Below are 125,406 nucleotides of genomic sequence, written 5' to 3' on the forward strand. Positions count from 1 at the left end.
TTGTTCATGCCAGACATGTTAGGCCCATGTCTGTCTACTCCATTATAGCTATGGTAATATCTACAGTATATGTGGGGATTAAACCAGCCCTTAATTTATTTTGCTCTGCTCCTGTCACTTTCGTTTGCATAGACAGTATGCTGATACAGTCACTGTACTCATTAAATCAGTGTTACTGGATAAGTTAAACTCTTTATTTTGATATGTGAAATGAGCTGCTGTGATGAACTCGTTTGAATTACACCCCGCTGAGTCAGAGGAGGAACAAAAAGAAACATCATGCCTCAGTGCATGTTGACACTCCAGTAACTGATTGTTATTATAGGTACAGTGGAGTAAGTACTATGGGGTTCTTGCTTATTAAAGGTTTGCTATATTATGTCACTGGTAGACATAATGGTGTACATGGCCCTTTACTGTATACTTATGAGTATAACACCCAAAGTAAAGCCTATGAAATATAAAATGAAATACTAGACAGATTATTACAGGAGCAGGGATTTAATCAAATGGAAATCCAATCTAGATTCAGAACTTAGTTTTGTTGTATTGGACATGTGTCACAGTGAAATGAGCGATAATTTCTGATTCACCAAAAACACATTTCAACTGAGAAACACAACTAACCCATAATTGGCTGCTTGTAGCTTTTTAAAGTCCAGCTGGGAGCAAAACATAAACTGCGTGATTAGAATGGTAATTTAGTAAGTTTTTTGTTTTTATATTTTAGTAAGATATTTAGCGGTTTTGTTTTTTTAAATCCTGTGGCACCAGAGCAGCCGTCAGTCACGCTCATTGTATTTGTGGATGTTTTTCCTCTTCTTCCCATGCGTGAAATATCAGCAAACTTTGCACATAAGTCCAGTCCTATGCTAAACTTCCTTAACTGGCTTTGTGGGCTCAAAGAGTACAAGGTGTCTCTACAGCACCTGTCTAAAGTTTAAAACTTTGAAAATTCACACACATTCTAACACATTAGTCATGCATACATACTACCAATGTGCAACTTTTACCAAAATGAAGGCCCAGTTGAGCAGAAATGTTCATGTGCTTCAAGCTTGCAGGAATTATGAGGTCCATCACTCTGTTTTACTCAAAAACTGTCCAATTAATTAAACCCCAGTCCTTCCCAAAGTTTTTGCTCAATTGACACCAAAACTGCTCCACTGCATCTTCAGACTGTCCTCCACTAACGATCCAGCCAGATTTTTTGAAATGTCAAAATTTTTACTGTAAACAGTACTGTAAACAACTACTGCAAATTCTCACTTAAAGCTATAGTGCGTAGTTTCTCTTGCCCCTATGAGGAATTCTAAAGGCCCTGACACACCAACCCGATAATCAGCCGTCGGACAGTCTCGCGAGGTCGGTTACCTCGAGTCTGTTCGGTGTGTTCCATGCCGTCGTCCGTCGGAGGAGCTGTCAGCCTTCATTTTGGCCAACCTGACTTGCTGGGTCAGAGGTCGGACAGTCGGACTCACTCCACCAATCAGATTGGTGGAGTGCTAACCCGGAAATAACGAGCGGGATGAGGGACGAACGAAATCCCAGCAACTGCATGGCCTATTTCTCGCTTAAAATGTTTTCAGAAACACGTTTCAGTGAACTATTTTCGTGAAATACGAGATTGTATTTCGAACAAGCCGCCATTACCATCGGCTGGAGAAGCCAGATCCACAGCGTTGTCCTTTCCATTTTTAATTTTTTTGTATTACGTCTCGCACGCGTGCAGAATGTACGCTCCAGAGTGTGCGTTCCAAGGCACTTTTTGGACCTCGGGGAGCCGACTGATCAGTCCGACTGAGGGTTGGTGTGTCAGGGGCTTTAGTAGACAACAACACTGTCGGCGCGTCCACATCGTACAAGCCTTCCTTGATTGCACACACGCCCCCACCCCTCCTCCACGCAGTTACTAGTAGCTAAGGAGGACACAGAGGATTAAAGAAACATGATGGACTCTTCAGAAAATGTATTAATTATCTTCACTTGAGCTTCTGTGATGGAAAGTCACCGGACGCCACAATCTTCTGAACGTAGCCATACTGAGAAATCCAGAGAGAGTTGTGTGGAGCTGATGGTCTTAATTAGCTTTGTATCAACTCATTTGGCAATGGCTTGAACGTAACGGTTTGTTCATTAATATCAAAAAGTTATGCACTAACTCTCCAATGTTCATTAAATTAATGACAAAATTTTGATCTCATGGTAAAAGTAGTGTGGTAAAATTTGGCAATATTTTGAATTCTCTCCTCATGTAAGCCCTTGCAGTCAAGCTGTGCAGCAGCTATAATTTGGCCTTGCTGTGTGCACCAGGAAACATCTCTGTACTCATCATACACAGCTTTGCAATGCTGTCCAGATCCATAGAAGTGTTTGATGTGCGTGAACGTGAGATGATTAAAGACAGAGTGCTGAATAAATTATAAAAAAGCACGGAGTCAGAAAGAGGGCAGTGAAGGTCGTTCAGCAAATTACTGTTTCCTGTGATCTCTGCTGTGCTGAAACTATTTAGTTTCCTTTTTCTCACTGGGGTTTTGCTCTGAAGGACTGCTTCTTTTTTCTTCTTCTTTGCAGCCTGTTCCAGCACTACTGCTACACTGAGGGAGGGATGCGTCACACCTCGTACACCTGTATCTGTGGAACGTAAGGCATTGTTTTTACCTGAAAATCTGAAATGAATATCCAAGGAGTCTTATTGGCCAAACCAAGCCATGTCTGCAAAGAGAGTGCAACATCAACTTCCTCTTTGTTGCAGGGTTACTGTCAGCTAGCAGCACCATTATAGTTAAATAATTTTGAGACACTGCCGCTAATCATGCTGTGGCCTTTTGTGTTAAAGGCCATGTGGAATGAGTACTTCCTGTAGATTAGTGGTAAATGGATACAAGCTATTTCCTGTTCAAATTAAGAGCTTGAAAAATGAGGACCTGATCGTCACAGTGATTCTTTAAAGAGACACTGTGTCTGAGTTTTCTATTTAAGAGATTGGACTTTCTTTGATGTTGTATTGCAATGCAGTATTTAATTCAAATTTGCTTTCATGGTAGCTTTATATAAGTCACATATAATGGAATTACCACCTTGTACTGAGTATTTATTCATAGTTAGACTATTTATGTGTTTTCAATTCACATATTGTGTTATTGTTTAACAGGGGCAATAATTCCTCCATTCTCCACTACGGACATGCTGGTGCACCGAACGACAAGACAATTACGGGTGGAGACATGTGGTGAGTAGCTTTCAGCAGTTTTTAACTTCCGGCTGGTTTTAGATGCAAGCACCTCCTGGAACTGACCGGTAACTCCCTCACAAATTCTTCATATTCTCCTGTTTGTTGAAGTGCCACTAAGCATAGGCATTGTTACCAGTGTTGTGCCTGAACGCGTTCAGTGAACGATAGTTCGTGAACTCGTTCATATTTTGGGCGAACGTGAACTGAACGTACTGTATTACTGGCTGATGAACGTTACTGTGAACTTGTTCATTCTGGTGTCTGTGAACGGCGCGCTCTCTAAGTTTAAATTCGTTCGATAGGGTGCCAGATTTCTGTAGAGCCTTCCAGGCAAAAACACACCGTAAACAGGCCTTAATATGTAGCGGAAAAAACACCCAATCTGGCAACACCAGCCACCGATGTCGCACCGCCGCATGCGTCATCAAAACAAAAAGCAGCGTGGAGGCGACAAAGCAGCAAAGTATGATCATTTAAACGAGTTTTATGACAAGGTCAGTGAGGATGGGAAAAATCTTACATTTCTGTGCAAACTTTGCCCGCCGGCTTTCAAAAAGAAAATCCGCACTTCAGTCACATCCACAGCAAACCTGAAACGGCACATTGAACTGATTGGATATGAAGATGAAATCTGACGCATAGTTTCAGTGTTAAAACTGATAAAATAATTGCTGTCTGTGGTTCTTTATGGGCTGTGCCAATAATTTTGAAAAATAATTGCTCGCAGCAACATATGGAAAAAAAGAACTATGAACTAGTTATTTTTTGGAACTGTGAACTTAGTTCAAAATTTTGAAGTATTAACTATGAACTGAACTAATTCATTTTAAAATTTGTGAACTGAACTTTGAACTAGTTCATGTAGAAAGTGAACTTTCCCAACACTGATTGTTACTATTTTTTTTCTGTTGTGTTCTTTAGTGTTTTTGCTATCTGTGTACATGTTTGTTGCACTGTGAACAACTCGAACTCACTTAGGACACAAACCCAAAGCACTTTGGAAAAACATTTGACTGACTGTTTTGTCCCCTGCAGTCTTTTCGACATGGGTGGAGAGTACTACTGCTACTCCTCAGACATCACCTGCTCCTTCCCAGCCAACGGCAAGTTTACTCCAGACCAAAGGGTCATCTATGAGGCCGTCCTCAAATCCTCTCGCACAGTCATGGCTGCCATTAAACCAGGTTATCATCTTTTATTCAGTTTAAATATTGAGTACACTTAAAAAAATATCAACATCCATACTTAAATTTAAAGTTTGGGTTAAAGAAACTTCTGCTCTTCATTAACAAAACTGCTTGTGTTGAAGGTGTGAAGTGGACCGACATGCACCGCATGGCTGACCGGGTTCACCTGGAGGAGCTTGTGAAGATCGGCATCCTAAATGGCAGCGTGGAGGACATGTTGAAGGTCCACATGGGCTCCGTCTTCATGCCCCACGGCCTGGGACACCTGCTGGGCATCGATGTGCACGATGTGGGAGGATACCCTGAGGTGAGAACACAATACCTAAAGGTTAACTTCTGCAATGTAATCCTATAGGGCAAATGTGCATTGCCAATTTTGTCCAATAAAAGTGCTGTTTTTTTAACCCTGCCGGAACGTCCAGCAGCACCTGAACTATAAATGAAATGTCGTCGATATAGACTAATTTCAACCAAACCTAGAGTGGTGATTGTTGTAAAAGTGGAAAATCGACTTTGAATATAGTGTATTTTATGATGCTAAAATTACTGTTTATTTACATGGAGTCTGATGGGTTTAGCGATAGCAATTTAAGGAATGTTTAAACAAAAGGATCTAACACAGACGTCTGTAGGAATCCTTTCCATGATGTTGTCAGATACTTGGAATAACAATCTGAGCACGTCTGTGGTAAAACAAGCACTTTTGTGGATGTAAATTAAAGGTGCGCAATTTCCCAATAACTTATATTGTAGCTTGTTGCGATCTTGCTTAATACTGGACCAATGTCAAAAGATTGTTGTTTCCATCAGTGACTTAGACACATAGGAAAATAGGTAAAAAAAAAAAAAAGTTTTAAATTCTGATATTACCCACATCACAACCAACCGTTGGTAAGTGTTGTAACAGTCAAAGTCTCCAAACAGAAGAAGAAAACACATTCCTGTAACTCCGATGTTGATGTGTCATGAATAATGGAGAAACCCTCGATACAGAAGTGAGAGCACAACAAAAAGAGGTCAATCTGCAGGAACAAGTTCAGGATGAGGGCAGGAGAGAGAGGAAGGTAAAATGTTGTCTGAACTCTGAACAGATGGTTTCAGGATGTGGTGGAGGATTGTGTACAGTTATGCACTTCTGACAACTAAATACAGAAGGACAGTTAACCCACAGAAGCTCCAGTGGAAGTGCTGAGATGGTGTCAGTGTGTGTAGTACACTGTGAAGCAGGGCTCACTGAATATGGCAGTGGACTTAAAAACTCAGACGCTAAAACACTCAAATGAAATTACTTTTATGGTAATCTGCCAGAGAAACAGTTTAAAGAACTGATTCACAATAAAATAGTTTAACACTTGAAAAATGTTTTCCTGTAGCAGTGTCCATTTAGTCAAAGCTGCAGATATCCTACTGTGTGTGTGTGTGTGTGTGTGTGTGTGTGTGTGTGTGTGTGTGTGTGTGTGTGTGTGTCATATATATATATATATATATATATATATATATATATATATATATATATATATATATATATATATATATATATATATATATATATATATATATATATTCTGGAGAAAAATATCAGAAACACTTTAAAACTTTTTCCACCCATATTTTCACTATTGTCATATTTTCCCTAGTTGGTATCCTCTTGTAGATAATAAATTGTTGACTGGAATGCTGACAATGTTGTCAGTGCTGCAGCCCATCTTATTAAGCTAGGATATCAAAACTGTTAACCCATGTTATAAGAATGGGTTCACATCCTTTTCAATAGTCAGTTTCTTCACACCTGTCAACTGCCCTGTACCATCACAAGGAGGCCTCTCTGAAGTTACAATGAAGCAGTTCAGTAGTTCAATTAAGCTGTTTAAGGAGGAATTGTAGTTTTTTCAATGTAGTTAATTGGACTGATGTAAATAACTTCAATATTTTAGTTAAGAATTAAAAAACAATGATGAAGTTACATATTACTGTAATATAAATTATTATTCTTGTTAATTTTTTTACCGTCTCTAGCCACTGGTTACAGTTAATAAACCTGGAAGTGGAAACCAACCACACCTGAATACAGCATCTTATATTAATGAACACTGTCAAAATGGAACAAGAGACAATATGGGAACACAAAAGCTAATCCTTTGGAAAAATTGTATAGTTCCAGTGAGAAGCTTTTAGTTTAATAGTATAATCTGAATGTAAAAGAGCTGAAACTGAAAACAGAATGCATTATGAAACATTTGTTGCTGTCTGAGAAGGTAATCTGCCAGAGAAACAGTTTAAAGAACTGATTCACAATAAAATAGTTTAACACTTGAAAAATGTTTTCCTGTAGCAGTGTCCATTTAGTCAAAGCTGCAGATATCCTACAGTGTGTGTGTGTGTGTATATATATATATATATATATATATATATATATATATATATAAAATATATTTTACAGTCGTTATAACTGTGTAGCTGTGGCTTTTACTGTTGTCCAGGGGGTGGACCGTGTTGATGAGCCTGGACTGAAGAGTCTTCGGATGGGCCGCCTGGTGCAGGAGAGGATGGTCCTCACCGTGGAGCCCGGCATATACTTCATCAACCACCTGCTGGACCAGGCCCTGGCCAACCCTGCCCAGAGCTGCTTCATCAACAACCAAGTCCTGGCTCGCTTTCGCGGCTTTGGAGGGGTCAGTCTGCTCGCACAGTTTTCCTAACAGAATTGTTAGATCTTTAGGTCATAACGTTAATGTTCACTTTTAAATAAGTAGTTTAGATAAAATGGCAAAACTGTGGATTCATCTACAACCTGTGTCTTTGTCTAACCGCTCTTGCCCTGTTGGACTTACTGTGTTTGATCTTAGCCACTATGTTGGCAAATTATCATAAATGAGGGCTGTGATACGTTCACACTTAACTAAATGGTATTCAAGGCCACAAACTATGTAAATTCAGATTTTTCAGTGACTGATCCAGCACAGATTCGAAATATAAATTCTCATGTGCGTTTGCATTTTTGCATTGACCGAGTTTGCCTCTTTGAACGTCTCCTCCTTTTAATTCTACCATGCTTGACTGCTGTGTCATTACTGTGTGTAGGTTCGCATTGAAGATGACATTGCCGTGACAGCTGACGGTATAGAGCTGCTGACCTGCGTCCCTCGCACTGTGGAGGAGATCGAAGCGTTCATGGCCGACTCTGCAAAACCCTTCAGCCCCGTCGCCAGCAGTGACAAATTCTGATCGGTTTCCCACGATGAAGAGCTCAACGCTGCGATGTCATTGATTACTGCAGATAAACAACAATGAAAATGCTTCGGTGTAACTGAAGTTATTACTCTCACTCTCATTTCTCATTTATACAACAGATACACAATCAAGATTTTTATTAAGCAGTTGAATTAACACATGATAACCAAAAAACATGAAAATTTCATACAGAACATTTTATAAAGCTTACATAATGTTTTTAAAAAGAATTGTGATAAATGTAAGCAGTCACTTAAAGTGGCAACGTTAATACATTAAAAGTGTTCATTTCTGTGCCTCTGGGAAAAAGACATTTAATTTTTAAATAATTCTTATTCTTATATGTTCCTTTTTGTAAACATTGATTCAAAAATAAATGCTGAGAAATTAATTTAAATAAACATTTTAATTTCCAACTGTGTGCAGAAGAGTTCTGTTTGTTTATTTAGTTGGTATTTTGTACAAGTATTCTTTCAGTACAGGAAGACACTTCTTTCGTACAAATTAGTACATTGAACCACAAACTTCATCTTGTCTCATCTTAAATCAACATGTATATTATTGGAAAAAGTGGAACATCTCAAATATTTTTGTTGTCAGTCTGCCATTGTTCTCTAGATGGAAGACTTCAATCCGAGACATCATTTTTTTTCCTGTGTGTGTGATGTAAAACAATGATAACAATGAAGGTATCATTTCAAGAATCCATCAAGAAAAGTATTCTGCAAAGTAAACAAATGGTAACAAAGTGAGTGTGTTGTATTTCAGACAGTCTTTGAACACTTGTAATTTCAAAATGTATTCTCAAAGTGGTCGATTCTGGTATTTTTTTTTCTTTATATTCTTGAATGTTCAGTCAGGCTATCATTGGCACATTCAGAACAGTTATTCCACTCAGATTGAATCAATTGCACAATCAAGTCATCCTGTACAATGATACACTGAGTACTCGTGGATCAGAGGTACGTTTATAGTGCTTGGGAGCTAAATATATAACAGAATACAAGAACATTTGAGAGGTGGGTCCCTTTACCAGGAAAAATATGTACGTACAAGGGCCAAAGGTTAGGAAGTAGGTAACAAATTGGGTTATGATGGAGCTTTGAAATAAACTAAACCACGTATTTTTTTTTAACTGCTGAGTACCAATTTAATAATTACATGGTACAATATTGTCAAAAGCTGAACTGGCAAGCATGGTGGTTTATATAACTATGTCTGCATTGTTAAAATGAACAGTGGTCAGATGTCTGAAGTTGTTACAAAACATGTATTCATTCAACCTTGCTTTATACTTGAGAAATCATTGAGGGGCATCCCTCATTTACAATAACAGCGGGAAAAATTACAAAGACAATAAAACAAGCCAGAAAAGAAGACCATCATAAGAAAAATAGAAAGACGCAAACTTTCTGAATTGGAGAAATGATTTGATAAATAAATTAGGATAATAAGGATTGCAATAGAAAGATGGATGTTAAAATAAAACATACTACAGTAAAAATGTTAAGGCAGGGCAGATGGGCTTAAGGTAAAATACACACTTGCAATTATTGGCCACCAGGGGCCACTGTCATCCTTCAATGAAACATGATGATTGAGTGCATTCTAAAGACATGGTTGCCGTTTGCATCTATTTTACGCGGTTCAGCAGCCATGTCGAATCTGAATACACAGATATGGGGGCGGCCTATACCCTCCGACCTGCTGCCCTTTGCTGCGTGTCATCCCACATCTCTCTCCCCCTTTCATGTCTATCCACTTTCAAAAATAAAGGGAAAAGCCCCCAAAAAATAATCATAAAAAAAAAAAAAAGAATACATAGATATGACATGTTGATTTAAGATGAGACAAGATGGTTCCTGTGGTTCACAGAAAGTTTGTGGTCCAATGTACTAATTTGTATAAAAGATGTATCTTCCTATATTGAAAGAATACTTGTACACAATACCAACTAAATAAACAAAACTCTTCTGCACACAGTTGCAAATTCAAATGTTTGTCGACATTCATTTCACAGCATTTATTTGTGAATCACATTTTACAAAAAGGAACATATAAGAATAATAAAAAAAAAAAAACTGCTAAGATTTGTAACGTGAGGGTTCGATATGTGGTGGTTGGGTCACTCTCACTCTTAATGAGAAGAAACGGATGGAGACGGATAACTTTCTTAAGCAGCCCTTTGATGTTCTCCACACTTCATCAGCTCCACAACAGCTCCACAACAACATTTCCTGGTTTCTCACTCATATGTAACCAGGGTTCAAAATAAGCACCATCCACCAGCCAAATGGTGGTCAAATATGGAAGTGGCTGGTAGATTTGCTTCACTCATCAGCCCAAAAAAACAAAATAACATCTATTGAGCGGCTGGTAAAATTTCAACAATAACTTGTCATTTGGCTGGTGGACAATGAAGTTAATTTTGAACCCTGAATGTAGCTGAACTAACCTAGCAGGACTTAGACTGAGGTAAATTGATCATAGCGTTGAGCTAGTATTTTTTTTATTTTGGATGAAAAATACTGACACGTGTCAAACTCAAAGCCCGCGGGCCAAATCCGGCCCCTTGCAAGTTTTGATCCGGCAATGCATATCAACTGAGGTTCACAATAAATGTTGGGCCGCCTAGATGTGCACCAAAAACTGTTGGGAAACTGTTAACAAACTGTTATTACGCGACACTCAAAGAAGAATTTGGCAGATTTACCGGCTTTGAGACTCAGAAATTCCCCCTGAACCAGAGAGTTTTTATATTCAGGCTGTGAAACAGGTTGTTGTAAAATATGTAATCATTGTTTTGCTTGATTTGCTAAACTGTGATGGCTAAGGAAGGAAGGAACTTTTTTGCTGACTATTTAGGGCGCTATGTCGACCAAACTGCAAGTGAGAAAGCTGTATGAGACATGCAATAATACAGTCAAAAATATTTGACTTTTGATTAAATAAAAGCATGTCAATAAACTATACATGTCGGCCCTAAATGTGATTGTCATTTTCCAGTGTGGCCGTTCGTGAAGTTGAGTTTGACACCCCTGCTGCAGGATATCTGCAGCTTAGACTTAACGGAGGTTTCTCCTTGAGCACAGACATTGCTACAGGAAATATTTTTCAAGTGTTAAACAATTGTTTTGTGAATCAGTTTCTCAGATTCTGCAGATTACCATAAAACTAATTTAATTTGACTGTTTTAGCACTCTGAGTCTTTAAGTCCACTGCACAAAACCTTCTAACCAGAAGGGAGGAAAAACAATTCTTTTTCACACTGTGATTAGAGATGAACGTCAGTTCATTGAGCCATCTCCTGTAGGTCTGACTGTCTGTTACTGAAACTAGCCAACAGTATAATTTGTCACGTGTCCGCAGACTGACTGTATTCATATTTACTGAGCTAACTTCACAGTGTACTACACACACTGACACATTCTCAGCACTTCCACTGGAGCTTATGTGGGTTAACTGTCCTTCTGTATTTAGTTGTCAGAAGTGCATAAATATACACAATCCTCCACCACATCCTGAAACCATCTGTTCAGAGTTCAGACAACATTTTACCTTCCTCTCTCCTGCCCTCATCCTGCCCTTTTTTCTGCAGATTGGCCTCTTTTTGTTGTGCTCTCACTGCTATATCGAGGGTTTCTTCATTATTCATGATGACACATCAACATCGGAGTTACAGGAATGTGTTTTCTTCTCCTGTTTGGAGACTTTGACTGTTACAACACTTACCAACGGTTGGTTGTGATGTGGGTAATATCAGAATTTAAGTCTTGTGTTCTCACCTCAGGGTATCCTCCCACATCGTGCACATTGACGGCCAGCAGGTGTCCCAGGCCGTGGGACATGAAGACGGAACCTTCAACATGTCCTCCACGCTGCCATTCAGGATGCCGATCTTCACAAGCTCCTCCAGGTGAACCCGGTCAGCCATGCGGTGCATGTCGGCCCACTTCACACCTTCAACACAAGCAGTTTTGTTTTGATTATCCTTTATTTATACTTGAGAGATCATTGAGGGGCGGCCCTCATTCACAATCACATCGAGTCAAATCTCAAAGAAAAAAACAAAAACACAGAAAAGAAGCGCGCCATTATAAGAAAAATAGAAAGACACAAACTTTCTGAATTGGAAAAATGATTTCAGAAAAAAATTTGGATACCAAGGATGCAAAAGAAAGTACAATTATGTAAAGCAATTACAAGTAGAAGTTTGCAGGTTTAAAAGCAGATTTCTGTTCAAAAGGCACAAGTGAGTTGATTTTAAGGAAGTGCTGTAATTTGTTCCAGGAGTCAGGTGCACTAAAGTTAAAAGCAGTCTTTCCAAGTCCAGAGTGAGCTCGTGGAACCAGTCAGCGGAGCGAGTCTGGTAATGTAGCTCTGAGTACGGGAGAAGTTCTGTATGGTAAGATGGTAGTTTTCCAACAATAACCTTATATACAGTATGAAGAGATACCAGTGAGTACCACATCTCTCTTGGAGAGAAGACCACCCAAACACTCTAATAAAATACAATGATGTGACCATAGACATGACCGGTTATGAATCTCAAGGCAGAGTGATAGACTGACTCCAGAGTTTTAAGAGTTGAAGATGATGCATGTCTATAAATTACATTATTGTAGTCCAAGGCCGACATGAAAACTGCTTCAACAACCCTTTTCCTACAAAACATAAGAAAGATGCTTTTATTTCTGTAGAAATAGCCAACTTTTTGCCTTAGTCTCACACAAGATTATCAGTGTGAAACTTTAAAGAGAGCTTTTCGTCAGTCCACATGCCGAGATATTTATATCCTGTGACTCTCTCAATCGTTTGTCCGTTCATAGTCAAAATACACACACACACACACACACACATATATTGAATCTAGATTGGATTTCCATTTGGTTATAACCATGCTCCAGTAATAACCTGTCTAGTATTTCATTCTATATTTCATAGGCTTTACTTAGGGTGTTATACTCATAAGTATACAGTAAAGGGCCATGTACACCTGACAGTGCCAGGTCTACCAGTGACATAATATAGCAAACCTTTAATAAGCAAGAACCCCATAGTACAATGAACAAAGAGGATCTGTTGACAAAGTGCACCACTTACCTCTCAATTTCATATTCTTTCTGTCCAGGTTTCACATGCTTCATGATCTACAGAGAAAAAGTGAGATTGTATGTGATTCAGATATAACCGTTGCTGACTCTTTTTAAATGAATCAATGTTTACCCTATGCACAAAGCAATTGTAGTTTTCTGTGTGTTGCTGATTGGTGGCTCAAAACGCTTGACCCCTCTGTACATGGCACACCCAAAGTTACTACCTGATATGCCATATAACACTTTTTAACGTAGCTTAATTGATTATTTGCTGTTCACTCAGTTTATATGCAAAATAGCAATCCTAGGTAGGTGAAAGCCTGCAGGATTTACGCAAAGTAGTCATAAAGAGTTCAACAGTCAGTGAGAGTGTGCCCTTAAGCACTACTGATTTGGGAGAATATTTTCTATTTTTACTGCACACCTACAGGGGAAGTTTAAAGCTGAAAATCTGCCATCTTTGGGGACAGATGGGTAAAGAAAATACCTCTAAAAACGTCAACTGATCACACTCGTAACAATGAGGAAACAACAGGAGGAAAACGATATTGAACTTCAGAGGACAGATAAGATTGAGAGGTTAACTGCTCCTCAACCCCTGAAGAGGTTAGTCATGGTGTTTAAGTGAAATCCTGTGCAGAAGTAAAATATTGCTTTAATGTTACAGCTTATTGGTCAAAGGCTATCTCTGTTAACGGCTGGCCTCTGAGCTACTGGATGAAGTTAAAATCGATAGCGTTTAAACAGTTTATAGCCTTAGAGGATCCTGACATCTTGAATCCTTTGGGCGAGTTTTAAACTCAATAAGCTGCTTGATACTTCCATACTTTGGTCGTTTAACTTTATGCTCTTAACATTTCTTTTCCTTCGGTTCTTTCTGTTCCTTTGTGTGAAAACTTAAAACTTACCAATTTGAGCACCCTTGCAGATGCACTGTCTATCAGAGAAGTATCTTACCATTTTATGGGCTTCACTGGAAATCTTGTTGGTGTAGCGCAGGACTTCCAGCTCCATATCAGTCTTAATCAGACGGCTGCAGACACAAGAAGTGAGAGAGCAGCTTTCTCATTCTGATCGATACGCTGCCAGTTTATCAAATGTACAGCCAACAAATATATACAGAATTCAACTCTCACATTGAGCTAAAGGAAGAAATCCATCTTTTTTATATACACTGCTAATACAGTAACTGATGTAGAGAACAAATGTCGAGCAGATGGTCCTCCATCTTTCCCAGGAACATTGTATATTAATGAGACCTGTTGTTTCTTGAAATTCCAGTGGGAAACTGCCATAATCTACTGTTGCACAGCTGCTGAAAATGTCTCAAACCACAATAAAACGTATTACAGTCTTTGATTTAAATCTAAGCTGAAATACTATATTAGAACTGAAGCCTTGTTGCCTGGTGATCTCACCATTTCTCATTCATTTGTGTTTGGAAAGCAGTAGCTGCACTTTGGGTGGCTTGATACAGGAGAGGATTCTACAATACTATTACCAGATAAATAACACAGGGGAGTGGTAACCAGTGGTAACACTAATGAAAGTTTAAAAAATAGCCCATTATAAAAGAGAGCCATGTGAGCTCCTCAGAGAAGAGGAAGCAGAGAGGTTCAATCAAGTCTTTCTCCCCAGGAGGTGTGTCTGAAAAGCATTCCTCCTTATTTCAGAAAATGTCAATTCATCTGAAAGGTGCAAACTCTAATGCCAAGGACAACCAGGCAAGCACGAAGTCCATTACATCTGTGCGGACTGGCTTCTCACTCTGCAAGAGGAAAAACAAGCCAAAGACAAGCTCCTGTTTCTGATTGCAGACACACAATTGCCTTAAGTAAAGAGTTAAACGTGTCAAAATCTGTCTGAAGAAATGTTTAGGTAATTAAGGGAGCGATGACAGTACCGCCTCAATACTCATCTTGAGTGGGCTTTCTGAATAATATTATAAAATGTATTTTAATTAATTACTTACCATTCCACAATGACTGGGTGTAAAAGAGTGTTGTTCACTTGGAAGCTGATAAAAAAGGAACAAGAAACTAACATTATGAACATAAATGAAGCTTTGGCCAAAGTTTATTAAAGAGAATCTCTTCCCTTAAGTTCTGCCTTTATTCCTCCATGAGTAAATGTCTGCTATTTTTTCTCCGTCGCTTCCTCTTTCCCACGCTGTCAAAATCCCTGCATTAACAATTCTAACATCACCATACTTGACCAATGATCTTTTTGACCGTGTTTCTCAAGCCTATCACTTCCCAAATGCTTTTCTTTAAATGTCATTGTTTCAGACCTACTAACCACCTCCTCCCCATCACCAGCATCACCTCCAGGAAGTTTCCATCAAACATCCTACTCCTATACCTAACCCTAATGGAGGTGCTTCATCGATGGAGGCTTATTAGCTAAATCTGAATAAATATTTGTATACACTTGCAAATCAAATGCAATTTAATGCAAATTATTATAATAGCTATGAAATAAGTATACAAGACTCATTTTTCAAAGCAATCAGGGTCAGAGTGTAGAATAAAAAAGGGTGTAATGTATGGAGTTAAAAATGAACACAATAACATTGATAACAAGCAAAAGCATGATGGTTTGCTAAATTCAATTATATTTAGAATTTGGTTAATTTGCAAAAAATGTGTATGCATGACAGTCTGTATCCTTGGTTATAAAACCAAAACAAACAACAAAACCCTCCCCAATCAAAGTATCATTATGCCAATGCAAAGTGGTGCCAATTAAACATACCGACTAATTCCTTCAAAGGAGGCTTCACGGCAGATGCTCCCACTATCTGTATTCTGACCTCGCTGCGTGGAGAAAAACACAAAAACAAATGAAATCACCACCAAGTGCATTCAAATGTCCCAACAGGACATTCAACTGGTTTATATCCAGGCCGATGATCTATTCTAATGACAGATGGACAATTGTTTGTCAGCTGTAGACTTGGTTGAAGGAGATGGCAGTATTAGTTAAACAAATGCAGAGGCAGTTATTATATGAGTTAATGTTTTCTAATAATACACTGCAGTGTTGAGAGCTGCTATAGCTTCATGGAAAACTTGGCTGTTAATTGCGGTGATAATTAGCATCCTAACCTGTGACTCGGAAATCTAACACCTGCAGGCAGGAGCAGAGGTGTTAAAATTCCTGAAATATCATCAGCAGGATGAGTCATCAAATGTTATTGTGTAAATATAGAAATGCATATTAAATTGAATGGGATCATCTCAAACGCCAGTGAAAGCTGTTGTATTATAGTCTGATTATATTATTTTGATATGTCAACATGCAGACCTCCAAAATAGCTCTGGAGCTGTCAAGCCTCCAATATATTCTGCTGTGAATCTTCTGTCAACACCAATATACATGATTGTTTTCCCAAACTCCCAAAATAGGCAATTATAGACAGTCTGAACAGGAATGTATTGTTTAAACTAGACTAAAATGAAGATAATGGTGCTGTGGGTCACACATTTAAATTAAAATTCAATAACAAAAGTCCCCAAAAAATTTTGGTCGTTGATCTTTGTGCACAAATTAATTATCAGTATGATGCTCCACATGCTCTGTGAGTCCAACTACTGTCTGCATTTTCCTCAGTCAATAGCCAATGATGTCTTGGACTGCATGCTCTGTACTAAAAATATAGGCAATGACACTTTCTACTAGAAAGTCCTAGTACAAAATGAATATTGGTCCTACTACCTGGCGCCACCGATAGCTTTGCCAGGAGGTTCAAATAAGAGACGACTTTCACCTTTAAAAACAGTCTATGGAGGCAATAATGTCCTTTGCAGTAACTTTATGAAAGGTGACTGAACATCAAGGTTCAGTTACTTCACAGAAAACTGTTAAAAACACACACACACACACACACACACACACACACGCACGCACAGGCACTCTGTAAACACCAGCACCAACACAGACAGACTTACATCACTTCATCACTACGTCTTTAGGAAAGATCCTGTCAGTCAACCAACACAAAGACTTACACTCATTAGACATTTTAAGAAGATAATCTCTAAAAACACAAAAAATGGGTTATGTTAGAGTTCTGGCAGACACTAGCAGAACTGAAGTAGGACAACAGATTAAAAAGGGAGAGAGCAAAGCTAATGAACTCAGTAGTCTTAAAGGAACACGCCAACTTATTGGGAATTTAGCTTATTCACCGTAACCCCCAGAGTAAGACAAGTCGATACATACCCTTCTCATCTCCGTGCGTGCTGTAACACTGTCTGACGGCTCCAGCGGCATCAGCCCATAACAGAACATGCAGGTGAATGGTTCCAGCAATCCTACTGCTCCGAATAAGTGACAAAATAACGCCAACATGTTCCTATTTACATGATGTGATTTGTAGAGTCACAGCGTGTACAAAAAAACAACGTAACATGAGACAGCCATCTTCTAACCGTAAACAAACCAGGAACTATATTCTCAGGCGGAATAATGTAACATGTGAACAGGAACATGTTGCCGTTATTTTGTCACTTTTGTCACAGTTCGGAGCAGTAGGCTAGTTGGAACCAGTTACCTGCAGGATCTGTGCTAGGCTAAGCTAATGCTGGAGCCGTCAGACAGCGTTACAGCACGCACGGAGATGAGAAGGGTATGTATCGACTTGTCTTACTCTGGGGGTTACGGTGAATAAGCTAAATTCCCAATAAGTCGGCGTGTTCCTTTAAGGGTTGATCATGTAACTGCTAAATGTGTAAAGGATCTCTTTTATACACGTCAGATGACAAAAGATGCTTTGAGGTTCATAGATCAGACATGGTAAAGAATCTGCGGGTTATTTCCAGATCATTATGTCCAGTGGTTTCTCTGGGTGTCTGTCGATCAGCGGTAGAGCGGGTCAGCCGTCAACCACAAGATTGGCGGTTCGATCCCTGCCTCCTCCAGCCACATGTCGACGTGTCTCTGAGCAAAACATTGAACCCTAAGTTTCTTCCCCGGATGCAGCTATGTGGCTGTCCATTGCTTGTAATGCTTAGGATAGGTAAAATGTAGTCTATATCCTGGACGTTCCACGATATAGACTACATTTTACCTATCCTAAGTTAAAAATTCTGCCAGATTTCACTCATTTAGGCTGGATATCCGTTGCCTTGGGCTTTCTTTGTGTTGGCATATTAAACTCAGGTGGATTTATGAGGACAATGGTTAACCTTTTCTCAGATCTCAGCAGGGTAAATCTGTCCAATCAGAGTTTTCTGTTGCATGACTAAAACAACGTTTAAACGTACACATGTTCCACCAAAACAAGTTATTTCCCGAGGCTATTTTGCAGAGGCGCCGCTGCTCCGTACAGCAATTACCGCCACCCAAGACGATTGTGATTGGTTTAAGGAAATGCCAATAAACCAGAGCACGTTTTCCTCCCATCCCGGAATACTGTGTGGACTCACCAGCGTAAAATGCAGAGATTGAATTTCACTACACTGTACGTGACTTTTTTTTTTATCTTACACACAACCACTAGGGAGTCTGCAACACTGTATGCAACATTTCTTATAATCCACACCCTGTCCTCACACTCGTCTGAAGACGTGGGGATAGAGCCTTTGCTGCTATGGCACCCTGACTCTGGAATGCTCTGCCAACCGGCATTAGGTTTGCTGAGAATGTGGACTGTTTTAAGGGACAGGTGAAGAATCACTTGTTCAGGCTAGCTTTTGGGTAGCTTACGTCTTTTATTTATTGATAATTGTATCTGTTGTATTTGACTATTTTTACTATGTTTTTATCGTCTATGCACATTGTAAAGCACTTTGTGTCTTGTCTGTGAAAAGCGCTGTATAAATAAATTTTACTTACTTACTTACTCATGAAATTAGCCTAGCACAGCAATCAGCGTGTTGTCACGTTTTCAAAGAAAGCAGCAAAATGTGTTAAATAGTCTTCATCTGCGAGTTTAAGTCATTTTAAAGTTGTAGTTTTGACCATTTGCATGAGGATTAATAATTTTCTAAATGAGCAATTAATAAAAAAAAACTAATAGATGCAATTTATTCTTCAGTTCTTACACATGTGTAACGTGTGGACTGGAATTACTGCAGCTGGCTTTGGTATCAGTATAGTCTAATATGTCTGAGGTGTTTTGGGTGAGGACAAAAGTCTACATCTTAAATGCTTCTTGGTGCCATTTACAATAAAAAAATATATATACAAACATTCATATAAAAACATGTTTATACTGGGTGTAAAAGATGTAACTGTAGCACATGACTTTGTCAACCCTTTCTTCAAGTTACAGCTCATAGCTATGGACCCACTGGTGATGATTGTTGGCCATGTACACCGCTCTTTGAAGATTAGTGTGACTCACTCTCCCATCCAAGTAGCATAGCTTTCAGGCAGTTTGGAACAAAAAGGATGGATTTCCCAGAGTCCACATCAATGGCGCCGTAACAGTCAGGCTCAGTTACTCCAAAAGCCCAGTGGAAGAAAGACTCCTGCAGAATTGAAAGAATCAGCCAAAACATTAGAGAGGGAGATTAAAGGTTACTTCCAGTCAGATAATTACATTACAAAAAATAAGATGTCCTTGCTAAGACCAGTTCCCAGAGGTGAATACAACAACAACAAAACAAACGTTCAATTTGCTCTTTGATTTTTGTCAAAATCCAATTATAGTCACAAGCTTAGATGGGAGTGTTGGAAAAAATTAGATCATGAACTTAAGTTATTTCTCTGCAGAGTGGCTGGCCTACATATTTTTGACAGAGTATGAAGATACATGACACAGGACATGCCGGAGGGACTTAAACTCACTGCTGGCTTGGGGATCATAGATGGATGGATAAATAAATGCAATACCTTGCCCCCTCCTCAGCCTCAGTTTAGCACAGAGTCAACTAGAGACTACTTACCTGTCTGAAAAGGACGTCTGTGTCTGTGCAGTACCTCTGCTTCTGCTCTCCTCCCTGCAGCACAACCACTGACTGCGGCACCATTCCGTCTTTGGCTTTCAGCGCATTGCACAGCCGTCGACGGTTCTCTGCAAACAGAGCAGCAGACACCCTCAGGGTGTCTTTACCCAGCCAGTAGACAGGTCTGAAAAGGACAGGGAGACAGAAGATAGGATGGCGTTCTGGTTACAGAGACTGACTCAACAACAGCACTCTGGCTCAAGATTAGAATGGTCATAAATTGCACAAGCCTAACTATAACCTTATATAACGGAAATAACTTTTTTTCCCCACCCTGTGCCCACCATCACTCAACTCTTTTTCTGATGTCGTAATGCTGATATGCATTTATTTTCAATAATTTGCCTCTCCTTCTCTGAACATTTTTAATCAAAGCTTTGATAGGAAAATCTTTGAGCAAATTCAGAAAAATCGTTTATTTACTGAGCAAAGAGAGGGGACCTGTTATGTTTTCAGTTCTCTCTGGAGGTAATAATCAGGATTTGGTCAATACATTTCAGCCTGAAGAGATGGATGAACCGCAGTGCAGCCTGTCTTCAGAAAGAGTTAAGCTATAGATATAGACAGATAGACATCCTTGTAACCAATAGGTCTTTGGTCATTAATCTTGATCTCTGGCCATGGCTTTGCTGCTAAGATAACCAACATTACATATCTGATTCAGCCTGGACTGTACCAAAGGTTAAACCCTAACCTCATTGTATTCTCAAGGATTTCTGTATCATTCACTGCTGGCTGAGTATACAGGTGTAACTGTGCATCTGTGAGGAGAGATCAGCCTCAGTAAAGTGGTAAATTATGTTTTTATTGAAGAAGGTAGACACAAGCATGTACTTCACTACAAGTCAAATACCCAGCAGGGTAATCTAGGCCTATGTATATGCTCAAAGTTTGTTAGGGTTAGAAACTCGAGTGAAGATAATTACCTCTTCTGAAGAGTCAATCATGCTTTTTTTTAATCCTCCGTGGCTACGTAGCAACTGCGTTAAAATTCCTCATGGGGGCGACAGAAACTATGGTAAGTGTTTAATTAGTTAAGTTTTAAAATGCTTTAAATTTGGTCTGTTGTGAAACCTTGTTCTTTTTATAGACTGTTAACGATGAAAAATATCTCCTCAAATATCAATAGTGTTGAATTGAAAGTTCACTAACGTTACATCCTTACGAAACTGAACTTCAAAACATCTGGTGTTGTGGGGGGGGGGGAACAACACACAGCACAGCAATACGATCCCTTTTTTTCCTTTTGAGTCTGACCATCTCAGCGCCACCTTTCCCTTTTCCTTTTTTGGCTTTCCATCATTAGACTCACACACTGTCTGAAAATACTGGTGTACATTCTTCATTCCCTAAATGTCACTTCCTTGTTGTAAGTAAAGTAGCCTCCTGTAGTTGCCAATGGTATAAAACCGGTGGTATTTTTGCGTCCTTACAATAGGCTATACAATACAATACAAGTAGACACACAAACAAGTGCAGAGAATAATACAGAAGCCGCATGCAATACGTTTTTGCAATATAATGTAGGCCTACAGTTTATGTTTTTTTGCTACATTATCCATTTTTTAATCTTCAGAGTTAGATGTTAATAAGATAAAAAAAAACATTTTAAATGTTATAATTTAGCCTACCGTTATGTAGACATCATCCAGCCCTCAGCATTGTCTTCTTTTTCATTTCTAAATCTGCAGTTATACATTATAATTTGTTTTTCTAAATCAAAAGATGAATAGCACAATCAACTCTGTTTGACTTTTTAACTTGCAATTTCACTATACTATTTCACTGCATTGTATGATTACCAAGTTTTTATTGAGTACACTTCCAGTCCAGAAGTGCCAAGAGTTTATCCCCCATCTACCCCCATTTAGGTTAAAATAAACATTAAAAAGCACGGAGTCAGGAAGAGGCCAGTGAGAGTTCCTCATCTAATTAGTGTTTTGTGTGATCACATGCTGTGCTTTTCCTTTGCAGCCTGTTCCAGCACTAGTGCCACACTAAGGGAGGAATGCATCACGCCTCGTACCCTTGTATCTGTGGAAAGTAAGGCTTTCAGCTGTCAGATGGCAACATGGATAAAGAATTTTGAGATGTTGTTGCAAATCATGCTTTGGCCTTTTTGAATACAGGCCATGTCTAATGAATAGATCTACTGCCTGACAGGGGCGATTCTAAGATCAGACCTTTAGGGGGGCTCAGGCCCTAATGAGAATGTGACATGGATATAGTGCGTTGCAAAAGTGTTAACCACCCGCTGCTAAATCAACAATTTCATTATCTGATAATCTCTGAGCTAGCTACTGAAAAACAACGTCAGCTAACATTTTTTGACACTATAAACACTACGATGGAACTAAACCTGACACTTTATACTAAGTCACAGTAATAACGACCAATTTGACACAATGTTCTAACATTCAGCAATTTTAGTTGCTTACGTTTCAATTTGGGTTCTAATCTGCACGATGAAATTACCAACTTCTTCTCTGGGGATGTTCACAACCGCACTCCTGATCTCCCTCTGACAGATTAGATAGAGCCTCAGGAAAAGGCGGGAGTCTGGCACAACCATCTCCAATTGGCCAAAATGTTTCTTTAATGGTAATTGTTTGTCCTCTGTCACTAACAGACAAGTTCACAAACTCTCACTTAAGCTCTAAAATTGATTATTATTATAATTTTTAGGGGGGCTGAGATGAAATCTAGGGTGGCTTGAGCCCCCCTAAAAAGGGTCTAAAATCGCCCATGCTGCCTGGAGATTAGTGGTCAGTGGAGATTATTTGCACAAAGAAGGTTCAGTTCATCACAGGAGAGAATAAGAGAATTAACAAATTATTATTATTAACCCTCTTGAAGGCTGACAGCAAATGGGAGGGGATGAATTATTAGCTCCTATCAGCTCTCTCCAAGGCTAAGAAGCAACAGGCAGGAAGAGAGCCAGTTTAAGAATTTTAAAGTCAGCCTACTATCAATTTAAGAATATATCAAGGGATAAAGGACCTATGTCTCAGCAGGATTTGGAAAAACGTGTCCATGATTTTATCTTCGGTAGACTAGACTACTGTAATGTTGTCTTTACAGGTCTCCCTAAAAAATCAATCAGACAGCTGCAGCTGATTCCGAACACTGCTGCTTGACTCCTCACTAAGACCAAGAAAGTGGATCACTCCAGTTCTGATTTTCTACTTTGACACATTTGTGCTTAAGACAGAAACTGTGAGAAATACAAGCAATAAAACAACAAATCAGTGATTTACCATTACACGCGTTATCTGTGTTTCTAGTCAAAAGGCAAAATAAAGGAAAATTGATGAAACATTGAAAAGCCTGGAATCCTTTTGATGGAGTAAAAAGCTATGATGATAAACTAATTTGAATCAAAACAATTGTTATACATTTGGTTTCACTTCATAGTCTAATCGCTGAACAAATGGGAAATATGGAAGGACAAGGTCCACCTGGTCCCCGTCTTCATGCCCCACAGCCTGGGACACCTGCTGGGCATCAGTGAGGGAGGGTAGCCTGTGGAGAGAGCAGAAGATTTCCCACATCACAACCAGCCATGGTTAGTAAAGTATCTAGACCAGGGGTCTTCAACATTTTTCAAGCCAAGGATCCCTTAACTGAGAGAGACAGAGCAGGGACCTCCTACTACATATATTGTATAAGATTAATTTGCATATTAAACTGGGCCTACAATAACATGTAAAGTCTGTTTACATACACAGTACATAGAATACTAAGATATTAAAATAATAATAGTTGTTTTTGTAAATCATGTTTTAATGTTAAAACATACATGTGGTGTCTGTGGGTGTCTACCTTAGTGACTACCTTACCTATAGGCCAGTATGCCTATCATCACTGTTTTTTTTTCTACAAATAGGCTGATTTATATTTGCTAATAATATGTTGGATTCCTGTTAAGACATTATAATTTTTGACAAAACATTATGTAAATTATTATACATTGTACCATAATTTGGCGGCCCCCCTGCAGTAACTCTGAGGACCCCCTAGGGGCCACAGACCCCCTGTTGAAGATCTCTGATCTAGACAGAAGAAGAGAACACATTCTTGTTCCTCGGATTTTGATGACAGTTGGTCCTGAAGATGAAGCAGTGCATTATGAGCGGTGGAACTTCTATAAATCTGCAGGTTGTAATACCATCTTTGTCCTCTAGATGGATGACTTAAATCAAGAAATATCGATATCTCATCCTCTATGTGATTTAAAACTGAATCAAGGAATCACACGAGAAAAGTATGCTGTAAAGTGTACAAATAATTAGTAATTTTGTTTATTTCAGAAAATCTCAAGAACACTCCTTACTAAAAATCAACTGTTGAACATTAGAAATGTAAAATAAGGCAAAGACAGATGTTTTGCTAGTTGCAGTCATATGTGAGATACTGAAGAATGTTAGTATTTTAGTTCCACTCTTCTTGATTGTTTTGTGGAAAATCAAGAATCACGCTGGCAAATACAGGAAGTTTTTTTTTGTTGAAGTCATCCTGAACTTAAACAGTGATACATATACAGTACTTATGAATCGGATGTAAGTTTATAGTGTGTGGAGGGAAATGTTAAACATATAACACAAAAACAGTTGAACACTTGAGAGGTACTGTGTGCACGTTGTGTATAAAACTGAAAAAAAAGGGGGTGATTTGGCAGGAAAAGCTGGTTCCTAAACAAATATTTACTATTAATGTAAACCTTATATATGCCATACCAGATCAAAATACTTCAATGATTTATCTTTACAATCAAACACTAACAATAGTTCATGGATATGTCAATGTATTTATGATTGGCGATTTATCAGGAATTGTACAAATGTTTAATGATCATCTTCCACAGAAAAACAAAATATATTTGCAGTTTGTTTCACCTCTTCAAAAATACGTTAGGGTTTTCAACCATCTGCTTCTACCATCCAGCAGGCTGTGGAATGCCTATATTCAGTTCAGAGGCTGTGATTGGAGGAGAGCCAGCAAAGGTTTTATCCCCACAGCCAGAAAGGGGCCACCGGTGGCCGATAAACCAGTAACCTCCCTGGGGAGCCACTCAAATAAATAAAGAGGGCCTTTTTCTCTTCAGTTGCTGGGAAGACTGTCTGAGAACCCTTAAAAAAAGACCGTTGTCATTCACTCTGTCATACATACATACATACATACATATATACATACATATTACATAGGCTGCATTTACACCTCATAGCTGTGCAGGCAGGGAAAAAGAAGTGGTTTGCCACTGCTTAGGAAATCAGAAAAACCTAATCTGTGCCACAAAGAATTTAACGTTTTCTTGTGAATCCATGCTGCATAAAGGATTCACCATCAGCACAATGGAGGGTTTGATGCACAGTATTTGTTTCAAAGGTTTATGTTAATTCGTCACTGTCTTCAGTTTGTGGAGGTTACATATCTTTGGTCAACAAAGTGGGTGGTAAATAGATTGATTATAGGTGAGACTGCATCAACTTCATATGACATCGTGGCATAAATCTGAGCATTGAAGTGTACAGAACCATATTAGAACATATACCTTATATATATATATATATATATATATATATATATATATATATATATATATATACCACCTTAAAAAGTTTACAGGTGCTCTCCTCTTCATATCATGTAATACACAACAGCCATTATAGGTAAAAGACAGCTGCAAACTGCTCGCCTTCAAACAAAAACAGATGGATTCTTTATATCAAACGTGGCGGTTAAAATCCATAAAGTGTTTTGTAGCTTCCTCGGTGTGTTACTGATCTCTGTCACCCCTCCAGGGCTCTGTTTATCCAGTGAGTGGATTCCTGTCCTCCACTTTTCTCAGGTATTCCTTTCTCCCAACAGCTGTCTCTAAATGAACCAACAGAGATGTCCCTTCTTCAGTTTCCATCCTTGGCAGTCAAAACAAGTGTTCATTTAAGCCAAGGTCCAGCATGGTCCACTCCCCTGGCTGGCCCAGGAGCAAAGTGCCTGCAGCGGCTATTGAGTCTTGCCCAACACGGAGCTGAGGGACCCTGGTAGAGAGTGCTAGCTGCGGCCCAGATGAATCAACTGTCTGTGAGCTACTCGTGAGCACGAAGCACAGCACGTCGTCTTGTAGTAATCGTACACGCAAAGGCGAGCCTGGACCACCACATTGCAGTTAAAGTATTTGTCTCTGCAGTTTTCATCTGAAACAAAAAAGAACAGTTGAGCTTGTATTGCTGAGTTCCAGCAAATAATATATGACTCGTATTGAATCAAGAGAGCGGACTAAGAACACATGACAATAGATCCTAGAGATACCAACACTGATAGCTTCCCAGTGCTGCTCGGACTTCTACTGTTGACTAAAGTTTGGGGTTCAGCACCTTGCTCAAGATGCAATTTCCACTTCAAGCATTCTGAGCTGGCACAGAACATTACTCATCTACTCTTCATGCAAGGAGTTCCCCAGCTGGCCATTACAGTCAACAACAGAACAATAATGCCACTTGTGTTTCTAAGGATGCTAAAATCATTAGGAAAAGTGAGTAATATTCCAGATAGCAGATAATGACTGACCTATGCTAGGTATGCAGGGCTCTGGGTTGCAGTCCTCCTTGGCTGCCGGTCTCAGCTGCTGGTCGCAGCCTTCGCTGGACAGCATGTCGTCAGAGAGGCAGCGCACCTCCCGCACACGGAAACCTCCCTCACATGTTTTTGAACACTGGAAGGACAGGGGTCAGGGACAGCAGTCAGTGCCAGGATAATAAAACTTCCCCCTAAAGCTGATCTACTGCCACGTTTTGCTGCTACTTTTCAAACATTGTTAATGTTGCGAACTGAACCTTTTAAGGCCTGGAAATCTATTTTCTCCATTAGTTTTTTATTATGTGATGGGATCCTACTTAAACACAGTTTTTTCTGCCAAAGTTATCTGGTTTGTTTCACAAAAGATGTATTTCTTTTGTTCTTTGTGCACTTCTCAGTGGTTTGAAGGAGGCGGGGCAGAGTTGGATAAAAGGTGATGGTACAATCGGAGTTTAGACATCAAAATCCGATGACAGTTAGTGAGTCGTTTGGTCACTGTCGATCAAATCAACCCACACCATCCTGATTAATACCGTTTGATTGTTGCTAAGTTAATGATGAATATGTAATGTTATGAATAATGTTTGAATCCAAGTTTTCAGGGGGTCGTTAACACATGGTAAATATTAGTACAAAGCAATTTGCCGTGTATCCTGAGATAGTAGCACTATTCACCAGAGTGTGATGAATATGAACATAATTCACAATTTGAGATTTTAAATGCAATACAAAAATGACTTCCTGAAAATAAGCATACTATTCTTTGCTATACCCTGTTCTGACAAATCAAAGGCCTACTGTATAAATGAGCTTAACTGTGATTGACACACTTTCTGTGTCTGTAAGCTCAATGTATACTACAATGTATCTAAATAGGATTTTGAGATACCCAGGTTATTATCACTGATTGGCCATGAATCAGTTAGTGAGAGCAGTAGGGAGTCGATGCATCAACCTTAGGGCATCTAAGCAAAAGGGGAGAGGGTTTCATATCTTACTCACAGCACTCCAGTCAGTGTGGTACCACTTTGCTCCACAGGCCTTGAGGTTGCAGCTCTGCTGGCTGAGGGGCCGATCCAGTGAGGAGCACTCATACGGTGGCATGATGTTGAATCCCTCATCTGACTTTATCAGACACACCAATGACCTATGCTGGCTACCTGCGCCACACTCTGCAGAGCACTGGGTCACATACAACCATAGCATTGAGATAATATGGATTCAATTACACAGTTCAAAAGTTGAGACAGGAAAAGAAATTATGTTAATGTAAAATCACTGTAAAATCCCATACATTTAGCTACTCAAGACAACTTCCCCTTTAGCCCAGTGGGACCTTCTGTCATTCTCATACCTGGCTCCAGGGGCCTGTGAACCACTCGATGCGATTCTCACAGAGGCCGTTGTTGCAGACCTGAGAATCTGCGGGCCGCTCGCTGCCACACCCCTCCAGAGGAATGCTGCTGATGTGGTTGGTCAGGCAGACGATTCCCCGCGTCCGTACGCCCATCCCACATTCAGCTGAGCACTGTGGAGTAAACGCTCGTTTTACAATTCACGTTGTTCACCGACTGGCAAAAATAAAAATAAAAATGTTATAATCTTATTTTTTTTAAATCACTGTGGGCTTTTATTTTGTGAAGTCTAAAATACTTGGCGATAACCTGATTTAAATAGAACTAAAACAAATCTGGAGTTGACTTTGATTGAGAGTAGCCTATATATACTGTGAGGGCAAAATATATTACTAAGATTCAATTTGGCCTGCTTTTGAACAATTCATACCTCCCCTAACTTAGCGGTTCATTTCCCTCAAGTCTGAATTGGATTATATTAAATCATTGTATTTCATTTCATCCCATTGTATTGCCATAATAGGGTGCAGTTAAGAGGCTCATCAGATCTGCAGCACTGTGAAACAAAAATACTAATTTCCTTTCCTCACACTTTTCCTTCATGATCATACTACAGAAAGGGCAACACATTATTCACTATGGCTCTGACTCTTAAGCACCCTGACCCTCTATCCAGGTAATATCAATATACAGTTGCTTTCTTTGCAGCTAGAATCTATATTAAAAGACCAATATATTATCTGAATATCAAAACAGCTGCTAGATCCATGAAGACAAATCTATACAATGACTACCACTGTTATTAGGAATGAATGAAAGTTACTACATGTCCCTGTAGTAGACTACAACACCTACCCTATTGCCCCACTCGGTGTAGAACCAGCTCTTGGCACAGGATCCCATGTCACAGTTCTCTACATCAGTGGGCCGCAAATTCATGTTGCACTCTTCATCAGGAACAAAGTCGCCTACGTTGCTGACACAGTGGACCTCCCGTGATCTCTGACCCAGCCCACATGGCACCGAACACTATGGAGACACAGGCCACATGGTTAACACTGTACTGTAGAGGTAAGCACTGCTGGAGAGACTTTTGGGTTGCTGGATAAAGCTCCTTAAAGCCGAGGTGAGCTGCAGATTCAGGTGATAATCCTCTGTTCATCACTACGAGCGACAGCTTTGACATTGTTTTCCCGTGGTCATTTGATACACTGTTATCATAAAAGTATAAATCACAGCCGTTTTAATCTGCGCAAACACCAAAAGGGTAACAAAGACAAGTTGCGGTTTTAAGGGGGTTATGTGTGAGAATACTTCTTGACCAAGCACAGTGGTTTCCTGGAGTCTTGTCGTCACGGTGAGGCTTTCCAGGAAACCAGCTGAGACTCCAGAAGTCACAGCGCCGGGCCAAGAAATAGTTCGGGATATAACCCCCCCCAAAAAAACCACAACTTGTCATTTTGAAACTTACACTGTAAGCTAACCGTCTCCTGGCTCCAGCTTCTTAATGTCTGATACAGTATGAGAGTAAGCATGTTTCCCAAAATGTTGAACTTTCCTTGAAATACAAGTTGATACAAGTGTCAAAGAATAGAACTAAAGAAAAAAGTCATAATGATGTCAGGGATAAAAATCTCAAACATGCACAGAACTTTCTGTTGAACCTCATTGATTTTTTTTTAAAGCTGTATGTCATTAAAGATGATGTACGCTAACTGTAGAGACATGTCAGACAGGTGCAATTCATGTTTCAAGCTTTAAGTTATTTTTTACAAATTTACAATTACAGAGAAGCAGTTGTTATAAAATATTAGATCTCAGGCTCCCTCCAACAAAGCTCATTCAATATAAAAGGAAAATCACGCAAGTAAAAAAATGAGAATCTTAGATATAAAATAGTGCGGAAGTTAAAATATAGGGATAACATATATATCAAATAAAATAATATATATTTGTGGTAGACAGTAATTGCACAATAAATAAAATGTAATGTAAACAGGGATGTAAATGTGTATGCATAATGAGAAGTACAATGTAATAAAGATATATATATATATATATATATATATATATATATATATATATATATACTGAGATGTAAACGAATAAAACATTAAGTAAAAGTGTTTAATGCAATGCAGTCACATTGTGACTCACAGCTGCCACTCACAGTGGTCCACTCGGAGCGTATCTGCCACTCACTGCAGATCTTCAGCTGGCAAGTAGTGGCGATTTCGGGCCGCTCCAAGTGTCGGCAGCGACTCGTGTGGACGTTGAGGGTGCGGTTGGCGTAAATCTGACGACACAGGACCTGACGGTGTTGCATGCCCAGGCCGCAGGTCTTACTGCATTCTGACCACTCTCCAATATCCCAGCTGCTCGGGGGGAAATCATAAGAGCTTGGTGTTAGGAGGGTATCCTAGGCAGTGTATATTACGTACATTTATGTATGTATATTATATACATGTTGTTTATACAGTATAAAGAAAAAAACAGATGTTTACATAGACTGCATACCGCATAGATACTGCATAATCTAGCAGGTACACTAACACAGCATCTTCTTGGCTCAAACTCAGTCCTCAGTCTTTATTATTATTATTAATATTATTATTATTATTATTATTATTATTATTATTATTATTATTATTATTATTATTATTATTATCTGTTTTAAACCATTTAAAAATAAACGTATAGTCATCATTTTATAACAGTAGTGTGTATGCTATTTAGTAAACTTTCTCTTTGAGTGGAGAGTCTTTTCAACTTAGTAGTATTTAGCAGTGCACACAAGTGTGAGAACAGAAAAGTGTGGTCTCTCACAAGGCTGGGCAGGGCTGCAGGTTGCAGGCCTCTTCCTGCGGAGTCGGTCTACTGCTGCTGTCACAAAGAGCATCTGATACCTGGCCATGGTTCAGCCGGGAGACACAGTGAAAGATGGAGTATCTGAATCCTAAAATTCACACAAAGCAGATATTTAATTTAAGCACTGACTTCTATATCTGAAATAGAATAAAATATTCAGTAAAAAAAAACTAATTGAATGTGTTCTATGAAATGGAGTCATCCTCACTAAAAAGCTAAAATATAAAAAGTTTGACTGACCTTTACCACAAGAGGCACTACACTCTGTAGCACCAGCCAGTTTCCAGTTGTACTCTCTCTCCTGTCTGGGTGGCTGTACGGCAGGAACCTGGTTGTCTGGGAGACGAGGAGGGTCCCACCCACCACCTGCTGGATTGAAGTTTTCTTGGTGAGTGTTGCTGTGATGGTCGTATCCACCCTGTCCATTCACAGTGTTCCCTGCTTTCAGGCATAGACACATGAGTTATGACTGTGGTGAATGGATGGGGAAAGTGACATTTTTTTATTAGCAATATGAGCATGAATAAATGCTTGGTTGGTTTTGGTTGGTGTTTAAATAGATTGATTGTGTACAGCTACAACCAATGCTAATTTTCATTATCGATTATTCACCAGTTATTTTCTCAGTTGTCTTGCCTATGAAATGTATTGATGGCAATAAACAGTAAGGGGTGTACAGAGTGGGTGTCATTTACCATCTGGTCTGTGGTTTGGTTGCTGAGGGACGACCGGTTTTTCAGAGGGGACAAGGTACTCGTAGTGGACACCAGGGTTTGGCTGCTGGAAGATCATCTGAGGCAAAGTAGATGAGACTCAGTAACAATCGTACTGTAAAATAATACTCTCCACCTTCAAATATTTGAAGAGTTGTCCTTCTAAAATGATATCTGCTCTGAAAAGTGATCATACAATGACCAACCTTAGTTTCTGGTAGGTCAGAGTTGATTTGTTACTTACATAAACATCCAGGATCTCATTGGTGGGTCCTTCAGCGAGAAAGGACTCCCCAGCTGTGCTTCTGATTTCGTTGGGTCGGCGGTAGGTGAACATAGTCCCCCCTCCCTCATACTTCCCTGGTCGGTCAATAGCCCAGTTTCCATTAATGATGGATCGCCCCGATCGGCTTCGGAGAGCTGGAAGAGACAGAGAGAATAACCACACAATCACCACTGACAGCCCTGAGCTTAAACAAAAAGGAAAATATACTGCCATAACCACTTCCACATAATTATTGTTTGATGAGAGAATGAGAAAAAAAATAAAAATAAATAAATATCTGACACCGACTTTCTCCACCCAAAAAAGTAATTATAGCTTACGGAATAAATGCTCCCACGTGCACTTTTAAAGAAAAATTCTTTAGAAACGTGACAATATGTTTGTGCTGGCAAATCTTTCATGCAAATCCTGTAACAAAATCTCCCAAAATGTTTTCCACTGATTTCATGGATTGGTACATGGAATGGTACAAGAGGCCATTAGAAAAGCATTAGAGGTGTAACATTAGACAGGCTTGTAAAAGAGTGTTTAGACAACTAAAAGCACATTAGAGATGCACAGTGTAGAACAGAGGCCTATAAAGGGAAAATCAGGGACATGGAGAGGATACAGTGGCTCCTGCTAGATTCCTTCCCTTGTCTCATATTCTTGTTTGCATTTAAAAAAATGCTGGAATTTTGTACCATCTTCATCAAGTCTAAAAAAGCTGACTTCTAAGATGACTCCGGTTTATTTTACCCACAAGGACGTTTCACTGTGTCTAACATTCTGAAAGTGAAAGGAGCCATTGCCCATGCACGATTTTTTTCTTAAGTGCTGTCCAGAATGTACAGTATGCGTGTGTGTAAATGTTGCGGAAGGTGTGTATGTGAAATTTGTGTATGTGGCTGTACATAACTCTGTGTACTTGTGTGTATATAAATGGTCAGCTCAAATTTAAGAAGGCAAACGTACTTGGCATCCAAGTATTTGGCATTTTAAAGGTAGCCACTGAATCCATTTTCAGTATTTCTCGTCCTATTTCTTACAGATTGTGTGTGTGTGTGGGGGGGGGGGATTCTCCAAACCTCCTTCTGAGTTGGGCCATGGCTCTCATTAAACAATGTCTGACATTCCAACAGTCACTTCTGAAAATAACCCACTTGTGTGTCTTAGTGTTACACCTCTATAAAAGACGCCAATTATCTGCATACTGTGTTTCACTCAGAGGTTTCAATGAAAGGCTGCACCACATTGGTGGGTGGTAATATAGGCTGCATGCCAGAGAAATCCTGAAAAAGTGACACCGCCCCTTGGTTGATCTGCCTTTTAATCACATAAATCATCAAAAATTGTCAAATGTCAACTCATCACATGCATTTATTTATTTATTTTTATTTAATTATTTTTTTTTCCCAATTGTATCATACTTTTAATTTGAACTGGAATAAATGCAGAGCTCTGCAACTGATGAAACTGTAAACCCAGATGGAAACCATGGACTGTAGAAATAGCAGCAGTGACGTCACCCCTTGGTTTGTGGACTGCTGTTTTGAAGTGTTGTGTTTGGCAATTTGGCTGTCACCATCTTGGTTTTTTGAAACCGGACGTGACGATTTTTGAACGATAGGGTAAGCTGCGACAGAACACAAGTACTTCAGCAAAGACTAAGAGGCCTCATATTTAAAAATAGAGCAGAAAAAAGAAGTGGGATATCAGTCAATACCAATGCCTCAGTGATTCCATTTTCAAGCATTACTAACTGCTCAGACGATTTAGCAACAAAGGCTAAAACCCCTGTTTTTAGGCAAACTAATAGATGCAAACAGTATTATGGTTTTAACACACTAACATGCTGCTAAGAAACTGAAAAATCTCTGTTGGATTTTTCCCCCAATGTAGTTCACTCAGCCAACTCACATGGAATGGATTATTGTGTGAATGCAAAATATGTACAGCATTGATATTTGGCGTCTAGGCTCTGACCTCATCCCTCCCCAGAAGAAAACACCAAGCTCAGCACAGCAGGGAGTCGGGAGAGACAATGATTGCTTTCCCCTGTGGGAAGGTATTCTCAAAATCCTCAAAGCCTACATGGGGTTGCTGAACAGCAGCAGTAAGTAATGACATAGCTTTCAAGTGAGTGATGTGGCAGAGTGAGCAGAACACTGACATCTTAAGTGCACCAATATAATGAAAAAGGTGTGTGGGATATATGTTGCTGTATCAATGTGATGAGTGTTTCTTTCCCCACCTAGATAGTTTCTGCTCTTCACCATTTCTGTGACGTTGATCTTGGTGGCTCCCTCTGGGATCTCTACTATCTTGTGGTAGCCAATCTTGGTTAAACTGTGTTTAAACACCCCAGAGACCAGCCTGCAGGTTGTGTTGTCGCCTCCACACACTCCACACTTGTCCATCGCCTTCCCTGATCCGAGGTACTCATCGCAGCCTAGATCCTGTGAGACAGAGGAGGAACAATTTTAATGAAGAAGTGTGGACTGACGAGCATTACAAAGTGAAACAGCTCACAGCTGAGGTATTATTACGATTTTGCATAAAAAGTGTTCAATAATATAGTTGTTTAAGAATAACGAGCTAATTAGGTATTAACGATTGTATTTACAAAGCTGAGCCAAGTTGTTCCTACAAAATGAACTCCATAAACTCATACCATTAATTACAATAATAATATATCTAATTGGAAGAGATCTTGTCACTTTCCAGAAGGCATCATTTTGGCGTGACTTTAAACTGATCCCAGAATTTCCTTCCTGAATCTCTAGGGTGGGAGTTTTCTGTGTCACATTGGTGGTAATAAATTACAGGAAACCTGGGTACAGTAAAAGCAGAACAGTTAACATCAGCAGTCCATAAATTCCCTCAAACCAGCAGTAAAAGCAACTCGCTGTGCAAACAGGTGGTGGAGCAACCAAAACCGGTCCGAGTGAGCTACCGTACACAAAAACACACTGGGCTGTGGTTATTGCAGTGCCAGGGTAAGTCCAAAACAGACCACAGTCACCAATAAGGAAACCAAGAGAGTGGGCATCGTTGGGGGGGGTGGGACATAATCATACAAAGGCTTTCTGGGATTGGACAGCAGCCAAACTCCCAGCCTTCTAGTCAGTTTGCAGACCTTGCATGGCTTCCATGTGTATTCCCTGTTTGAAGCTGGCATATTCCTCTTGCTCTGTCTTGTAATGCCATGCAAGCATATTTCCCTCAGATGATTTGGACCCAACATTCATAGCTCAAAAACATGTTAAAATATGGCAACTTCCTTAACAACACAGACCATTCGATCAATACTTTTTAGGCACCGACCGAATTGCCTCTTAAGTATCGAGTATTGAAAAATGCTTCGTCATTCAATACCCACTTCCAATACCTTAGGAGTAAATCTCATTAGCGTCAGTAAGCCAATGAGCATGCAGCATGCTTCTACCATGTTCTAATAATGCTTGTGATTGGCTGTTTAGCATTACACGTTACGCACGGGGCTCACGTAGTAGGAGCTGAAAAATAAATAAAAAGATTTGTTCCGTAAGATGTAATGTTGTAATTTATTTTTGTTTTATAAAATTGGTATCGAAAAAAGTATTGTTTAGGAACTGGTATCGAACATTTTTGAATGATACCCTGCCCTAGTCATGAGGTACCAAAACTAACTTTAAAGATGAATGACAAACTAATTTACAGGAAGTGTATAATAAGTCATAAACATTGTGGTCATCTTCATGGGTTTAGCTGTACTTGAGCAGCCGTAAGCTGGCAGAGGGAAAGGACAGAGAGCAAGGAGAGGACAAGGAGGTGGAGAAAGGTAAAGTAAAGGGATGAAAAGCGGGATAGATGGAGGTATAGCAGGAGAAATGGAGGAAGAAATGGTGGCCAGGGGTGGACTGTGGCAGTTGGGTTGAACTCAAGAGGAGTTCTGGCACTTCCCTACCCGCAGCAGCTCACTGTGTTCTGGGCCAAAACACCACCTGGGCCAAAACAAACATGAATTGCCTCCTTCCACACAGGAAATAAGTGATGAGAGAAAAAAACAGCAAACTAAGAGAGATGGAAAAAAAGAAAATAAAACTGCCAAACGCTTCTGTGGTTAGTGTGGAATGTTGCAGTACAGCATGGGGCTGAATAAAGCCGGGATAAAAATCCCTAAACATAACACGATAACATTCAGAGAAAAACTGCTGCGTTTCATGATCGAACTTTACAGATAGGTGAATATAAAGCAACTCAGAAGACTACCAGGCCAGCAATAAAGGAATTCATAATGCATGGTGAAACGTATTTTGGGACATTTTGACAAGCTACAATGAATCTACCGTGGAAAACAAATAAAAATGCAGTCAAGGAGGACTGTTAGTGACATGACTACCAATGAATATCTTCTCTGCGTCTCCATTTTCACCATAAATCCCTTCAAACTAAAACAACAAAATTATAGCTAGGCAGCCTTTGCCTGAAAAAGGGAAAAATGTCCCTCTCATAAAACAGACGCTGACACAGTGAGAGGTTATCTGTGGCCATTTGGATGGGAAAATGGCTGTATCAAAACAAGAATGAGCAGTGAAATGTACCGTATGACTGTGGATGTAAAAAAACACAGGGTTTTTGTTCTTCTTATATGGGAAGAGCCAAGAGGTTTTACTTCTACACTGCAGGAAGCATTAGAGAGTAAAGGGACTCCTTGATATCTAGTGATTTGGACAGTTGCACCATTAAAACACCAAGTGTCAAGACAAACTCTGCACACAACACTAACATCCTAATCTGTCCCTAAATAATCCCTCAGGCTGTCTCTGACTAATGTGACCTTAACCGTGAACCCATCAACATGAGGTGTCGCTGGTGTCAGGACAAATGAATGCAGGCACGGCTTGGCGAAAGCCTCGCCAACTCTTTCTAGAAGCACCCAAACAGAAATCTCATGGTGGTTGATGAATGAGGAGGCAGCTTTGGAGTTTCTTCACTCGGAGACCACCGTTAATGCTTTCTTCCACCTTCTCTCTGTGGGTGGCTTTTGCCATCTGGTGAGGGAAATCGCCATGTTTTCAGTGGAATCATAACGTTTTTTTAAACGCCGCTAAAGCCCACCTTCATCTGGAAATGGTTACATGTGTCAGGACGGTAGAGTCAACTCCCAGTCAACTCGCGCACATTAAAAAACAACATCATCTTAAAGTAAATCCTGATGGTATTGTCCCACGCGATGCAGCTGGGATAAACTCATCATATTGCAGCATTTTTGTAACAAACTGAACTCACACAAAGCCAAAGGCACATGTCACTGAAGATTTCTTCTTCTCCCAGAAAACACATGACATTTAGAATGAGACCCAGAGATCCTGAGAGGTGAGTTTTGGTCACTATCTTGTTGCACTATTGTTTTTCCCCACGGGCCTACTGAACTATAGGCCCATGATGGCAGCACTTCCACTCACTTTGCAGCTTTAAGTATTCAGTTTAGTTTATTTTGAACATGTAAAAAAAAATATATATATATCTACCTACCTACAAGCACATATACACATGCATACACACATACACATCAACATTTTTTTAATCTATCTACTTATTTTCCTTTTATCTACATCAAACCGAATAATAACCCATATACCCAAATAATGTTTGAATATTGAAAATAAACTCTGGTAGAGGCTGTAAACCTTGAGGTCACAGTGGTCAGTATATAGTTACTAGCCTGCCGAGTAAACTGTGAGTTATAGGATAAATGTTAACACATACATTGAGTGTGCTGGGTCCTAAAATGAATAAGAAAGTGATTTTAACTCATTTCTGGGGTCATGTGAGTTTTGGGACCTTACAAATAGAAGGAAGGGGCTTTTGCTCATATTTCGCTAAATCTCTTAAACTCAAGGCACTCTTTCACTTTTTGTATTTCAAGGATTATGGCCCCTATGTGTCAGGAAATGTTATTTTTAGGACAGGTTAGGCTACTCACAATTCTTTTTTCATAAAAGAAGTCTTTTAAAGCAGTTTTAAATAATTTGCGGCCACTTTGAAACAAGCTATAAGCACAACATTTCCGCACATTTGCGGACAACTGCCTATTCACACATTCAAAAGACACTGAGCAAGATTCATATGGAGTCTGACTAATTTAAATGCAATGCTTGCTCTCCTTTTAGCTCTGTTTTTGTCTCCACCAACTCCTGAGGGAAATATCTATCTCTTTTGCTCCACTACGTTGTTATGTTGTTAGTTGCTAACTTTGCCAGTTTAAAACATTAAGGTTTCGGCCTGTTCAACCCAAACTATGAGCCGAATGACTCGAAAACGCACTGTAGAGAAGTGCAGAGTTGGGGATAATTCTCTGTTTACTCTGTTCATCCCAATGAACAACAACTTTCACGTTACAAGTAGTCATTTGACCAGTTGTTAACAGACATATTGATTAGTGCAGCTTTTTGTTTTGCACAATCCCTTGTGGTTTACATTTTAAGATACCTTTTATATATTTGGCTTTTGTTCATATTTTTTCTAGTTGCCTTTGTTTGGGTTCTGTTTACTTAACTTTGTTCTATGTATTCAATTTTTTTATGCACACTGCTGATGAGCTGCTAAACAGATTGTCAATGTACTCTGAGCACAATAACAATAAAGATCGATCTATCTATCTATCTATCTATCTATCTATCTATCTATCTATCTATCTATCTATCTTTAGTCTGGATCAATGGAAGTACACTTCCAGGATAATTGCCTGACAGAAGCAGAGCGCTGGATGTCCCTCTGCTTCCGCTCTCTTGCCATTCTCAAAATCCCTTTGTTTCAAGCATTTTTTCCTCCTATACTAGAATGTATGTGTGGAGTAGGCAGACCATACTTCACAGTGCTGTGACATTAGGTCTGGCAATGTGAGACTAGTGGAGCTTTAAAGGGGGCAAACTGACAAGCACAATAAATGTGCATGGTAATAATTACAGACAGTATGCAACAAAAGCATTAATGCGTATAAAGAAAATCACACACTGGACTGAATAAAAGTTCTGACACCTCTAACAATTTCTTGCAACTAGATCTGAGGCCAAGCACCTAATACAGAGCTTTATATTGTAGCCCATAAATGAGTGATGATTTGCACTGGCCCCCTTGATCTGTCTGTTAGAACATAATTGTACAAATGATTCCCAGTTTGCTGTTTCACTTCCATGTGTGCAGAGGCATCTCTTTCCTGAAATAAAGATTTAGAGGGAGCAAATAAACCACTACCAGAGAATTGGGGCAAATATCAGACATTTGTATCATTCCTTAACAGTAAACATGCACAAAGTCAAGATATACAGTTGCACAGGCACTAAATCACTTCCCGGCAGCTCTGGCATAATGTTACAGTTGCCTTGCAATAATAGTGCTTTTATCCATGCAGGAGGCCTGATTTGTGGCTTCAAACTAGGAATGCAAATCTGAATACAATGTGAATGCTAAGAATTATATCATATCACGCAGGCTTTTAACTCCTGAGGTAAATTAAGTTTGAGATGTGGAGGAAAAAAGGCTCTACTTGGTGCTGGAATGTCGAGCAGAAGAGTGTGTTTGTGTACCTAAGATGAACTGTTGTTTTGCAGCAGTTCAAATCTTTTGTGAGGTTTTGTCAGACATGGTTATTTACTGGGTGAAGTGGGATATCATCAGGCATCACAGCTCTTTGTCACACTGGCCTGAAGCATCAGTCAAGATATTTTACGCAGATTATTCTGTGACCAAGATGATACTTTAATTAGGATGAGTTATTTATACAGCTTTATTAACATTATTATGTCTGCTCAAATAACATTAGTGCTCCTGGGTAACTAATAAGTGGTCGGGTGTCTTCCAGAAACATGGCTGCTAAAGAGACTGTATCTGAGACCTTAGTTACGGGATGAGATATAAAATGTATTTTAAAATCACAAAGCATGTAATAGAGTTTGGAAAGTGAAGGCACATCTTTCTGCATCTAACAGATGAACGTTGTCAGCCAGTGTTTAGGGTGCTCAGACAGAAAATTGTGCGATTGACAGACACATCAAGCCCAAGGCTAACAGATTGACACTGGGTCACAGAGCTGCACTACATCCACTGCACCAGCAGTATCCACATTTTGGCCCAAACTATACCCAGGTGAACAGAAGCTGTAGACATAAAATATTACACAAGGCTCAGCATCAACTAGATGGGCGAGATGGAGAAAATGAAATATTTTGCTAGAAGCTAGAACAGTTTGGTAAGTTCAGAATATTACATCCCTTTACTGCAATGCAGCCTTTGAAACCAGGAAAAGACAACGCTTGTGGCATTATCCAACATTTAAGACAACATCTAGCCCCATATATCGATATATTATCGATATACTGCCCAGCCCTAGGTTCAACTAGGGCTGGTCGATTATGTAAAAAAATCATAATCACGATTATTTAACACGATTACTTATTGTGTTTTGGAAAGATTTTGCAATTATTGAACCTTAAAAACAATGAATGAGTTAAACAAATCAACAGTGAAAACACCTTGAACTGTGAAATTTCCCCTTAATACCTTTTCCATTTGAACTTTTTTTTTATTCAGAACACAAGAAAAAATAAGAGTTTAGTTGCAAAACGTAATCTGCAAAATAATTGTTTTTCTCGTTTATTCTGTTTTTGTGATTATTAGGAGCCAAAATCGTAATTGTGATTAAAATTTTGATTAATTGCACAGCCCTAGGTCTGTTGTATTTATACAGTAAATAAGTCCAACAAACATTTCAGACATTAGCTTCTTACATCTTCTAAATATAATTGCTAACAGTCCCAAGACAATAATTCATAGTAAATAAAGTGGCTTATAACCAAATCATATTGTAAATCAGCAGTAGTGAGGCAGTTTGTCGACATACAATTTCATGTTTATAGGGGCTTTAAGAGGCACAGCACAACTCAAATACAAACTTTATGTGACTTGCTGCCTCTTTCCCATGTCCAGGGCAGCATGCCAGGTAAAGAGGTTCCCACAGTATGTTAGTCCACAACTGTACGGTACCAGGGCTACACTAGACATGATAGGAGATTAACATAAACAAGTAAAGAGTCTGTGTCAAGCACTGAAGCATCACCTGGATATTTCCACCTATATATATTTGGAGAAAAACTCACATGGCTACATTCTGCTGGTCATAATTCTGCAATGAAATGGAGGATGTTATGAATAAAAGTATGTTTTCTTAGTCTGGAGATGGTGCAGCGGTTAAGCCCCCCCCCCCGCCCAAGTCTGAATCCACATGCATCCATGCTGGCTGAGGTTCAGATCCCACCAGAACCTTCTAACCTGTGTCTTAGTGGTTTCCCTCTCAGCTTTCCTACTGAGAGCAGTGTGAGATGTGTACTTCCTGCCTGGCAAAGCTAGTGAGATATTAGCACAGCTCCTCAGGGTAAACCTCTAGGAATAAAGGCATGCTACAGTATGATCTGTAATCCTACTGTAAAAATTCATCCTGGTATGGAGGTAGTGCAGTATTTTAAAGCATTTTTATGAGCGTGGGGTTATAAAGGGGCTGTTTGGTGACCACAGGGATTTCTTCAGCTCTTCACACGTAGAAATGTTATAATTTTATTTGGCAAATTGCCAATGAAGTTATCATGACTTGGTCAGCTGTGACACCCCAGTTCATCTGGAAATGCAATATAGCCCTAACTTAGCTTCCAGGTTGAGAATACAGAGGCAACATCATCCCAACGACAAAGAATTTATAGTGGAAGTGACCTCAGGACACGATGCGGAGTCTGGAAATGACATTACTGAGATTTCACAGACATCTCATAAAAATCAAGTAAGACCGTGATTAAATAAATTTTTATTTCTCTTTCATATGAAGTGCACACTGTGATTGTCACGGCTACCAACATCTGCCTCCCACATGCTGGGATGCTGTGGATCTTTAACTGGTTTTAATGAGCGAGTGAAGGAGACACTGCTTTTACTTCAGTCAGCACTTCAAACACATCTGCATATGTGGAAGCCACACTGTTATCAAGTTCACATGTGACATTCTCACTAATAAACGGACTGTTACATCCTGTGTGAAATATACACAGTTAAGTACAAAATATTAGATAAAGTTCCTCTTTTCCAGGATTCAGGGCACATCCATTGTTGGTATGGATTTCTTCTTCTTTGGGTTATGTGAAAGGATTAGACCGTTCACTTAACCCTTCCCACAAACAGTGATTGTCCAATCATAGCTTAGAAACTGTAACTACTGTCAGGTCTTTCTGCATTTCTGCGCATGTTGACGCGGTAAACACAGGGCTGTAGTAAGAGAGATACTAAGCACTTAAAGAGATTAGAGGGTGGTGTTTTTTTGTCTTTCCAAAAACCAAAAAATACAAGAGCAAGGAACGTGTTAAACAGTGAGTTTATCGACTTTACTGTAAACTGCAATTGCAAGCTTACTACCTACAGTAGTAACAAAACGTTACTTCCAAGTTCCAAAAGCAAGGAGCACCTCATTAACATTTGTTTATGGGGCTACAGGTTATGTTTAAAAAATGCCCTGTCACGACTACTTACACAAACTCTTTAGTATTTCCCATCTGTGTGGAAGCAGCTCCTGGCTGCTATCAGAGTTTAGGGTAATGTTAGCAGCTTTTTCCTGCTCTTTATTGGATTTAACCACAGCCAACGTTACCTAAGTATCCAAGTTAACAGAGTATAGCAGAGTAACAGTATTCAGATTTTATATATTTCCTTATTATACTTATAAAATACCAGGACTACCTACCTCTACACTGCTACAAGAACAACGCGGTTTCTTTATCAACTTGTGAGGATGCAGATTCTTCCCCGGGACATGCAGCCTCTGGTGAGAGCCTTTTTATAAGAGATAGGCATTGTGTGCTTTATTGAGATAAAGAGGGAAGACGAGAGAGAGAGGAAGACCTGCAGCAAAGGGCTCTGGGCAGAGGTGGGAGTCTTTTACCACAATATCATGTATGTGTCCATCAAGTGCATATTTAAGACCCCTTTTACAAGACTTTCTGGAAAGTTAACTGGAAACAAGATGAATCAAGCTTCAACTCTAGCCCAGTGATGCATGTACTTCATGGAAGATGTGACTTCATCAATAGCTCAAAACTTGCAGATTTATTCAATGTGTTCCTTTCCCTCAGATTTCACTTCTGGCTCTGGTAAAATGGGAACACTAACTAGAAGACTAACCATGGTTTGTAACCACAAACAGAAACACAGGTTCTGGTGTTTTGGATAGTAATTACTCAGCGTTCCACTCTCCACAACATAGCTTTTCATGAAACCAATATCAACATGTGTCAAACCAAAATGGGAACCCAGACAAGCTGGGATTATTTAACATAGGAAAAGATGAGAGGAGGACAAGACAAAACAAGTGGCGGCGCTGGTTCCAACAAATTTACAATTTACAGCTGTTTGTGCCTTTTTATATTGCTGATTAAGCAAGTTACCTGCATTTATGTTAGTGTTGTTCGAATTATTTTTGCAGGACTAAAAGTCTCAAAATTCACATCAGGTCATCATATCTTATATCTGCAAGATATCCCACAAGCTGTAAGCAAGGCATCGCCAAGTGGTGAATGGAAATGTAGGCATGAGTGGCAGGACATTTGATCCCAACAGTAAAAAGAAGGCCTCATCCACACCACAATCTGCCCTCACAGCAGGGCAGCGCTTCTTCGTTAAAGACTCCCATGCTTGTAAAACACTCAGAAATAGCATTGAGCATGCTGAATCTACAGTCATAAAAGCGCATTGGGTTTCTCCTGACATCACTCCTCTGATTTGTTTTGGGAACAGAATGAGCAAAGGGCCTCTGCTGGGTGTCAACACTGCAAGGTAATGGCTTTGATTCCAACTGGAAACTACCACAAAACAACATAGATTGATGACATGATCAACTCAACTAAAGACCTACCTATTCAGCTGGAATTTAGTTCATGTGGTTTGTTTTTAGCTTTTGTTTTCTACTGCCACTTTTCTACTATTAGCTCTGTGCCTTTTTATTGTTTTTATTCTCTTATGAACCCCTCTCATGTATGTTGTCATTTTCAGGTATGAGGTTTTTTTCTTTAATAATTGTATTTTGTTTTAATACCACACTGTAAAGCACTTTGGGCTGCATTTCATTGTATGAAAGGTGCTATACAAATAAAGTTATTATTATTATGATAAAAGGAGGACTTTCAACGTTTCATTGAGTTAACGTCAAAGTGTCAAATGTGTCGAATGATGTCACTGTTATTTTGACATGAGCTGTGCTAACTGTGGTTCTGACAAAACGTGCCTGTAATACAACCTCGATGTTCTGTTAGGGGTTACCTTAGGCCCATTTTTAAACAGGTAAAAAAAATTAAGTATAATAAGCTTACATTTTATTAATGTTATGAGAATTTGCATCAATAAACTGGTGACATATCTGCTATAGTAAATGACAAATCACTTCTGTTTGGGGTCTCAGAGAGCCGAGATGTAAAACATGGTTAAATAAATATATGCCATTATCTTTCATGCAGCATTACCCATCCCAAATCTCAAATAATTCTAATTTAATTTCTGCTCTTGATAATCTACACTTTTTTTCTAACGTCTAAGTAGGTGCTAACACAAACTATCACACGAGTAACTCGACCTGCATTTTATACATTAACAGATTCCAACATTTATATGTAATAGATAGCTATGCAGTTAAGGGTCATATAAAGCTGGCACAGAACATCATCATCAAGACCTCGGCACTTCACAAGTTTGCATTAAAGACCTCAGGCACCTCACACACCAGTCTCATTAATCATCAGCAAGCACAGGTGAGCTAAAATTAGCTGAGCCACAGGCAGCGACAGGCTAATTCATGCCTGCAGTCTATCCCTAATAGAGTTCCAAGTACATCTTTATTGTCCCAAAACAGGCTTGTCTCACCGAGTCTTCCACTCAGAGGGAAATCTAATACTGTGAAGTAGCCGGTGAATGTGCGGTGGAAAAATAAACCACTTGGAGAGCAAGCAGAGCCACAGTGAAAACACTCAATAGATGGACCATAGGATCATAGGGCCACAATGACAGTCCAAGTTATGTAGTAACACTGTCCAGAGCTGCTTACAAACACTAAAAACTGGTTGTAAAATGAGTACCCGGCTTACTTATATCTACATCCATGAAATGTAGATGTCTTAATCAGATCTAATTTAATCTCCAAGTCCAATATTAGCACAGAATTTCTCTTGGTGACATCAACGACTTCCAAAACCTCTCTATAAAGAGTACAAAAGAGACTTACACTGAGCAGTGCATCGTGTAATGCAACTCTTAAAGCCAGAGTGTTAGCATCAATGGGAATTCCCACTCTCTCCCAAGTTCCACCAGGACCCAACAGAGGTGAAGCGGGTCCTACCTGTGACCGCGGCTTCCCCTGCACGCGCATGTGGAGGCAGACGAGCAGCAGTAGAGCCAGTCCTGACAGCATTCTCTCATGTGGCCACAGAAATGTTCGACCAGTCACTCAGGCTTCTATAAGAACCCAGTGGCTGCTCCCGTCAGCCTCTTCCTTGCCTCTGTAGCTCTGAGAATGCCAAAAAAAAAAAAAAAAAAAAAAAACTCACCACAGAGCTGATCTCCACGAGCTTCCCTTGTAAACTGAGCTGGGGGAGGTGCAGGGAGGTAGGGGGGGACTGGGGCTTTTTTAGAGAAGGGAGAGGTAGAAAATGAATAGGAAGGAGAGAGAGGCGGGAGGGAAAGGAGGCAGAGTGTGGCAGCTACTGCTGACAGTAAATTGGAAGACGGAGAGGAAGCTTTGGGAAATATTTTTGATGTGACAAGAAAAAGTAAGAGAGGAAGGAAATTCTTGCAGGGCTAAAATTAATGTGTAAGCAAAACCACTGTGGTTAACATTGTGTGGAAATAATTGGCAGGTGGGCATGCCAACAAATACGAATTACAGAATTATACACTTAAGTTGGACATCAACTTCGTTCAAACCAGAAAAAGGGGGGAAATAATAAGGTTCCAAGGTCTAATGAACACCCTGAAGTGGAAATAACCCCACATGAAAAACATATTTTGTTGTTTCTGCTCACTCTCAAGATACAGAAACAATAACTCAAAAACAATAAGATCCCTTTGCCCTCTATGACACCCCCCCCCCCACCAGTTTCAATGCTTGAAGCACAACTTCTGCAGCCAAAAAAAAACCTGACTCATCATATGGTTTTCCTATTGCACTACCATTGTTTCCACGACATTAAACCCTAATTGACAAAGACATACTGAGGTAAGGAGTACATTCTTCATCCGAAGAATGTTGTTTTTCTTATAAAATTATATAGGCAGACCTAGCGCATCAGGGACACTGTGGCTGGATCTGTTTCTATACAAAGAGCCTTCTGGAGTAAGCATAAGAAAATTGAAAACTTTCCTGTTTTGAAGTGGCACACAGAGACCACAACAGGCTGCTGCAAAGTCTATTGTATGCACTGAAAGGCTGTGTCTCAGCTGGCCGAGCACCAGGGCACACATGGTGGGAATACGAGGAGAGGGAGGCAGGCAGACGGACAGATGGACTGACAAGATATTACAATATAAAAAATACAAAGAAGAAAACAAACGATTAAATACTTTACTGGTGACATATTGAATCTTTTTCGGAAGATATTTATACACTGTATACCTTACTTCATTACATTTACTGTCATTCATGTTATAAAAGAACACTTGCTCTTGGTCATTCACCCTTGTGAATATAATGCACATTTACGTTTCTTAAAATGACTGTTTCTCTACCAGAACACATTCAAATGTACACACTGACATCAAATCACTTCAGGTTTGGAAGGTATTTGTAAGGTAGGGTAAAGATAATTTGCTTATCTTTACCCTATCCTGCACATCATATCAGAGCAAGCCAAGAGACACATGATGAGACAATTTATGGAAAAATTAACAGTGGAATACATTTGATAGCAAATCACTATATGACTATACTTGTATATACTATACAATATACTATATTATAGATTAGCACTATACTTAATAATAAATCACACTCTGCCACCTTTCCTAATATTCTGTAAAGCTGTTTCACTGAGCAAGTAGAGGCACTGAGTGCATGGAAGTGTAGCAAGAAACAAAAATCTCCACACCTGCAACTAAGACACACACACACAAATCTGTCCGACTTCATCCTGCCAGTAGCATGCAACTTTCTCCAAACAAAACAGTAGTAGACTGAAATTGTGAATGGCTCACTCAATCAGCTTTGTTTTCATAGTTAACCCCTCATCCTCCAACCCAGAGTGTACAGTATGCACAGTAAGCTGTTGGAAGGGAACGGCAGCCCGTCCGTCGTGATGAACCAACATACATCGTCTCCTGCTCCCCTGATCTGCCTCTGATCTGGACAGATCTCATTATGGAGGCATATCGCCCAGAGGTCGGGCGGGGCCAGACTGACTCTCCAGTACACCCTGGGGTCTTTGTTTCCTTCAACAACTGGGTCAGCCCTGAATCAACCTTGGCTCCAGGCGCCTGATTCCTCCAGTCTCCAACCCACACACGTCAGAGTCACGCTCTACAGCAGGTGGGCTGAAAATGACTGTACACTGTCAGGGTCCAGCAGACACACGCTCATACAATAGCTGTATTCAGCTCCTGTTCTCATTTTTTGTCACGTTTCCAGCGTTTTATAGCATTTGCAGTTTGGAGGACGTTTAAATCCAAAGCTCATTAGCGGAACCATGACTGCAAACATTTTTAGCAGGTGTGGCCTCAGTGGGAAACACTCTACCTGGCAGCTACCATGCCTCTGTCATTAATCTAGCTTACATCATGCATCATACATGCAGAGCCCTCAGAGTTGTTTGCAGCAGTGCAAACATACTTTCTCATTTCGGCAACCATATTCACAATTTCTAACAAATCTCTATTGCTTTTCAATCATTTTCCAACATCTCCATTCATTTCATTCACCTCTTCTAACTGGTTAACTAAAACAAAAACAAAAGTTAAGAAAATGCAAAAAGTATGAAGAGAAAACACATGATTTTTGTGCATCTGGGAAATATATTAGTCAGCAAAGGCATGTAGGTCCCATGATTGTTTCCTTTGAGCGATGTATTTCACTAAAAAAGGCAGGAGCATAGTGGAGGGAGGTGGGTTAATGAATAAAGCAGGTTGACAGGAGATTTGGGCTGGGAGGGGCAAGGTGTGGCTGAGGGAAGCCACTGCTCCGAGGATGGATGACAAAGTCTCCAGAAGAAAAATGAAATAGTTAATGTAACTTTCCAGCACAGAACTAAAAATAACAGCTGAAATGAACCACTTGTCAATGTTGCACTTGGTTACCGGTAGTATTATGAATTAAAGAGCAGTGCCACATAAGTGAGTGAAGTACATTAAATCAGTCTCATTCTGTAGCTTTATAGCAAGTAATTGGACTTTCAGTGATTTGTTGATCATGTTGCTCACAGTGTGGATATACAGGTAGACTTGTGACACCCTTCAAGCACACACAACTGCCACACTCTGATTATAGAAAAGCATCACAGAATAGCAGTTCAGTGGTGACTCACAGTCATACTGTACCTATCAAATCATAATCAAATCGTTGACATTAATGGGACACTTTCAGAGTCAAGAATTATGGGATGTGGGATGCCACTGGGTAGTATTATAGGGCCTCTATTATTTTCATATATTAAGATGATATTTTTTATTATTTTCATAATATTACTTAAAAGTAGCTGCCTCATGCAATCTTTTTAAAATGCTGATAATAAGGTAGCATTTAAAGTAAAAACAGTGGTTGAGAATAACCTCAGAGAGGATCTTAGAAAGATAAGAGATTATCCGTACACTTGGGAAAAACTAAAGCAATTATTTTTGGATCTGAAATAAAATTTGACCAGGTTTTATGGTTAAAGTTGGAGAGTTCCATACAACTGCTAAAGACAGTGTAAATTATCTTGGCTGCATTTAGACAGGTTTTATCAAGTGGAAATATGGCTTTAAAAGCTCTCATCAAGAAAGATAATGACTTTTAATGTATGTAATGACTGCATGCACAAAAAATAAAATAAAATCAATGAATCAATTAAATATATGGTGTTTGTCTTTCCTCTTGAAATATATTTGCAACATAATGGGATATGGGAATGGGAATGGGATAAAGGCTTAAAAATTTGGTAACAACTTTGTTTTGTTTTTTTGGTGAAAATCACAGACACAGACCGTTGCCTGTATACGCTCCAAGGCCTGTTTCTTACTCAATAATCTTGACCTCAACAAGAAGCTTTGGTCTAACACAAAACTGTGACTGACAAGACAATGAACACATAGACCAAATAAGTCAACTCATTTGTTTTCTGTGTTTAATGTCTTTAAACACCTGCTGTAGGCCTTTTGTTAATAAAGCTATTAGACGCCATCAGATAAGAGTCTGATTTACAATGGGGTTTGACCCTGAGCAGCAGGGAACCTACAGCATAGACACACTCTCTGTTATACACTCTTAGTAACAGATTTACACACATACAAGCACACACACACAGACACATACAAATAAAAACATGCTGACATAGAAATATACAATTAGGCATTTATAATTCATTACTTTTATTATGCACACAAAGTGTCTAACATAATATTCTCACACACAGGTACCGGAAGTGCAACATCCACCTGACACACTCACGCCTACGTTTCTTATCTTATTATCAAATGACCCTAAATCCCAAGTGCCCAGTGAGCTCTGACCACACACTGAGTGCTTCAGACATTCCAAACAAACCAATGATGCATACAATGTGCTAAACTGTCTCCTCAATTGACAGCCACCCAGATAGCAACCAATCACTGTCAACAGCTGTTTGTCTGAGGAAGAGCTGTGTGACCACTGAGTGCTAAAAATAGCACTGGCTGCTCTTTGCCCTTAAAACACACTCCACTGCGGAGCTCAACCTGTTGTGGGTCAGCCACGTAGCTCACTATACATCAACTGTCCTCAAATCACCATCATCCATCCATCTTATCAGCTATCATCTGTCCTGCTTAGTCTCCACACAGAACCACACATTATCATGATATCATGAGTCAGCACACTGTGAGGGAGATGCCTAATGATCATAGCAGGGCTAAAGAGTCCCACACAATGAAAATGGAAAGGAATCACAAAATAGCAGTTTAGTGGATATAGTAGAACAAATATTGAGTATATAAAAAATCTTTCACACCACAGTCAACTTTTCTAATGTTTCCAGTTTTTGCCCCATTTGGGCATAATCTTCCTTCATCTGCGCACAATCCAGTGAAGGTATTTTTGATGGTCATTAAGACTAAGAAATAAGAAAAAAGCATATGGATCTGATCTGTGCAAACGCTTTCTTTTTTCAGCTGACACCAATATTTGAAGGCCCTGGCCCAGCTGTTGTTTTGCTGAACTGCCAGAATATGACCAGGAAATGGAAGTTCAACACCAAGCTGAACACTGGCTGTCTGCTACTTTTCCTCAAGTCCCCTAATAGTCCCATGTGGTACCATGAAAATATAACCCAGCCAATGTACCAACAAGCCTGAGAGTAATGACTGCCCTTCATACAAACATTCATTTAAACTAGTTAAAAAAAAATGTATATTAGCAAACAGGACTAAGAGGGAATTAAGGCAGGACTGAGGAGAACATTACTTGGAGGAAAGTACCAGACCACGTAAAAAAAGCAGGATATAAACAGAGGAACCAGCAGTGTGTTGGAAACACATCAAATGGAGATCCCATCAAATGCAGACACTCTGCTTTTTCACAGCTTGAAGGAGGCCCCACTCACAAGGTTAAACACTCCCCTGTCTCCTGAAGAAAAACTTTATGAGCTGTAGTGGTGCAGAACAAGTGTCTGACCACCGAACCCAGAGCGCTCAAGCCTACCGGAGTTCACAGGTCCCACAGAGCCAGTTAGGGCCGACGTGGGCCAGTAAGACCCAGTAAGGGGAATGGCCCATTAAGAACCAGGAGGTTTAGGCCAAACTAAGACATCAATCTGTCATCTCCCTCACACCTTAACTTCTCAAACACCATTTGTCTTAACTGTCTTTCAACTGGAATACTCATATGCAAGCCCTCTTGACAGGGACAAGTGCTCTAACAAGTGTCATTAAGCAGGATACTGTATCTCTACTAGCTCCAGTGCTGCCGCTCTATCGCTGAACCTGACCTTTGACTCCCTGTGGAGGGGAGCTAGAAGGAACAGTAGGCCTATCTTCATTCAAGGGATACATTAGGCAGTTCTATATTTTTGTTCATTTATGTTTTGTTTTTGGTATTTCCATTACCACTTTCCATTACAGACAAATCCATCTTAAAATTTCACTTTGCACACATGCTGAACTCAGCAAGTGAGTGAGATCTCATAATGTTGCTAGATAAAAGGTCGGTAAACCTCCAAAGTAATTTCAATTAATCCTGAGAGGAGCATGAATGTCTACAACAGATTTCATGGCAATCCATCCAATAAGTCCATACATTTCACTCAAAACCACAAATTTCAATCTCATGGTGGCAATACAGCAGAATTCAAGTCAGGGGATCATCCATGTCATTAGGATACATCATCTGGGTACCATGAATATCTGTACAAAATACAGATATTTAATTCTCAAAGTGGTGGACTGACCCTACACTGCCATCCCAGCTCGCATGGCTAAAACAAGTCATTAGAAATGAATGCAATATGAGTTAAAATTACTAAGTAAAAAAAAGTACTGATTGTAAAGACAGCATCTTTCCTCAGCAAATACCCATCATAACTGTTATTGCACATGTCCAATACCTGACGACAGGCCCTGCTGACATGATAACCATCTGCAGTGGGTAATGGTGGGGAACACCCTGTGAGCGTGCAGCTGGGGCTTGTCGTGACAGAGATGGGATTGAGGTATCTACACCAGTCTTCACCAGACAGGTTGTATATCAAAGCAGTCATCTCCCTTTTAACAAGTCTGTCTGTCCACCACAGCGGGGAATGCATAAAACAGATGCAGCTGTCAGAGGAGAGAAGTGAGGAGTGGCCTAGGATGTTGTTTGATGAGTTTGGGCCTGAGACTCGCTCTAGGTGCTGGGAAACATGCCAGTCAGAGGATGACTGATGCTGAGACCTCGACACTGCACTGAGTCAGACGTAGCCTCATTTTATCTGTCATCTTTATTAAGAACACTACGTCAAAATCCATGCCGAAATCTGGTAGTTAAATGTTGCACTGCTTATTAGTGAGCATTAATACTAATAGAACCTGAATTAAAACATGCTACTTTTATCATCAACATGTATCAACCAGATTTCAACTTCAGCTTTTACAACTGTTTTCCCGTTCTTTCATCATCGTCTACCACCTAACTGTAAAGAGCAACAGGAAGTAGTGCAAACCTACTGGGTCTAGAGAAGTGCAAGCTATATCGATTTCTACCCTCAGCTAGGCCCACCACCGCCACCAGAGAAGTGTGGTGTCAGTGATCGGCCTTTAAAAATACACACACCCTTCTCAAATGCCCTTCCTTGGTATAAAGAGAGAGAAGTCGCAGATGAATGGAATTCCCACCATAAAGGGATCTTTCTTTCACTGTTCATCTGAAATGAGTAACCACATTCAGGGAGGTTTCAGTGCCTAAGAGCTGGCTGGTTCAACATGTTCATATACACACACGTGATTTATAGGAAATGTTCAGCGTTTCCACTTTTTAAAGACAAATGATGATCCAAAAGAATTTGATCAAAGGATATCAAATATACTCGACATAACTCTCGAAAATCATAGTTAATCATAATCCTATAATTTAACTAAAATGAAGTAGTACTTAAATCCTACTGATTTGTGTGATCCCCTAATTTTTCATCTAGCACCATCAGATGTTTTGGATTTTAGTATAACATCTTGACTATGAAGTATTGGATAGATTGCCATATAATGTACTTTGGTACCAATATTCATGTTCCCCTCATGATGAACTGTAATATCTGTGGTGATCATTAGGATCAGGTGAAATAGAACTAATGACATTCCCATTTGCCTCAGAAGCACTTTGTGTTTAGTGCTTTAATCGAAAGGTTTGCATGCTAACACGCTAAACTAAGATGGTGAACATGGTAAACATGCTTAACATCAGCATGTTAGCACTGTCATTGTCAGTATGTTTGCATTTAGCTCAAAGCACTACTACACCTAAATACAGCCTCACAGAGCTGCTAGCAGGGCAATAGACTCTTGATTTTGTTAGTATCTCAAAGATCATTAAACTACTGTACAGAGACCACAGACAGTGAGCAAGGAACTAACTTCATCCAGCACAAAGAGGCTGAAGTTTTGAAGATACTCTAATAAATCTGCCCAACACTCAAGTCATAGGTGTTGAGACAATCCCTCTTGAAAACAATATTGACAAAAAATGGTTTGTTTTCCAAATCATGAAGGAAAGCAAAATGTAGCAGGCTACTGAAATCTGTGTGGGCACTCTGGACAGTGCACCAACATGGAAACAACCTTGAAATCTGCCACTTTCTAAACTTTCCAGACCTTTTTGATGGACAAGCACACTGAAACCTTTGTTATGGGTCAAACTGCTAGCAACCACGTCACCAAGCCCTCGCTCCATCCCATCTCAGACAGTGCAGGGCAAGCATTGGGGTGCCAATACAGCATACAGGCTAGGCAACAGTCCAGGTGTGAGATAAGGAAGAAATCACATCAGTCCTCCATCAGACAAAAGCTGTAGCCCTGCTACAGTCCAAAACTATAAGGTACAAACCTTAAAAGACCTTGATTTGCCTCATTAGTTGGATAGACGCGAGTCTCTCTATCAGGCCAATATGAGGGTGTCACTGTGTCAGATTTAGAAATCTGAGATGTACATTTGAAGTGGCACCAGGAGCCAAAGGTCAAATGGACAGAGCTGGGTTGTTATTCATGCAGTATGAAAGGTGTCAGGAAGAAGTATCAGGGACCACACAAACTGTGGGCTGTAAAGTAGAAGATAATGTTTCCACTGTAACCAACAGCAGTGCGTCACCCCAACAAGCATATAACCTATGTGGTTTGGTTTATATGGAAAGTTAAAATAACAAGATAATTGAGCCAAGAGTACAGTCCAAATGCTTTCAATTAATTTTTCATAATCATGATTAAGAATCAAAAAATCAGATCATTGCCCCAACCTGCAGCCGAGAACCAATATTAAAGCCAAAACTAAAATAACCTCAAGACACTACTGCAATGTAAAAAAATAAATAAAAAACTCACAAAGGAAACAGTGAGCTGCTATACTGTGTGAGTATAATGTAGCTTCAACCTCAGCTCATGACATTGTTCCTTTTCTCTCTAATTCATTCACCTTTCATTTTCCAAAAGTCACTAATTAAAACACAGTCACCCATATGTGATGTGTTAGTGTGCACACAAAGGTCTAGAAACACCGTCACATCATGTTTACATAATAAAATAATAAATTATTATTATTGCATTGCATGAAATTATTCAATATCGTATTAGGTATACTACATCCTGTCTATATTAAGGGTGATAATAATGATAATAATAAGTCATTTATTTGCCCCCTTTTTTCATTCTGTTGTTATTTACTTTATTAACACACACGCACGCACACACACACACACACACACACACACACACACACACACACACACACAGGACCATCCATCCATCTTCGTCCGCTTATCCGGGGTGGATAAGATGGGAGGAAAAGGTGCTCTGGTTTAATGGCATTTCTTTAAACCAATCAGAATTGTCATGGGCGGTGCTAAACTCCTGTCTCAATTTACCCTGCAGAGATCTGAGGAGCAGTCAACAATAGTCCTCATAAATCCACCGAATTTAAAATTCCAACCAGGGGCGTCGGACTGGGGGGGGACTGAGTACCCAGGGCGGGCCCAAAAAGATGCTAGAATGAACAGCTGTGGATGCGGGGAGGGGCCCATAGAAAATGCCTTTCTACAGGGCCCAGAATTCTGTGCTATGCCCCTGATTCCAACACCAAGAAAGCGGAAGGAAATGGAAAATACATGCATACATGGAGCAATCCCGGAAGTAGAACGCAAAGGATATAGACTAGTTGTTTCTTGACAATGTCATCAATGTGTTTTGAGTTTCCAGAAATATGTACTTCAGTATCTCTGTGCTGTGCAAGGACAAGGTCTGACCCGTTGTATCCCCTCCGTTTGAATAATTAGAAAGACATTATAGTATGGTTTGGCTCTGATCTAAATCAGAGGTAATACAGTAGAGTCCTTGGTATTTCGGAGTATATCACTCTGGAAAATAGCCAACATAAATAGGTTGCGGCAAAAGAACATATAGAGTTTTTGAAGGAAATGTGACAAAGAGACCAGTCAGTGAAAAGTGGACTTTGAAAAGCCGTAAAGGGACACATTGCTATGACAACCAATTAAACAGAAATTAAACTCTGTCAGGTCAGAAAAGAATCACTACAACACAGAGAAACAACTAAAAACAGTCTTATGTCATGATTGTGTGAAAAATATTGTAAAATACAATCTTGTATGTAACGTGTCCCACTTGTAAAATCCACTCATGCAGCTCGACCCTCACCAGAGAATTTATCAAATGTGCTCACGATGCATTAGACACAACTTTCAAAATACTGATGATATAATATTCCTCCTGTATTTCCAATACTAGAAACCATCAAACAAATAACACATACAGTATACCAGACTGTGCTTGGTTGTACTCCATCCTCATGGAGGAGGTCTCCTGTTAAAATGGCTGGAACAGCTGAGAAAGCTGGGAGAGCGTTGAGAAAAAGTTCTGAAAAATCTCCCCGAAAAACTGCTGATGAATTTGAATCCTTAAATAATCGGCCCTTAATCTGAGGCAGGGAAAAAAAAGAATTAACACTTGCAGAACATTTTTTCGTGTAATTCCTGCATTCAGACTCATGAATCACAATTTAGTTTCCGTTATTAAAAATAAATCAATCCGTCCCACGTGAAGGATCTTCATGTCATGTGTGTTAACAGTGGAAATGTGATCAAGGCCAAAACGAGAGATCAGAGGGCTTTCTATCTTGATTAAATCTTAATGTTGAGATTGTTGCTGGATTACAGCGCATGGGAAATACACGGGGTTAACAGAGCGAGGTCAGCACAACCAAATTGGAAATGAGCTCCTTCTCCAACATATTTCTTCTAGTTAAACCCTGATCAAAAGAACGTCAAAGTGAATCCAGCACACTCAATATAGCAAGCCATAAGCAGGCCCACACAAGCAATTTATGTCTCTCCAACTCTGTACTCACAGGTATGTTTTCATGGTGTGTATAAAATATGGGGTCAGAAGTAGAAATATGTCCTACATTGAGATCCCAGGTTTCCTGCTTAGGCCCAAGGGGGTAGAAACCTCCTCCTGACCTCCACTTCACTCCTCCACATCACATATGAAGAGCTCTCACTCTGATGCCATGCTGCCCTCTGCTGGTCACAGCCATTGCTACATACATACTAGAGATCAAGTGTCCAGTTCTTTTACATCTTTTATAATCAACTGACTATGTCGTGCCACTTAAATGATGTACTGGGTTTACTTACAATGTTTGGGTTAGGATTAAACATTCAGGTTGGGTTATTATTAGTGTATGGTCATGGCTTACTTACTGAATAGAGATAGAGATATAATATATCTAATAGGCAAATAACTCACTGGCAAACATGAGCCATAGTCCAAGATTGCAGCATAGAATATCCAAATAAAGTGTTGACCAAAATATGTGCACCACCTGCTCATTCATGATGCAAATGTGGATGAAATAAGTGATCCCCTATCGATTTTGACATTTATGTCCATGCAAAATAACGTTGTATATACAGTACGTGCATATAAGTACAGTAAACTTCCAGAATCTTTATACATCCTCCGTGTCCTCTTATTAATTGTACTTTGATCGACAGATATTCAAACGTAAAGGACGCTAGGATCCAACAACATTGTCAACTTATAAAAACAAAGCTTCAGGAAGCTCATGTTTGCATTTTCTGCAAAACACGTGAATGTATTATTTCTGGTATACATCTTCAAAAACACCATGGACCTGGTAGAAATGGGCAGAGTCATAGGGTAAAGGAAGTAAAGACGCTGGCTTGTGACTTAAAGGCTCAAATAAAGAAGGGTTTATGAAGTGGCCTACCGAACACTTTCCCGCCACGCAGAGAGAAGTATCATTCTGCCCACATGGCGTCCCATCGATCACCCTCTCCGACTGTCGCACGTAGAACCTGAACCCTATAGCCCGGCAGTTCAGTTCACAATGCTGATCCCCAGGAACTGAAAGGAGATTTAGAAGGCTGTGACAAATCAAGACATATCAATATATATATTACATCAATCTACATAGTTACATCTAGTGTGTAAATACAATACTTTTATAATGTGTCAACATTAACAACATTGTTACATGTAACATTAACCCTCTGAGGACAAAAGACGCACTGGCGCATCCAAACGATGTTTGACAAAAACTCCCACTCAAAAAGCGATATTACAAAATAATTTAAATATAAATACAGTACAGGCCAAAAGTTTGGACACACCTTCTCATTCAATGTGTTTCTTTATTTTCATGACAATTTACATTGTAGATTCTCACTGAAGGCATCAGAACTATGAATGAACACATATGGAATTATGTACTTAACAAAAAAGTGTGAAATAACTGAAAAAATGTCTTATATTTTAGATTCCTCAAAGTAGCCACCTTTTGCTTTTTTTTGATAACTCTGCAAACCCTTGGTGTTCTCTCAATGAGCTTCATGAGGTAGTCACCTCAAATTGTTTTCACTTCACAGGTGTGCTTTGTCAGGGTTAATTAGTGGAATTTTTTCCCTTATTAATAAAAAAGCAAAAGGTGGCTACTTTGAGGAATCTAAAATATAAGACATTTTTTCAGTTATTTCACACTTTTTTGTTAAGTACATAATTCCATATGTGTTCATTCATAGTTTTGATGCCTTCAGTGAGAATCTACAATGTAAATAGTCATGAAAATAAATAATATAATGCATTGAATGAGAAGGTGTGTCCAAACTTTTGGCCTGTACTGTATACAACCTATAAGACTTTGGCAAAATCATTTCAAGCTCCGAAACAATTCCTACAACACATCATGAGTTAAAGGTTGTTTTCAAAAGAGATTTGAGGAATTTGAAAAAGCCAACATCAATGTTTCAGCATTAGCGGCAAATTATCTCTTCACCCATTGCTCTAGAAAAATTGTGTGCGTCAATATACGCAAAGCTAAGTTTGTTCTGAACACTTTGATATGAATATATGCAATAATATATGCAAATACCCTAAAAAAGGTACATTGAAGAATATATGTGAAAATGCCCTTAGACCTCAGAGGGTGAAATTCAATACTTAGCAACTATGTGAAATATAAGGAATAGATGAATTTGTAGAGCACAGTGAATGCACACTCAAAGGATTACAATGATATATATATAAAAAATCACCACTTCTTTAAAACGTCAGTGAATGGAAACATAGCAACAGTTTGGAAATGATTCTGCGTTTAAGTGCCCTAAAGTAGCACATAAGAGGGGTTTACAAATTCAGAAAGTGTCTGATTCCCATTGGGCAGAGCATCAGGAGCTAGCACAAAAGCTAGATGAAACAAACAATACAATGTATCCCTAAAACGCTTTCATTTGATGACACAAAAAACCGCAGTGAGCGGCCACAAAGGATTCTGACCCCTGTACTTTACAATTTGTTCAGGTGCATTATCAATCAGATATACTATAAGCCCAAAAGCAAGGTATTTCTTAAACGGATGTACAAGAGTACGTTAAGCATTGTTCAAGATGGGTGTCAAATAATCCAAACTCAACCTCTTACATTTACCTGAGGTTATTTAATCTTTACATCTGCATTACCCGTGAGTCAAGGTCTGCAGCACAAAGACGAGATCTCAAATACACACGTGTTTGACAGGATATTAATCTGGAGACTGTTATTTCCATTAGTGTTCTTCTCAGAGAAATTACATTTCAGGAGCTGTTTTGACTGTTGCCTGGATACTTCAAGGGAGTAAAGTCAGAGAGTTTGTATGGGTGAACATTTATCAGGGAGCGTACAGACAGGTGATACTGCAGTGCTTACATCGCTACACACCTTAGTTCATATAGGTCAGGCAGCTGAAGATGTAACTGACAGTGAAAATGTGATTAATTATGAAATGTGTGCGAACTTAAGATGAAGTACTTTTTAGGTTATCTCAAACATCTAGGCAGGACCCATGTGGTTACACATGTTCTGTCACTTCTTAAACACATTTTTTTATAAACAGACTGTTTTACTTGTTTGTTCTTTTATTTTGTTTTGTTCAAGGGTGGGGGGGGTTGGGGTTACCCTCTTTTAAACTCTCTGTTTGTGTCTATTGGATTACACACATTTACTGTATGTCCAATTCAGGATGAATTGTAATAATGTTGTTGACATAACCATCATCAGGTCAACACATTCATTTGTCCATTACTTAAGTTTATGACCATAACCAGCAAAACTAATGATATTCCCATCAGCCTACTACTTTTGTGTTATAATTATATGATCATTACAGATCACTATTTACCATAATTTGAAGTTTTCAACATAAATGCTATCACAATGCAATTTTTGAATCTCTGACCACCTGATGTTACTCGTCCCAGGGTACACAGAGATAAACAAAAACAGTACTATAGTAATAGAAGTACTAAACTAACTAGTAAAGTAATACTGCAAAATAATACTGCAATTCCATAATAACATATACATATGCACATGCTGTATACATATAACTTACCCTCATTGAAAGGTTCCCACTCGTACAATCTGCCCATGAAAGGTTGGTTGTTGTATGAAGAACACTGAACAGCCCTGATATGTCTGCTGGATGGAGGACAGGCCTGAGGATGGCCCACACACACACACACACACACACACACGCACACACACACACACACACACAGTCCACAAAGACGGAGTCCAACAGGTAAATCCTTTTGTAACAGGAGCAAGCTCACATTTCTCATTGTCACGCTCTGTAGCTATTGATTGACTGCTGTAGATGACCCACGTTGTTTTAACAGTTTTAACTCTGTGCTTGTATCTCAGTCTTTTTTGCCAAAAGCGGTTAGATTCCAGTATTTATAAAGGCTCGCCAGTGTAACTCAACCTCCCTGACATCCCCCCATAGCTCCTTTGTCTAAACAAACCCCTGGTCTGCTTTACTTTGCTTAAATATCTGTGTCATCGCACACCAGAGACAATATACAGAACCAGACACTGTTTGAATTTATTTTAATGTACAGGATGGATTCCATAACCTCGGCTCAGATAAGCAAAGCCCATCCACACACTTTACAGCTGGGGTTTAACTGATGAGGTTTGCTAAGCCAATAGCTTTACCAATATTGGAAAATATTTAGTGTCAGTTTTATATCTTTAAATTCTAACAAATATTTTGTGTTGTATAGTTTTTGGACAAAAATGGAGTTCTCGTCCGCCTTGCTCGTCGTGGTGGGCGTGTGAAGAAACCTGCACTTCCTCCCACAATTTACATGATGTTGTGCCAAGCAGCCCTTCATTTAGTTTTGTAACTGTAATCCTTGAGGCTGGGGACATAGAAAAGAGAGATCCCAGAAAGTACAATAATGATCTTCTCCACAGGTAAACACTAAATGTCCTGACTCATCACTGTTTTTCAGCAACATACTGCAATCCCGGCAGGCATGTTTTGCCCTCATTTGCAAAAAAGATAAAAAAATTTCAACTAAACTTTCCACCCATGCCTTTGTTTCATCGCTGGTCAGTACCGCACCACCTGGAACCCCACAATACCTTGCAAAGCACAGCCTCGCTCCACCTGCAGTGGGTCTTTACTGTAAACCTCAATGGCTGTTGCCACACATACAGTACGATACTTGAATACTTTTTAGTAAGCTCAATTCACTGTTGCACTATGGAAAAAACTGAGCTTGCGAGATGTCTGTCTGTACAAGTGTTATGTTTCTATCTTTTGCTCTCACATTTTAAATTTTTTTTTTAGAATTATCTTCATTATGGAATAAAACTAGTGCTATCAGTTAAACGCGTTATTAACGGCGTTAACGCAAACCCATTTTAACGGCGTCAATTTTTTTTGCGCGAGATTAACGTTCTTTTTGGCCCAGCAAACTTTGTAGTTTTTTTCACATGCTGTTGCAACAACTAATAACGTTAGAAAACTACAACACCACACCGGATCTAGCTAGACTGGAAACAAAACAACAGGCACACCGCACACACTTGTTTGGGCTTGCGAGCCGGCCAAAGAGCAGTAGGCTAATGTTGCGTTTTGAGTGGATGGCGAGTGTGAGACGCCAAAATGGATGCCAATAAGATTCTGAATGGAAAGTTTACTTTTAAAAAGTTGCCAAATGGTTCCATTGACAAGACCAAAGTGATCTGTGTGTTTTGTCGTTGTGAACTGAGCTATCATCGCAGCACGTCCAGTCTGAAATACCACTTGATGACCAAGCACACAGCTGATGCCAATTCTCCACCCCCTCGTCAAAGCCAGGCGACAAAAGCACAAAGCAAGCCAATCCACTTTTCCATGTTGATAAGAGCATTAAAATGAGAAAAAATAATGGGTCAAAAAGAAATCAAGGGACATTTAGAATAGATAACAAAGTGCGATTAATTGTGATTAATTGCGAGTTAACTATGACATTAATGCGATTAATCGCGATTAAATATTTTAATTGACAGCATTAAATAAAACTAAATAAAAACCAGAACAATAAGCAAAATCAATCATGTTATCTATCCATTAAATGCCCATACCTTTTTTTTTGTATGCTGCCTTTCTTTAAATAATTGTTCACTTCTTATACTGCACTGTAACTTTTATTCTCGTATTTTATCTCTTTTTATATTTTTAACTGTTACTGAAGTTACATTGTTGAACACTGGAACTGTATGACAATCTATGTAAGCATATAATGAGAATTAAAAAGTAAGTCCAGTGAGACCGGCCGTTCTGGGAACGGCAAGGATTGCAGGTGGATTACGCACATAGCAAAGGCTTATACATAAAATCTTGTATTATTTGTTTTTATATTTCTATTGTTTTTAACTGCTCTTTAGTGTTTTATGTAAAGCACTTTGAATTGCCCTGTTGCTGAAATGTGCTACAATTATTATATTAATACATATAATGATGTACTACAGTTACATATAATGCTGCCTTGCCATACCTAGTGAACATGCTAAAAATAATAATAGGAACAAGGTGAAGATTTGCATACATTACTGTTGCAGATCCTGTAGTGAACATGTTCCCCTGTGCAGAAGGAACTAGGCAGGGGGTTGTAGGGTCTCTCTGGGTGCTGCTGTGGTCCAGATGTCTGGCTGCTCGATTGTGGCTCCTGCTGGCCCTGAGCATGGTTGGCCGAACCAGGCTGGTAGAGGGGGGCCCAGACTTGGTTATTTTTGGGCTGCTGTGCCCGGGGCTGCATGTAGGGTCTGCCATAGCGATGGAGGTTTTTGGAGGGGTCCAGGTTGTTTGACCTTTGGCCACCGCGGCCACTAGTGGTAGGGTGGTGGGCATCAGCTGCAGCAGAGCGTCTCTGTCTGTGAGGGCGAGCCGTCCCTGAGCCCTGGCCTGTGTCCGTCTGAAGAGGAGCAACATAAGGAGCTCTCCCGTAGCCATACCTCCCCGGGATGATCTGAGTGACCCTCCTGAAGACACAAACATGAGGAGATTGAACTAAAGCAATGATTTTGTACTAGTTTAACTGTACTAGTTGTCACTGCCATCTCTAAACCTCCACACATCCCCGCTAACACAGAAGCACACAATTGAATCACATATCGTCTGTCAACCTATAGAAAATATCATCTACTCTGCCTTTTAAAACCAACCAGAGATTGTACAACACAGGCCATCCAGTACATTTGGGTACACACCTTTTATTTTATCTTTTAGCTAAATTTCTTCTTTTGCTGAGGAAACTGACACAGGTTTTGAGAAGCATCCAGGTCCCAGAAGCATGATTCTGGGAGCTTTTGTCATTATTTGGCTCCTTAGAGTCCAACTCAAACAACCCCCCATTACTCAGCTGTCAGTGCTATTTGTTTAAATGCAAGCACAACAGGAAGGAGGTCACAAAGCTGCCAAGCACAAGCCGAGCTTTTGACTACATCCATAAAAGACTAGCTTTCCACTGAAGGGCAGTCAGATGGCCCACAGTGAGGGCTCCGGAAAAGTCACTTTTAGACCAGACTGCTCAGCATGCAGCACAGCCGTACGGACGCTTTAAGGACTTGCAGATCTTGACAAAGACAAGAGCTGCAATACTGAAAAAATTTCTTCATGGACCATCACAATATTTAGATTACTTCCAATTTTGATAGTTCTTTTCATAGTACTTCTTGAATGCCTAATCAACACTCAGGTTAAATAAATTATTATGAATTACAATAAAATAGATAATAGACAGTAATAATTTTTTTACTCTTTTGCGGCTATTTGCAGAGCATGTTGTGTCGGAAGCTACTGATAGGTGACAAGTTAAAAGAAAAACCAGCATACAGTGTCTTACATATTGAGCCTTGTCATACAGTATATTCTCCAAGTCTCTGGAACTGAGCTAGAAAGATTAACACTATTCTTTTTAAAGATTTCACCTCATTTAATGGTGATGGTGATAGTGGAAAGCGCTATCTATAACCCAGCTCCACAATGTGTTATTGGTGTTCAACTGGTTTAGGATCTGGTGACGGTGAAGGCCGTAGAATATCATTAACATTATTTTCACACTCAATCTAACCATGTATTGACCCCTCGTGCCGTGTGTTGTTATGTTTCTTCATTCATCTTATCGGGTGTTTCCTTTTGTCAGTCATCTGTATCTAAACACTCCCGTTAAATAGATACAAAATCACAGCCTTCCATTTACAAATTCCAGTTGTAAGAACATTGATTTCAACACCTCAGTTTGTTTTGTAGCACAAAATCAATCTCATCATCACCCTGTGCAGGATCATACAGTACCTGCGTCCACTAGGCCGGGTCTCCTTCTCCTCTTTCTGATCTCCTCGGCTGCTGCTGTTTGAGGACCTGCCTGCGTTGTGGTGCAGAGGAACTGTTGGCCGCAGGGCTGAAATGACGTGGCCTGGTTGCTGGGGGTGAACACCAGCTCTTCTAGAGGGGTATTGGGATGGAGTGTAAACAGGCAGGCAGGGCCTGCTCTGCTCTTGTACCCCTCTTCCACAGGTCCGGGAGCAGGTTGACCAGGGCCCCCAGGCGCCCCAGGAGCCCTGAATTTCTCCATGCTCTGCCCTGAACTCCTGTTGGCGCTCTGCCCTCTGAGTAACCTGCATGGAGATGAAACAACCAAAATTAGTGACACCCCAGAGTGCAAAAGAGCGAGAGTGTGTCCCAAGGATTGATGGAAAGCCTCCATCAACAAGACTTTAATCTCCCCAGATCAAGGCTTTGTATAAAGACTCGAGTCAGTGACCTCATCTCATCAACATGAGTATCCTGCCCCTCCGCCTCCCACTACTGTCCATGAAACAGACCTCTGTTCACGGTTATAAAGCCCTGATTTGGCTGATTAGTGGGTGTCTGTTAGTGGCCTATCCCATATTGGCTACCTGCATTTCTCACTGTTGACTCTATCCCTCTGCGCAACTTTGCCAGGGACGTATTAGCAGTGATCACTGTTTGAGGAACCTGCCAGGAGAAGCCCTGTGCCAAGTCAGCTTTATCCATGGAACAGTGTGGAAATCCTGCTCTTTAAGGAGCACTTTGTCTCCATTCACAGCAACCTCTCTGGGCAAACACATGGCCGTAGTAAAAGCTCAGCTGCCTTTGACTTTTAGCGAATGGAAAGAGAATACAGAACCACTAGGGAGAGTTGGCAGGAAGTTCTTCTCCTGTCAATCAGCCTGTGCAGCTATTCAGAGAGATCTCAGACACATCCCCCCCCCACCCCCAACCTCCTCTACCCTGCTTCAGCCTTTGTAACTTAACGCCACTGTCATCCCCCGGGTCAGCCATAGGTCACACAGCTGGATTCCCAATGGAAACCCATGAAGCCGACTTGCGCCGACCCCCTCTAACCTGACTGGATAGTTGATCTGTCAGTCAGCTTCATCCAAGAGGTACATCCACTAGTTTCTTCCATGAGGTTCCTGTGGCTCCAGAGGTCATGGGGTGATTTGCTGACAGCTGACATAAGGCCTCTCTGTTTTAGTACAATCAACAGTGCTTTTCACTCATGCTCTCATTACAAGTTAACAGATTAGCACCCTGGTCAAGTTCCCCATGGGAATACTCTCACTGTCTACACATACTGGGACAGAACAAGCAGGTATAAAAGTCTATACTTTAGGGCGGCATTTGGCTATGCCAAGACACGATCATGCATGCCATGTCCCACAAGAAGAGCGTTCCATTTGCCAACCATGCGATCAGACTGATTCCTGGAAATATTCGTGGGAGGTCTAACATCGCGTGCATGAGGGTGTCAAATAGATGACACATGCTAGAACACAGATTTTTAGTTTTTCAGTAGCGACACTTGCCACACAATTGCTGCTCACCTTCCTGTGGTCACCTGTGTGCTGGCAGTCCAGGAGGTATGACCAAAGCAACAGCAGGAGGACAGAAGCTCTACAGGAAACAGACAGAAAGGATACTGGTGATACTGGTTTTAATTACAGTAAGTGGCATTGTTGGTTTAGAATCAAGAATATACATAGCATTGTAGTGCTAACAAAATATCGCTAAATTAAAAGATTTATGGGTAATCAGAGAATGACAAAATAGAAACAAAGAGATTCATCATCATTCAAATACAAATTGATACAAAAACGTTTAAACAAATAAGTAATCCATGATTGAAACAATCACTGAGAATCTGAGATTACCTGACAATCCAGACACAGGCTGCCTGCATAGCTCCTGGATTCTTAAAGTTGGACACTTAAGTGAAAATTGAGAAGTTCACATTAGCATACACACCTGAGTCGTACTGACATTTTCAACACTAATGCTGTCTGTGGGGCCCCAGCATAGAGGCACTGGAGGGTCAAAATCCAAAAGGAACTCTGTCTAATCACTATCCATCAACATAATATCATTTTGTGTGCTGTATATCCCACGTATGTCAGAATCCTGCCACTTTTACAACTGCCACTACACTACATCCATCTGTCTAACTGTCCCTCAAGACACTGACTCAGAGAAAAAATAAACGACTCTACCCATTTGACCATGTGAGTTGACCTCTCTGGCCTCTTACTCCTAATGAGGAAGCCCCCCCTGCTGGAAAAACTGCTACCCTATATCTGAGGTCCAGTTAGGGAAGGACTTTCACTTCTCACCCCAGACCATATTATCTCAGCTCTGTTGTCCAAATTAAGTTCATTGAACCAGACATGATGGTCAAAAAAAATAAATAAAATAAGTCCTGCACACTTGTTAGTTCACAAATGAATTAATAATCAACATCAACAGCCCACATATCATTATGTCGACTTACCTGTAGGGTCAATGATGCGGGTACGGTGAAATATTTGCTACTTCACTGTACTTTCTAATTAGTGTGTCCTCCACGGTAGCGTTCACAGATTCATTCCCAAGCGCAGGTATCCTCACTGTTCGAAACTTTAATCCAGGTGGAAATTCAGGATTTCCCTACAGAGACTTTGTGCTAAGCCATTTAAGTCAGCAAATCCGTATCCAGAGTTGTGAATCAAATCCTGGCGCAGTAGAAACCCCGAACCTTGGTCATCATGGTGATTCCGGCGGGTCTGCTTTTACGCACAAAGACACAGAATGACAGAAAGCTGGAAACCGACACGGCAGAAAGAAAACAACCTCTGCTGCGCCCTCTGCCGCAACAACTTTTTTTTTTTTTTTTTTTTTTTTTTCTCTCTCTCTTTTTTTTTTTTTTTTTTTTTTTTTTTTTTGTGTGCGTGTGTGTGCGTGTGTGTGCGTGTGTGTGTGCCATGTAAATATGTAGGTGTGTCTCCTCTTTTTCCCACTCCGTGACTGGCGCGTCTCCAGTGCGTCTCTCTGACACTTAAATGTGCATACTGGAGCCACAGACAGGTGAATGATCTCACCAACAGGGATATACAATCAGTCAACTGCATCCATTGTGGCCATGTTTAGAAATGAGTATGCCCTGTCATGGTTTAACAAAAGACAGAAAAGAAGCAAGTCATTTCTTTTGTTTGGCATTTAATTTAACATATGCATGGTGTTACTTTTGATTTGACAACATCGTTAAAAAGAAGTAGGGTAGCACTCACGCAACTAAAGAGCATTATACAAAATGTAATTACCACAGGATTAAAGGGTCAGTTTATCCAAATCACAGAAATGAATATATTCCCACTTATAGCTGTGGTATCATGCCATGAAGATACTATGCAGACGAAAACGTAATTTGTCTTGGTGATGACACATTGGCCGCACTCCTCACGCTTCAGTTGATGCTTCTATTGGCCGATGGGATTGGTTACTGATGCTTTAGTCTGTGGTATAAAATGGGAACAGAGTGCACAGAAAAAAACAGTGGAGGACTGAAAACAGCTGAATTGTTTTCTCAAAGGTAGAAAAATGACCAACAAGATGGAGTGACATATAGTGGTTAATAATCTACTAATGGACACCATCAAGACAATTAATTCAAGCATGTCACCCGGACCCAGCCATGACTTTTGGTGTCCAAAAACAAAAAAACTAAACTGTATAAACTAAAAGACCTTTAAGTTCAGTGAACAATGGTACTCGGTTTGTACAAAAGCCTCCTAATTTATCAGGGTGCACCCCAAAGTGTTGCACACTTACGGATTTACAGCCTACAGAAGGGGAGTGTGGTGAAACTTTTTTTCAAAATCAATTTACTTTCTCATATTCATAAACTGAAAAAGCTTGGTGTACTGTTGTGTTCAGCTTGTTTAATTTGACAGAACAAAACAGAGCTGTGCAAGGTTCAGTGGTTTACACCATACGGTTTGTGTGTGACATACAGCATGCATCTCATTAGAGCCATTTTCTGTAAACATGCTGGCTTGACATTTGCTTCATTATTTAGCCAAACTCAATCTGTAAATACAGTGGAATTGAGTGTGTGAGTGCATCTACAAATGTAAGTTTGTGAATCAATTCCGCTCATTCATGTGCTACTGCACCTCATCTCTCTAGGTATCTGCAGGCGAGCTGGTCCTGTTGGTGCCCCTACTGACTGTCCTCACTGGTGCGTAGATGTTGATACTGCTCAGGAATTTGCCTTTAACCCCAATGTTTCCAAACCCTTCAAAGGCAAACAAGCCTCCAATTAAAGCATTGTTAACGAACCGTTCCGGATGACCCATCGAAGGCCTCTCCAGAAGAGATCTGTAGAGGAGACTATCTGTTGTCGGACACTGGACAAAAATATGCAATACGGACTTGCCACTGGACAGACTCTACACTAAAAAAATAAAATAAAATCATTGATACTTCAACAGAATAATATATTGTACATTACTTTAGTAGACCTATTTGCTAAAAGAAATGAATTATTAATGTAATCATTGGTTAATAAAGCTTGAACAAACCAGCCAGAATACTTGCCTGGTAACAAAAATAATGTGATCTGATTCACAGTACAAAAAAAAGAAATAAGAAAGACAAAATGGTTCATTTAGAAATAAGCTAAATATGTTGTTCATTTCTGTTATCAGATTGTTTGTTGCTTTTGGTAAAAATGTGATTTTAAACCTCCAAATAAATTGAAATTACAGTTTCAGGTGGTTATTTTTTGCAGTGCATGGCTAACAATAAACAATGCACTTGGTTCATTCCAGGAGAAACTAATAGTTGGTCCTGTGAGGTGGAACGAATTGGCAGCCGTGTCTCCAGACTAGACAAAAGTCTATCAGACGGCCGAGCACGTCAACACTGCAGCATCCAAACCAGTGCTTAGGTTTATTGCATGTCTGCACCCAAACACAAATTGTGAAGATATCACATTACCCTAATATATATAAGAAGGGCATATTAGTACAATAAAGCTGCTGTCACTCCTCCTCTATGTGTACAAAAATGATTAAATTACTCTTTTAAACAGGTACAGCTATAAAATGTACAGCTGAATGAAACAAGTTCAGGCATGTTCTCTGGGGGTTATCAAGAAGTGTTCTGGGAAATGTAGGTAACTGAGACTGAGAGAAAGTGGGACCAACAAACTTATTACTTATATACTTATATATATAACTTTTCAATACCTGAGTCCTTCTTGGCCAATCTCCACTGTGCATTGGCAGAGCCAAGGCCTACAATGATGCAGATGTGACAGAAAAAACAGTGCTTTGATTTATCACGTCACTTCCATCTGTAGCCCAAGAGTTCAGTTAACAACTTAGATAAAAGCCATTTTAATGAGCATAACTCAGATTAACTGAAACCCCCCCTTCAAAAAAAGAAATAATATATATATATATAGCCTACAGTCAGCGATTAAGCTTCTGTAGAATTTTGTACTTGTGTAATTCCCTTTTAAAATTGATATACATTTTGATGAATGAGCTAACTTTCTCTTTTTTAAGATTATTTTTTGGGGGCTTTTCCCTTTATTATAGTGACAGTGGATAGACATGAAAGGGGGAGAGAGATGGGGGATGACACGCAGCAAAGGGCAGCAGGTCGGATTCGAATGCCAGTTGCTGCAACAGCCAACAGACATTCAGTCCTCACTGTGCGTTATTATAAATGGTTAATAGTATGGGACAAGATGCCTCCAAATGCTCCTTTGGGTCATATTAGTGGGTAGGAATAACAATCCCTTGCTCCGGACGAAACAAAAAAATGATAACCCTTAAACCCCACCACTACCAACACAAATTTTGTTGAATATATAATGGTTGTCATGCACTGACAGTCATCAGGCCTGGTGCACTGCCCTCACTCTCGGCCAAATATGGAAAGCCTCTGTAAAGAACAAATACAACTTTTAATTTGAGCAACAGATTGATTGTGTGTTATTACTCACCAAGACATATGGACTTCATGTTAATTTGTTGAGCTGTTAACTGTGTGGGCCTCAGGAAGTACTGCACTGTTTGGAATTCTAAACTGCTTTCCAACGATGATACATTGTTCTTGCTCTCTGCCTCTGTGTCTGCATGCTGTCACTAGTCATGTTGTTGTGTCAGTCCTTTGGAAACAAGTGTCACGATGTTGACAGCCGTAGTCCCATGAAATTACTAAATGTGTCAGCACAAAGCAATGTTGTGCTGACACTTGCACCGAATGGTTTCTTGTTAAAGAAAAGTAAACATTGCATTTATTTTTCAATGTTCGTATGAGATCTTTATGGACAGGTAACCCCAAAACCAACTACGTTCTGTGTACCACCTGGATGATTGAGAACATTCACAGATAGATAGAAAAAGATTATTTCAGAGTAGCGATAGACGGATTTTATCGGCTGGCCGATATATCGGGCCGATATTTGCATTTTTACGTGTATCGGCATTGGCCGATATGCTGCTGCTGCTGCGTTCACAGATAGTTTTTTCCTGGCATTATTTACAGACAGACGTCCACAGGCAGCTCTGTGTTGCTGGAGACGCTGCACCCATCAGTATGATGCACATTGCACACATAATTTGGGTGATATGAATGTAAGATGATTGCAGAAGTGACACTCATCTGTGTTTTTGTTTATTATTTTTAGAAATAAGAAATGGCAGAGCAGATTCCGAAAACAAATCCAGTGTGGCAGGGTTTACATTTTTATGATGTAAATTGAGGGAGCAAATGCAGTATCAGCTCCAAATATCGGCTCAAGAAAATCGGCAGCCCGTATCGGTCATCGGCTAAGGCTGATAAAAAAAAGATCGCTATCGGCATCGGCACTAAAAAAAATCTATATCGGTCGATCCCTATTTCAGAGTGATCGTCACCATTTAAAACCAGAAAACAATCCAACACCGGAAGAAGACAAACTCGTGTAATATACAACCTGACTTCTTGTCTTCTTAAAGTCTCTTCTTTAACCCGTTAGCAAGGCCTTGATGTCCACTGGAGTGGATGACATTGAACAGCTCCTTGGTCTGTGTGTGTGATGCTGTTTGACACTCCCTCCCCCTGCAGTTGCTCCTTCAGGCTGGTGCTGTGTTTTCCGCCGACATGCCTGATTAAATAAGGGTTAAAAAATTCTTTGCGGAATGGTTTGAGTGAAGGGAGCAGGAACAGGTGGTGATAAACTGGTGAAGCCTCTAAGCCTTCAGGGACATTCCAGTCTGAGTTCACACTACCCAGAGGACCCTTCATGATTCTTGGATCTGCTAGCGCACACACACACACACACACACACACACACACACACACACACACACACACACACACACACACACACACACACACACACACACACACACACACACACACACACACACACACACACACACACACACGGTGTTGATAATGCTGACTTCAAAGTGACGGTAAAGTCTAAGAGATGGCCGTGAGCATTGATGTATTTTAGAGGTAGACTCATGTGATAGGAACGGGGGGGAACACTTACACCAAGCAAAACAGCTGATCTGAACCCATTTGATGCCATGACAGATTTCCAGGAAGAACAACCATGCAAACCATGTACACAAACTGAGTGTTAATACAGAATTGTTTAATACTAATTACAATACAGAAAATCAGTGGTAAACAAAGAAAAGTCCTTGTCCTTCTTTGTGCCTCTTCTTTTTACGTCAGACAGGAGAAAGTGAGAGAGTGATGCGTGAAACATTAGTCTCGACAAAAGAGACACCGGGCCATTTTCAGCTGATAACATTAAACGTGAAGAGGGGTCATTCAGAAAGCTTTAAAAGTGCAGAGTATGCTCCGTAGGGGCCACAATGCACTGGGAGTCAATAAGTCCCTTTAACTTTCTTCAAGTATGTTACAGCTCCAAGCATTGATGAATATAACAGTGTGTTTTCAGCGAAAATCTACATTCAATCAAGGCGGATTTGTCACAATAACTTCTTTAAAAAAAGTCTACAGCCATCTTAAAAAGCGTCCCACACACTGGGGGATCACAGATCTTAGTTTCCAACGATTTGAATAACTGATAGTCAGTGATGATAAGTCACTGAGTGATGATGTGAATGGAGTTTCAGATGAAGCCCTGTGGGCTATGTAAAGCTATGTCCACATGTGTTTGTGTGTGTAGTCTAAGAGTGAATGACTTCACTTGGTCTCAGAGAGCCTCGCAAGGCTGGCTTGGCGGAAGGCTGCTCGGTCCCTCATCTCCAACACACAGTCCCTCACCATCTCAGCAAACATGGAGGGCCAGAGCTTGTGTAGTGCCTCACCCTTCAGATTGGTGTCTGATGCCCTTTGGACCAACTCCTGCAGGTACTGCTCTATCATGGCAGCACGTTCCGATGACTCCACAGTGCCCTCCTGTGAGGAAAAGAAGAGAATTATCAGCCCTGTTGAGTACATTAAAGTGAGGTGCAGTGGCAGGAAAATCTAAGAGGAAGGTGTAAAGCTTGCATACTAGGTACTATGATAACAACAAAAAAATCTGGATCTAGGTTTTAAAAAAGCTCAGCAAGCATCCACTCCTTGGTGGACGCAGGTTATCAAAGTGAAAGAGGCAATCTAAGCACAAGGCAGAAAAGTAATGGTGCCTGATCTACGCAAACACAATCTAAAATGTGCCACTCCACACCCACTGGAAGGGTGGTTGTAATTGTATTATGACTGCATTTGTGCTGCTTTAAATTATTGGTGTTGTTTGTTGATAGAATTAACCTTCCATTGTTCCAAACCCTATTTATTTATTGTAGTGGAAATAAAGTTTGAGTTATGTTTGGCACTTGGAGCACAGCATGGTTTTAAACGACAATAGCATAGAAAGTAAAATCAGATGTTGGTGTTGCAATGGTGCATTCAGCAAAACATCTGGGACTGCAGGTGGCCACATAATAACTTCTGTGACATCAATGCACTCACACACCAATTACGTATACAGACAGGGTGGATGGCGAGTGTTGATCCCTGTCTGACGGTGTGCTAGATTTATAATGGTATAATATTGATGCCTTTTACATCGAAATACTTGAGTTTGGTAAAGCAATTTTTGCCACCTGATTTGGTAGCTTCTAGCTCCTTTGTTAAACCACACACAGATTTACTACAAGATCAAATCCGTTTTATTGGTTAAACTGATTTCAAAGAGATGTAGGCTGACATACAGTGGGGTTAGGTATGTGACTCCAAAACCCAGTTGGCTGTTGGTAGACAAATGGATTAATGTGGTACTCAAACTTTTACTAACTTTTTAGTCACATTCAAGAGTTGTTGCAGTATCTCAGACCACTTGGCCAAAAAAGTACATGTTAAAAGCTGACCTCAGGGCTCTCTGCACTGCAGTCTCTGCTTGGGTAGTTGAACAGCGCCCTGCTCAGGCCTTCTCCCAGGAGCTTCCCATTATCTCGCAGCTCCTCCGGACTCAGTCCTGCCCGTCTGCCACGTCCCTCTAACAGGAATTGCAGCTGACGTTTCCTTCAGGATGAAGAGAGAAGAATGAGTTAGACACAGATTGAAGAGACACCTGGGGAGAAACAGTGGCAGAAAGTGAGTGACACCAAGGTAATAAAGGTGTGTTCTTGTGTCTGTCAAATAAAATGTCTCACCTCAGTGAGAGTCAAACTGTCACACAAAAAAAATTGTAATATTTTGTACATTTGAATACCTTTCCATAAATGTCAGTGTTTTAATTTCACTCACTTTAAAAGTGATGTAAACTACATCAAATGTTGCTGTCTATCAGTATGAAATCTCATGTGTTACACGACTGCACCAACATGTTCCACAGGCCAGTGCCAGGATGCTGAAATAATCTTTTCAGTGGAGGCTGGAGGCAAATATTCCATTTACGATGTGTGTGTGTGTGTGTGTGTTCTTGTTTAACTATATTCGTGGGGTCCAAAAACCGGGAGTCCAGTATACTTGTGGGGTCCCGACAGCTTTGTGGGGCCAAAATGCTGGACCCCACAAGTTTAAAGGGCTGTTTGAGGGTTAAGACTTGGTTGTAGGATTAGGGTTAGAATTAGGTTATGGTTAGGGTGAGGGTAAGGGTTAAGGTTAGGCATTTAGTTGTGATGGTTAAGGTTAGGGTAAGGGGCTAGGGAATGCATTATGTCAATGACGGGTCCCCACAAAGATAGTGCCACAAACCTGTGTGTGTGTGTGTGTGTGTGTGTGTGTGTGTGTGTGTGTGTGTGTGTGTGTGTGTGTGTGTGTATTTCTTAATAGAGTGTAATTGAGTGTAAACATCTCTTAAGAGAACAGCTGTTATGATAGGACTGTAACAAAGATCAACTCAGTCAATTGTGTGAAACATTGTAACTACTTGTAGAGTTCATTTTTCCATTTTGGGTTTTGAGCTAAAAGTTTACATGATCATTTAGTTGCTGATTGGAGTTTTACAAACCATTGAAATCTATTTAAAGGTATTATTATAGTGGATGCATTCACTTCCATGTCAAAATAGTTTTTCCTTAATATTTTCCATTTAGCGGGACCCCTAGTGATGAAATGTGAATTCCAAGAAGTGAACTCTGCTCATTCTCAACAAAGTTCAAGGGTCAACTGAGGTTGAAATCAAACAACACTGACAAGCAATACATGGAATCGTTGTCCTTACAAACTTTTTCTAATAAAAAAAAATGTTTAAGGCCTTTCTTTCACTTTACTAGAACTTGTGCACAGTGCAGAATTATAAATAAACAGCCAATGAAAGCTATACAAACTATAACTCATTAGATGTATTATAAAGTGCTCATATTATGCTTTTTGGCTTTTTCCCTTTCCTTTATTGTGTTACCATATATATCTTTTTTGTGCATGTAATCGGTTTACAAAGTGAAAAAGTCCAAAGTCCACCCAAAAGGGACTTTTCTCCATCTCCAACAGAAAACTCAGAAAACTGTTCACAAACTGCTCCAAACTGCTCTATTGTAGTCCAGCCTTTACTTCCGTGACGAACGTGCGTCACTTTGTAACAGAGGCACCTTATCTGGCTTCATCAGCCACTTTCCATATTCATGAATCCCGTGTCACATGATCACTTTGCTGGAGCATCTCAGCTGGTTTAATTTCCTCCTCTTAAAATTAAGCCTTTATATAAGACTGTAACAGAGGCACCTTATGATGTGATGAATTGTAGACATTGTGTAACATGTAATATGTGTTATGCTGGTAACAAGTAATGTATACTCTTGCTAGTGATGACTGCAAAAAGCCTTGTTCAGCAGAGAACAGTAGTGGTAACTGTTTGCCCTTCAAACAATTTGTCTTGGAAAAACCTGGCCAAATGGTCCATTTTACAGAAGTATGTGTCCAAGACAAACTGTAATCAGAATCTAATAGCTAATGATTACATACAACATAAACAGTGCCACATCTGGGTCAAATAGATTTTTTTGGATACATGTTATCCTACTTGGGGTGCCACATGTGTTAACAAGGCAATACAGTTAATGTTCTTTGTACTGCAAGATACTGTAAAGTCCAGTCTACTAAAATGATATTTGAAAGTATTTAGTGAAATGAGATTCCGTAAGGATGTGTAGGTTACAGTGATTCTTGACAAGAACCCCTATGATGCACATTTACATGAGCAAAGTCTTTATTCATAGCTACATGTAAAATAACATCCAAAACCAAACTTTATTTTACACACAGGCTACAGCAGGAAGGTTTTGATAGATACAAAGACAAATCTAACAGCATTTAGTGAAACAAATAGATATGTTGACTTAAGGGCTAATGACTCTGCATGGAGTGATTAAGATTTCAGTGCTGATGCGAATATGATCTTCAGCCCTTGTATATTATGTATCCACAGTCACTATTATTATCTATCCATAACAGTGTATGAACCGGGGTGAGATGAAGCCGAGAGACAGTTGTCCTAAAGTTTACTAGCATAGTTCATTTCAGATTCTGAAGGGGAAACTGAGGACACTGAGGCAGCTCATTACTCAATACATTTTTTTTATATTTCATTGAGCCTACTGTCACTGTCTTCAACTTCTAACTGTATAACTCAAAGAAATAAATTTCCTTCATGTCATCAAAATCGAGGTTATTTAGAGAGATCACATGTAATACAGTTTCCTTAACCAGTCAATGACTCGACCAGGCAATAGTTCAATCTTTGGGAGAACAGTAATACTATGGTACTATATGCTTTGCTTTCGACCTTTTAGGCTGCCCATAATCAACCAGATAATGAGAACCATTCAAAAAACGCTCCTGTGCGTGACAAAATTCAACAGATTTTAGCTTTGCAAAGATGTTTTTTCATTAACAACGAGTGACAGACCTCGAGAGCTTTTGGCTGGGGAGAGAGAAGAATGTTTGTGTCGAAGTGCCAAGAACCCACCCTTACCCAGAGACACATAGTCTAATTCCCCTGGCTCCTCTTTGCCAGGCTCTGTCTCGCTGTCTCTCTCTCACACACACACACACACACACACACACACACACACACACACACACACACACACACACACACACACAAAATGTATAGAGGCAAATACACACAGAACAGGCATGCACATGCATGTACATTAGCCTGCACGCTCGCAAGCTGTAACTTACACATATGCACATGTAAGAATCCATACATTCTTGACATATTTAAACGAACAACATACACAGTCCTGGACACAGCACACACCTGTCAATTAATTGTAGCTACTGTTATGTTGTGGTTAATTGCCTGATATCAAGTTCTCACCTGGATTCCTCTAGCAGCAGGAGGAGCCGGCAACGTGGAGTTTCGGTGGCTGCTATATGACCCAGTGTCCCAAACACACGCACTGCAGCGATCACATCATTCATGGTGACCTAAGGTAGACATACAAGCACACAACAGTAGATACTTGATTGATAGGTAACTTCATGTGTATCTGTAAACTCTGAAAACACAGAAGTAAGAGTTACAGCTTGGTCATGGGTTATACCATTGAGTCAAAAGTTACAGTCCCAGCACAGTAGTACAACTCTGTACTGTGTTACATCTAAGAACATTTAACAGAAGCTGTTTGGGATGAAACATTAAAACTAACACAATGAAAACAAGGTAAGAAAAAAGAGACAGCAGATATAATATAAAATAAAAATCATTAATCAAACAAAGTCTTTACAGAATTCTAATTTAGAAGTACAGTAGATCAATCCAGGAGACATGGGCCCATAATTTAAAAGGTATAATAGTATGTAGTCAATAGCGCTTACTGTTTGTAAACACAGTGGCCCATCCTCCCCGGATCGAGAGAGCGAGAGAGCAAGAGAGAGAGAGAGAGAGAGAAAAAAAAGAGAGAGAGAGAGAGAAAAAAAAAAAAACAGCAGCGAAGAGTGCAGCGGTGGTCAGGCGAACTTGAGAGTAAATGAAGAGAGGGTGCGCCGAACAAAGCAGTGAATCAGAGGAATAAAATGTTGCTTTCTGATTGTTTCAGGGTGGTTACGTTCTAAAGCACAAATAAACACATACACCTCTGCAGAAAGATGCCTACATTTTGTGTGAATGCATAGCTCTAACCTGTGTGTGTTTGTGTGTTTGTGTGTTTGTGTGTTTGTTTGTGTGTTTGTGTGTTTGTTTGTTTGTGTTGTTGTGTGTGTGTGTGTGTGTGTGTGTGTGTGTGTGTGTGTGTGTGGGTGTGGGTGTGGGTGTGTGTCGGTATGAGACGCGAGTAGAAAAGCAGTGGTGAGAACCACAGGCTGCCCAACCTTCCTTTAAATGTAAGGGAAAAGTTTGACATTTTGAGAAATAGGCTTATTTGCTTTCTGGCAGGGAGTTAGATGAGATGAGTTGGACATTTTGTATAGATGTGATACAAACAAGATATAAAGTGTAAATGAGTGATCCTTAGAGGTGCTGGACAAAGCCAGGCTAGGTCCATGAGCTTAGCTAGGCTAACCAGCTGCTCGATGTCTAGAAGCCTTACATTTAATGGGAAGAAATGAGAGTAGTATCAATCTAACTCTCCACCAGAAAGCCAAGTGTAGTTCGCAAAAAGTCAAACTATTTTTTGTTGTTCAAATTGGTTACTATATTTGTGTCTTAAAAAGGCGGCAGGAGGAATGCATTAAACACTTCACCTCCTGGCCGTTGATCTTCTGCAGGTTGAAGTGGTGGAGGCGGTAGATGAGGAAGGAGCGCCACAGAGCCAGACTGACCACTGGGTTGCCCTCTGGGTGGATGGTCAGCTGGTCCAGACGCCTCACCTGAGTCAAGGCAGCCAGCTGGGGCAGACGGCTGATGTTGGTTTCCAAGAAGATCAGGTGCTGCAGAAAGAGTAACAAGTTCAGGGTTCATATGCATTTTAACCAATACTTTTCCATGACTTTTTGGCAAATTTCCATGACTATGTGTTCCTGAAAATGTCAGTCGACATTATACAATAAGAATACAAATCTGTGTTAAAGTTTACCCTCAGATGTTTAACTATAAAATGAATGACAATTTATGTGGTTCATAGTGGGATTCATAATATCGCTCCCCGAATAGAATGTTGAGGTTAAGACAACGTGAAAATACATTTATTAATGACATATTATTATTATTATTATATTATTTTTATGTTAAAAAAAAATTCCATGACTTTTCCAAAACTTTCTGGGTCTTTTTATGTTTCCAAAACCTTTCCAGGCCTGGAATTTGCACTTTTCAAATTCCATAACTTTTCCAGTTTTTTTCAAAACGTATGAACCCTGCAAGTTGGTTTCAGAGATGTAGAATTATATAGCAACTGTATATTTGTTGAAGCCTCACTTAGTTGATCATGGCAAAGATTGACAGTGTAAGCGAGTTTTATTACTCTTGGAGAAATCGATTTAAAAAAATATGCTTTCAGGAAACTGTAAGGTGCTTTGGATAAAAATATCCACCTAATTATATTGTATGTTACATGAACAAAGTGTTTTGTTCAGAATATTTAATATAAAGAATATAGCCTACTTAAAAGTTACTTAAAACAGGTTTATTTCAACTATTGCTCTCTTTACCACAGCACTGACACAATTTTACAAATATGACAAATTAGGTTGGGAGTAGTTCTGCCGCAAAAGAACCAATAAGAAATTGGATGTTTTTGTGCAGGATGTTCAGAACGACCACAACTGGATATCCAGCACCTTTAGTTATCTGCCAAGGTCGGACAGGGTTCCCACACCATCTTAAACATCAAATTCAAGGACTTTTCAATGACTTTCCAGACCCAATTCCCTCAAATTCAAGGACCCAACATGGTATAGTTTAAGACACGATCATGGTTAATAATTGTTACAAGACTGAGAATTTTTATAATGAGAACTAGCAGGTTTTACAGAAGCTCACTGACAATTAAAGCAACATCATCTAACTATTTTACATTAAATTAAACACTTCAACATCATTTTTATGCTACACTGACTTTAAATATGAAGAATGGTGCCTCTGGCATTCCCACTGCGCGCCCCAAACACCTGTTGTCCCACTATGTAACTTTGGCGAGCAGGTTGGATCCAGGGGTTCAAGCAAGATACCATTTGTGAGCCTAAAATGCTGCCATGGAGGAAATGTGTACAATGTTTTGAATTAAGTATTATGTAAATGTAAAACTGCACCATGCCTTAAGAAGTTTAAGCCCTGTGGCTCTCCCGGGAGAAGTATGCAACGCTTTATGGCACTACCACTGATTTGGGTGAAACTGGATCATATTTTAGGGAGACAAATGTTATCTGTTTTTCCCTTTGATGTCCTCCGGATGCTCTGCCTCGACTCTTTGATTTACACTGGTGTCGTGCCGTAGCCGGGCCAGCGCGCAACTGAACCGGGTTCAACAGCCTTTACGCACTTCATGACAGAGGCGAAGAGACCAAAGAGGACGTTGATGGAGGAAACTCAGAAGACAAAAGGAGAGAGTAATGAGCAAGAGGCTGCCAGACGAGAGTAAATCTTGGACTGGATTTTAGTCGTGAGAGCCATGTAGACACAATCCCAGCCCACTTTTTTTCAGTATTTTGAGTATTACTTTGAGTAAAACATATTTGCAAAAAAATATAAAAAGTCAAGAATTTTCAGTGACCCATGTCTATTTATGTCTATTTTCACAAACGATAAAGGATTTCAAGGTCCCGTGGGAACCATGGTCAGATGATGTTAGATTAGTTTGGGACAATTTTTTTTGTGTGGATAAAGGCCAAAGATAATGACAAATAAGAACTATTGGGCTGTGAGAGGGCAGGCTCCACCTTCAAAATCCTCCCTCTTTGTGTCATGTCATGGCAGTTTGGTGTTAAATGACACTCAGCATGTACTACAATCACATCTGAAGGTAAAATGAAAAATGCACACTCTTTTTGTTTCTTCTTTAAGTCAACACAATGCCATGGCTCATTATGGTATGTATCTAGTGTCCTCACCGATAGATTGGGGAACTTGATCCTTATTCGAGGCAGTGTTGGTACAATGGCGTCAAAGTTGATGTAGCGGAAGGTTATTACAGTGACAGCACCAGCAGTCTGAACTCCCCAGCCCCTCTCCAGGGCCTCCAGGGCTCCCGTTCCGAATAAACGCAGCGTGTCTCCATCCAGCTCCGCCAGGTGACTGTCAGAGAGGGACAAGCTCTGAATACTGCCGCTCCCTGCCTCCACAAGCCTGCAAAAAATATACACACGCACACAAAAACACACTTTGTAAACCAGTCTTCATTTGCTGAATGCACAGAATGTGTTGCCTTGTGAAACTTGAAGAATATCTTTGTGCCAAAAGTGGTTTGCTCACATTTGTTTGAAAAGGCAAACGTTGTGCTAAAAGAAGGAAAAAGCAACATCGCTACAGAACACGCAGCGGTCTAGTCAATGTCCTATTTGTCTTGTTTAATTGCTTTCTATTCTGCTATACGACAGTTGAAGTGCCCTTCCCTGATAAGAGAGTCGTGAGAGTGGAGAATCTGGGCGAGTCTCAAGGAGGCATAATCTCCCTGCCCGAGCCCATGTGCTCAGCCCTCTGGGTCTGCTGACACTCAAGGGACTTTTCAGCATAGCAGGGCATCAGATGGCTACTGGCTGCACGCTACTCAACACTGATCAGCCCGCCAACAAACTAATCACCCCTATTCGTATTTCACACCCTCCCAATCTCGCTGCAACAGAAAGCCATAGTGGTTAGAAGACTAATCCTTTGATTACAGAACTCTAATCCAAGATTCTTGTTGAGACCGATTTAGTTTTAGATTTAGTTTTTTTGTGTGTGTTTAAGAGAAAAGAGTAAGAATCAAGGACAGAAAAACAAAAAGGATAGCAGACATGCTGTAGACAGAGAGGGTACATAAATAAGGAAACAAAATTGAGCTGTACTGTAACTGAAGCATTTAATAAAAAAAAAAAGGCCACCTTTGTTGCAGCTCAGTAAGACTGACCCCCCAGAGATGACTCCTCTCTGTACCAGAGGAAAGGAACAGTTTACTCTCATAACGGAGCAGCAAAAAGAGGATCAAAGATTTGGAGAATCAGACAAACAATTAAAATGGATAATTAAAGGCCTAAATCAAAATGAGAGGTATACTACAGTAGATTGGAGTCTCGGTCAAAAAAATAAGGAGGTCCAGGTAAAGACAAGAGAAGAGACGAGTGATGGAGACAGAGATCAACTTTTTAGTTGTAAACAAAACCCCACCTCTGCACATACTGATGTTTGCAATATGAGACTGTAAGTATTTTCTCTTAAATTTCTTTTTTGTCCTAGATCCAAATACATTTGTTTTTACAAGGCCTTAAACATAATGCCTTGAAAGATAAAAATAGCAAGTTAAAGCTTTTGGTTTATTACATACAGTTTATAAAAGGTCAACCCAATCATATACAAATTATTTGGCTGATGCACCATAGTAATTTGCTGTTGATTAGGGCTGCAACTAGCGATTGTTATCCTTATCAATTAATCTGTAGATTATTTTTCTTATCTTCTTAATAGTTAACAGTTGGTCTAAAAAAAAAAAATCTCCAAATTGCTTTTTTCCCCACCAAGAGTACAAAACCCAAAGATTTTTGATTTCGAAACAACAATTGAGTACTTGTGTTAAGTGATTGTGTTGAAAAGTAAAGATGGTAACCAGTAATCATAGTGGAATATTCCCCCAGTCCATATCACACGTGTAAAATGCTAAAAGAGGAACGTGACTCGACACTGACACCAGGTTCTCGGGAGGTGATACTTTGACCTTGAGTCACTTTAACTGATTCTTTCTTGTGTAAAAGACAGGTGAATGGTCAGGTGCCTCAGGAGAGGGCAAAGTTTTCCCACATGGCTGTTAGGCTTTTGGGAAAACTTTCTGTGTGGTCTGCTTGTGTCTATATAAGTATACAGTGTGACGGAACTCAAAGTCTTCTTTGAAGCCGTAGTCTGCCTTAGAGTTCAGTCAGTTTTAATTAGTTCAGTTAGTTTTGAATACCCTTTGGGAGAGCTACAGCTTTAAAAAAATTACACTTGCGAGTAAATACAACAACAGGATTAATCATGTAATACAGCCTGAACCAATAACCCAGTGAATATCCCACTCAATCGTCATATGTATCCAGACACTCTTACATGACACCTAAGGTGACCCTCCATGCACCCTGTATGAAAGCCATTCTTGATCAAATGTAAGAGATGATCATAGGAAAATATGGGGGGATACCATGGATATATTAGGAGAATGGATATAATGTTGCAGAATCAGTGTTCGTAATGAGGGGGGTCTGGGGGGTCCCGGACCCCCCATAAGTCATTAGGGACCCCCTATAAGAATTTATTTTTAGATTTTGGGGGGTCCCCGACAAATATTTTTAACATTAAAAATGATTGTGAAAATTATAGGTCTTTAGTGACGTTTTATATTTATAACAATAATTTGTTCTTTTTGTAATTCTAGCGCAATTGGGCAGCAATCAGGGCAGCTAGATTGTTGTTGTGGTCCTCCGGCGCATACAGTACAGTCTATGGCGCAGACACGTATGTTATTGTTGAACGCGGCAAAAACGAAGCCTCACAAAGAGTGAAATCCCTAATGAAAATCCTGTAAGTGCTTCGATTATGTTTATATCTCCATAATAATTGCTTATTATAGTAAAATATTTGGAGTTGGTGTTCCTATATCAAAAGTGGCATTAACTAACTTAGATACCCAGTGTAACGTAATGATTAGAAGAGTGCGTTTGTCAACGTTTCTTGCTAGCTGTATGTGTATGAAGCATAGGTATGAAGCCAAATAATCTGCCAGCTAACAGCAGACATATAGCAGTTAGACTAGTTATTCAAAGCTAGCATAACAACCTAATTGTCCAGTCAGTGATTTTGAATAATGTGGTTACTATTGGATTATTGTCATTTTAATGTCTTTCCGTCATGTTAGAATATCTTTTTTTTTTTTTTTTTTTTTTTAACGTGTCCCTGAAGATTTTAGTTCAGGTTATAGGTTTTAAAAAGGACATCCATCCGTCGTCTCTCAACAACTTAATCCCCCCCCAAAGACATGGCTTGTAGCATACGCATTGTCTCCAATTGCCTAAATACTGTGTGGGAGTGATGGGTATGAAACTGGGTATTACTCTCTGCACAGTTATTTCAAAAGAGCATTTTATCATTTCACAGTTGAAAAGTGAAAACAAATGGTTCAAGTGGCAGTTACTGGTGCAGTGCAGATGTACTGGGTGCCAAGTGCTGCAGACTACTGCTGTAAAGTTTGTTCCTACAGTGTGTGGTGGTTTTGGATCTAAGGTTTCATTTGAGAAGCCTGTTAAACTTCGTTCTCACCATTATAGGGATAAATCATATACAGTATGTGCCTGCAAAACCACCTCTTCAGGGTCTCAGCACAACTCTTTTTTTAAATGAATGAATGAATAGTATAAAGGCCTTTCCATCTCCCCACACGGTGATCAACACCACTATTGGATTTCTGAGAAATAACTCTTCCACTCCCAATGCACCCCCAAGCCCTTCTCACAGGGGAAATGAGATCATATAAATCCTAAATTGTTCACACTGTCACAAGTTGGTAGTGAAACAAGTTATTGTCCCATAACTTACAGTATTATAGGAACACTGACACTATCATGTTGAATGTGCCGTCAATATTCACATCAACCTCATTCTAATTTGCCACCAAACTGGGGCTGCTAATGCAAACCAGAGATGACATCATAACATCATCTTTTTTTCCATATTTGTCATTTATCGACATTCTGCGGCAGTGTAGTTGTTTTCTTTATATTTGACAGTTTTTAACCCTTTATGACACATTTTCTTTATCATAGGGATTGGCAACAATGGACATCTTGATTAAAGTCATAATTTTCAGAAATCTAACAATGCAAACATTGCCCATATAGAAATCGTGGAAACTAAAACCATTTAGAAATCCTGAATGAACGATCATTTTACATAGCAACAGATCTTATCATAAGAAAAAAGTCATAGTGTGTCAAATGATATACATTGTTCTGACTTTTCTAAACTTAATCAATTAAAGTTGTGTTTTACTGTTAAATTGTCTCTAGTTGAGGTGATAGTCCTCAGCAGCGTGCTTGGAGGTAAAGAAATAGAGGGCAGTCCCCAGTTTGTTACTCAAGGAAGAAACACACATAAGAGGTAGCCCTGCTCCCCCAGGCTGTCCCTGAGCAGATCCAGATGTGGAGATGTGCCAGGCCCAGACCCTGACCTGAATGGGAAACCGAGAATCTGTTGAGATTCTGGAGTAGCAGGATTATGGATGACCTGCAACAAAACCATACACTGTCTCATGCCAGGGTGCAAATGAATAAACCACCTCCTGCTGTTGGGATTTCTGGGAATTAACACCCCCATTGACCTGTTCCACGATGTCATGCATTAGAAGCAAGAGTGTTGATTCACGGGCCTAAAAACCCAGAGACAAGTTCATCGATCATTTGCCCCTACATGCTCTATCGAGGAGGATGATGTAATTTTTGTCAGCATCTAGTAGCTCAACAGCTATCAGCGGTAATCTGGGATACACTGTGTAGGTATTATAACCCTTCAATAAATTCACACATTGGTGAACGAAACTATCTTTAAATTTCCCAGCTACTGTACACATTCCCAGGTATTTTAAAGATTTTACCCTTTGACCTTTAAGTCACAGATCTTGCTTATCTTTCAAGTTACTGGTAGTGCCAGGGTTTGTAAAGGCCCTTGGTATTTTGTCATTCAATACAAGCCAAAGTGATACAACTCCCATCTGAAACGAGTGTGGTGGATTGGATTGCGTGAGCCCTGCTCATCACCATAACCTGCTAATCCTGAAGTTGACTGAAGTTATAATGGACCCTGTAAAGGATAGCCAAAGCCATTGAGGGATTGCGCTTCGGGGGCCATTTTCATATCCTTATGCAGGAAGGAAAAGCCTTCTTTTAAACATGTAATAATAGTCCTTAACACAGCCCCCACTTTTATCTCAGCCCTGCCCCTCATAACTCATCCAGACCTGGATCCCACTCTGTGCAGGAGAGTGTATCAGAGCCCTACGCTGACATAAACTTAGCACAGACTGTTGATTTAGAGCGCTTCCAGCATCGTGTTATAAACAGTGGATGAAGAAAACTGTCTTCAGACATCTTAGACACGTATGTACTCACAGAGCTCCGGCGAAGCTCCGGCGAAGCTCCGGCGAAGCTCCGCGGCGCAGCTCCGGCGAAGCTCCACGTCAGACGCTACTGGCCTCCCGGTCATTCATTAATTCCTGACAATGGACACCTCGTCGGGCATCAACCCTTACGTATGTATTCATTAGTGTCTGTCTGTCTGTACACCATTTTTAAATTTACTTCATGTAACTGAAAAAAAATTCCATACTAGTAATACAATAGAGGTGTCACAATGGCAGATATCTCAAAACCTTGGCAAATAAAACCAAAACTTTCTGCAGGGCTAGATCCAACGAGGGAACATGTGTTTCTTTGCAATTCGAGTGAACTGATCCTTTACGCAATATTACAATATATCTGTCTCAAAATCATCATAGATTCCAACAGAAAATATCAGATTGTGAAATCTTTTTGTGTCTCATACAGTTACTGGTCAACACAGAGAACTCTAGTGATCTATTGACCGCTATTGACTACTGTATTTTCCGTGCGGCTGCTTATTTTTTACTTTCTGTGGACACATATGTCAGGGTGGGTGTACACACACACATGCATTTTTGTCTTACTTTGGATCTCGTGGGCTGTTTGGACGGCTGTTGGTGCGAAGTCTGCTCTCCGTTCCCCCTGATGGTCGCTCTGGTCCTGAACCTGGACTTACCCGTCTGATAAACAAAAAATAAAACAAACAAACTCAGCAACAGAGCATACCATTCTTTTCAGAACCCTTTCAGATGAAGGAGAAGCTAGGCTGTAAAGCAATGCTCAGATTAGAGGGTTGTTTTGAAATCAAATTTGTAATTACAAACATATAGTAGAGGATTATAAATTAAATCATACTCAACACATTATTAAGATGAGCATGCAAAAAAATGCACATACTAGTCTCACTTCTATCGCCCAGAATTGTATGTTAAAAGACACAATTCCTTCCCTTCATCTCAGCTGTCAATCAAAGTAAACGCCTATATCTTGATGTTTCTTTATGGTTGTCATTTTAAACATAATCTTCCTTTTCCTACCTTGTTGACCTACCTACCTTGGCTATTGTGTGTCCATTCAAACAGTACTGACATAATTGTCCAGCTATTTGCAAATATGAAACTAGTTTCAAATGATCAGGGCGCCTTAGATGAGTCCGCCAACTGCTCCTTTTAACAGGTATTCCATGCCCAACATCAGTACCAAGGCCCGAGATCAGATTTCCCCACCCAATTGTCAGGAGAGGAGACTCATGACTACTGTGTATCAAATCAAAACCCTTTGAATCTAAACCCAACATTCATTCATTCTTTATGTTTACAGATTCCCATCTGAGCTACATTATTTACAGTCCAACCAAGTCTAAATAATTAGACTGTCATAGTGTTAGCCATGTTGACTTACCGCATACATATAGTACGTAACAGTAAAGAGATTTTAAAATGTCAGATAATAATAACATGTTTTAGTGATTCCTCTACATTTCTCTTTGAAACAAACAAGTCACACATAACACCATCCGGTGTGAATTTTCACTCATTAAACATCTTGTGCTGATGTGGTGTGTACCTGGGTTCATCTGGAGATGTTTCCTGTGCGAGGCCATTGGTCTGGGCGGGGCTGTGGGCGGGGCTGTTCTCTGGACTGACTTCTTCTTTAGCACCATTTGCGGGTGGCAGCTCCAGGCAGGCTCTGACGCCCTCCCACTGCTGTGCTGCATTACGGATCGCCAGACGCCGCTTCTCCTTGATGAACACACACACACACACACACACACACACACACACACACACACACACACACACACACACACACACACACACACACACACACACACACACACAGAAGGTTTCAAGTGTCAGTTCTCTTAAGCAGAACACAGAGGGCATATACTAGGTATGTTGCTAAAGAAAGTATGAAAACTGCTTACTGGCCTTACTGGCAGATATTACACCTCAAAGTTAAATCGGAAATTGCATATGCATGTGCTGGTCTAATTTATTTGCTCTTGGTACCGCAGCTTTTTGATTTAACTGCAGTTACAGTATAGCAGTTAAAGTGCCATCCCCACCCTGCAAGAGAGAAGATTTCTGCTCCTTCGCTGTCTTTCAATTGTTCCTTTCTGGCCAAGCTGTAGTTTCGATAGGCTCAGTTATGGAATGTGCCACTCCCCGATGCAGGGGTGAGTCAGTATTATTCATAGTGAATCCTTCACCCTTACGAACTCTTGGCTGCAACATTCAATTGAACATTTTCTTAACACCAGGGATTAACAGGAGTTAGTTTACTGAGAGTCAATGTGTTCCGCACGGAGACCATCACTCAGCAAAAGACCCCACTGCAGCACAGACACAGCAGTAGCACCATCAATATGTACTTTACACACACCTACATACACTTTTCCCAACCCCTAACTAGCTTAATGTGACAGAAGAAGACTGACGGAGACAGAAAACACACACACACACACACATACACACATACACACATACACACATACACACATACACACATACACACACACACACACACACACACACACACACAACAAAAACAGATGCCTGGGCAAGACAAAACATCTTAGACCATTTAAAGAAATAAAGTATCATTTACAGACCCATTTAAAGATACTGTAGTGTACCCCTCCCCATCTATCTAATAAAGCGAGACATACCTGTATGTGTGTCCGTGTTTGGGGGGAAGGTAACCTGCACGTCACATGCAGAACACTTTACAACAGCGGGGGTGGGGGGTTACGGTCTTTGACTCTTTTCCTGCTTCCAATGTTAGCTACATGATTGTTGAATATACCAAACTAACTTTTCTTCACTTTCCTGGAGCACGAGCGGTTAGCTGAAAGGAACATCGCGACTGTTGTGTGGAGATTGGCGAAAAAAAGGCCCTATGCTTTTCAGTGTCTATTATTAAAAGCCAGACACTATATAGTATAAAGTTGCTGTGAGCTGTAGCTTACATTCACCACTTCTAAACAGAGGTATAATATAGAGTAATCTCGGAGATTATTCCTTCATAGCACTGTGCAATGCGAGAAAATCTCAGAGTTGAACCAGGCAGACAGAGCAGTTTTCATCACTCACCCTGGGTCAGGTTAATTAAGTCTACTGCTAACTTACAACATAAATAACATTACCGTCGCCAAAATACCCCGGCGAATCAAATCCCCTACTTCACCGTTAACCGTCAAGCCACTAAACCTAACGTTTGAAAAGTTGATTGAAGTCCATGTCAGCATCCAAAAGGTGTATTTTATGGCCCAAGCAGCCTCAACAATCAAGACACATTATCAGTCACATAAAAGGGTAAAAAAGTCTTGAGCATTACCTAAATATTTCTTATAAAACATGTTTTGATGGGTAACAAAGTACCAATAAGAGGCCAAAGAGGTTGTTATTTTCCAAATACACACTTAACCCTTACTTTAACCATGATCCCCAAAATAATAATGGCCTGAAGCTGGCTAATACTGTAAAAGGCATCGGATTTAGACTACAGTATACACAGTGTAACATTCAGCTATTAATCACATCTCATCAGCAATACAGTATGTGGTAGTTTTAGAATGCTACAGTATGTAGCTCCATCCAATACTTTGAACCAAGTAGTTATCTTCTTTTTACCAAGAATAACTAACCATACAACACCCAATGTATAAAAAAGGGCACCATTTGTTCAGAGGACACTAGTTCATCTACTCTTTGAGATGTAGGCCGTCCCGTGTATTTGCTACATATTCAAACTCTACATCCAGGCAGACAAAGACAGCAGGAGCAAATCCGATCAGAGTGGTACCTTATGAATCGTCTGCTTGTGACTCTCCCTCTTCTTCTCCTCCTCTTTTCGAGCCTGTACACCAGCCATGCGCCGATCCTCGTCCTGAAAAAGAAAGCTTGTGCAATCAGAGTGTCGCTCCATTCATGAGTTCTGAATTATTCAGGAGAGAGGGGAACCACAAAAGCCGCCGCCAGGAAGGCTGTTCTCTACAGCAGAACTGGACCACTGTGGAGGATGGGAGAGATTCTCACATCAGCCGGCTGCATGACAGGATTATCTGTCCGATTTTCAGACTCGGATCAACTCAGCCCAGCTGTTGGGGAAAGCCAAAACTCCCAGAATGCAATGCTGCCAACACTAGCTGAGTGTGCCAGCTAAGAGCTGGGGATATTCAGCTGTCTGTGACGAGCGAGCAGAGACGCTGCTTCAGTCTGATCAATAGTGGCAAAATGCTAGCCTGACTAGAGTCCAGGCACTGATGTCAGCTAGTGGAGACAGATTAAGGTGCAAGGCCTGTATGTCACAACTTTAAACTAATTTTGTGAGAAGAACAGCTTCCAATGGAAAATATCACCAACGCGCTGCTTATGCTATTGTGTGAAATTGATCAATTTCTTATTGAGATAACAAGGTCTTTGATTGGGCAGCCTCCACATAATTATTTGGCTTTCAGCTTAATACATAATTACAAATTTTAATCATATTTAAGTTACATTCTGAAAATTGCATATATATAGATAGATAGATAGATAGATAGATAGATAGATAGATAGATAGATAGATAGATAGATAGATAGATAGATAGATACACACACACACACATAAAAGCTCTCTTTGCCATTTCAAATGTATTTGCAGGTAAATATTATATGTTTTATCAGTCAATAAAATATGACTATAAAACATAAAACATAAAAATTTCCCTTATTTAGCTTTCAAAATAATCCAAACAGTTCTGACACAGGAAAGTACTGTATCTCCTCATTTACAGTATTAACTCATTTAATTCATATATCACAGCCAATCTGCCAGCAGTCAGGCATAGATTTTATCTCCGATAATCTGATCTGACTTCTACTGCTGACAGCATAGTGCACTGGGGGCAAATTCTGTTAAATCAGTTAGAGGGGAAAATCTCGATCTTCAGTAGCTACAACGAAGTTTGCCCCCAGCTATATCATGACACAGTTTGAAAAGATGGAAACTCCAGTCATAGGCTGACGTTGTTTATGTCATATCAAAACTTTCTCCAAATCTATCAAATCAATTTTTATGGAAATAAAACACCATCCCTGTTTTCAGGACTGACAGCTACAGGCAGTGGTTGGTTGGAGGGGTTTAATGGGCCCTGGAGATCATGAAACTTGCCAAACCTGTTAGGGACCACGTGTACCCTAAAATTCAAGTAAAAACATGAACATTGTTGAAATAGGAGTTACGAGGATTTTTTATTTTTTTTTGTATCAGCATGAGGTTCTGAGGGCAAGGTGTGTGGTACTTATAGATTCCATTTAAAGTGCAAGCTCAGACCTGGTGCTCCCTGCTTGACAGCCTCTAAAAGCATGCTGATGTATTTCACTGTAGCACTTTGCTGGAATGTTATATAAATACAATGACTTCATGTTTATGCCTTAGGATAAACATTGTTTTGTTAAACCGAATATATATTACATCTATTGTATATGCTTAGCTTATAGTCATAGTTTAGTCACTGATGCATTTTTGCCTCTAATATGCAACCAAGAAAATTATGAATGCTGCACAAATGTCAAAAACAAAGCCAAATGAGTATAGCATCATCACAATGTACAGGATCCTGGAGATACCCCATTTACAGTGAATATGAGACTGCCTATGAGGGTTCATCGTAAGTTTGTTTTTAAAGGGGTGATAGAATGCAAAACCGATTTACCTTGTCATAGTTGAATAATGACAGTTCGGTGGGTAAATAGGACATACATAGAAGCTCAAAATCCCATTGACACCCCTTTACTATTAAAATCTCATATTTTGAAACTGCCGCTGAAAACGGGCAAATCTCAACAAAGCTAGAAGCTTACGTAAGCATTCCATGAGCTGTACCTTTGTCACGCCCATGGATGTATTAAGAGAACGGTCACGCCCCAACATTTACATAGGCTACACAACTGACCTGAGCTCAGGTAGTCTTCTGAATCTAGGTCGCGCAGATCTCTGCTATTCCATTACAAAATTCACTTCTGAAACTTTTTTATGCGAGAAATCAACTATGTAAAGCTCAAATATGGGCCGTTTTACGAAAATGGATGGCTAATTGCAAATTTTGGTCGACTGTGTGTCGGAGTTCAGCGGCCGGTGCTGCCTGGGTTGCTACATCGCCGCCCTGCCTGTCCTCCTTCACAGACCCCGGCCTGCTGTGAGCTTGATTGAGCTCCGTCACGGCAGGCAACCCGTGGTTCTCCATACCCGCGCAAACTCACCGTTTTCTGGGTGACTGGACTACCAAACGCCGCTGCCCTGACAGAGCTCCAGGGCTTGCAGCTCGCTGTTCTCCCTCCCGTCTTCCTGCTAAATGGCCAGTGTGTTTGACTGAGAGCGCGGTCAGCGAGCTTGTTAGGCCCGCAATCTCTTACCGCAGGTTCCAGTTAATCTTATAATAGATATGTGTATTGAGTTATTTAAACAAACGATTGGGGAAATAAACGCCTCTTGTCCGTGGGGAACCTGTAATATACATGCTGTGACGAAATTAAAACTGTAAATATACTATAGTTATGCCGAAAGTGTAGCTAGCTAGACGCAATCGTTTCCAATTGTATTCAATGGGACACATAGCTAGCTAGCTGCTCCTCCTAACAAGACCTCTGACTTTCACAAAAATGCCTTAATTTGAAATCGGACACAACAGTTAGCTTTATAAGACATTGGGGTAGATGTTATATAAGTGGCGTGACGAAATTCAAACTGTAAATATACTATATATATACCGAAAGTGTAGCTAGTTAGCCACGATATTTTCCCATTGTATTCATTGGGACACATAACTAGCTAGCTGCTCCTCCTAACAAGACCCCCAGCATTCATAAAATGCCTTAATTTTGAATCGGATACAACAGTTAGCTTTATAAGACATTGGGGTAGATGTTATATAAGTGGCATGACAAAATTCAAACTGTAAATATACTATAGTTATGCCGAAAGTGTACCTAGTTAGCCGCGATATTTTCCCATTGTATTCAATGGGACACATAGCTAGCTACCTAGCTGCTCCTTCTAACAAGACCCCTATATATATATAATAAGGCCAAAACACAGGGATGCATGCAACCAGGCCATTTTCAGCGCAACCAATGTTACATACCCATTAGGAGACCATAAGGAACAGTGTGAAATACCCTATATAATCATTATATCACCCCTTTAACAGTAAAACCACAATAAAGTTTAGGTCAAGACAGTCTCACTCAAGAATCAACATGTACAGTGCAGTCAGGAATATGTGCTTCGACAGTGACATAAAGGTTTGGGCCATTAGCTGAACATGACTGTCAAATATGACATATAACACAGGCTTTGTAAATACAAAGTACAGCACAACCATGAGCTGTGAGGGTTTTATAGCTTTTAGTTTGTCATAACTCTACATCCTCGTTCCTCTTTGCTGCTTAACATGTTTGCTTATGGCATAATGGCATGATAAAAATCTTCACGTCAAAAATACCGTGTAGAAATAAAAATTAAAAAAAATTAAGGGGACAATAAACTACATTTTAACACCTTAGTCAGTTTTTTTACACACACAAACACTCACACACACACAGTTCGGACTTACTGTGATGCGCTTCATGTCCAGCTGTCTCAGATGAAGCACACAGCGCAGGACGGCCTGCTTGTACCATGTCTCCAGGGCTACAGGATTCCCATCCAGGGTGAGCTCAGAAAGGGAGTGTGACTCTCCAAGGCAGGCTAGCTGATCAAAACTAGGCACAAAGAAAGAACATTTTGAAAAGAGATCGAGAGTTAAAGCTACACAAACAAACAAATGTTTGATTGTTAAACAAAAAAACAACAAGGTACACGGAATGCTTTACAAGTACATTTTTGGAAGCCTGAGTCATCCACCGCTTTAGTCAAACAAGACTTCCCCATCTAGATTGATCTTGATTCTTATACCTTTATAGGCTTGTATTGACCGAATAGAGCCAAGCTAAAAGAAGACATGAACAACTGGTAATTTAGCAGGCACACTGGCAGCCTGACATTACTCAGCGGGCAATGAAGAGAAAAATATCCGCTACACTGTTGATATCAGCCTGTGGCAAAGGGAAACATGAAAAACCAGTAAGTAAGGCAGTGGAGATTTTATCATAGCTAATTTGTGATAATAACCTTAATGACTCATTTGCCTAAAACCACTTATGAACCTACTATACTGCACTGTGCCTGATCCTAGCCAGGTTTCTTTGGATGCAAAAGAGGGTCAGACAATAATGATGAACATTAAAATAAAGTACTGTTGGTGCTATGACAAATGCAAAGCAAATTTTCAATTTGGGGTAGTCAGGAAACTGCACTAATTTGAGTATTATTTTCTCCTATCTCACAGTGGGCTCAGCTGGACCTCTCTTCTGCACTGGAACATACAGTACTGTGACAGGGCATTGTTATTTGCTATTAATTCCTTATACTATACTAGTAATACTTTATACTTTGTGTCATTACATATATGAACTTATAATAAAGACAATTATAATCTAGCAATAATGACAGCATTTTTTCACAGTGATTATAGAAGACTACTTGAGAGATCCCAATGGTGCTTGACTGCATCTCATGCATTTTGCATAGTTGTTTGCATTCATAATCAGTGACCAATGTCCTCTTGGGTATTGTTACTATGATAAACCCACTCATTAATAGTTGCAGTAATGAAGTATACATGCATGTCCCTGGATGCTATCAAAGATCTAATCAGAAGAGAATATCAAAACATGTGTGTTGGTTGTGTGTGCAGATTGGATTGTGGTTGAAAATTGTGTGTAGTTTCCAAATCCATCTGGCACTACAATCGCTGCACCAATTTCTTTACTGACTTCTTATTAGTATTTTAAAAGTCAAAAATGCAAGATTATGACAATTGAAATAATAATTAAAAAACATTCATGAGGGATTTTTTTTTTTGCTCCATCATCCTCTACCGGGCAAACTGACTGCACCAAGTAGACAATATGTTATGTCCCTCTACCTAGCAACAGAGCACAACTGTTCTCCTATCAGAATTGAACAAAATGTACACCCGCCACCTTTCTACGATGCCATGGTGAGCAACCATTCAAAAGAGAAGTTTGAATTAAAATGCCTTTACCAAAAGGCCATTATAGTAATAGTAAAAATATGAAGAAAGAAAATGTATAAAACAAATGTACATATTATGGAAATTAGTTGAATAATCAAGCTCCACTTAGAATAGTGTCCCTCTATAATGTCATAAAGAAGTTTAACAATACAAACTGTAACAGTGTATCAGATACAGAATCATACAGACACTAGAACAGCACGGCTGGCTTAAGACGTCAGGTCAGATCTATCACAGAATAAGGTGACTATGGTCAAGAAGGCTAATAGACCCTGTCTGACCCTGAATCCCACATACAGGCCCCTCCTTATAGCAGCCTTATTCATTGGGAGGGATATGCTGTTTTAACAGGTTAACTCAGTAACACCTTTACAGCTGGGTTCAGAGAGGAAGGAGCAAAAAAAAAAAAACAGACCACAGATATTGGAATATGTGTGTAAAGCAGGCTGACATTTGCAACAAAAAACACTTCTCATTCATCCTACACACTCTCACCTAGCAATGCTGCAAATGCTTGAATTTACTCAACCTTTAAATCATTAATTTTCCATGGAGGTCGGCAACCTTCTTGTTAGCCTGCTTCTCTGATTGTCTGAATAACTTTAAAGTACTGGCACACCCATAGATAACAGCATGCTAATTAATAACAATAAAGAACACATCCAGGTTATGTTTTTTTTAGGTTATAGAAACTGCCCACCACAGCAAACCGTTTGTGTGTATTCTGCCTGCGGCTTGTTGGCCAGGCCCTGTCAAGAGCCAAGGGAGTGGACAAGGAACCGTCCGGCTACCATCTCTGTCCCTGCCCTGCGGGGAGGAGGGAGTTAAGCGATACGAGCTCTTACCTGGTGATGTTGTTGCAGCTGAGAAAGAGGCGCTGCAAGCAGGGCAGGCGGTACACCTCAGTCTAGAAAGAGAAAGAGGGAAGAGAGAGAGATGAAGGGATGTGAGGAGGAGAAGGTGCTCAGGAAGAGGGCACTGCATCGTCACTGTCGTCAGAGCTCTGTATTTCTCTCCATTCCCTCAATCACCTTGCAGCTCTCAGCTCCAGCATACAGCATCCCCATCCATCCTGCGCATGCACACACACACACACACACACACACACAGCACACTGCCTTGTCTGCACATAGAGAGGAGGGGCAGGAGAGACAGAGAGAGAGAGAGAGAGAGAGCATGAGGAGGAAAGGGGGAGGGGAGAGAGAGTGGAGTGTGTGCTGCGCTAATGCAGAGATCCCCTACTGCAGGAGGCAAACTCAGGATGCCACTCGAACACATATACATTCAGTCGCACATACTCGGAGCAGTTAGCTACTGTACCATCTCACGTAAGAACAATAGCTTCGGTTATTTAAATGGAAACTGACTGGGATGGGGGCTGTTTCTTTCGAAGCATCTAAATCAATGCAGAATTAAGTGAGGGGGTGGAGTAAGGAGCAGCAGCTGGCCAGCTGGCAAGCTGAAGAGGATACAAGGGGACGTAGGCAATGTCACAACCACGACTTCAGCTAATCAGATGGTGTGTGTGTGTGTGTGTGTGTGTGTGTGTGTGTGTGTGTGTGTGTGTGTGTGTGTGTGTGTGTGTGTGTGTGTGTGTGTGTGTGTGTGTGTCCAGTGACCAGTGTTGCATATGCTGGAAGCAAAGCAGACACTGAATGAGCTGCGTCGGCGTCCACCCATATTGCAGCCAACGCCTCACAGCCTCCACCAGAACTGTTGCCAGTCTCCATTCAAATGAGAATTTGAGTTCTCCTCTGCAGAGAACAGTACGAATACTGCAGCACAGAGTCTTGACATTTAGAAAATCCCTACCACCCCCATCCACACAACCATATAAATATAGTACACAGTTACTCATCCTTGTCAAATGCAACACCCAACAATCATCCATTCCAACGGCCAAAATGTTCACTATAGTACAGTATGCAACATCAGGAGCAATGCTAGAGAGTTTGTAAGTGTGTGTGTGTGTGTGTGTGTGTGTGTGTGTGTGTGTGTGTGTGTGTGTGTGTGTGTGTGTGTGTGTGTGTGTGTGTGTGTGTGTGTGTGTGTTTGTGTGTGTGTTGTGTTACATTGTTGATGCTCAATCTATGGAATTAATAAAAGTAACTTTGCAACAACAGTGTGTTTTAATAAAGGAATTGGTTGTTTTCCCAGCATTAAAACTCCATTACGCAATGCAGCACCTGTCCACCACCAAATGGTGGCGAGACAAGGTATCAGTGACTGAACATTGTTAAAACATCTAGCAAGCCAAAGCAACCCAGACATTTTTTTCTGCACAAAACTTGAACGTTAAAAGTCATTTGTTTGCCAGATATGTAATTTGTCAACTGTATGTAAACATGCTGGCCATTAGCACTTGATAATCCAGGTTTATTGCTCTCTAGTGGTAAAACGAAATCACATTGACATTGTCATTTCTGATGTATGGAGGGACAAATTATAATTCTTATGGCAACAGCATATTTTAATGAATAGATTATCTGCATTGAGACTAAGTCTAATGAGAATAAGTCTGGATTTTTGTAAAATTAGATTGTGTAATGCTTTACTGTGCACCTCCGCAGTACAGGGGCGTGTTCTCTTTCCTTCTTTTAAAAACCTGCAAGTCATGCTATCCAGTGCTAGCTTAATCTGACCCTCTACCACACTCCCACAGTCTCTTCTGTTCCAGTCCCTCTATGGATGCTGGTGAGGCAGCAGCCACTGCTGCACGCTGTCTGAGACTAAATTTAGCAGCCCTGTCTCAGACAGAATGATGTCATCACTGAGCTGATGTGCTGCATAATAAACGCCCCCAATGTGGTCTCTTTTTTTTTTTTTTTTTTTTAAACTGATTGATCAGAACCAATCAGCTGACAGTATCTGATATGAGGTTGGGTAGAGCTGTGTTGCTGTGAGTGCCTGCCTGCAGCTGTGTATTTATGTGGCCGCGCCTTCACCTCTTTATCCCAGATCCACCCTCTTCTCACTGACAGTTTGCGTGTCTTAATTTTTCACACTTATACTGAGCTCTGGCAGAGGCGTTACTCCACAAACACAGAACTACCTCTCATCACCGCTGTCTCTGTTGCATGCAAAAATACACCACAAAAGAGCATGAAAGCTGCTCAAATAAACACACAGGTACATGTGAATGCCAAGGGGGTTTCAAAGCTTGTAAGCTGTTGGGTTTTGTGGCTACTCTTTGAATAGCATAGAGTTGAGGTGTGAGCTTAGCCAGCACACATCTGGCCCAAAGTACTGTGTGGTAGAATTGCAGATGCTGTGCATTATGCACGTACACATGCTGAGGTAACAATCTGGTTTTGTATTATTATTCAATAGTTTGGATTAAACTATAAATTGCAAAAGTTACCTTGCTTTTTTATAACAGTTCTGCTAACTAATAAGCCAGTCTGCCTGTGGGTGATGCTTTTTTGCTTTATCTGTTCTATCAATGCTCATGCTGACTGCCCAGCTCTTCCAAACAAATCACGGTTCCTGCTGCCAAAAATATAAAATGCATCACTTCCTGAATGCCACAAGATGTCTTAATGGAAAGGCCCACCTGAGAGCATATGTAAACAGCTTTATGAAGTGATTTGTTAAATCACCACTGTTTTATCAATGATTGTGTTGTAAACATTAGAGTTTAATTTATATGAAAATGTAATGGATTGAAGAAGAAATGTATGGTTAAAACTATGGAAAAATGTGGATGATAACATTAAGAGAGATGCATTACAACATGACCTAAATACTAATTGTATTGATGTGTCTAAATAAAAAAAAACTTAAAGATACAGTATGCATATGTGGCATATAATGATGATATATTTATGTATTAGCTGACTCAGACTAAAATATAAGAAGGTCATCAATTACGTATAAGTAACTCATAGCATTTATTATAGCATAACATTTTTTTATATATTTTGTATAATCCAGAATTCCACTTTTCATCTGCCTTGAATGAAAGGGAAAACCTGGACACCTGGAGGATGTTATTTACTTTGTGCCTGATACAAGCACTTGGCAGCAAACACCACTAATGACAGAGACTCAAGAATCTGCTGAGGGGTAGCACTTTTTCTCTCCTGTGCATCAAACATTACATCCGATAATTAGGACTGGAAGTGGTTCTTGATTAGAGCCTGCAGGCAGGGGACAGGGTGAGTGATGGAAAGAGGTTTTATACAACAACACAATGTTGGATTCCATTCCTATTTTCTACCAAAAAGCAGGAAAGGGCTTCAGGGATTTGCATACAAATGAAGGGGCCTGTTTTGGCATGCACTGTTCTGTTTATCAGATTAAAACTATAGAAACCAAGGGGAGTGAATTTCCGTGTTAAGAATATCCAGTTTCTCTTTCACTGCGCCATAAAGTCGGAGGGAGGTTGTGGGTAATGAGCTACGTCTCCCTAGGTAACGCCAGAGAGAGATATTTCACCACAGACTTTCTTACAAAGATTCTATTGATGTCATTTTTGTTTGTTATTTTGTGACGGTAAAACCTGCTTCATGGGATATCATAACCGAGGAAACAGTAGCCATCCATAGGACATTAACCAAAGGAATGACATGAAGATGAAAGATGTAAATGGACTGCATTTATATAGCTCTTTTCTAGTCTACTCAAAGTGCTTTACACACTACACAGTACAGGCACCATTCACCATTCTCACACACACATTAATACACTGGTGGACCAGGCTCATCAGATAAACATTCATGCACATGCACACACCGATCGGGAGAAATTCAAAGTTCAGTGTCTTGCCAAAGGACACTTCGACATGTAGACCAGGGATCGAACCACCGAACCTCCTATTGATAAACGACCACTCTACCGCCTGAGCCACAGGCGCCCAGATGTAGCATGCTACTAGTACTTTTATCCTAAGAGGAACATTTTCCTTAGGAACAGTCGTCAGGGTGCATGCAGAAAACCATCCATAGCTCTTACAAATCATAAGGCAGCTAGAGTTAACAATCTGGGACTCGGTTTGAATTATTACACCACTGAGCCAATACATACAATACAATACAGCCCCCTATTGACATTGGGATAGCTACAAGTCTAAACATCACATCTCTTCCGACTGCTTCTTGGCTAAGAAGATGGTTATAAAATAAAAAATGCACTTACATGTGGCTCTTTGTAGTTTAGCTTATTTGAAGCTAATGTACTTCTATGTGATTCTTGCTGTTCTGAATTTCTGAGTTTGTAACTTCATGGTTGAATGCACTAATTGGAAGTTGCTTTGGATAAAAAGGGTCAGCTAAATTGAATGTAATGTACATGTACATGTGTGTGATGCATTGGTATAAGCTGTGCAGATCAGACACAGCACATTGTCAAAGAACTAGTTAAATCATTCTATGGCAGCAGCCACAAAAGTTCTACTAACTACTGTATATTGCAAATATCTTACTGGGATATCTTGTAACACATTTTTATAATATTTCTAACTCCTACTTGCAATTTCAAGTGGAAGAAAATAGAAGACACATAAAGGGAAAGGGAAGCAGAAGCTACAATCTTGGTTGAAAATGAGATGAACAGTTGGGGCCTTTTCCTTTATATGAAGGAGTAGAATAGTGAGCATGCAGTGAATAAAATGCTTTAAGCTGTCGCTAATTGGGAAAGAGGCCCCTCACCACAACAGAGATGCAGTTGTTTCGTAGGTTGAGTTCAGTCAAACAGTTGAGGCCCTGCAGGTTTTCCACTCTGGATATGTTGTTTCCTGCCAGGTTCAACACTCGCAGCTCGATTAGGTGAGACATGTTTTCTATCCTGCAGATCTGGATCAAAGCGCAGTGACAAAAAGATAAAACAATGTGAAATGGCAATTTAGATAACGATATTTCACGTATATAGAGACACAAAGGGGAGGCAGGCTTAGCAGAGCATAACAACACACTGGAACTGCAAATCATGTATTTAAATCATCATCAGACGGTTGACATCTATTTAGAATTGATTTAGCCTTGCACACAAGGCTCTAAATGTTTTTGGGGAGCAAGAAAGCCAAAACGCAGTGGGCTCCATTTTCTTTGCAATGCCTGAGGCTACACCTTTTGCTAATAGACACTAAAAAACAGAAATTGTATTTCCACTCCCCTCATTTACCTCAGAGCGAACCAATTCACAGCAACAATCTGCATCACTTGGTAACATCTTGAATGACCTCCCAAATCATAATAACAAACAAGTATTTGAGGGTCAGTCAACAGTGACAATATACCCAGTTGTCCCCCCTCATCTCTCTGGGAGAGAATACTTACTGTAGGGGCCCCTGTCATAATGACACTTGAAATACTTCAGAAGAATTCCTGGTGTCTGTTACAATGAGAATGATGGGTTTGCTCTGGTGAACACTGTACATGTTAGGATAAGGTTAAAAGGGCTTCAGGGGTTCAAGGATTCTGTCAAAATGCAACACCCAACAATCAGTTGAAATGTTAAAAATGCTAGGTAATTTGGAATTGAAATTTAGAATGAAATGAAATAATGAAAAGTTGTTAAAACTAGAAATATAGATAACTAGAATGGTACTTTGATAGCACAGACCTTCACAAAGGACACTGATGCATTCAAATGCTGCACGGATGGTCCCATTTCCCGAGTTGGAAAGTCGTTCATCCGACTTCAGTGTGTTCATGAGCTTTAAGTCGTAACGTGGAAATGACATGGACACTACAAAAAATGTGTTGTATTTTATTGCTCAGAGCATTAGTACGGCACTCCCAGATGGTCAGGAAGATCTTGTAGGTTCATATGCATAAAAACTAGGATTTTAAAATCAATAGATAAACCTACAGCGAACCACTGGTACATGGGAAGTGATTTGTGCTTGCCATCCCAGTCCTAGTCAGTGCACTTTTAGATTAATTGCAGTTGATTTATTTCTTGTTTTAGAGAGCTAGGAGGGGCATTACAATAGAGATAAAAGTGCATAGTAGTTTCTGAATACCGGAAAAAAAAACAGGGAGGGTAGATTGCTACATTTGCTTTTTGCATGAACAAGTGTACTGACAGTGGGTGTGTTCATATACAGGTGGCAGCAAGAAAATGACAATAAACTGTGTGAATCAAGTCAACCCAAGTCTGGTGATGGATACAACAGAGTGAGATCATCACGCTGCACTGAAAGGCCTTTACAACAGTGGTATTGTGGTGTCAAAGCTGAAGTGAATACATTCAGTCAACACACAGTCATCATCACACACTAACAGGACAATGGGTACCCAAAAAGTTAGAGATAGGAAGGCTTGTGATAGGGTTGTGGTTCAAATATGGAAAAAAGGAAAATTCATGAACGTAAAGCAGTCAGTGGATGGCAAATAGCTGTAGATAAAAGATAAATAGATAAAAGGTGAGCAGAAAAGACTCTCACAAGGTTAACATGAGCTCAGGCCCAGACTTGGGCATCCCTGACCTGAGCAAGACTGTAACATCAGCTCTTGGCATGTTCCTTGTAAACAATACAGTAATCACATCTTAAACATTCAATATAATGGCCAGTATTGTCAAAGAAGCGGTCACAAACACAAAAAAACATTGTGCTACAGAGGTTATTAACCCTCGTGTTGTCTTCCCGTTGACTATGCAACGTTTTGTTTTTCTGGGTCAAAACGTAAAACTTTTTCTTCTACGTTTTGGTCGTCTTTTTCGACACTTTTCCTGACGTTTTTGTCAATTTTTACAATGTTTTTGTCGCTTTTTTCCCCGACAATTTTGTTGTTTATTTGCAATTTTTTAAGCTTTTTTGTCAACATTCTTTTAACTTTTTTTTTTCTTAAATGCTATAAAATTGAATTAAACACTCAAATTTTGTTAAATTAATGAACTGATCATTTATTTAACTTGTGAAGAGCATTGTATGGAACCATCCACGTTGTTTTTCTTCGACAATTTGTTTTTTCTACCAAAAATGATTAGCGCTGGTCAGGGGGTACAATTCAAAAGGGGGTACATTACTGAAAAATGTTTGAGAACCATTGTGGGGGTCTCTGTTCCAGTTTCACCCTAACCCAAAGTGCTATGCTTCCCACACATGACAGATTCAGTCTAAACTAAATCATCATCTTGATTTGTAGGAGGGATATCATTTCTACCATGGGCATGAGCTCAACAAACTTCTATAACTCTGTGATACTTTTTCTTCGTTTTACAGACCCTGCAGGGCATTCTCCACTGTCTTCTGTGTAGTAGTAGGAGTATTCAAGTCAAACTGCTCGAGTGGAAAACATTACCGCCTAACGAAAGATTGGTTATCCAACATTGTCAGGTCACATTGTAACCCCAACACTTGGTCAGTGAGGCCAAGTGTGGGTTGGATGCACACTCCCAAAGAGAATATCTCCTTTTGAATACTTCCAGCAAACTGGAAATGAAAGGACATCCTGTTACAGAAATAAAGCGGAAAAAGAGATGGGGGAAGATGTGAGCCTCGCTGCTAGAGGATGGGAGAAGGAAAGTATGACAGTGATGTACTGCTAGTGGTTAAAGAACAAACGAAAAGAGGACAAGCAGCTGGTGTTCTATGGCCAATAGTGACTAAACAACAACAACCTGACTAAGTAGAATAACCACAACTTCCAACATTATTTCAATTCTTTAAGCAATTGAAGTCCTTGCTGAGTTCCCCCACTTCATGATCTCATATTATATTTGTGCATTACATTTGGGTGGTCAGGTCTTTAGTGACATTGGAAAACCATGAATAGTTGATATGAAGTTGATTTAACAGTTATTTAAAGGCACAAAGGACATGAGGTTTTGAAGTCAGTGAGTGAAAAGCAACCTGTCCTGGTCAGAATAATAGATTTATCATCTGCTCCCCAAAAGGCGCTTGCCAACAAATGGCTACCTCTGAACGCTATGTGCTCTCATTACCAACAAGGACAGTACAAACAAATTCTGTTTACTAATTCACTCATTAAAGTGTCACATTATCAATTGTGTCAACTGTTTAAATGAACTGTAGAGTGGACAAGTGGACAGAGTTTGAGGCAACAAAGCATCCTCTGACAGGACAAAAACATTACAGTGTAGCAGTCATTGAATAGTAATTGGGACGCCTGCTTATGCAAAGAGCAGCCAACATCAGAGAGGGAGGGAGTCTTACCAGGTCTCTGGAGTAGCTCTCTGAGGAAGGGCGTAGGCGGCATGCTGGCAAAACATTAATTTGACCAAGGGAAGCCTTTCTATTCTATCTTCCTTGTCCAGGGGTTGCTAAAGTCCTCATCTGACATCAGTGTTACTTACATCATTTCATTTCCCAGGCCTTTAATGTCAGTGAGCCAGGCTCTATGGTGGAGGCCTGAACAAACAGCCCCCAATAATAGTTTTACTCAAATTAATTGAACATTATAATCTGCTTAAGCTCAAAACCGTTCCCATAGCTAGAAGCACAGAAACAGTTGTGCCTGTTGAATAAATTATGCTAGGGTCACTGAGAAAATGGATGTGGGAGTAAACCTTTGACAAGAGCATGTGGGTTCTGATTGTTTTCAATCTTTTGTTTTCTAACAGTGCTTGGAACTAAAACAAATGCTAAAAGTTAAGTCCCTTAAAACGGAGTTTGGTAAATGGATGATCATGACACCCATCAGATTTCTGACTTAAAAAAGATGTTGCAATATGAAGCAGAGCAGGAATGCTAGACAGGACCTATTTGTTCATAATACAGTTTATGGCAATCAGTCTACAAAATAGAGCTAAACTATTTTAAAAACGTTGTGTGTTATAAATTGAAACAAGACAGTTTGGCTACAATGTCCAAACCCGAATAGACATCCTTGTATCTCACATAGCAAGCCACGAGTTAGCAACACTTTAGAGGAGGTGAAAGAGACAATCCACTTCTGCTGAACTTCTGCAGCTGAAAATCATGATCTCCAGTTACAGTATCTGCAGCTAAATGACCAAGACACACTCATGCTGGAGGTGGGAGGGTAGTGAAGGAACAGTACCTGATTGTCATGCAAATCCAGGATAGTCAGTTTGGACAGGCTTTCCAAGCAGCGTATTTTATGGATTCTAAGAAGGGACATAAAATGGAAAATATGACATAAGATGTAATACTGTCACAATGTATGTTGAAAATCATAGGAAAATGGGCTAAGTGTGTGTGTGTGTGTGTGTGTGTGTGTGTGTGTGTGTGTGTGTGTGTGTGTGTGTGTGTGTGTGTGTGTGTGTGTGTGTGTGTGTGTGCGTGCGTGCGTGCGTGTGTGCGTGGAGAAGGCTATTGAACAGGTACCAAGCAGGGGAAAGCCAACTGGCCATCAAGCATATTAAAAGGTTACATTCCCAGAGGAAACCAAACATACAGCAGTGTACAGTGTTCAAGACTGACCATATGGATTAAGATCAAATTACACGTAAGGATCAAAGACTGTAGTCTCTCGATAAATGCCAATGGAAACCTAAATCTGAGGTATTATTTACCCTTCAAGAACCACATATGGCCCTGGAAGGAGGTCATAAAAGATAAATGTCACAATTTACAGAAAGGAATAAAAATGCCAGAGTTCGTCTGTAAGACCTTGATGTCATACACGGTGATTTATGAATTTAATCTTCCTTCTGCTGACATTTTGGAATAAAGATTACTAACACCAAAGTGAATGGTTTTCTAATTAAACTGGGCATCTGCTGGAAAACACTCATTTCTGAAGCTTACCACGTAGCAGCAGCTAAAATGCATAAAGCCTTACATGCATACAACACAATGTCTTGAATAACTACATGCAACATTTACACATTTCACATCAAACCAGAGATCTCAAGATGTTAGATTAAAGAACAATATGCCCTTTGACGTCTTTATACGATCACCTTTGATAGCCACCTATTATCTTTGAAAGAAACAAGGATTGAAACAAACAAACTCAAACAAACAATGCCACCTAGGAAAAACCAACAGAATCTGGAAGAGATGGAGATTAGACCTGCTCTGCAACTTTTGCTGTACTACCACAAATATGAACTGCAAAATTCTATCAGTGTAACAGAGGCAATTCAGACACGTGTTCAAATTCTTGTGTTTGCATGTGAATCCACTGATGACAACTCACCTGTTCTTCCCCAGCATAAGAATCCTAAGAGAGCTTAGAGATTCAATACCAGTCATTTCAGAAATGTGGTTGTCATACAGGTTCAGGAAAACAAGCTGTTGCAGATGTGACAGATGCTGGATCCTTGTGATTAGATTGTGCTGGAGGTTGAGAAGCTGTAGTTCATCCATAGGGCCCAACTGGGGGCATTCCTCCAGACAGCGCCTGGAAAACATAAAGAACATTTTGCACAATTTAGCTTCATATGGATGACTACAGATCAGGACTTAACAGCTGCACTTCACCTTCAATCCATGCAATGTAGTGATGCAAATTACTGATTTATTATATTTCACGATACATAATGATTAATTTATCTCTGCGCTGTCATCAGTGAAGTAGTTCTTTGTTAGCAAACACTTATCTTTGAGACAAGGGGTGGGTATTTTAAAGGGACTTTGCTGCTCCCTGGTGGCATTCTGGAGCACTTGCCGTTTTCGGTGAAAGTCTTATAATTTCTAGTGCAAATACTGTGACTCAGACATGGAATTAAGAAACAGGCAGGAAAAGGGATCATGGATTGGTTGCCAGGGCCCCTTCCATCTGCCATGTCACACCGTATCAATAATATCAAGCTTTGCAAAGACAATTTTTTGCAGTAAGAAACGAGACTAAGAGTCCAGCTATGCTAGTGGCTCTGTGAGGCTGTACTTTTGCACAGCAATGCTTGGAACTGAATTCCCAAAACCAATTAAACTTAATGGCATAGGGATGACACAAGAATATTAATAACACTGAACACATAGTACATAAAACTGTTGTGACACATGACATGTTAATCATATGTCCAGTTTACAGTGACAGTTAAAGCAACACGTTCTGTACTACACAGATACAATTCTAATAGGTTAGAAAATAAAAGAGGTCAGAGGTACCTGTCCATGTCGATTCGTTGAACATTGGACGCAAAACTGTCACAGGGCAATCGAGTGAAGGAAAAACCAGGGACTGTATTGTATTTATATCCTCCAGAACCACCTGACATGGACATTACACACTGTGTTCAGGATGCACAAAATATGATTGTGCATTGCATAAAAATCAATGCTATATACTTGTAGAGTACAAACTGTAAATCTAAAACTCAGCAATAAAACCAGTTTCCCAAATCCATAATATTTGCCATTGCCATATTTACCTGCTGGCTTGGCAAGGTTTACCGCATTACGGTAGTAAGTGGCCCCTGCACTGTTGGTTGGTCTCCTAGATGTGTCTCTTGCGTCTTGTGTTGCATGTGAAACTGCATCCAAACCACTTTGAGCACCACACACCAGTGGTACTAGATTATGCACAGCGGAATCTGTAGAGTAACGGGCAAATGATGGCACCAGAGGTGTCTGGGCAAGTCTTCTACATATGGTATGGTATAGTGAAACAAAGTGTGCAAACAGTCCATAAGATAATTTACATACCTTAGCCATTCATAATACAATACAATGCTGCTGAATCACTCATAACAACTCTTGGCCAATTGGGATGGTAGAGTGTGCAAATGAGTGGATTGGTTCAAGCTTACCTGGGTTAGAATGATTAATTGCTTGGCCTTTATTCATATTTGTTTCTTTTACAAGATCTTGCGAGTCAGTCTGTAAAACAGTAAACATGATAAATTGTGAAGCATTGGAAAGTCTAGGCTATTAACCACATAGCTTGTCTCTCAGCGTGTTCTTTGTCATGACTCACCATCCTCTGGGCTCTCTCTAGTGACTTGGCAGTTGTAAGGTGCAACTTGCAGCTGTTGACCTGCAAAAATATTTTAGTAATAGATAAAATGTATGGCATTAAACAAGACAGACCCCTGGGATAGACACTAATATTTTTAAGCACTGGCCCCATGGGCCACCGGTCCCTATATTTGGTGCCCAAAGTACATTTATGATGAAATGTAGCTAAACTTATGTAAAAACAATATACACAAAAGGCAATTTAACGCAACTTAACAAAACACAGCCTTACTTAACTGTGACACTAACACTTCAATAAATGAAAAGACATTAACAGAATGAAACATACATTTAATCAAATTAAAAACTTCTTTGTAAACATATAGCCTACAGTATATTCTCACAGTCTCTTTGTTCAACTTTTTGAACCCTCCCGTGCATCTTTCTCCCTCATAAGTTACACACAACCTCCCTCCCTCCCTCCCTCATGGCTAGGCTACCCCTTAGATTCAAACATTAGCATGAAACGTTAGCTAGTTAGGATACTAACTTCAAGCAAGCCTGAGGCTTAAACTTTTAATGGTTATGCCTGTAAAGCATTATACTGTGAACCAATGGTAAAAAGTCTAATAAAAGTGGTATTTACCATGGGGGTGAGACACACCCATCTATCGTTGACACTGTTGTGTTTCTGAGATCGCATCGTTCTGCTCTCAGTTTGCTCCATTTAGCAAACGTCTGCTAAAGTGAAAAATTCAGGCCAACCGTGTAGCTAAACAAGTTCAATTTCAGAAGCGGTATGGCTTTCATAAATATCTAAAAGAAATAAGTAAGTAACTAATTTGCTACAGTAATATATTTCTAGAGTTAAGGTTTGTTGTTCCAAAAAAAACGATATTCATCTGTAACGTTTGCTAGCTAGCTTAACAGGAACAACAAACTTCCTCGGAGACAAGCACTGTTGCTATGGCAACGACGGTGTTGCTCGGTTCCTCACTCACTTCCCGTGTCACTAAAAAGCACTCCGCAGGGAAACTAGTCCTGAAATAATAGTTTCTTTAGTCAAAGTTTGGTATGCTTCTATTATTACCTAATATTGCAACGTTGCCTAGAAGAAACCTGTGTCACAATATTATTATTTTGTGTTCACATTGTGTATATTCCAAATAAATGTGTCAAAATATGACACACAGCAATGAGGCCAGGTTAAGCAGGTAGTAGCCTATCTAACAAGAGCACTGGTTGGTTCTTTTTGTTCTCTAAGCCAATGTTTCTCAAATGGGGGTCCGTGTACCCCTATAGGTACTTTGGAGTACTGTAGCTTACAGGAATCTCAGTACCCCCTACAGACTGTAGGGGGATTCCTTTTTGAAATGTTAATCTCAAATATATCAGTCATGTATAATTCATAACATTAATTTAGTTATGGATTCTAAACATTTGAAGTAACATTTAAGTGTGTTTCAGTTACAAGCTTGTTAAGTAAATCAGACACTAATGGTGCAGAGCTGTAATGTAACTCTTTATATAGCCTTTTTTTCTACCAAAAATGCTTTGCACTCATCAAGGGGTACTTGGCTAAAAAATATTTCAAAGGGGGGTACATTATTGAAAAAAGTTTGAGAACCACTGCGTCTAAGCTGTCAAATGTAGTCTGCTGTCAGGTGCCCAGATAGCTCAGTTGGTAGAGTGGGTACCCATATATAGAGGTATACTCCTCAAAGCAGTGGGTCCGGGTTTGACTCCGACCTGCAGCCCTTTTTCTGCATGTCATTCCCCCTCTCTCTCCCCTTTCACGTCTTCATCTGTCCTGTCAAAAATAAAGGCTGAAAATGCCCAAAAAATAATCTTAAAAAATAAAATGTAGTCTGCTGTATGGACTGTAGTAGTGCTTGCATAATGTACAGAGAGTGGGCAGAACCGGTGTCAGTAGGGGCACAGCTCATAACACCAGGGCCCCCTGTCGGATTAAGCTGGTCACGTTTATTAAGCCTTACGTTTTTTTACATCACTGAATATACTTCTCAAATAAACAGGTCAGGGGTATCAACCAATCACACATGCCCACCAAGAGTACACCTGCTATGTACAAATAGCCATTTCCTTTTAAATGTGGGTGCAGTCATGGCATCACAGATGAACTTGAGTTTTGGAATAAAATTAGATAGGCATATGAGCAAAATGTTTGTGTTTTAGCAGAGTTGCCAGGTGACTGGCAAGTTGATTTCCCGATCCTGATGAGGGACTCACAGCCCTGCCATCCCCATCCAAAGTCATCATATAAAGCACTATTAATATTTGAAAAATTGACAATTCAGCATTCATTTTGCAGAGCTGACGGAGAGGCAACTGGAGAGGCCAGCGCCTTCATAAAAAAAAATATATATATATAAAAAAACAAAACAAACAAAAAACACCAACACTAGTAGGTAATACCACAAAACATTGAAGTAAGTTGTACGACAAAAAAAAGTACTATCTTTGCACAGATGCAAATTACACATAATAGTATTGCATGCACTTTTTTCCATTCTAATTCTAAACATAATTAAAACAAAACACCTGAAAAAGCAAGCAATTACTTGTACCTGCACATGTGAACATTTCATTTTGACTTGATTTTCTATTTTGTACTACGGGTAAAATTGATGTAATGCTGAGGAAAAAGATTGCTTTGATTATGACCACAAAAACATTGACAAAAACCCTGAAGTGAACATTTTGTCATTACAGGAAAAGGCACAGGTGCAAGAAATAACACTAATGATGGCTCTGTTCCAGGTGTGTCAGTAAACCATGACAGTTCTCAGATATCTTAGGTTTATTATATGCTGATTCTTTATTCTTGCCAATAGCCTCCTGTTCCTCCATCTCAAAATCTACCCTGACTGAGATTCTTGGTGCATTTGACTGTAGGTTAATCCAAAAAATCAATTTTGTAGACGTTGGATCATAGACCAATACTTTTCAGAGTTTGCTTATACCTATTTTACAGTTTGTCCATTATTATAAATTGTGCACTACATGCATGTGTATTGAGTGAAATGTGTAAAAAACGAAAGCATAATAAGAAAAAGAACATTCTTCTCGCTGAACATTTTGACCAGCAGCAAAGGCACAGGTGTATTGTAATCATTCATAGTTACACCTGTGTTTGACAAGTTAAAATGTGAGAAAACGAAAATATATACTTCATAAAGTGGCCAAGAGGTAAAGGTTTCACATTGTAAAAAGTGAGATTTCCATGTCTTTTTTTTATTCACAAGCAGGTCAAGGTGCAATATGCAACCCAGTCTCATGGCAGTTCGTGAAATGGTTATTTAATCTATTGATTCGTGTTCACGGGGATGTTTTTTTCGTGCTGGCCAGCACGAAAATGTAAACTAATGTATTTAAATGGGAAGCATATGTCATGATCATAGCACGACTACGGTAGCGAGTAGTATGAAATGCCGAAAATCCGCATAAGGAGGTTGGTTGGGGTGGTGGATGGGTCAAACTATTCAGGAAACAAGTGTTGTTGTACACGAATCAATAGATTAAAAATAACGTGACCATTTCACGAACTGCCGTGAGTACTGTGAAAGTATCAAATCTGCTCAATCCACAGAGAAATGCACACAGCCCATATTCAGAGGCGGTGCCGTCAGGACTTCCATACGGGTGTGGGGTAGAAAGTGCAGCTAAATGCCGTTATAGCATGGATGTATTATAAGATCGTTATAGTCATTCCCTGGCTGCAATGACGATGCAGAGATTCTGAGAGCTCAGATGCAAAAGACCCGGACACGCTAACCAATCAAAGCAGACCATGCTTTTTCAGGAGGAGGGCTTAAAGAGACGGGCACTATATTCAGAGCACTTCCGACTGGTTGAATACAGGTATATTCAGACAAACAGTATGAGAAAAAGAATGTGTTGTTTTGAACATTAAAGCATGCAAACATGTTCTAGTAGAAAGACTGCTATTTTTCTGTAAATTCAAACTTATTTGGACCCTGTCTTTATCCACAGTTTTGATGCTCTTTCTTTGCTCTATTTACAATACAGTTCATGGTGTTGCCCATTTAATCTCAGTCAGTAACACCACGGAACACCAAATGTGATAAAGTAAATTGTGCTGTGTATTTTCAGCCTTTTTATACTCTGGCAGTAATGAGCGGTTGCTCAGAGAACACAAGTCCAGATTCATCAAAGGGACTTCCCACACACTGCCTGTCACAATCTATTCATGAAGCACAGGCTGACACATATTATGGGAGGGGATGATCAGCAACAGTTTGTATGACAGGCCATATTTAAAAAGGTACAATGTAGATTCCAGTTATGTATGGATCAACGTATGTAGCTTTGGATACAGATACATGCAGTGAAAATGAGATTAATGAGATTTGTTCTTAAACCTGGATATAGGGACTCTCGAAAACTATACACATTCAGTCTTAGTCTGTAATACAGCACAACAAAAGTGATATATAGCTTTTTTATCATAGAAAATGCAAAAATACACATGGTGTTATTGTACCAGCAGTGCTGATTTGTTGGCAGGAGCACAGCATGACACCTGCCTTCACTGACAGAAGACTTGTAGGTGTATAAACAGGAACATTATTTGCAAACATATTCTCAAAAAAATAATATTAAAGCAGAATTACAGTAATATGTGATAAAATAGAGACATACACTGACTGTGCCTTCACACAATGTACACAGAGCTGCAGTTTTCTACCATCCGGCAGTGATTGTGTACGTGTGTGTGTGTGTGTGTGTGTATGTGTGTGTGTGTGTGTTTATGTGTGTGTGTGAGAGAGAGAGAGAGAGAGAGAAGAGAAAGAGGGAGAAAGCACTCTGTTTTTTCCTGTCTGTCAATCTATTTATCAAGCATTTTTATACTAGTTTATCCAGAGCAACTGAAGGGATTTGTGCCATGCACAGTCAGAGAAAAGAAATTGATGACTTACCATCTCTGGGTTCATGATTTCAAGCTTCAGTTCATTATTTATGTAACACCCTGTGTATAAGAGTCCTGAACTATGAGAAACCAGGATGGTTGTTACCCTGGGTTAAGTGTAACATTCTTTGTTGCTTTACACTTATTTTTATTTTGATTAATGTAATACAATATTTCTCTTCATTTTAAATTGATGACATCTGTGGTCATTACAAATTCACAGCCCACTGTTTGCTGTGATGGCTGCAAGAGATGGGGTTGCAAACGTTTCCTTACAGCTTCACAACCATCCCCCATCATTTGCTGTACATCTCAAATATGGCATTAATGCTACGTTTACACGTGGCCGGCTATTTTCATAAACGGACATTTCAACCTCTCCGTTTTCAGAAAAGTGTTCGTTTATATGTACCCGTGTATATATGCCGTCAATGCCGTCAACAGCATGCAAACCTGTAGGTGGCAGTGTAACGAGAAGCTCAAGCCCACGTTAGCCAATCAGAATCCCGACAATAGCAACAACAGCAACCAATCACGTCCTCTTTCTCTCTCTCGGCTGCCTAAACCTCCGTTTGTCTCAGTTTACATGCAAACGTGCAAACGAAGATTTCCAAAATCTCCACTTTGGCCGGAGTTTTTAGAAATAATCGTTTTCTGTGATAAAAACAGGGTTTTCGTGTAAATAAGAGGCCAAACCGCAGGAAAATATCTGCGTCTTCCCTTCGTGTAAACGGGGCCTAGGAAACAGGCAGGAAAGGGGATCACAGATTGGTTGCCAAGGCCCCTTCCATTTGCCATGTCACACCGTATCAATAATATCAAGCTTTGCAAAGACAATTTTTTGCAGTAAGAAACGAGAGTCTAGCTTTGCTAGACGCTATGTGAGGCTGTGCTTATGCACAGCAATGCTTGGAACTAAATGCTACCATCACCATGCTGATGTTTAGCAGGTATAATGTTTACTATGTTCACTATCTTAGTTTGGCGTGTTGGCATGCTAACATTTGCTTATTGGCACTAAACAATAAAAGTACAGCTGAGGCTGATGGTCATTAGGCAAACCATGCAATAGTTGTGAAGACATTTCAGTCAAACCACAAATGTCAACCTCATGGTGGTGCTAGAGGAAAAGTCAGTAGATCACCAGTCATTTAAAAAAAAATCATCCACTGGGAACCATCAATGTTTGTACTCAATGTTGTGACAATCCATCTAATAGTTGTTGAGATATTTCAGTCTGGACCAAAGTGGTGGACCAAACATTGACCGAATAGTTGTGAGCAGGGAATGATGTAGCATTATTGGTCTCAGCATTTGAGATATTATAATTAATTGACTTTTAGTACTACCAGTAGATCAATATATATTAATTTAATGGCTGCATGTGTCTTCTGAAAATAAGAGGTCGTAGACATCTACTGCAGTCAAACACTACATGAGGTAATGTCAGACATATGTTTTATAAAGACTGTCAGACTTCCAGGTCATAAGGTATAGACATACTCAGTCAAAGCCAATACGACTCAAGAGACTTCAATTCCACTGACTGTTACCAGAGTTGTACAAACAGGATCACATCACAGTCTCGTAAATCAAGAGCGGCCACGTTTATTTAAATAAACTAATATACAATGTTCCAAGCCCTACTGGCACCATGCAAAGTAACAAAACTCTAAAAGGCATATAAAGGACAAGAAAAAGGAAAAATCCTCTAAAGAAGAATACTTAGGGGAGGCAATTCAAAGAGGGATTCTCCTTGTAGGTTTGATGATGCAATTGGAAGTGGTTAAACAGTAATTATGAAAAATGAACAAGCATTAAGGTGTGAATTACAAGAATGCCTGGAGAGAGATTTTCGAGTAGCACGGAGTATCCAGCTTATTAGTACACCAACATTGAATTAGTTTCAATACACTAGCCCTGTAATGCATCCTGTCTTCGTGAAGTTCGTCGAGAACACGTAGCGAGGTGTTGATTGAACTCTGGAGGCTGTAGTTTGCGGTGCTGCTGAATTGTATTGTATTATACATTATTGTAATGTATATGAAAGGGGCCTCTGTTTTTTGTTCACCCCTAGTGACATATAAATAAGGTTGAACAAAATAACAGACACATCTTTCAATACACATTTTTGTGGATTGTTTGGCCATCTATGTCACACAAACAGGGACAACCATGCCTGAAAAGAGGAAGTGATCTGCAACACAACCTACAGGTGCTTAGTAACAATGCCAACCTGGTATCACTTCCTGGACAGTTTGTCTCACAGTTTCACAACCATTTTAATCTTAATTCTGTTGGTTCAGGAATTTTTCTCGAAATTGGTGTAAATGTAATTAAACAAGGCGGAATAAGGACAGATTCTAGAAAATGTGCTTATTTGAATTGGAAACAGTTGAAATGATCCTGCTGGCAGACTCTGTCGCTTCTTCTGGAGAAATAAATCCTCAATCACAAACTAAATGGCTCAGATTATTTGTTGACAATCTTTTCCTCACCCCTTTTACTCCCTCTTTCTCACACTTATTCTCAATCTCTCTCTCTCTCTCTCTGTCTCCCCCCCCCATGCTGCATTGTACACAAACTGGAGCACTGTATGGCATGTGGTGCAGAGAATGAGTCAGACTGCCCACCAGCTGTGAGCGTGGCTTGCCAGTGGGGAGGAGTAAAGATATTTCATGCAGGGCAGGCAACAGCCAACGACATTGGTGTGGGTGATTTACAGGGCTATCAGGATGGAGGCCAACAACAAGCTACGAAAATGGACTAGAGGTACAGCATGCAGAGACGCATTTAGATGACTGTAATAATAATGCTCTCGCGGAACACCTACATATGCTTTTGTGCTACAAATCCCCATCACTGAAACCAGTGATCCTGGAAATGAACTCTGGGACCCCACGCCTACTTTTGAAGGTCCCAGTGGATCTCTAAGACAAAATAATAATAATAATAATAATAATAATAATAATAATAATAGTTTACTTTTATTTTTGTGAGATTTCACTGGTCCCGTAGGCCAAGAGCAGCACCACAGCTACCATCAAAGACAATGGTCATATCCTCAGTACTGTCTCTGGGATTTCGTTGGGGGTCAATAATTCAATTCAATTCAATTCAATTGTATTCATAGTATCAAATCATAACAAGAGTTATCTCAGGACACTTTACAGATAGAGTAGGTCTAGACCACACTCTATAATTTACAAAGACCCAACAATTCCAGTAATTCCCCCACTTACATTTTGACAATTTGTTTCGTAAAACAAAAGATCGTGTGTGTTTCTGAACACTTCTGGTAGTTTGAGGAAGGCTTTGAAACAGAATGTAGACCATTGCGTTGGGAGGTCAACACAACAGGAAATATGACCGAACCGTAATGAATACAATATAAAAAATGGAATACAATTTTGTTAAACCTTTATTCTATTTAGTCCTGCTGCGTCGTCCTGCTACTCCCCTGCTTCGCCCTGCAGTGCTCTGCTACGTCCTGTGACGCCCTGTAGTGCCCTGCTATGCCATGAACTACTACAACTACTATTTCTAGTCACTGATCCATCATCTTTATTGTGACTATTATCGCCACTGTTCATCACACCCCCAACCGGCACCGTCAGACACCTACCAAGAGCCTGGGTCTGTCCCAGGTTTCTTCCTGAGAGGGAGTTTTTCCTCGCCATTGTAGCACTAACTGCTTGCTCTTGGGGGAATTACTGGAATTGTTGGGTCTTTGTAAATTATAGAGTGTGGTCTAGACCTACTCTATCTGTAAAGTGTCTTGAGATAACTATTGTTATGAGTTGATACTATAAATAAAATTGAATTGAAAATTGAATTATTGATTTTGTAATTTATTTGATGGGTAAGGTGTGTGTGTGTGTGTGTGTGTGTGTGTGGGGGGCACTCATGACTATTTTAAAAAATCCTGGCGTTTAATGGTTTAATTTTGCAAATCTCTTGATTTCAATTAATGCCATAAATATCTGCTACGCTATTGTGTTTCCTTTCCTTCAGGCACATACACTACACGCCTTATGCGTGCGACCAGACGCTGAGAGCCTATTATCCAATTAGCGGCGTTAGACAAAGGGTCGTCCTTGACACGGGCAATTCCCCAATTAGAGAGGAACACGTGAGTTCGCTCACCTACTTAGGGCCACGTAAACGGGCGTTCGCGTCTTCACATCAAAAGACATCGCTGTCTGTGTGTAGGCCCACAAAATCTGTGTATGAAAAAAAAGAGCGAGCGGGGAATATGCACGCTTTGGTGAACGCCTTCATGCGCTGCCTCTCCTTTCTCTTTCCTCCCTCTTGGCTTTGTGTCAGTTTTTGCTTGTGGGTTGGGAATGAGTGCGAAGAGACGCTGCCACGGCCCAATCCCAGAGCACGTTTCAAAAGCAGAAAGCCTCTTACATATGAGGAAGTAGCAGCACTAGCAGCAGCAGCAGTAGAAGCCCAAGGAGGCTCCAGTCCGTCGGTCTCACCAGGTCCAGGCTGCGTCTCGCTGGCTGCTACAAGCCCCTCTGCTCCTCAGGGCCCTCTGTCGGGTCGGATCTGGATCGGGGGTCTTTGGCGAGCCGTGGAGCGCGTCTTCGGAGCCCCTTGGGTCTTTCTCCGCCATCACTGGTGCCCGGAGAAGCGTCGAGCAGCTTTACGCGCCCCGTATCCTGTCTGTGCCTTCGAGTCAAGCGATATTAAGAGCTTCCAGGGAGGCGGCGCTGCTGCTGCTGCTGCTGCTGCTGCTACAACCGTGGAAGGTGAAGGAGCAGGGGGGAGCACCTTGACTTGTTCGAGGAACATGAGTGGGTCCGTGGGGAGCCCCAACCCGAACCCAGCGGAGTGCGTCTTCGTTGCGTCAGTGGAGCACGGCATCGATGAGGTAATCACCGTGGACCAGCACACTCAGGAGATGGGGACGGTGACGATAACAGTGGCCATTCAAGCGGCGGAGGACGAGGAGCCCGAGGAACTGTCCTCCAACAATATTGACTTCCTCGGAGGCAGCTGTAGTGAGGACGAATTCGGAAGACATGACAAATCAAGGTGCGAGTTATTTGCTACTCTAAGTCAATTGTCCTGGTCAGTGATGCCTGTGTGGTAACAACAGGTTAGCTGCCAATTGAAGTCGATTAGGCTCTCATTTGGTAAACAAAAACGGTCTCCTTGGCCTTGACAGACTTTTCATAAAAAAAAAATGTTTTAAGTTTTTTTTTTTTTTTTTTTTGTCCATAACTGTGAGTGAAGTGTATTCCCCTGCAGACTAGGTTCAGTAAGGTTGGAGAGTGACCGAAACGTTTTCCTGATGTCGAGGTTAGTGGAACAGTACAGGTAGCCCTTTTTTTCTGCGTCGGATTGGCCCCTAACTTCAGTGGGTGGGCTCCCAGCACATGCAGCGTGGGTACAGTTGGGATTGTTTGTTTCACTGAATTTTTTTCATTTTTTTAGAAATATGCTGCATAAATGGAACCATAGGGTCTATAATGTGTGTGTGTGTGTGTGTGTGTGTGTGTGTGTGTGTGTGTGTGTGTGTGTGTGTGTGTGTGTGTGTGTGTGTGTGTGTGTGTGTGTGTCACAACAAAATCACAATGTGCGAGGAACACAATAAACTCTCCCAATTTGGAGTTGTAAGTCCTCCCACACCTACTTGTGGGATGTTATTGCGATTTCCCAGGTGGAGTGGTGTGGAAGTGTTTAACCACCTGTAGGCAGCAACAGGGCTGTACAGCCAGACACCTTAGAGATAAAGGATGGCACCTTCACTTTAATCTAATTCCCCTGCGTCATGACCTTCTATTTTTATCCTCTGGCCTATATGTTCCCTACTCGGACTGCATGCGCAAAGAGTGAGTCAGTGATTAAAAAGGCCAAGGGGGAAAATAAATCGCTCAGTCCAAACCAAGCCTTTCAGTTTGCCTGTGGGTCACACCTTAATGACTCTCTCTGGCATAAAGAGCTGCTGTCACGCTTGTACAGACCGGTGCTTTATGGCACGTTTTCTTCCACACAGGCTGTATTTTAAGATCCCTAAACATCTGATATGTTTGGAACCGATAGAGGAAAGTGCAGATTGTCAACGGTTTTTAGGCTGTTAAATCGAATATTCCTGCAAAATTACTCCAGAGATTTCAATGCACTACTTAAAAGTGACTTGAAAGTGAACTTCATTCACAGCCTATATAATAAAAACAAAAATATATCCAGTATCCATTACATTTCTGCTGTATTAACTTTAGTTCACATATTTAAATTATCTTGTATGTGTTGACCGTGACAGATTTTTCCGCTTCTTAAAAACTCAGCTCGTGGTTTTCTTTATCTGAAGTCCAGCTGAAGCAGTGGGCTTGTGCCAGCTGTGTGGTCAGCCGGCTGGAAAGATGTTGACTTGAGGGTGTGCGCGGGAGGAAAAGGAGGGGAGGAGGTGATGAGTCATCCACAAAATTTCATTCAGACCCTCACTCTTAATGGGCAAGGCCACCTGACTGTGCTGCTTCACAGTTACATTCAAGCGTCGGACTGAAATCAAATTGTGCCTAACAGCCTCAGCTATGCCGTTTTTGGTACCGGTTATTGGTAACTGTGTGAAGTTAATTTGGTGAGCCACCATATTCTGCGTGGGAGGGAGAGCCTGTGACTCGGCGCCCTTCAGATGGAGAGGTTTTGGCAGTTTCAGGATTGGCGGGGCACAGGTGTCGAGGTCTGGCACTGAGGCATGGTGACAATGGCTGGAGACTCAGCTTGTCAACTGCTGCAAGGAAAATTGCAGAGGGAAATGGCAGAATGGAGATGCATTACTGGCAACAACTTGTGTGTAATGAAGGTGAATTGTCTAACAGTTGCAGAGATGTGACCAGTTTAGGATATGAAGCATTCGGCTGTTTCAGTGATGTACCAGAGAAGATTTTGTGCTGACCATGATGCATGTTGTCTTCCCACACACAGCGGTGCCGGGACCAGTGGAGGGGAGTTGGAGGAGGAGAGCTGGCAGCCCCCAGATTCCGAGCTCATCCAGAAGTTGGTTGCTCAGATTGAGTACTACCTGTCGGATGAGAACCTGGAGCATGATGCCTTTCTGCTCAAACATGTCAGACGCAACAAACTGGGGTTTGTCAGCGTCAAGTTGCTCACTTCGTTCAAAAAGGTAACCGTGGCTGCAAAGCACTTTGGAACAAAGGTATTGTCTGGAAATAACTGGGATTACTTGTCCTGATAAGGCTGGGAATTACACTCGGAGCCTTTGCTATTATTGGCTATAGCATAGTATACATACCACATGCTATAGTACTAGTAGTACTGGCCTAAAGGGATAGTTCAGACTTTTTTTCAAATGGGGTTGTAGGAGGTACTTATCCAGTCAGTGTATTACCTACGCCCACAGTTTGGAGAAGCAGGCAGGAGTCTTGAAACGGAAGCTAAGAAATGCACTGCTGTGGATGGCAGCAGCTCAATGTATTTTAGCCAACTAAAAAAATAAATAGTGAATGCTATATTTTAGAATATTTTCACCACTTTACCTTACCATCAGACAGCCCTTTCCGATGGGGAGCTAAAGCTGTTATATCCATCTATGCTCTCTACAAAGCCACCAGACTCCTTTTAACAAAAATGGTAATTTCTTTTCCCCCGCAGAACACAGGAGATGCTGGTCTACCGCTGCCTCGGTTGGTTAGTGTTATGGTGTGACTTTGGTGTTTTTAAAGGGTTAGTTTGGATTCACTGTCGCACAATAACAAAAACTAACCAACTGATCAAGGCAGCAATAGACCAGCAACAGTACAAGGTAAAAGGACTCTTGTATGTTTTTTTTTTTTTTTGTTAAAGTAGTCTGGTGGTTTTCAAGAAAGCATAGATGTAGGCTATAGAACAGCTTCAGTTACCCGTGGGAAAGGGCCGTTTGATGGCAAGGTAAAGTGGTGAAAATATTTTTTATATAAACATTATACAGTGGGCCTTTTTAGGTGGTTTTTTTTATTTTTTAAGCTGCTGCCCCCATCCACAGCAGTACGTTCTCCAAACTCTGGGCGTGCCGACGTACATAATGCATGGACTATGTATGAATACCTCATGCAACCCAACATAAAGTCTAAACTGTCCCTTCAATATCTGAGCTGATAGTCAACTCAATAACATGTTTAGCCACATTCTACATACTAGATATTGTTAACTCTGCCAAAATGTACAAATTAAGGTAAAGCAAGGCTGAGGAGAAGGTTAAAATGGGAACCTGGGTAAAGCTTTCAATTTTTAATTTCCATTGACGTACAGGCTCGTGTGAATTTTGAACAGCAATGACTGATGTTTCTAGTGTCAACATGACTAGCTGTTGGGGATGCAATTATATTCTCACATTGATTCACAACAGCTGGTGCTACATTAGGCCTATGCATGCAGATTTTTTATTTTTATTTGTCTATGCCGCAAGTGATCGGAGTCCCCATGCTCATTTATAATATAAACAAGGATTCACATATGAGCTTAATGACACTGGGGTGACTCATTTTAAACCTGAGCAAATTATACAGTGACTTGGGTAATGCAGTGAAGCCAGGATGTTTGGTACAATTATTGATTCAGGAAGTATGACTGAAAGGAAGGCAGTACACACTGCTGATCAACCTTGCTGACAGGCTTAAGTTATTGTTTAACCAATTGATCTTAACAAAGGATTCATGACTCTCTGAGAAGCAGTTCTACAGATCAATATATCAACTAATTGTTATGAGACGGCCCTCTTAAACTTGGCATCCCACCCATGTAACGCAAGCATTGTTTCTTTGCAGGTGAAACACTTGACTCGTGACTGGAGAACAACAGCTTACGCTCTGAGACACTCAAAGATACTTGAGCTGAACGATGAGGGGCGTAAGGTGCGGCGCAAATCTGCAGTGCCAGTCTTTGCCAGCGAGTCGTTGCCTAGCCGCATGCTGCTGTTGAGTGATTTGCAGAGCTGGCCGGAGCTGGCAGCTCTCGCTAAGGATAACGGAGGCGGTGAGGGAGGAGCCACTCAGCAGGAGCAGCTGATGAAGCTGTTGCTGAAGGAGTTCGGAACGTACGGCGCCATCGCCTCTGTGAGAGTCCTGAAGCCCGGGAAGGACCTGCCGGCAGACCTGAAGAGGCTGAGCGGCCGCTACACTCAGCTGGGCACTGAGGAGTGTGCGATTGTGGAGTTTGAGGAGGTGGAGGCGGCTGTCAAAGCCAACGAAGCTGTGGGGAGTGAGGATGGAGGGGCCGGCTCGCTGGGGTTGAAAGTAGTCCTGATTGGCACCAAGCCGCCCAAGAAGAAGGTGCCGAAAGAACGGCCGCGTGAAGAAGGAGGGATGCGCAAAAGTCGCTCGCTCAACAGCCGAGTAAGAGAGCTTCAGTACCACGGGGACGACTCGGCCTGCAGCTCCTCGGACACGGAGAGCAACCCTACGTCCCCAAGGCTGGCCAGAAAGTCCCAGTCCTGCAACAAGCTCAGCCCCACCACTGCAGGCATCAACATCCAGAACAATCACCTTAGTCCTGGTATGTCCCCGCGTAACAGTCCCTGGTCTAGCCCCCGTGCCAGCCCCTGTCCTCAGCGCAAATCTCCGCATTCCCACAAGTCTCCCTTAGCCAGCGAGGGCAGGCTGAGCCCCGAGGCTGGGCGTCGCTGGGCAGACTACTCCTCAGACAGTAGCCTCACCCCTTCGGGGAGCCCGTGGGTTCAGCGGCGCAAGCAGGTGGCGTCTCAGGAGAGCAGTCCCGTGGGCAGCCCGATGCTGGGTAGAAAGATCCAGAACGCCGACGGCCTGCCGCCAGGCGTAATGAGGCTGCCGAGGGGTCCCGACGGAACCCGCGGCTTTCACTGCGTCTCTGTTGCCGAGAGGGGAAAGAGTGCCGCTACTCAGACTTGATATGTGGAGCATTCTTATGCACTCCTTATCCCCCAGGAAAAGAAATGATACGTTGGAAATTTGAGCTGTTCTCGGCCGTGTCGCCCAGTCCCCACCCCACATTTCAGACTGTGTAGATATATTTTTGTTGAGTGCATCAGTTTTCAGTCTTTTGTTATATTTTTATACGTTTTGAGTTACCATGGTAACAGAAGTGATTTACTAATGGAAATTTGAGTGAATGTTAATTGATATTGCTTTGAAATGGACCATGTCACCTCCATTGCTGTCTAAACTTGTTCTACATGGGGTGGGTTGGAGAGGGAATTCAATTTTTTTTTTTTTTTTTTTGGAAAAGTGTCCTGTCTTGTCTGTAAAAGCTCACAACATTGTATGTGGATGGTGTATAAATGTGTAAGTGGCATAGGCAAATGGACTTGATAGAAATATCCCCATATGCCTTTTTCTGTGTTTGTCTACTGTGAGTTCCAATTTGTTTACATATTATTTAAACTGAGGCCATAATCACTCCACTGCCATAAAGGTTGGACAGTTAAAATCTGGAAATGATACATTTTTTTTTTTTTTTTTTAGTTTTTTATTTTGCCTTTTTTAATTTCAGTATTTTCAGTATGCTTTGGCACTTAGTTGGGAAGGTTCTCTTCTCTCCCTGTAAATGTTAATTTGTTTGGCACGTAGCTGCTTTATTTATTGTTTTAGCTTTATTTTTATTTGTTTCTTGGCATCTGTTTCCATCGGTCTAAGCTCACAGTGAGGTTTGAGGGATGTTCAGGTCAGGCAGAAAAAAAATGCTCTTATGTTCTTGCCTATACATCTGAGCTGGGGTATTTGTACAGTGCGATTCCTATTGTACAAATAAATCACTAAAATTGCAATTAGTCTCACTTTCTTTTGTTTGTGGCACATTTTGGTGGGTGGTTCATGATAGTATGAACCAACAATGATCCAATCCTATTTTCTATTTCAATATGTAAAAAAGATTTAAGTGAGATATTGTTGCTGTGCCAAGACTGCAGAAGCAGTTTGACACTTGGCAAGCAGAATTGGCACACTGATGGTGGTTTTTTTTTTTTTTTTTTTTTAAATGGATTGCACAGATGGGAGCATGATAAGAGATGGATTATAAAATATATCAACCAGCCACAAACCTAACATTGACTAAATGTTGGATCAGTTGCATAAGTAATTAATCCCATTTGCCCGTATCTTCGAATTTGCACTGCCAAGACATTTGCTAGCCTTTGACTTTTCATGTTCTAGTTATACAATGTTCAAAGTGGTGGATTTAATTTGGCTTTTTTTTGGACACCGATCAACAAAACGAGTCATATTTACAAATGATCCAGATTGAATATAACTATATAACCCAACATAAACAGGTTGCAGTATTTACCACCTCCAGTCAATATGTAGAAGAGGGACCTTTTTGACAGCAATTGCAACTTTGCGTGGATGGGTAGGCACATCTGTAGACATTCCCATTCATCCATTGTCCAAGCTCTGTCACGTTGCGTGGAGACGGAACAGCAATTTTCAATTTGTGGTTGGATAGAGGTTTGGATTCTGAATTGGACAGAATTGTTTTGAATACAGTACATTCCTGTCTAGCTTTGGCTATAGGTTTGTGGTTGTTGTCTTGTGGGAAAGTGTGTATGTGTGTGTGTATATATATATATATATATATATATATATATATATATATATATATATATATATATATATATATATATATATATATATATATATTGCATTCAGATTAACCTTTGCTTTCATACTGCCCAAACTTTTTCACATCAAGAACCCCTGAACTGGGCACCTGGGTAGCTCAACTGGATGAGCATGCGCCCCATGTACAGAGCAAAATTTCCTAATATCCTTCCCCAGGTTGGCACTTTTCAATAGCATTTTCACAAACATGTTTCTTTGTTCTTTTTTGCCTGGAAAATGACCAACCAGCTGTTGAACTTTTCAGATACAGGTGTATTTATCTTAAAATCGCTTATCATTTCTTCATTACACACAGGTGATCTCTCCACTCAAATATAATATGCCTTTTAAAAACACTACTGGCTGCAGATGTGATGATTTGCATGTCATAGCAAAGGGCGTAAGCACATACGCAATTAATTGTTCTAATTTAGATCATATTGTAGAGCTCTGTTTTCACTCATTAAATGGTCCTCTCTGCTGATTACTGTCAACAAAAAAACTCCATTGTGGGTCAATGTTGTGTTACAAAACAAAAATGCAAAGGGTGGTGAATACATTTACAGGCACTATGATTTCTGTCATGACAGTTGGATGCTTGCAGAGTTATTACATTTTTGAATTCAAATGAATGCAGCAGCGCTCTGTTTATGCACTTTTTGTTCAAGATGTTATCTCATGTAGGAGTGAATTTAATGAGAGGACACACATTGTTAGACAGCGCTGGATACAGAAGGCCAGAACCGATGCTCCAACATCCAGAGCTGCAATGGGACTAAGTGGTATTGCGTAAGAGAGGGATGAATAAACTTTTGTTCTCCTTTTTGCATGATTAGCAATTCAAAATCAGGAAGTCGTGACTTTGTCTGCCTTTGACAGACAACATTTTGGCTCAACTCCCAATATTTGTTAATTCTAACAATGTGAATAATGACTGTTTGGGATAAGTACCACAAAATTAAATTATTATTCTCATGAGACGAAGTTCCATATAATTACCGTTATTCGCAGCAAAATGAAATATAAAGAGGGATAATAACGAAATACCACTCTGGCCATTATTTGTAATTGGGCAGTAGCCATTGATGTATGAATAAACAGATATTTAATGCATGTAATTTACTCCAGCTCTGTGTTTGAGCGCAGTATTGTAGAAGTTAGTTGATTTCATGTCATTGTACATTCAGCTTTATGTTATACAGAAGTAGTCCATCATATTATTATTTATCAGTTTAAAATGCATGTACCATATAATAATGATGTATGATTTAAATGCTATACCCAGTGACAGGTAATAGTACACACATAACCACACAGTATGATTCAGACAGCTGACGTCATGCTGAGGCAGTCGTAGTCATAGGGAGCATTTTCTCAATGTTGAAATTACAGGTTTCCAAAAGGTGAAGAAGAATTTCCTTCTTGCAGAATATAGGTGAGCATTTCACGTTTCAACTCAAGAGAATGTGACACACGCTTGCATCAGTCTGTGGGAGGGAGCTGTAGTGGCTGTGAGTTGGTGGTGACAAATATGAGGAACTAGAATAAGGGTGGAGTAAATTTACAACAGTCTCGGCAAGGCAGCCAATCAGAAAAGTCAACACAAACACCAAGAACTTATTAGAAAGGAAATGATTTTTTTAACCCCTCACATTATGTAACCTGAGGACAGAGATATCGACATGATTTGTTGAATGAAATACTTGGCAAAACAGATCCACTGACTGCCTGTTACTCTGTTAATGT

The 125,406-nt window shown here is 40.3% G+C and overlaps 6 protein-coding genes across 13 annotated transcripts in view; 2 read left to right on the forward strand and 4 right to left on the reverse strand.

Moving 5' to 3' along the window:
- pepd (peptidase D) overlaps positions 1-8,074 on the forward strand; it is an 18,165-nt gene extending 10,091 nt beyond the window's left edge. Inside the window, exons 10-15 of the mRNA XM_039795543.1 lie at positions 2,575-2,643; positions 3,155-3,232; positions 4,271-4,419; positions 4,545-4,729; positions 6,903-7,094; positions 7,504-8,074. Of these exons, the coding sequence (XP_039651477.1) occupies positions 2,575-2,643; positions 3,155-3,232; positions 4,271-4,419; positions 4,545-4,729; positions 6,903-7,094; positions 7,504-7,647 (817 nt within the window). The 3' untranslated portion in view covers positions 7,648-8,074. The remainder of the gene's footprint in view (positions 1-2,574; positions 2,644-3,154; positions 3,233-4,270; positions 4,420-4,544; positions 4,730-6,902; positions 7,095-7,503) is intronic.
- Positions 8,075-11,434: 3,360 nt separating this feature from the next.
- Positions 11,435-15,648, reverse strand: LOC120556507 (xaa-Pro dipeptidase-like). Its single transcript, XM_039796152.1, has 6 exons — positions 15,504-15,648; positions 14,722-14,766; positions 13,707-13,782; positions 12,757-12,803; positions 12,648-12,664; positions 11,435-11,613 (listed from the first exon to the last, which is right to left on the reverse strand). The coding sequence occupies exons 1-6, from the start codon at positions 15,611-15,613 to the stop codon at positions 11,435-11,437; spliced, it is 474 nt and encodes a 157-aa protein (XP_039652086.1). The 5' UTR covers positions 15,614-15,648.
- Positions 15,649-19,069: 3,421 nt separating this feature from the next.
- LOC120556181 (xaa-Pro dipeptidase-like) lies at positions 19,070-19,846 on the reverse strand. The gene is made up of 2 exons (XM_039795608.1): positions 19,643-19,846; positions 19,070-19,225 (listed from the first exon to the last, which is right to left on the reverse strand). Exons 1-2 carry the CDS (start codon positions 19,724-19,726, stop codon positions 19,085-19,087), a joined length of 225 nt encoding a protein of 74 aa, XP_039651542.1. The 5' UTR covers positions 19,727-19,846; the 3' UTR covers positions 19,070-19,084.
- A 5,467-nt stretch (positions 19,847-25,313) lies between these two features.
- Positions 25,314-66,688, reverse strand: LOC120555298 (thrombospondin type-1 domain-containing protein 4-like). 4 transcript variants are annotated; one of them, XM_039793985.1, is made up of 19 exons: positions 66,667-66,688; positions 66,081-66,354; positions 65,467-65,521; positions 65,140-65,209; positions 63,584-63,906; positions 61,836-62,268; positions 59,348-59,450; positions 56,690-56,826; positions 33,734-33,938; positions 31,459-31,634; positions 31,197-31,293; positions 30,742-30,867; positions 30,460-30,589; positions 29,804-30,008; positions 28,489-28,662; positions 27,633-27,806; positions 27,281-27,460; positions 26,270-26,414; positions 25,314-25,896 (listed from the first exon to the last, which is right to left on the reverse strand). In XM_039793985.1, exons 3-19 carry the CDS (start codon positions 65,493-65,495, stop codon positions 25,754-25,756), a joined length of 2,850 nt encoding a protein of 949 aa, XP_039649919.1. In that variant the 5' UTR covers positions 65,496-65,521; positions 66,081-66,354; positions 66,667-66,688; the 3' UTR covers positions 25,314-25,753. The 4 variants fall into 4 exon arrangements, with proteins under 4 accessions (XP_039649919.1, XP_039649916.1, XP_039649908.1 ...); XM_039793982.1 differs by having other exon boundaries at positions 30,742-30,870; XM_039793974.1 differs by having other exon boundaries at positions 30,742-30,939.
- Positions 66,689-71,204: 4,516 nt separating this feature from the next.
- LOC120556344 (leucine-rich repeat-containing protein 49) lies at positions 71,205-109,751 on the reverse strand. Of its 5 annotated transcripts, none has more exons than XM_039795892.1 (18): positions 109,716-109,751; positions 107,147-107,206; positions 106,980-107,049; positions 106,602-106,763; positions 106,339-106,441; positions 105,425-105,628; positions 104,321-104,387; positions 100,001-100,144; positions 95,198-95,259; positions 92,829-92,976; positions 89,036-89,119; positions 86,795-86,970; positions 85,813-85,908; positions 80,021-80,255; positions 77,717-77,902; positions 76,353-76,462; positions 72,955-73,108; positions 71,205-72,001 (listed from the first exon to the last, which is right to left on the reverse strand). In XM_039795892.1, exons 1-18 carry the CDS (start codon positions 109,734-109,736, stop codon positions 71,786-71,788), a joined length of 2,298 nt encoding a protein of 765 aa, XP_039651826.1. In that variant the 5' UTR covers positions 109,737-109,751; the 3' UTR covers positions 71,205-71,785. The 5 variants fall into 5 exon arrangements, with proteins under 5 accessions (XP_039651826.1, XP_039651825.1, XP_039651824.1 ...); XM_039795891.1 differs by lacking the exon at positions 109,716-109,751 and adding an exon at positions 107,774-108,103 and having other exon boundaries at positions 86,795-86,967; XM_039795890.1 differs by lacking the exon at positions 109,716-109,751 and adding an exon at positions 107,774-108,103.
- Positions 109,752-116,235: 6,484 nt separating this feature from the next.
- On the forward strand, positions 116,236-122,828 carry larp6a (La ribonucleoprotein 6, translational regulator a). Its single transcript, XM_039795699.1, has 3 exons — positions 116,236-117,121; positions 119,018-119,216; positions 120,856-122,828. The coding sequence occupies exons 1-3, from the start codon at positions 116,334-116,336 to the stop codon at positions 121,951-121,953; spliced, it is 2,085 nt and encodes a 694-aa protein (XP_039651633.1). The 5' UTR covers positions 116,236-116,333; the 3' UTR covers positions 121,954-122,828.
- The last annotated feature ends 2,578 nt before the right edge of the window (positions 122,829-125,406 follow it).

This window comes from Perca fluviatilis, chromosome 3 (genome assembly GCF_010015445.1).
Source record: "Perca fluviatilis chromosome 3, GENO_Pfluv_1.0, whole genome shotgun sequence".
In the NCBI taxonomy this organism is placed as follows: domain Eukaryota; kingdom Metazoa; phylum Chordata; class Actinopteri; order Perciformes; family Percidae; genus Perca; species Perca fluviatilis.

What these genes read in the sequence shown, in the direction of transcription:
- LOC120556507 (XM_039796152.1), bottom strand. Translation starts at nt 15,613, where the DNA reads ATGCACTTGGTGGTGATTTCATTTGTTTTTGTGTTTTTCTCCACGCAG. An exon ending in TCCTTTGAAGGAATTAGTCG is followed by an intron (nt 14,767 to 15,503) that starts GTATGTTTAATT and finishes CTTTTTTATCAG; the next exon opens with CTTCCAAGTGAACAACACTC. An exon ending in CACCCAGTCATTGTGGAATG is followed by an intron (nt 13,783 to 14,721) that starts GTAAGTAATTAA and finishes TTGTGTCTGCAG; the next exon opens with CCGTCTGATTAAGACTGATA.
- LOC120556181 (XM_039795608.1), bottom strand. Translation starts at nt 19,726, where the DNA reads ATGGTGCCGCAGTCAGTGGTTGTGCTGCAGGGAGGAGAGCAGAAGCAG. An exon ending in CAGACGTCCTTTTCAGACAG is followed by an intron (nt 19,226 to 19,642) that starts GTAAGTAGTCTC and finishes TCAATTCTGCAG; the next exon opens with GAGTCTTTCTTCCACTGGGC.
- LOC120555298 (XM_039793970.1), bottom strand. Translation starts at nt 65,495, where the DNA reads ATGCAGGCAGCCTGTGTCTGGATTGTCAG. An exon ending in ATGAGATCCTGGATGTTTAT is followed by an intron (nt 31,294 to 31,458) that starts GTAAGTAACAAA and finishes ACTTTGCCTCAG; the next exon opens with ATGATCTTCCAGCAGCCAAA. An exon ending in CTGCAGCCCTGCCCAGCCTT is followed by an intron (nt 30,009 to 30,459) that starts GTGAGAGACCAC and finishes CCCCCCGAGCAG; the next exon opens with CTGGGATATTGGAGAGTGGT.
- LOC120556344 (XM_039795890.1), bottom strand. Translation starts at nt 107,854, where the DNA reads ATGGAGCAAACTGAGAGCAGAACGATGCGATCTCAGAAACACAACAGT. An exon ending in AATTAATCATTCTAACCCAG is followed by an intron (nt 106,764 to 106,979) that starts GTAAGCTTGAAC and finishes GTTACTCTACAG; the next exon opens with ATTCCGCTGTGCATAATCTA. An exon ending in CTGCTGCTAGAGGAATCCAG is followed by an intron (nt 73,109 to 76,352) that starts GTGAGAACTTGA and finishes TTCATCCTGAAG; the next exon opens with GAAACGTCAGCTGCAATTCC.
- larp6a (XM_039795699.1), top strand. Translation starts at nt 116,334, where the DNA reads ATGCACGCTTTGGTGAACGCCTTCATGCGCTGCCTCTCCTTTCTCTTT. An exon ending in GGAAGACATGACAAATCAAG is followed by an intron (nt 117,122 to 119,017) that starts GTGCGAGTTATT and finishes TCCCACACACAG; the next exon opens with CGGTGCCGGGACCAGTGGAG. An exon ending in TGCTCACTTCGTTCAAAAAG is followed by an intron (nt 119,217 to 120,855) that starts GTAACCGTGGCT and finishes GTTTCTTTGCAG; the next exon opens with GTGAAACACTTGACTCGTGA.